General features: G+C 38.4%; 1 protein-coding gene, 1 long non-coding RNA gene and 1 pseudogene across 2 annotated transcripts; 2 read left to right on the forward strand and 1 right to left on the reverse strand.

Moving 5' to 3' along the window:
- The first annotated feature begins 1,025 nt into the window (after positions 1–1,025).
- LOC150022442 (uncharacterized) lies at positions 1,026–2,355 on the forward strand (annotated as a pseudogene).
- Positions 2,356–30,607: 28,252 nt separating this feature from the next.
- Positions 30,608–98,523, forward strand: LOC150022443 (coiled-coil domain-containing protein 150-like; the record flags this gene model as incomplete). The annotated part of the gene is made up of 25 exons (XM_090287966.1): positions 30,608–30,785; positions 32,073–32,291; positions 32,406–32,584; positions 34,253–34,321; positions 41,498–41,614; positions 42,859–42,988; positions 46,136–46,179; positions 47,463–47,555; positions 51,270–51,394; positions 51,641–51,818; positions 52,372–52,440; positions 64,497–64,610; positions 72,743–72,826; positions 74,828–74,935; positions 80,076–80,204; positions 81,104–81,273; positions 82,690–82,792; positions 83,827–83,996; positions 84,926–85,052; positions 93,656–93,850; positions 94,245–94,313; positions 94,401–94,562; positions 95,527–95,613; positions 97,955–98,074; positions 98,346–98,523. Coding segments are annotated over 25 exons (3,156 nt in total), but the record flags the coding sequence as incomplete, so codon positions are not given.
- A 14,252-nt stretch (positions 98,524–112,775) lies between these two features.
- On the reverse strand, positions 112,776–121,289 carry LOC150022444 (uncharacterized). The gene is made up of 3 exons (XR_016509603.1): positions 121,170–121,289; positions 116,160–116,312; positions 112,776–114,924 (listed from the first exon to the last, which is right to left on the reverse strand). It is a non-coding gene; the product is annotated as an uncharacterized LOC150022444 (long non-coding RNA).
- Positions 121,290–121,896: the final 607 nt, after the last annotated feature.

Here is a 121,896-nt window from a genome sequence, read left to right on the forward strand (position 1 = left end):
ACAATGACCCTTTATTCTGGGCTTCTCTTGTCTGCTAGGGATACCATCTGTCTTCCACACTATATAAACAATCCCTGCAGGAATCTTCTGATGTCCAAACAGATTAGCAGCCTCCAGATTTTCACACCATTAATAATATCCCCATCCAAATTAGGCCTCTTGCTTCAATAACTCCAAAGGTAAGCCTAATAACTGATCCTCCTTTGTTTATAGGTAATGTGTCTGTTTAAAGACAACCTCTCAGAACACACAGCCACCCAGGCAGTGGGGGAGGTGGAGCTCTCTCTAGGCAAAGAAGAAATGAGCTCTTGAGGGAATAGGAGAAATAGTAAAAAGAAAACCATACTTGTAAGACAAGCGAATACGTTAAATTTCACCAGGTCTACTGGAGGACTCTACTAATTACGTTAAAATCTTTCTCTAAATGACCAAGTATAGAAAGCTACTCGAGAAAAGACAAGTTTCACACTTTGACAATGAGCATTCCAAGTTTGCTTGACTCCAGAACAGTGAAAACAGAAACATACTCGAAAGGCTAAAGACTCCCTGGAGGTTTGCCTACCGTCCACCTCTATCTAAGACGATCATCGATGCCTGCCTTCTCCAAGTTTAAGATCTATTGATCGTTTGTAACTCTGTGAGCTCTCTGCATTGCCTCCAAAGACTTCCAACTCTAAAGGAAATAAACGTGCCTGCAAAGATGTCCCTAAAGCTAATAATAAGTATCAAGGAAAAGCACTTGAGCACCGCTAACAGAGAATAAGACACGGCACGGAAGAGCCAGCCCTCTGCAGTTGCACGTCCTAGTAGACGTCTACGTCTAAATCTGCAGCCCCAGTTTCCTCCAGGCCCCAAGCCCCAGCGGAGGATGTTCCCAACACATTTCAAGTCAGAAAGGAAATGAAGCCTCCGCTTCCTCAAGTGATGCTCAAATGACCCAAAAGTCTCAGCTCCCCGTTATAACCAAACCATGAGACACGTCCTCACCCACGTTTTAGGGCAGCGGAAGTCAAAATGTCAAATGAATGACCGCGTTGGAGAGCAAGGGAGGAAAACAAAGCCACCTCCCGATGTCCGGTACCTGCGGGGCGAGGGCCAGGCGCTGGCCACGCACTCACCCGGGGGCTCCGCAGACAGGGATGGGGCCGCGGGGCGGGAAGGCTTCCCCGCAGTCGACCGGACCCGCAGCCCCGGTGCCCTCCGGCCCGTCCGCTCGCGCCGCGGGGAAAGCTGGCGGCCGGGAACGCCGCTGCGCGTCGCCTGCAGCTCCCGGCTGCGGCGGCCGGTGCCAAAGGGCCAAGGGACAGTGCGCTGCCGTCCCGACCCCGCGACCGGAGGCAGCGACAAGAGACACACGGCGCAGCAGCCGAGCGCGACCGGCGCGCCCCTCAGCGGCTCTTCCCGCCGCCCTCCGCGGCGGACTGGGTCTGCGCTTGCCTTTGTGCTGGCATCTTCCTTCGCTCCCCACGACACTCGGCGCTACTCAGGCAGCTCCGCGCCGCCGCCCACCCCTGGGTTACGCCGCGCCCCCCGCGCGACCCGCCGATTGTGTCGACTCAGCAGCGGCGGCGGCGGCGGCGGCGGCGGCGGGGACGCGCGAAGCCATGTCTCCCGCCAGCGCTCGGGAGAGCGCCGGGGGTCCGGGCGCCTCGAGGTTCTCAGCGGAGATCGGCGGCCCTGGCGCAGCGCGTACCCGAGCGGCTCCGCAGCGCCCGGCTCGCCGCCGCTGGCTCTCCAGGCGTCTCCCGAGAGCAGCGCGCCGCCAGCCTTCGTCTCACTCTCTCGCCGCTCCCTGCCGGTTCTCCCGGCCTCCCTCCCGCTGCCACCATCCTCCGGCCCGGCGGGCCCGACAACCGCCCCAACCCCTGCCTCCCCACCCTCGGAGGGCGAAGGGTCCGACCGGCTCACCTCCGGCGGCGCTGGCGCCTCTCCCGCTGGACGCCTCGGCAGCATCTGCCCTCACCTCCCAGCTGGGCGCTTGGCTGGGGGCCTCTTGCACGTCGGTGACTAGAGAAGGGTGGCTGGGAGAGGACCGGAGACACAGCCAGACCTTGGCCAGCTGGACCTTCCTGAGGAAGGTGAGGGAGAGTGGGGCGGGTGCAGCTGGGCGTAGGACGAATCCCGAGGCTGCAGAGGATCCGGAGCTGCTCTCCTGCGACGCCGAAGGACGGACGGATTCTGAAAGGCGCCGCGGAGGAGGGAGGCGACCCTCCGAGGTCAGGCACCCAGCACTCTTCCTAAATCGATCGAAGAGCTGAATGGAGGGGAGTCAAGCCTCGATTTCCCCAACTGCAAGGGCAAGACGGTAATACTCATGTCACCTACACGGGGTGTGGTCACAATTAAAAATGGATTATTGAAAGAGCTCTTAACTACTTTGCCTAAAGAGGGCACTAAAATTTAAAATTTTACTATATTAATACTTTCAAGTTTTTATCTGCTTCTTCTGTAGCATCTTCATTGACTCAGTCCAACTTAAGGGAAAGAGTTAAAAACGCTGAAATGTAAGGATATTGCCCCCTACGCGTGGTGTCTATCCAGATATGGGAAAGATGTACTAGTACTAGATTTTACAGTTTAACAGCTATAGTCATATGGAGGAAGTCCCAAAACACCCCCCCCCCAAAATAGTGCATATCCGTAATTTGGGGGTTTTTGAATATGTGCTCTCAGTATTCATCTCCCCCGCCTACTTCTCTGGTTCCATGGATTCATTTTCCGAACTACCCTTTCCCCTGGCTCATGAGTCTGTGGTTCCAGGACACTGACACCTCCCACCCTCACACCTCAGAACCACCAGTCATGGTACTTCAGACCACATTGATTGGTTCTGGGATGGGAATATCAGTTCACGAATTCAATCTGGAGCTTTGCTGAATCAGTTCAGAAAAAGAAGCCCTTTAACAAGGAAAACTAATTCGAAACTATATAAGCCAGTGATAACAACTACCACCAATGCACGTGAATGAAGCCACCTCTGAGGGAAGGAAAGCTGAGGAGAGAGGAGGATGTCTTTTGAGCCTTAGGAGGCAATTATGACTGGACTACCCCTGAAGCCAATGGATGCCCCTCCTCTTTACGCAGATCAGTTCAGCTGTGTTGTGTCACATACAACAAAAAGCCTCATTCATATATTCCCCTGAAATTATCCATCCTGGGTATCCTTGGTAAGCTACTCCAAAGAACTGATGAACCTCACACACCCACCACAAAAGAAAGCGTCCTGTACAAACATGGTATCCTCTTTCTACAACTTGCTCTAGACCCAGCAACTCCATACCTGCAATCCTTAACCTCCTGTATTAATTAATCACTGTTACAATCGAGCTTTACACAAACAACCAAAAAACTTAAAATTACATAGGGCTAAAATGGATCATTATTGCTGCCCTTAGTTTAAAAAGAAACAAAACTTTTTTTTACCTTAAAAGCAGCTCTATCTTAAAATTTTTCTATATACCAAGCATGAAACCCAGGTTAAGATGCCAAATAGTAGTCGCCCTAAAATCTCAGACTTGCAACCGTGCGTAAAGGTTAGGTTCTGTCACGCTGCACTCCCCATCCCCCATCACCAGCAGTACCTAAGTTGGGTCTCCCCTTCATAGGATCCATGACTGGTTCTCAGCTAGCTGCTTCTTTAACCATTCCCATAAAGAAAACTCAGTATTTCACACACTTGTCAATTCTATCAATACATTGAAACTTACCAAACATTAGAAAGTAATTCTTTATATTGAGTCAAAATACTTCTTTCAATGTATAGGATTCCAGGTACTAAACACAGGCATGAGACCAACTGGTATTGTTTCTTCCAAGACCTTTCCATTAACTGCTTATCATATGACAGTGTCCTGAGCCTTCCTACCCTGGGCTACCACCTGTCTATGAATGTGCATAGTGTCCAAACCACAGATGCCAAGACACTTCAACTTCAAGGCCCTTCGACACCACAGGAGGGATCTTAGAAATATGTTCACATGGTCTTGTATTTCTGTAAAGATTTCAAAAGTCAAATATTTTCATCTCAGGAAACTGCTATCTCTTCACTTTAACTTTCCTTCTGTCATAATTTTCCTTGTATCTGGAGGCATTACAGTGGTTGCGAACACCTTGGGGATCTAGCTAAGGCAGTGGTTCTCAACCTCCCTAATGCTGCAACCCTTTCATACAGTTCCTCATGTTGTGGTGACCCCCAACCATAACTAAAGCATCGTGATTAATCACAAAAACCATATGTAATTATATATGTGTTTTCCGATGGTCTCAGGTGACCCCTGTGAAAGGGTCGTTCGACCCCCAAAGGGGTCATGACCCACATGTTGAGAACCTCTGGGCTAAGGGGAAGTTGAGTTAGTAAAATGGAATACATTTATGTGGTTCATGGACATTGCTGTCATGGTAACAGTGACATCCTTATAGCTGCTTGAAGGCGTACTGTCAACTGGGCTACTTGATGTTGTGACACAAAGGTGAAGGGCCAGAGACCACATCAACAAATGAATGCGTATATTCAAGAGCCAGCACAGAAGTATATAGGTAATGAGGTAGACAATTTTTGAAGTACAAGAATCCAGAACTGGAAAATCCTCCCACGTGTTATTTTTTATATGTGAAAGAAATTTGGTAGAGCTTTTCTCAAAATTGACAACAGTCTTAAAAATCGTTGCAGTTTTCCCAATATTGAATTTTGAACTGGAAAGAAACTCTTCTAAACTATCAATAATAAAAATAAATTTGGATTAACTATACCAATGGAAAGACTAAAATATCTGTTAACTCTATAGAACAATATGTGACAAAATGATTTTCATATGAAGAAGAAATCAAAGAGTATAAAGCCAAAATACAGGATATATCAAAAGTGGATTTACAGTTGTGAGTATGTGAAAGACCATTTATTCTTGTATTATTATTTATTTATTATTATAGTATTTTCATATGAACATTTTTAAACCTACATTTTCCTGTGGGAAATGTATTATAAAAGTATATTAGGCAGCTAATTAAATTTTTTAAAACCATGGTATTTTTCTAGATTTGATATCTCATATTTGTGATTTTTTATTTGTAATTTGTTATGATTTTTAAATTTTAAATAAAATTGCTTTTGTACCTCCTTTGTACTTGTGTATTCTTTTCTAGGAGAAAGCTCTGGGAAGAAAAGAGAGCAAGAGATAAGATTTGTGTTTACCAGAAGTGGGGAGTAAGGGCCACAGGAGGTGGAATTGGAGGAAAGTGGTCAAAAGGTACAAACTTCCAGTTATAACACAAATAAGTACTAGGGATGACTCTACTTAAACTGCTATATAATATATATGAAAGTTGTTGAGAGTAGATCTTAAGAGTTCTCATCATAAGAAGAAATGTTTTTTCTTTTCTTTTTATTGTACCTATATGACTGATGTTAACTAAAACTATTATGGTTATCATTTCACAATATATGTAAATTAAACCATCATGTTCTACATCTTTAAACTTATATAGTGATGTATGCCAATTATTTCTCAGTAGAACTGAAATAAAAATATCTAATGTTACGTGAGTCAGGATAGGATCTAGAGCACAGGCAGCTGAGTTTTTTTTTTTTTTTTTTTTTTTTTAATGAAAGAGAGGAAGAAAGGAAGGAAGGAAAGCTCTAACTAGTGCAATCTTCAGACTCCACAAAATGTGGATCTATCCCCTGTTGCATGTATTTGCGTGTCCATAATTGTATATTGGGCTTCATAGGAGGCACATGCACCGTCCTTTTGAAACTTAAGTTGCTAAGGCACTGCATCTGAACATACTAGAGATGACTGCACACTGCCAAAGATCTTGAATTTAGAACTAGAAAAGAAATGACTATATTGACTTCCTTAGGGAGAAAATAAATGTTTTTTAAATACAAGAATGTATTAGTGTTCTATCTTTGCATAGCAAATTACCACAAATATAGTGGCTTAAAACACCACATTCTCGCACAGTTTCTGTGGGTCAAAAATATCGCTACAACTTAACTGGGACTTTTGCTCAGGGTCTCACAGGGTTGCAGTCAACTTGTCTCCTGACATTTGCAAATGAAGACCTGACTGTGGAAAATCAGCTCTAGCAGTTGTTGGCAGAACTCGTTTCCTTATCACTCTTAGAACTAATGACATCTTGTTTCTTCAAAACCAGCAAAAGAATCTGCGTTTTGATTCTTCTAAGACAAGCTTTGCAATGTTATATTTGGCAATGATTTCTTAGATATGACACCAAAGGTATAACAAAAGAAAAAAAAATAGAAAAATTGGACTTCATGAAATCAAAAAGTTTTGTGCTTTAAAAAACCCTATCAAGAGAGTAAAAAAGGCAACCAACAGTATGGGATAAAATATTTGCAAATCATACATCCGATAAGGGATCAATATCCAGAATATAGAGAGAACTCCTAAAAATGTATTAAAAAATAATTCAAAAATGAGCAAAGGACTTGAATAAACATTTCTCCAAGAATATATTTGAATGATCAATAAGCACATGAAAAGATGCTCAACATCACTAATTATTAGGAAAATGCAATTCAAAACTATAATGAGATACAACATCACACCCATTAGGATGGCTACTATTTAAAAAATAGAAAACAATTGTTGGTGAGGATATGGAGAAATTGAAATGCTTGTGCACTGTTGGTGGGAATGTAAAGATGGTACAGCCACTGTGAAAAACTGTATGGTGCGTCAAAAAAATTAAAAATAGAATTACCATATGATCCAGCAATTCCACTTCTGGGTATATAACAGAAGGAATTGAAAGTAGGGTATCAAAGAAATATTTGTAAACCCAAGTTTATAGCAGCATTGTTCATAATAATTAAAATATGCAACACATGTGTCCATTGACAGATGAATAGATAAGCAAAATATGGTCTATACATACCATGGAATATTATTCAGCCTTGAAAGGGAAGGAAATTCTGCAATATGCAACATGGTTGTATCTCGAGGACATTATGCTAAGTGAAATAAGCCAATCACAAAAACAATACCAAATACTGTATAATTCCACTTACATGAAATACCTAGAGTAGTTGAAATCATAAAGACAGAAAATATAATGATGGTTGCCAGGGCCTGAGTGGAGGAAAAAATGGGGAGTTGTTCTAATTTTGTAAGATGGAAGAGTTATAGAGATGGATTATAGAATGGCTGCATAACAATGTGAATATATTTAATACCACATAACTGTACACTCAGAATTGTTAAGAAAGTAAATTTTATATGTATTTTACCACAATAAAAATAAATGAATAATTAAAATAAATTGAAGCAAGAGACCTTGACCCCTTGGGGCCAAAGTCTGGAGAGCATATTTATTTTGAGACACACATCTGTGGGCCTCTCCTATCTCTGTCTGCCTTCTCCCATGACCTGCTGAAACTGGAACAGATGTCTTTCTTTCATGTCCCCTTCCTGTCTCCTTGGGACTTCCTTTACCTAGAAGTAAAGCCTTTGAGGTGCCTATTGCCGGTGTAACATGTGCTCTTCCCAAACCCAGCCTCATTGCTAAGCTTCAATGAGGCCAGGATGGTGGAAAGAAGTTGGCTTATTCAAGAAGGAAGCTAGATCAGGAGCCAACTTGAAAATACTTAAGTTGTATTATTAGCAAAGGATATTTAACTTCTAAAATAACGTCAACATGGACTATCTCATATGAAAAATAAATTTCACTATTATCCCAACTTAATGTGAAGCACAGAAAGACTAAGTCATTTTCCAGGACTAACATCAGGCCTCTGACTCCTCTTTCATATTGTTTCCACTGTGGAGTATTGTCTCTTTGGTTAAAATAAGATAGCTTTTAAATTGCATTTTAAGCCCGGCTGGTGTGGCTTAGTGGATTGAGTGCCGGCCTGCACACTGAAAGTTTGCCAGTTCGATCCCCGGTCAGGTCATATGCCTGGATTGCGGGCCCAGATCCCTAGTCGGGGAATGGGGAATGGGGCAACCGGTCCATGTCTCTCTCCCTCTCTTTCTCCCTCCCTTCCCATCTCTCTAAAAATAAATAAAACATTTTTTTAAGTCTGATGAAATACATAAGTTATATATGTATTTCATCAGACTTAAAAAAATGTTTTTCTTCAGACATTAACATGAATCACACTCTCGTTCAAATCACTCACTAGCTTATATTGCTTTTGCATTTGTTTCCATAGTTTCCTTGTTAGTTTCTTACTTTCTTATTGATTTCATACTTTCAGCATCTTTCATAATACTCCTTATAGCATTTTCAATAATATTCATATAGGAGGAGCCCCAAACTACTTGTTGAATAAATATATATCTTCACACTATCTTGACAGGAGAAGCCAAAATATATAATGTTGAGTGAAAGAAGACAGATACAAAAAAGCATATATTGTATGGTTCCAGTTATACAAGCACAAAACAAGAAAAGCTAATTAATTCCATTTAGAAGTCAGGATAGTGGTTACGTTGGGGCGGGTGTGGGCGTTTATGACTGGAAGAAAACCACAAGTGGGAATTCTGAGAAACTGGGGTTCTCTTTATTAATCTGAGTGTTAGTTACAAAAGTGGATTACTTTGTGAAAATTTATCAAGCTATACATTTATAATAAAAGTGTATTTTTTGTATTTGTATTATACTTCAATTTAAAATGTTTTTAAATTATCAGTACCACTTCTAGAACTATAGCTTGCCCTCTTTTGGACAATACTGTAAATCCAGTGACCAACTACCACGAATTCTGCTTCTCCAATGGGGTATTCATTATCAGTACTAAAGCTTCTATCATGACATATCTGAAATAGTAATGTCCAACATCACAACTATTTTACATTAATATCTCATATTCTTTAGATGTCATCCAGACAAAGCATAATGATAACACTGTGATCCCATTCACTAAAATTCTTAGAAATAATTTTTTAGACTGGACTATTTCTAGAGAGAATTCCATTGACTTTCTATCTTGTTTTTTTTATGTGTCTGCTTGATATATGATTTGTAATCAGTTGTGTGCCTTAGAATCTCATCCCACACCTATTGAGTCAAAGCCTGTATGGATAGAGTCTCTCACTTTCTTGGGTTGATGAAATGCACTTTCCTATGTGAACCCTGAAAAAGAAGGCACCTACTAAGAAGGGCTGCTGGTGGCTAATTGGGCTAAAATATATTTAAAAAATAATAATAAAACAAAAACAAAAACAGAGCCTAGCAGCCATTTCTACACAGAGGCCTTTAACTCAAACTGCACTCCAGGGAGAAGCCTGCACTATGTTTCTGCCATTTGAACCAGCCCTTATACAGAAGTTCTTGAAATGCTATTTCAACAAATATAACTAAGGCTTTCCCTGTCCAATTGGAGCTACACAGTTTTAATCAACCAGAGCAGCTCTATTTTGACCAATCAGGACAGTGCCTTTTAGACCAAACTGCAAGGATTTGGAGTACTCATTTGCATGAGGACAGACCAGTCAGGAACCAGGGGTGGGACTTCCATCCATCTAAGCCAGTTTCCCTTGGGCTCTGAGAGCACACTTTTCCTTTCCATGAAAGACTGAAGGTTGTGTTTCCCTGGCTGAGCTGAAACACAAAATGTGTCTCACCAGAACAGAGTGGAAGAGACCAGCGCAGGCCAGAGCAGACTGGCACAGCACAGCGCAGACCAGTACAGTCCCAAACAGACCAGAAAGGAGCAGAGCAGAGCTGTCTAGCCAGAGAGGGGCCTGACAGCCATCCTATTTTCACAGCTGTGCTGTGTCAAAATTGAGCTCTTTTGCACTAAAGTTTCTTTCTCCATTGCACCCCACATTGGGGATTCCTGTTGGTGTTGAATTGACACCAAGAACCATCAATTGATACCTACTTAAAAACCACTTTTATGTGGAACAGATATTGATGCACTAATATTTCTAACAGCATTCTGCACAATAGCCAAAGGTGAAATGTCTGTTCATGGATGAATGAATAAACAAAATCTGGTATACATGTGCCGTAGCATATTATTCAACCTTAAAAAAAGAATAAAATTCTGACACATGCTACAGCATAGATAAACCTTGAAGACATTATATGAGGTCAGACACAAAAGGACAAACCTTATATGATTCCACTTATATGAGGCGCTGGGAGTAGTCAAATTCATAGAAATAGGAAGTAGAATGGTGGTTGCCAGTAGTAGGGGGAGTAAGAGCGCAGAGTTAGTGTTTAATGGGTACAGACTTCCAGTTTGGGAAGATAAAAGTTCTAGAGATGAATGGTGATGATTGCACAACATTGTGAATGCACTTAATAGCACTAAGCCAAACACTCAAAAATGGTTAATATAGTACATTTTGTATATACTTTGCCACACACAGAAACACTCTCATGGAGTCTTATTTAGCTTATTTTATGCCAAAATAAGCGAAGGCTTCACACCGTTGAAGGAAGATCATACAACAAAACCCAAAGGCCATCTAATGGCACCAGCAGTCCCCTATTGGAAGGCCAGAGTTTCCCATAGCTTTGCATGTACTGTGACCATTTTGGTTCTTGTTTATTCTGTCTTGACATTGACTAGTGAGAACAAGTATTGTGCGCTTAGCCTACAGCCTACATATGTTTCTTCTGGCTTATTGATTAAAAGCAATCTCTTCACTCATTGACCTCCTTAGGAAGCTAAGCCCTGCCTGGTAACAGTTGCCATGCCAGAGGGACTTTGTTTAAACAACATTCAAAAGTGTCACTAATGAGAAACCCTGCAATAAAGACTTTCATTACTTTTTGCCTTTACTCTCCTAAAGGAAAGTCATTTTTCTCAGAGTACTACATATAATCATTTCTAATAATGATAATAGTTTATTATTTTAGGCAGTAGATTATTTTGGTATAGTTGGTTTATAAGATTTGTCACACTCATCTATTTTCAAAAGAAACAGAAAAATACGGGCTTCCTAAGAAGCACCTCTTGGGGAAAAATTCTGGTTTATTACTACTTCAATGAGGATATTCAATGTACAAAATTTCCCAGAATGTTTTGTATGTATCAACAACATTAGAAAAATTACACTGATTAAAATGGTGAGATATCCCTTTCTAGCCATTGTATTCAGACTTCCAGTGGTAGGTTTTCTAACACAATATACTCTCTAATCCACTTTCTGAAATCCAGTTAGAATCGCATTCTTTTTACTTTTGCTAATTAAAGTTGTGGCACATATCAATGCTATTAGTTCCCTTCACCCCCATTATTATCACCAAAACAAAATATCATTGATGAGCTAAAGAACTGATGAAAAGACAATGTGGGGATGTTTCAGCCAACTGTGGTTCTAAATTAAAGTGCAGTGATGAAGGGGAAGGGTCTAGTCCAGGAACAAGTACAAAGGACCCATGGACATGGAAAACAGGGTGGGGATTGATTGTGGGAGCAGGGGAATGGGCAGAATGGGAGAGAGCAACCAGGGAAAAATTGGAACAACTGTAATTGAACAACAATAAAGTAAAAAATAAAAAAAAAAGAAACAAAAGAAAAAATATTGCTTCTTGTGCCAATACTCAAATGCTGCCCTGTGTTAACAGTTTTATGTATAATATTTTTTCTCGATAATCTTCTTGATTGTAGAAATCATGACTTATATTTAACTGGACTCACTGTCCTTCCTGCCTATCTTGTCTTACCCCATGGACACCTCCCAAATAATAAGTATTCAATAAATCATTTACATTTTAAAAAGACAAATGATCAATAAACATATTATCAAATGTTTTTTAAAAAGGGGGGCACTAATGAAAACTTCCTTTTTAGAAGAGGCATATTTTTGTGATAAGAAGAATGTAAAGGTGTTCATCTTGTAAACTGGCTGTACCAAAGCAGCAATGGGTTTTAGGAATGTATAATACGCATATTCTGCACGTTTATTACCTCCCACTCTAATAGATACACTAGTAAAGCCTGTTTCCGTGGCAACAGAACATTGACTTTATCAGGAGTAGTGTATTGGTTTCCTACTTCTGTTGTAACAGATTACCACAAATTTAATGGCTTAAAAGAACACAAATGCAGTATATAGTAGTTGGAGGTCTGAAACGGCAATCACTTTAACTGGACTAAAAAGTCAAGGTGCCGTCAGGCCTGCCTTCTGGAGGCTCTAGGAAAGAATCTATTCCCTTGTCTTTTCTAGCTTCTAGAGGCCACCTATACTCCCTGGCTGGCGACTCCTTCCTCCACATTCAGAGTTCATCAGGGCAACCTCTATTTCTATCAGCCCATCTCCTTATTCTGCCTTGAAACTTCTTGTCTCCTTTTTAAATCATCCTTGCAAATTACATTGGAACAACCCACATAATTCAGGATAATTTCCCTTTCACAAGATTCCTAATGTAATCATATCAGCCAAGTCCCTTTTGCCATGTAAGGTAACATATTCACAGATTTGAAGGATTGAGGCTACCATAAGTTAATCTAGCAGAGGTAGCTATATCGCCAACTAAAATGTTACACTTACAAGCTTCTCTTCCAGATGCAGTTATTAAGATTAAATTTTGGCCAATGAAATGTAATAGGTGGACCTTTTGGGAAGAATGGTTAAAGGAAGTTGACTGAACTGGAAAGTGTATGCTTTTTGTTCTTCTTTCTCCCTTCTGCTTCTAAAACAGGCATGAGAGCTGGTGTTAAGCAGCTACCTTGGACCCTGAGGGTAACACTGTAAATGACTATGATAGTGAATCACAAAAGGTAGACTATGCCTGGCCTTTCAGGGCCACTGTAGCATCCTGAAATGCCAAACTTGGGGCTTATTTTACACAAAGGAATAAACTCTTGGGTATATAAGTCACTGTTTGTGCCCATATTAGTATCATCTGAACATAATTCTTGCCAAAATGATTGATAACCTAACTTAGCTGATCTCCTTTGTCAGTGGGTCAGAGGATATTTTTTGAGAGTAACATGGCACTATGTGCCTCTTTATTAGTCGGGATTTCAAACTAAATTTAGCCAAAAGAAAGAAAAAGAAAAGAGAGAGAAAGAGGAAGAGAGGGAGGGAAGGCGAGAAAGAAGGAGGAAAGCAGTGAGGAAGGAAGTTCTCATAACTGAAAGTTTCAGTTAGGGCTGGCACCAGGCACAGCCTGACTTTAGGTCTAACTGGCACACTCAGACCCAGGATGCCTTGGCCTCCGTGGGACTTCATCATCAGGCTGGTTATTCTCATGGTATCAAGACAACTGCAGCAATCCCATCTCCGTTGTGTCCTTATTGCCCTGAGCCCATAGGCAGAGTGAAAGCCTCTCCTCTCCTGAAGCCCCTGTAAGATCTCCTTAGGTCTCATTGATTTTAATTAGATTAAGTGCATATTTCTGAGTCAGTTACTGAGAGGGCTGCGGGTTGGGATAGACTGATTCATTTGGTGTATGCCTACACCAATCAGGACCTACCCCTACAGATAGGAGTGGAGTCTATCCCACACAAACAACATGGCTGAAAACCAGAGAGGGTGTAGTCAAGTGCCAAGTATGTAATCGAGACAATGAAAATTCAAAGAGATCTAGAAAACTTAGTATATCACCCCACATGTTTCATAAGAGACTTCTCCTTCTCCAGGAACCTAGAAAGAGAATTTGAGCCATAGAATAATCAGCAGAACCGCTTTTAGCTCAGGAAGTAAGAATTTAAAGCAAACCCTTTACGGTGCTAGTCATGACCATCCTCACCGTCCTTCACGCTGTTTACAGTATGGTTCATGGACTCTTTTCCTCTCCTAACTAGAAGCAGCTCATAGACAGTTCTCTTTGTGGTAGCTTCAAGGTTAAATCTACTCCAAGTTTATCTGCATATACATTTTGCAGGAGATTACATGTCCCTGAGACACTGTTTCCATGAGAACTCTAAGATGAATAACGAGCTTATCGTTGTTGTTATGTGTGTAGACTCAGCAAATTTCTTTTTGTGTGCCATTCAGCCAGTCTAGCACCTTCAATGTTCAGGCTTTGTTTTCCCTTTCCTTAGTCTGTGTACACCAAATCGACATTCATATGCACACCCGACCTATCAGACAGAGTAGGTTCTTTTGCAAACAGGTTCCATCAGAAATAAAGTAAATTTTATTTTATTTCTTAATTTCTCCAAAAGACAGAAAAGAGACATCCATGTGGCCATGACTGATTTTTTAAAAAGCATTAACTATTATTAGTCATATTTATTTTTGTTTTCATTTGTTCAATACTATTTTCAGAACTATGACAGTTTAGATATAGCTAAATAAACCCTAATTCCCAATTTCTTCCTTCCCTTTCTTCTGTAAAAATAACCACTACCCTGAAGTTGGTATGTATAATTTTCATCCTTTTTTTATTTTGTGGAGTTTGATGACATTTTTCTCCATGTGTATATATCCAGATACAAGACTATGGTTTAATCCTAATATGGTTAGGATCACAGCAAGAAGCTGATGACACACTCGAAAGGGTAATGAGAACCAGGCTAATGAAGGAAGTGTCTACAGAGGTATGGACAGTGTTAAAGAACGAGACATGGTAAAACATCCAGGGAATAGAAACAGTAGGAAGCCCTCACCATCTCTGAACTTGGACTGGAAAAAGTAAGGAGTAATGTTTCTGGAACTGGGGGTGAGTTGCAGCACAGGACAGGGGTCTAACAGGAACTTGACCTTCACTAGCTGTAGTGTTGAATATGGTCGGGGATGCTGAGATTAAGTCCAGCAAGCAGGATGAGTGGCCAGCTACGCACGGAGGGCTGTGGCTCGCTCAGACCATCAGCAATTATTCACCGCCCTCCGTTCCTTTTATTGGGTTGCAGAAAAAAAAATTTTTTTAAAGTAACACTAAATAGAAACTAAAAGGGCTTACATGGTAACAAACATTCTTCCCACTAAGAGGGATAAACATTAACCTATATATAGAGCTACAGAGCAAAGCGGTAAATCACAAAGGTTCAAGGGTCTGTTCCACATCCGATATAGTCGCTAGGGGAGAGGAGACACTAATTTTCAAGCTTCTTTGTTCTTAGAGACTTGTAAACCGGCCCCCAAGAATCGTGTGCGAGTAAGGGTTCAAGGGTCCACACCATTCGACATTATCACTATGGGAAGGAGGTTTAGGTCTTCAGGCCTCTTTGTTCCCTGGATTCCGTGACCCAGCCACCAGGAGCCTTGTGCAGCTGCTGGCGCCGGCAAGACTCGTTTGCAAGTTCTTGCAAGCTGAGGTCACAGGACACCTGGGCAGGGGGACCCGCTTTCAGGCCCCCCGGCAGAGGGCTTGTGATTTTCGCCTACAGTAGCGGAATTACAGGATCTCAGTTGTTGCCTAAACCAAGGCCTACTAGGAAAAAACAGTACCAGACTCTCTTTCCCCGCCGCCTTCAATCTGCCCGCGCCTTCCATTGGCCAGCTGGAAGCCAGGAGAGGCTGTCTGACACTATCCATTAAAAGTAATTTTCTTGTGATATAAAACAGAAAAAAGCAGAAAATGGATCTGGAAAGCCAAACAGATAATACCATAATTGTTTTGTGTTTTAAAAATTAACATGAATATTATCATAAAGTATAATGCATAAACTTAATTTTAAAATGATGTATAAATGGTTTCCTTCCACCCAACCATAAGTTGAAAGTTCAAGTTACTAAACTAGAAGTTTCATCTCTGCACACTACAATTGTACACCAATATGCATTTGGCAACAACAAAAAAGAAAAAGAGACAGAGAGAGGGAGAGAGAGGAAGAGACAGAGAGAGAGAGAAAGAGTTGGGCAGATTGAGAATCTTTAGAATTGCTGGGGCTCCACGCTTCACCTTGCGCTCATGGAAAACAGAGCTATAGCAGCTGAAATAAATGCTGTTAGCCCAAGAGCACCATTGCCCAGTTTTGTATGTTTTAAACAGCTTCATTGAGATATAATACAAATACCATACAATTCACCCATTAAACGTGTGCAGTTCAATTGTTTTAGTATTTTCACAGAGTATATGTGCATCTTTCACCACAACCAATTTTAGAACATTTTCATTAACCCAAAACAAAATCTCACACTTCTTAGAAATCACCTGAGTACTCTTCCTTTTTCAAATCTTTTGGTCAGTTGCTATAACACTGCAAAAACTAACATTACTATCTAATCTATGCAATTCCCTAACTTACACAATTTACAATTTTCTTCTAAATTTTTACTACAAAATCTAAAGAACTAAAATAGATACATTATGGTAACTTACTGAATAAACTGGTAACATTAATGTTCTTCCATTATTTATAACCCTCAAACACAGATGCCCAAACTAATTTGTCAAACACATCAATAACTACATGTTCCCTTCTGACTCTTTTAAATTACTATTAGGTATGCTCTGAGGTTTTTAATTACTTTGGCTAGATTTCAATTATTTGGGACTGGTTTCAATATTATCTTAGATAGGTGAAATACCATGTAGGATAAAAAAAATTGTTTATAAGTTTTAAGTGTTATTAATGGAGACAAACACAAAGATCATGAAATACCTTGAAGGTAGTGCTTTTTATTGATTAATCAGAACCTTTGCTCATGTATTGTCTCTAATCTGAATTTTTTCATTTAATTGCAATGTACAGAAAAAAGTGGACGTTCAGAGGGGAACAAACAAAGGATTATAAAAGGGAGTATGTGTGGAGAAGACAGAAGTGGGGGGTTGGCATTGTTTCACTCTGAAAAGGAGAAGGCTGAGGAACAACTTGGCTGTCTCAGATTTAAAGAGAGGATATTAATCCATCTCCATCTCCAGAGGCCTGCTTTACACTCTTCCTGGACAATGCCATATACTTCTATTTCAGCTACCATTTGTTTCCCACATGAAGATTCTGGATTTACAGCTCTAGCCCTATACCTCTCTTTTGGTTCTAGGCTCACATATCCCATGGTTGTCTCTTGAAATAAATGGAAAGATAGAAGTTCTCAATGAGGAATAGAAACTATAAATCTAATTTTAAAAAACCAAATGGGAACTTTTAAACAGAAAAATATCATTTCTGAAACAAATGTCAAGAAACTCAGAAAATCCTCAAATATTCTTAGGAATGCTCTGCTCCCCCAAGTTACCCAATAGGATTAACATGTACCATAAAATTTTAAAGGTGATTATGTGGAATGAAACACATCTTTCCTGAGGCTGAATGAAATTTTGCAGGGGTAGGGTTAAAGACCTAAAACTTCTAGATATTATATTTACTTTATTCTTATGTGTACCAGGAAAAGGGATTGAGAAATTAGATCAATGAGAAAATACCTGGAAGATAAAAACATTTTGCTTGTCATTTTATTTTAGTGTTTAATATTTATTAGGGTTTTTAAATTACAAAAGTTATATATATTTATAAGTTTTTTCAATAACACAAAAGTACATAAACTATAAGCTGGAAGGAAGTTATCTCTCATCTATCAACTCCAATCCTGAAAATAAATACTGTTAACAGTTTCATATCTATCCAAGCTCTTTACTATGCATATAAAATAAATATATGTATCCAAAAGTTTTTCTTTTAAATAAAAATAGGATCATTTATGTATCTTACAATTTGTTCTTTTCATTCAGTGATGTATTTATTGTGTACATTTTTTCATTTTAGCACATTCAAATATACTCATTCTTTTTGATGGCTGCTTAGTGTTAATGCAATTACTTAACCACTTCCTATTGATGATTATGGTAGATTAGATTATGGATTCCACTTCTTCTCTCTTTTATAGTATCACCAACACCCTTACAATGGCTTCATAAATAGTCTTGGTGTAATTTCCCATGTCTTCCCTTGGACTTGGCCATGCTACTTGCTTTGGCCATTGGGATGTTATTAGATGCAACGCAAGCAGGGGCTTAAAATGTGCTTTACACTGTTGGGCTTGCCCTCCTTCTCCCATCATTCCCAAGAAGAACATGCTCTGGGTATGGAACAGAGCTTTCCCAGCCCATGTGTAGACATCATGAGTGTGAGAATTAATGCTTGCTTTTATGGCACTCATTTTAAAGTGGTTTTGTTAGGTGGTATCACTATAGTGATAGCAGACTTAGGTTTATTCCAATTTTTTATTATTATACAAAATTTTATAATCAATACATATATATCAAATTTCATTTTTTTTTTTTAATTTATTTTTAGAGAGAGGGGAAAGGAGGGAGAAAGAAAGGGAGAGAAACATCCATGTGTGAGAGATACCTCTGCTGGTGGCCTCTCACATGCCCCCTGCTAGGGACCTGGCCCGCAACGCAGGCATGTGCCCTGACTGGGAATTGAACCAGCGATCTTTTGGTCCACAGGCTGATGCTCAATCAACTGAGCCACACCAGCCAGGGATCTCTTGACTTTCAGCCAGATAAATTCTTCAAAGCATAATTGCTTGGTTAAATCTCAGTATTTTTGAAGCTAGATAGATAACATTGATGCTGGTAAATATTAATACTTGTTGAGCATTTTTCTACATTTCAGACTCTAAGTTTTTCATATGTGATGGAAACTGTAAAGGTATAAAAGGTTTGAGATTTCACTCTACTTGCAAGTTAACTAGTTATGCTGCCACAGTTTCATAGATGGATTCTGACAGAGACATGAGACTCCTGGGTCAGAGACAGATGACTTGTTACTCATGACACAGCATTAGTTCTCCTTGCTCAAGTACCAGAGGAGCTTCACAGATAGGCTCAGTGGATAATTGCGCATCCAAGTGGATTGTGTTATAGAAGGAGATTCCCAAGTTTAGGGAATCCTAATCTGTTGTAATGACGGTAAGCAAGCTTGCCCTTGGCTTCAGGGGCAGACACTATATATTCCAAGGCTGTTCGTTACACAAATATTCATGAAAAGATAGTCCAGAACAAAGGGCAGTCATAGAAATATAAGGGACCTATGGACAATTTCTCCAACTGATATTAACTTACTTAACCTTCTCTACTTTACAAACATAAAAATTAAAGCACAGAGTTTAGTAACTTTCCCAAGATCATACAGAAAAAGAGTCAGGCATAATGGTTAATATTTCTATGACAAAGATAGATTTCTGTTCAAGGAAAATCTTTAATGCTGTAATTGTAGTATATGAATCCAATGGAGAAAGGATGGACAATCTTTCTAAAATGGTGTTAGAATAAGTGGATGTCCATAAGCCAAAGCAAAAACAAACCCCACAATATGGACCTCATACCTTATTTGGAAAAATTAAATTTAAATGGATCGTAGAACTAAAGTTAAACATAAAATGATACAATGTCTAGAAGAAGGCATAAGAAAAAGTATGCAGGACATTAGGCACACCATTTTTAGGTATGATACCAAAAGCACAATCCATAAAAGAAAAAAACTTATAATCTGGACTCTATCAAAATTAAACACTTTTTCTCTTTAAAAGATACCATTCAGAGAATGAAAAGACAAGCTGTAGACTAGGAGAAAATGTTGTCAAATCATATTTTGGAAAGGGGTGTATCTCAAAAAATTTCATTAGGGTGAAAAAAAAACACCCAACTTAAAAAAAAATGGGCAAAAGTTATGAGCAGACCTTTATTTTAAAAGATATATATATGATAACTAGGACTATGAAATCTGTTCAACATCATTAGTCATTGAGGACATGTAAATTAAACCACAACAAGATAGCACTATACACTTACTAAAATAGCTAAAAACTATATTGACAATAGTGATTGTGGATAAAAATGAGAAGCAACTGGAAATGTCATGCATTGTTGATGGATATACAAGATGGTAGAGCCACCTTAGAAAGCAATTAGGCAGTTCCTTACAAATTTAAACATACACCTACTATGTAACCCAGCAATCCCACTCCTAGGTATTTATCCCAGAGAAATGAAAAAGTTTATTTTTACACAGAAACCTCTATTTAAATGTTTTTAGCAGCTTTATTTATAATAAAAAACTGGAAACAACCCAGAGGTCCTTCAACCAGTGAGTGAATAAGTAAACCATGATGTATCCATACAGCGGAATGCCCGTCAGCCACAATAATGAATTATTGATTAACGCAACAACATGGATGAATCTTAAATACATTTGATAAATGAAAGGGGTCAGACCTAAAAGAATATGATGACCCCATTAATATCACATTTTGGACAAGCAAAATTATAGATATGGAAATAATCAGTGATTGACAGGCTGAAAGGTGGGATAAGGAATTGACTATAGAGCAGAAGCATGATGGAATTTTGAGGATGAGGAAACTGTTCTGTATACAATAGTGGTGGGGAATATGAGACTAATAATTTATATGTGAATTAAATAATATCTTGGGCAGAACACAAGATAGAGTACAGACTGTGACACATGAATCTAACTGTATTACAAATAAATCAAATAGCCACACTGACGCAGGTAAGAAATGAATAAGCTAAGTGACTTTGGAAAACAGTGTTTTGACTGTATGCTATAAGGCTAAAGACAAAAAGAACTGTACCTAAGCAATATACAATAAAACTACTTTATATATGTATTAGAATTGAACAAACATGCAAATACATTGAAGATAATGAGAGCCTGGTTTCCTACAGCCATAGAAATAAGTTAAAAGCAGGGAAAGGAAAAGGTAGAAGAAGCTGTGGTTCTGGATTTGAGTGGGAATATCCACATGAACTCATGTTTTTGTGTGTATATATAATATATATATATATATATATATATATACCATATTTTTCGTACTATAAGACATACCTGACTATAAGATGCACCTAAGTTTAGAGGAGGAAAACAAGAAAAAAAATATTCTGAACCAAATAGTGTACTAAAATATTTAATAAAATATAACAGAATAATATTTCAACCACATAAAATGAACAGCAGTGAACAGCAGTATTAAGAACCATCATCACTGTCATTGACAAATGAGGAGAGACTTTAAGGTTCAAGAACTCTTCTAGTTTTCTGGGAACCCCAAGAACTCATCATCTCTAGGGTCAGAATTTATGAAGCTCAGTTGCTGACAATCACTGATATCACTTTCTTTGCTATCTTCATACTGACCAGATGCCCTGATATTCAGCAGTAAAGAGGGACATTTAAGCATCCCCAGGGGTTTCACATGGGCCCATCGTTTCCTCTTCTAACAGCTGTCGCCACCACTGACAGGTCAGGTAATACACATCACGGTCTGTGATGCAATATTTGCTCCAAAAGATGTACAGACATTTCCCCCCCACTTTGGGGGAAAAAAAAGTTTGTCTTATGGAGCAAAAAGTACAGTGTGTATGTATGTACACACACACATATCCATGTCCAGAAGGTATACACTTACATGTCCAGAGGGTATCCAGCCATATAAGATGAAAAATAGAGACATTTATTAAAGAAGACACAAGATACAACAAACATTGTACATGGAATAATGATTCCTCAGTTCCCTTCAAAGTAGGCACCTTGGGACCTCACACAGTTCTCCCAATCACCATCAGCTGGCTTGTATTTTCTTGACCCTCACTGATCATTTGAAATCCCTTCCCTTTCATGGGTGATTTTACTTTTGGGGAAAGCCAGAAGTTGTGGGGCACCAAATCTGGGCTGAAGAGGGGCTGAGTCAACTGGGAGATTTGAAGTTTCATCAAAAATTCTGAATGAGATGTGATGCATGAGCAGGCACGTTGTCCTGATGAAGCTGCCAATCATCAGAGGGTCATAGCCATGGCTTTCTGAATCATCTAATTAGTTTCCACAGAGGAATTTCAAGCTTAATGCAAAATTTGATGCAGATTTGTTGCTCTACTTGTTCAGGCATTTTGAATGCAACAGCCACACAGCACACATGCTCACTCAATAGTTTTTACTGCTCCCACTCACTAGTACAGTGAAGTCATCACTGTTCACGCAAAGGCATTTCAGTCCACTCTCCCTGGCTGTCAGGTTACACTGATGTTGTGCAAACCATTTTTGTTATATTAACAATGGCTGGACTTTTTTCGGACAGACCTCATATATGTAAAATATACATACCGAAATATAGATATGAATGTATATGCATGGGTTGGTATTTACATATGTTCCCTATATTTCTGAGAGGAACTAGCAGCAGTGATACCCTACCATTCAGATTTTAAACACCATTCTTTAATCAAAAGGAACAGGGCTCCGTGGACAAGTGGTTGAATTCAGCACTGGGCATGGAAAATAAAAGATGAGCCTAGAAATTTTGCATCGACAGAAAGGAAGGAAGTACTTTAAAAAAAAAAAAGGATGGACCTGAACAACTCCTTAATGTTCTCTGAATGGCCAAAACTGGAACAGTTTGAGCAATAAACTAATGATAGTATTGAATTATAACCCAAAGAACAAAATAAACATCCAAAAGTCCATACTAATATAAATAAATAATTATATACCTAAATATATGGGGGATGTACAGCACCATCTCTGCCTTCTGTCACCACTCAATCACCAAATGTGTGTTTACAACAAAGTTCAAAATAAATGAATAAAGACAGGAGAAAACATGTAACTTCTTTCTACAAAAGAATCCTAATTAACAAGTGAGGAAAACAGAAAGGCACCATTACCACACCATGATGACTGTTGCCGGCAAGATAAACTAGCTAACATTAGCGGGTGAAAGTTTAAGGAGAAACAGGATATTTGCATAAACACCCACATACCCTCACCTATATTGCCTCATTTGTTTTTATATGTGTGTGGTGTTCCATTGCATTGAGTTAACCCACGTATTTCTCACCTCATAGTTACAAGCTGAAACTTCTGTCTTGACCTACTGTTGTCAGAATGGAATGGAATATGGGTAGGAGATGGAATCAAGATGTAAAGCATGGGCTTTGAAGAGAGATAGACCCAAGTCCAAATCACAATTTTGTCACTTATTGGCTGTATGGCTCTTGGCAAGTTACTTGACTTCCCCAAATCTCAGTTGTCTTAATAGTAAAATGGGAATATAACAACTATATCTTAAGATTACAGCTAGGATCAAGTGAAGCAATAGATCATATAGATTCAACAGATGATATATACTGTTATTGTTATTATGCAATCAGAAAATTTCAAAAATATCAGAGAGCTGAATTGTGTGAGACAATTTAAAGAGAACACTCATGTTTCTTCCTGAATACTTATTATCTTATTAAGACCAAAAGAGTGATCTTAGGAAATGTAAAAGAGAGCTGCAGCATCATCAGCAGAACTTTGACCTTATTCTTATTGGGTCAGCAGAAAAATGAGAATATACTTTACCACAAAATTGAGTTGGTGAACCTAAGTCCCAGAGGTCTTATAAGAAGCATTATTACTGAAAACTGATTCAACTAACAGATATATCTTCACAGCTCATTAAAGTCAGTTCATTAAAGAGTCAGAGACTCCTCCAAATTCCCATCTCTATACCCAGAGATAATACTTAGCAAAAAGCTCTGGACTATCCACATAAGGTGAGAAACCGGTTAGTGAATTTGCCATTCTTATTTCTCATTGTCCCAACAAGACAGGAAAACTAAAAATTTTCTTTACATTTCTTTATCTACAATATAGTTTTTAACTCCAAGGGAAAGTGGTTGTAGGTAACTTTGCTGCCATTTGTGTCTTTGCAATGTCAGATCATTGCCAGCTCTGGAAGAAAGCAGATGCCTCTTCCTGGCCTACGAATAAAATATATAAATAGGTAAAGGAGTGGGACATCACCTCTGTCAGTAGAAGTGTTCAAAATGTATTCATTCATTCACTCACTTAACAAGGACTTACCAATCTTCTACTGTGCGCCAGACATGCTGTTTGGTGTTGACAATAAAAAGATCAAAATAGAAAGAACAAAACTGTCCTCAAAGAGCCTACAGTCTAATTAAGGGGAGATAGGACATACAAACAATTATAAGGCAGCACAATACGTACTTTGGGAGGGAATAGAATAGCTTCACAGAAGAGGTTAAGTTTCCGTTGAGTTCACCAGACGGACGAGGGGAAGGACACACCTGGCAGAGGGCACAGAGCCTGTAAGCACAAAGATATGCCAGAAGACTTGAATGCAAGGTTCCCTTGGCGGACCAGGTACAGGTGGGCTTGCGAATTATGCTGAAGCATTTAGCAGTTTGAGCTTTATCCTGTTCAATGGAAAACTACTAAGTTCAAAGAGGGAACATTTAAATGTTTTTTAAGCAAGGGATTGAGAATCAGATTTACTATTTTTAAAGATCATTTTAGTAGCTATATGAAGGATGCATTGGGAAGGGTGACTGGAAAACCAGTTAAAAGACCATATGGTGCCCTGGCCCACATGGCTCAGTTGGTTGGTTGTCATCCCACAAACCAAAAGGTCATGGGTTCAATTCCCAGTCAGGGCACCAACCTATTTTTCAGGTTTAATTCCTGGTCTGGGTGCATACAGAAGGCAACCAATCAATGGTTCTCGCCCTCACTTTCTCCCTCCCTTCCCCTCTCTCTCTCTAAATAAATAAATAAATATTTAAAAATAAATAAATAAAAGGCTACATGGTATTGTAGTGAGAAAGGATGTGGTCCTCATGAAATCCATAAGATTTCCATGACTGAAACAATCTTGATTTTTGAATGGGATCAACAAATATAAAAAATATTTATCAATTGAAAATCAAGAGGGAAATTAGTGGAGGGAAATCAGGCACTTAAAAGAATAAAACAGACTAGTAATATAATGAATTCTTGGGTATCCAGACTGGTCCTCCAGCAGATGAATTAGTTTATCGAAGACTTACGGTTCCTTTCTCTAACTCTGTAATTGCTTGACTTAATTTCTTATATATGGTTTGCTGGATGGTAGAGAAAAAGAAATAAAAGACACTAATTCAATCAATTTGGCTTCCTGACTTCTGCTTAATATGGAGTTATCTGTGGAGTGCATGCACATATTCCTCATCTTTGCAAAGAAATCAGAGGTCATTGCAAAGAAAATGTACATACTGAGAGAATAATTGCCTCTTTGCATTGGAGCTCTAAAATACTCTCCCACTTTTCATATTAAAAGCTTTATTTGGTCCCTTCCTCTGAAAAATGTATGTGGTGTTCATTTCTCTTTCACCGGATGGGTTCACAGTCTGATGAAATGTCTCACAGCTGTGGTTTGATGGACATTCTCTCCTGGCGGTGGTAACAGGTATTCTGTCCAGCTACTTCAACGCAAAGCCGCGTTGTCTTCATGGTAGAAGCCTTCTTGTTAACGGTGAATCTTACAGCAGAACTAAGAAACGACTGCAGCTTTATTTTCAATACTCTTTCTTAGCTACTTACAGTCAGATTTAGAAATACCCACTCACAAGCTAAGAAATTAGTTATTACGGAAGAGACACAAGGCAGGAGAGCAGAATCCATCTGTTTTACTCTATGGTCATCACGAGCGAGAATGAAGAGGGGCTTAGTTTTTTCTTTAACCAGAAGAATGTTTGAATTCTGCATTTTCACCAATTTTTGTGCTCATTAACAAAATTTATTTCCATTCAGAAGGTATTTGATAGTTTGGTCCTCCTAAAACTAAAAACATTTTCTAATCTCGAACTCTCGCCTGCTGCAGGGAGTATGTTTGCCAAATTATCCAAACCGCGCACGTTCACAGGGAGGAGACCCGTAACTGCAAAAGGGGACAGACCAGGACCTCCGGGAGGTTGACGGAGAGGAAACTACATATCCCAGCGTGCCCCACTCGCGAGCACACTGGAGCCCTGACGTCATTCGGGTCACGGGGCGGTGCGTTCTGTGCGCGCCGCCGGATTCCGGTCTGGATCCCGCCCCGGGCGGAGGGCCCTCCTGGGCCGGAAAAACTGCAATTCCCGGCATGCTCTGCCACGGGTGCTCCTGCCTACTAGAGATACCGAGCCGGGGAGCGGGTTGCTTTAAAGTGGTCCTTTATTCGATGGAAACCGGCCCTCCTGCTGCCGGACAGAGCCACAGGCGGAGGGCTGGACAGTGGGGTGAGGCTGCTGGGCCCTGGGCGGGAGAGCCGGGAACGGAGGCGCAGGTTCCGGGGCAGACAGTCGGCAGCTGGCATGAGGCCACCATCACCTCTCCCTGCTGTCCTTTCCCCTCCCTGGAGGAATTTAGTATCGCTCTCTGAAGAGCAGGACCCTGATTGGCGGCGTTTTTGCCCTGGTCGCCGGTGAAACCGTTTAGGAGCGAAGTTTTTGCAATTGGCCTGGCTCTAACTGAAGGAGGGAAGGTAGCCCCAAGGAAGGCGTCCAGATAAGCCCCAGTACCACCCTGTCTTTGTGTGTTAGGTTGGAGGTTGGAGGTTCCTAGGGACGCCATTTCGATGTTAGTAAGTTTTGATTTTGGCCACCTGTTATCCTCCCTGGCCTGCTCATTAGATTACAGGTGTTGGGAAGTTACATTCGTCCACTGCTTTTTTCCCCATTAGCTGGCACTTGGGTTAGAACAGGATAGACATTTCTTAAATTTTTCTTGAATTTACCCCAGTTTGTTTGCCACCCACGGAATCCCATCCGTTGTGCTAGGGTCCGAAGACCCTATTTTGGAGCTGACATTAGTTTGGCTTGAACACACTCCTCATGTCCCTGATTTATCAGTCTCGGAGCACCCAGGACTATGTCCTTGAAGCCTTTTTGTTCTCTGTTATCCAGCCTCATGGCTTTACAAGCCGCCTATATATTGACAACTTCAGATTTTATATTTACAGACCGTACTTCTTCCTGGAAACTCAGAGCTACAAGTTCAGTCTTCTTGGGCATTTTTCCTGTTTGATACATAATATTTCCAAAACAACTCGATCTTCCCTCTAAAACTAATTCTTTATAATAGGCTTCCATTGTCTCAATTAATGGCAACACTATCCTTCTAATTGCGTCCTTTCATATCTCACATCTAATCCATCAACAAGACCTATCTTAAAACTATATCTGAATTCTGACCACTTCTACTATTCCATTGCTATCACCCTGGTCCTAGCCAGTGATGACTCCTGCCTTGATTATTATTACAGCAGCTTCCCAACTGGTCTTCCTACTTCTGCTGTTGACCTTATACCGTTTCTGGGGGTAGCCAGAGTGATTCAGTTAAAAGGCAAGTTAGATCACAGCACTCCTCAGCTCTAAATCTTCCAGTAGCTCCAAGAGTCACTTGAGCGTTAAACCCAAACTTTTATAATAGACTTTGAGGCCATGAGTGATCTGGTCCCATTATTACCCTTTGACCCCACCTCCCACTGTTCTCTCCTTCACTTGTTCCTCTCCAACCAAACTGACCTCCATACTCTTTTTTTTTTTTTTGACCCATCGGCATCCTGACTTTGGGTCTTTGTACTCGCAGTTCACTCTTTCTGGATTTCTGTCTCCCAGATAATCCACATGACTTACGCTGGCACCTTCTTCCCAGGTCTTTGCTCAAATATTATCTCAGTGAAGCTTTCTCTGGCCACTCTGTTGAAATGGAGCCTGCACCACAGTCCCTGTGTTCCTTAGATACTGGTGATCCTGGCTCTGTTTACCTTTAAGGGTGAGGCACTACATGACTGACTGAAAAAGAGCTCTCAGACCTCTGAGCATCCTAGGGGGGAATGGAAGGACAGGTGCCATAATTTCTGCCCTTTTTATCAGAAAAACAAAAGTCTGCCCAGAAGCTCCTTGCAAACTTCTGCCTAAAGTCTCATGGGCCAGAATATGTCACATGGGTGTGCTAGCTGCAAGGGAAGCTGGGGACATGTACTTTTCATCTTTTTGAGAGACGACAAAGGAGCCAACTATGTCTGCCACAAACACCATTATGTTCTCTTCCCATACATTTCTCCCCACCCCAGGCCTGGTTTATTTCCAGGTTAGTAGTAACCATATAGCAGGTGACAGAAAATGGAACTGAGCATAAGCCCATGTAGTCTTTGTCCATTGTTCCCCCTCCATTTTCTCCTCACCCCACACTGTTGGCGACTTCCTAACACCAGCCCTAGTTTCATGGCAGCTGATCTAGCCCTGGGGACTGTCTTTAGAGGCTCTTTCTTCAGTTACCTGAGGAACACTATCTAGCCCCAGATGGTAACTTGAGTAGGAGCCTCCAAATCTGGCTTTTTGCAAAAATATAGATGAATCATAGTTCAAATCTGTGTATCCAAAAACTCTGTCTACATATGCCATTGTCTTTCTCTTCAGGAACAGTTGGAAACATGAAAGGCAATTAATAGGAGAGCTTCTTTACCACCTGTCCTTAAACTGATTGTTGACAGATAATCTCATAAAGAATTCAAAAAGATTATGTGTGTAAGGAACACATTCTTTTTTTATAGAGAAGCATAGACAAGAGAAATCCTGGTCAGAAGCCCTAACAACATACATGTGAAAAAAATGGTACTCTGGTCTACATTATCCTATTTCCCCCTCCCCCTAGCCCCTGTTAATCACAATTCTATTCTTGGTTTCTGTTAAATGAGATGTGTGTGTTTGTTTATTTAGATCACACATATAAGGGATATCACAAAGTATTATTCTTCCTCTGGCTTATTTCACTTAGCACAATACCCTCCAGATTCATCCATGTTGTCGCAAATGGCAGGGTTTCTTGTGGCCAAGTGATATTGCATTGTATTATGTACTACATCTTTATCTTTTCATTCATCTTTTGAAGGACATTTAGGTTGTTCCCATATCGTGACTGTTGTAAATAATGTTGCAGTGGACATGGGTGTCCACATATCTGTTCAAGACACTGATTTCAGTTCCTTTGGATATATACCCAGAAGTGGAATTGCTAGATCATGTGGTAGCTAAATTTTTAATGTTTTGAGGAATCTCCGTACTGTTTTCCATGGTGATTGCACCAGTTTACTTCCTCTGACAGTGTATAAGGGTTCCCTTTCCTCCACATCTTTACCAACATTTGTTATCTCTTTTTGATAATAGCCATTCTAATGGATATGAGAGGATATCTCATTGTGTGCATCTTTTATTTTGTTTTTTAATTATTATGGTCTTGATTTCCATTTCCCTGATTTGTGATGTTGAGCACACCTTTTCATATACCTACTGGTCATTTGTATGTCTCTGGAAAAATGTCTATTAATATTTGTTGCCCAGTTTGAAATTGGATTTTTTTGTTGTTGTTGTTGTTGGGTTGTATGAGTTCTTTGTATATTTTAGATGTTAACCCCTTATCAGATATATGGTCTGCGAGTATTTTCTCCCATTCTGTGGGTTGCCTTTTCAAATAAGTTCTAAGGATCTAAGGTACATCATGAAGACTATAGTTAGTAATATGGTATCGTATACTTGAACATTGCTGAGAGTAGATATTAAGCATTCTTATCACACACAGAAAAAGCAGTTAACTATGTGTGGTGATGGATATGTTGATTGTTTTGATCTTGGTAACCATTCTACAGTGTCCGTATACGAAATCATCATGTTGTAAACTTTAAATATATATGATTATAATTGTCCATTATTCCTCAGTGAAGTTTCAGAAAGGTAAAAGAGAGAGAAATAAGAAGGAATAAGACCTGTCAGGGGGAGATAGAAGATGCTTGGAGGGCTACGTCAGAATAAAGAAGTGTCCTCAATGGTCGTTGCAGTGTTATTGGCAAAAAGCTCAGCCTTTTTACCAGTGCAGCTCCTCCTCATGCTTCTTGTCTCCTTCAATCCTGCCATAAGTTTTAAGACTTCTTTGATTTCTGCTGAGGGTCGTGGGGACCACCTTCAATGACTTGGGCCAGAGATAGTCCCCACTTCCACCATCTGAGAAGTAAGGGGAAGGGAGATACATGGTTGCACAGCTAGTAGGGAAGAAAGGTGTGCTGCTAACATCCCAAAGGGGACCTTGGTGAGAACATTCCCATGGGACACTAACGCTGGGGATGGCTAGGTTTACAGTCGGATTAGTGTAGAAATGTCTGTATAGGGTGGAGTTGCGGGGAAATATCCTTCAAGTTTCCACCAACAGCCTTGTCATTGAACTTTGGGTACAGGATCCATTCAAATGGTGGTACTGCTTATAAGCTACTTCTGTTTCTGTCACCAATACCTGAAAGAGTAGTCTCACTACTCCCACTTACTTTCATATGGTTTTGGGGGAGAAGTCTGGAAACTGGATGTCAATAACTGTAGCAGTCTTTGCTAGGAAGATAAGTTTACACAATATGTTTAAAAATCATTGCTTTAATGCAGTTGATAAATGTATTTTATGACAACTGCTCAGAGGTCCAAGTGTGTAACTTTTCCCCAAAAAGTCTGGACTAGGAATATGTTAAAATGAAAATGTCTGGAAATGAAAATGTCTGGTAACTCCCTCTGCCAAATCCTAAGTCCTAATGCAGGTCTAAAAGTAGCAGATAGGATTGACTAGATTATAACGCAATAACATACTACTGAATAATCTCAGTGGCTTATAACGACGTAAGTTTATGCTCATTCACAGTAGATGTTATGGATGGGTCATGTTTCTGCTTCATGTCATCTTCACTCTGGAATCTGGGCAAATGCAGCAGGCCCTGTCAGGGATGTTGCTCATCTCATGGAGAGGGGAGAAAAGGAGATGGTGAATGACAACTTGGCTCTTCAAGCTCTTACCCACATTTAATAGGCAAAAGCAGGACATATGACCACCGCTGAGCTCAACAGGACAGCATGTACAGTGCTTCCACAGGAAGGGGCGGTGCTATTTTGAAAAACAAGAGAATCTACTACACTAATACTCTGACTTGAATCTCAGGTGCATTTGGAAACTGCAGCATCCAGACCAGCCCTCTCTCCTACCCACGTCAATGCTACAGCTTCTGAAACATTCACAGTACTTAAGCACAGGATGAGGATAGTTGAGGAACAGACCAGTTCTCTGAGGGATGACCTAATAATGTTGGACTTTGATGAAAAAAGGGAACAGGTGAAAAATTAAAATTGATCTCTGTAGGTTGAAGATCTTTGCTTCACTGGTTATTGATGAGTCATAGTGTGGATGGTTTGGCAGATGAAATAGGTGTTTACAAAAGAATAGAGAAATAACAGTTTCTATCTGAACATTAATTAGAAAATATTTGCAAGGTAAAGAGTAGTCATCCTGTGACAGAGCTACTACCACGGTTCCCCTAAACAGGTATTTGAAGTTTGTTAATTAGGTGCACATCCCTTGTTATCCTGTTTACCTTAACGCTTGATTAAAAACAAACATAATTTTTTGTCTAATTAGAAAAAATTTTGGTTCTTCTATTTTAAATAAAAAATAGACTTATGAGTTAAGGTGAACATCTAAACTTGATTCATACCATTAATGTGGCCTTCATTTTCTTTTCCCAGATTTATTGTAAATCAAAGGAGAGGTCTTAAGTCTTAAAAAATTCATAATTTAGAATGAAGTACTCAAACAAAGAATTGCTTTTTTCCCTTGTGCTGCTATTATTACCTTTAAAAATTGGATTATCAGTGGCCTGAGAAATCTGATTATTCAGCCAATAATCCAATTTACTGGTGTGATTTTCTGTAAAATGATACCTCATTTTATTGCACTTCATTGCATTTCATAAATATTGCATTTTTTACAAATTGAAGGCAAGACCCTCCACCAGCAAAAAGATCACAGCTCGTTTTATTGCAATACTCACTTTATTAATGTAGCTGGAACCGAAATTGCTATGTATCTGAGGTATATCTCTGTATTTCCTGAGTGTCTCTCACAAAGACCTAAAGTCTAGTTGGTATTACAGCGTCACAGAATAAAGAACTCTTCAGCAGTTAAAGATTAAATTTGTACAAATGTTGATTGTATTGGAACAAAATAGGAATGATTATGACCTTGTTTAAATATTTTTTTTAAGTCATGTGAACATATTGCCTCCATGCTAACTTTAATTATTAGTTCACCATTGTATAATTAGAATTTTACATGTTTTATGTATCACTTGCTTTTACATACAAAAACGTTTATGAAAATTTTAGATTAAAATAAAACAACCATTAAAAAGTCAGTGATCTTTTCCCATCCCACGGTAGTCTCATCCTTTTTACCTAATAGTGCTCCCTATATTTATATTTGGAGGAGCTAACAGTTGCTTGTTAACTAAGATGCGTAATTTTTACTGTTAGAAATGTTACATTGACTCAGTGGTTGAGATTACCATGGTACCCATTGCATTGCATAATATTGTTATATTTGGGATCTTTGTCCAGACACCATTTAGAAACTCCAAAAGGTTTACAAGAACCTGTGAACCAGAACATCATTAGTCCTATCCAGAATGAAGTAATTTGTTCAGGAAAAAAAGATATTTTATGGAAGAACTGTGAGTTTCTGGTAAATCAAATGTGCCATCTGGAAAACCTCATCCAGTCCTTGAAGTTGAACATCTTGAGTCTGCAAACTGAAAAGGATTTAAATCCACAGAAAACAGGTAGAGAGAGAAGAGAAGCATCAGAAATTTGGTCTTATATGTGCTTGATAAGTTTATGATTCTTTTCTTTCCTGACCTTTCAATTGCTCTCTGATCCCCTGTGCTGTCTGGTAGCTTTTCTGAAGGATCAACTGAATATAATACAGGACGAACATGGCAAGGCCCTGAAGCTGTTGCATCGTGAAGTGATGAATTTGCACCAGCAACTAAGAGACGTAAGAGAGGAAGAAGACAAGGCACAAGATAAAGTGCAAAGGTCGACTGCCACTCTGGAGATCGCCTCAGAGACAAAGGTTTGAGTCCAGAGTTCTGAAATACAAACTCACTGTTCTGTGTTAGCTGGAGGAGGCAATACACCCATAACTGACTTCTGAAAATAGGTGATGTTGATGTGAGCATTCTTAACATTGGAAATTTATCTGCATTGATCACTTAAACAATGTGTGCAATCAGTAATTGAGTATTTATAGAGTCCTTACCCTGTACAGGGTGCTGAGGGTCCAGAGATATGAGGTAGTCTCTGCTCTTTAAGAGCTTACATGTCACCTGGGAGAACAAGGCATAGCATGAAAAACAAAATAGAGAAAAGATAAAGGCATAGAAAATGTTAACGGACAAGTACAGGACAGTAAGTGAATAGTAAAAAGTGTTTTGTGTCTGGGTGGGTCTGAGAAGGTGTATATACTCGATCTGCAACGGATTAGAGTAGGCTTTAAGGAGCTGAACCTTCAAAGACAGAGGCAAGGCGAGGACATTTCAAATTGCGCACACACACAGGCAACACAGAATAGAGACTAGGAAACTAAACTAACAATTTTGTTTTCCCACCATGGGCCAGGCAGTATAATAGAGATTCAACATGTTATTTTGTTTAATTTTCGCAAAACCTCTCTATGTCGAATATTACTGTCCCCATTTTAATAAGAGTCCTGAGGCTCAGAGAGAAGTCACTTCTCCAAGGACACGCTTCCCTGTCTTCTTCCCATAACTCAGGTTTGAACCTGGATCTTTCCACTGGCTGTAGTTAGGGAGAAATGTGTTTGTGGGAAATAAGTTGGAAATTAGCTGAGGATCACATTACAGAGGATCTCAAAATCAAGAATGAGTAGTTGGGCTTGATTCTGTGGGAGGTGATGAAGGTTTTTGATAAAAAGTCAGTGGCATGATGAAAACAGGAAAACTAATGTAGCAGAAGTGTATAGGGGAAATCAATAGGTGAAGAAATTGGAGGCAGGGAAAAGAATTAGGAATCCATTGTGTAATTTGAGGCTTGAACCTTATTAGGTCTGATTTAGGGTTGTGGCATTTTAAAAAGAAAGAGGGATGTTCTGTGAAGACATATGTTATAATATGGTACTAGATTGAGGCTGAAGGGAGGAAAGCAGACAAATGCAACTTCTGAGGTTTTACATATGTGGTGCCAATAATACAAAAGAGAATAAACAGTGAAAGCTGTGTTTTTCATCCTTAACTCCTAAGCAAGAGTCATCTTAGAGCCTAGAAGAAATACAGTACTTACAAAAGTAGGAATATACCCTGTAAGAAAAATTTCTGTCAATTACTAGGTTCTCTGATTATTGAATTTTACATAGGAAGTGAATGTGACTAATCCCTTATATTGTCTAGAAGGAAAAGTGTTAGAAGTCATGAATCACAGTAATAAAATATCTTCTTCTAAAGTATCTAATTATAGCCTGGCCAGGTGGCTCAGTTGGTGGGAGCGTCGTCCCATACATCAAAAGGTTGCAGGTTTGATCCCTGGTTGGGGAGTAAATATATCCTCAAGTGAGGGTTACTAAATAAATAAGTAAATAAATCTCATCATAATACATAATGGCTTCAGTTCACAGTATTTACAACCATATTCAGAATAGCATTTATAGGCTGCCAGGAAAAAAGTCTAGACAGATAGTTGCTCCCTATCATTTCAGATTATTTAGAACTTTTTCTCCTGCTTTTAGAAGAATGCAGCCCTTATTGAAGAGGAACTGAAGACCACAAAACGTAAAATGAATCTTAAAATTCAGGAGGTAAGATAAAAAGATGCTAGAGGGTGAAGTGGGCATTGAAATTGCAGAGGGGAAGTCAAGAGAGTAGATAGAATGAACAGAAACCTTTGAAGAAGAAAATACATGACTGTGTAGTAGGAAGATTTTTAAAATATGCCACGTGGAATTTAAGTGAAAATACCTGCCCTATTGGCATAAGACTTCCTTTTGCTTCAAAATGGCCCTAAAACCAGAAATTAAAAAAAAAAAAAAAATGCTGTCTGAGCCAGGAGAAAAGTAGCACAAAATTCTTGCTATTGTCCATAAACTAGAGTTAAGTGAGCACCTTTATACAAAGATCTTTTAAACTAAAGTTGTGTTTAAAATAAAAAGCTTTTAGTAAGCCTGCTCATCTGACTTTACTGTGAAACCTGCATTTCAGCCAAAGTTTTGGTAAATAACAGAGTGGGAATTGTGAAGTAGGTGGCTGCTAAAAGTTGTTAGACTAAAAGTTTGCAGCTGAAAATAGTCAGAGTCAGAAGAATGAATAACTCAGTACACTCACAGTGGCCTAAAAACCTCAATATTCCCTGACAGAATAATAACTGATGTTAGTCCAAATCAACGGGATCAAATTATATTTAAAATATTCTATTATACAACACAGAGAAGTACACATACTTTAGGAAAATTCTCATGCCAAATTATTTTTCATATTATTAATTTTAGTGTTTAAGATGCTAAGTGTGACTATCTGGAAAATTTTCTTATGTACTCTGCCTGTAATTACTGATAAAAGCATGCTTGTACATAGCTGAAATGTATTAAGCTTAGCACATTTAAAATTTTAAAGATATTTTAATACTTTTTTTAGAGATGGTTTAAATTTATAGGAAAATTGCACAGAAAATAGTCCCCATAAATCCTTTCTCCCCTTCCCTATATTAACATATTGCATCATGTGGCATATTTGTTACCTCTGATGAACCAGTATTGATACATCATAATTACGGTAACTAAAGTCTGTAGTTTATATTAAGATTCACTCTTTGTTCACTGCATATCAAACAGACTAGTTCCACTGCCCTAAAAATGCTCCATATATTCACTCCTCTTCCCATATCCTCCTGAGGCCCTGGCAACCACTAATGTTTTTACTGTCTGCAGGTTTGTTATAGTTGGAATACAGTGTGTAACCTTCTAGGACTGGCTTCTTTCACTTAGCATATGCGTTTAAAGTTGCTCCATGGCTTTTCATGGTTTAAGAACTCATTTTATTGCTGAACAATATTCCCTTGTGTGGATATACCATAGTTTGTTTATCTTCACCTATTGAGGAACATCTTGGTTGCTTCTGAGTTTTGGCAATTATGAATAATCAGTCATATGTAGGGGTTGTTGTTTTCTGTGGACATGTTTTCAACTCATTTGGATAAACACCTCGGAGCACAGTTGCTGGATCATATGGTAGACTTATGTTTAGCTTTGTAAGAAGCTGCCAACCTGTCTTACAAAATGGCTGTATTTTGCATTCACACCAGCAATAAATGAGTTCCTGTTGCTCCATATCCTCACCAGCATTTTGGTGTGGTTAGTGTTTTGAATTGTTGCCATTCTAATAGGTTTGTAGTGATATCTTATTTTCACTTTTAATTCCCTAATGACATATGATATTGAACATCTTTTTATTTTGTCATTTCTGTATCTTATTTGGTGAGGTGTCTGTTAGGTCTTTTGCTCACTTTGTAACTATTGTTTTCTTATGTTGAGTTTTAAGAGTTCTTTGTATATTTTGGATAACTGTTCTTTATCAAATATGTGTTTTGCAGATATTTTTTTTACCAGTCTTTAGCTTACCTTTGCATTCTTTTAAAAATGTCTTTTGCAGAGCAGAAGCTTTTAATTTTAATGAAGTCCAGCTTAACTATGCTTTCGTTCAAGGATTGTACTTTTGGTGTTGTATTGGGTTGGCCAAAAAGTCTGTTTAGTGTTTTCTGTAAAATAAAAAGACACATTTTTCATTTCCACCAACAACTTTATTGATTTGGATATTCTGAGTATGTTGGCTATCTCCCATGTGGTATAACATTGATTGTTCTCAGTTAATGTCTCGATTTGATCACTGTCAACTTCAGCTGGTCTAACCGGCCATGAAGCATCATCCAGTGCAAAATCTCCAGTGTGAAACTTTGCAAACCACTTTTGACACATTCAATCAGTCACAGCACCTTCTCCATACACTGCACAATCTTTTTTGTGTTTCAGTTGCGTTTTTACCTTTCTTGAAATAATAAAACATAATATACTGAAAATGTTTTGTATTTTCTTCCATCTTCAATATTAAAGTGGCTACCCAGAAATTCACCAATTTTAGTACCTTTTTTAAAGTATATTTTATTGATTATGCTGTTACAGTTGTCCCAACTTTTCCCTTGGCTCCCCACCTCCCAGCACCCCCTTTCCTCCAGCAATCCCACTTTCCTTAGTTCATGTCAATGGATCGTGCACGTAAGTTCTTTGGGTTTACCCTTCCCTGTATATTCTAAACACCCCCCTGTCTAGTCTGCACCCACCTACTATGCTTCTTAATCCCTGCACCATTTGTCCCCTACTCCCCTTCCACCTCCTAGCTGACACTGCTCCACGTGCTCCCCATATCTATGATTCTGTTTCCTCTCTGGTTGTCTGCTTAATTTGTTTTTGTTTTTATTTTTTAGATTCTGTTGTTGATATTGTGATTTTGTTGTCATTTTAATGTTCATAGTTTTGAACTTTTTTTTAAATAAGTCCCTTTAACATTTTATATAATAATGGCTTGGTGATGATGAACTCCTTTAGCTTTCCCTTGTCTGGGAAGCACTTTATCTCCCCTTCCATTCTAAATGATAGCTTTGCTGGATAGAGAAGTCTTGGTGTGGGTCCTTGCTTTTCATCCCTTTGAGTGAATTATTTCTTGCCAGTCCCTTCTAGCCTGCAAAGTTTCTTTTGAGAAATCAGGCTGATAGTCTTATAGGTACCCCTTTGTAGGAACTTTCTTCTTTTCTCTTTTTGCTTTTAAGACTCTATCTTTAACCTTTAGCATTTTAATTATGATGTGTCTTGATGTGGTCCTCTTTGGGTCTAGCTTGTTTGGGACTCTCTGTGCTTCCTAGACTTGTATGTCTGTTTCCTTCACCAAATTAGGGAATTTTTTTTGTATACGTTTTCAATTTCTTGTTCTTCCTCTTCTCCTTCAGGCACTCCTATGATTCAGATGTTGCCACATTTAAAGTTGTCCGAGAGGTTCCTAAGCCTCTCCTCATTTTTTTCAGTTCTTGTTTCCCCCTTCTGTACTGGTTGACTGTTTATTTCTTCCTTATGTTCCAGTTCGTTGATTTGAACCCAGTTTCCTTACTTTCGCCATGGGTTTTGTGTGGATTTCCCTTAGTTTCACTTAGCATAGCCTTCACTTCTTCCCTCATGCGTTTGTCGTGCTTAATCTTGTCTGTCAAGTCTGTGAGCATCATTATCACCAGTGTTTTGAACTGTGCATGTTAGGTTGGCTATCTCCTTGTCACTTAGTTCTCCCACTGGAACCTTGATCTGTCCCCCCTTTTGAGCTGTACTTCTCTGTCTCCTTAACTTGACAGCTTTCTGTGTTTGCCTCTGTCTTAGGTAGAGCTGTCGCACCTGTTACATTGTAATGAGCAGAGCCTTAGGTATTCATCAATGCAAGGCTACCTGTTTCACCACATTGTGACGCTGTATGTGTGGGAGGGGTCTGAGAGGGAACAATGCCGCTTGCCCCACTTTCGCCTCTTTTCCAGGCACCTCTCTTACTTCCCATACTAAACAAGTAGACTCTGCTGAGAGACCGGCAGTTTCTTCCTCCGCCCCAACTCCCACTGGTTTTCACAGTCAGAAGCAATGTAGCTATTTTCCCCAGTGCTGGCACTATGAGCTGCACAGTCTGGTCTAGGGCTGGGATCGCTTCCCAGGTTTCCCTCCCTACTTTTAAAATGTATGACAGTGCTTTTTGCTATGGCTACACCCCCTGTGTCATAGTCGCCACTGCCGCACAGTGTCCTCTGCCCCATCTCTGCCTGTCCTACTTGTCTCGCCGAGTATTTCTTTACTTCTTTGTTGAACTTCTATGTAGTTCAATTTTCTGGAACTTATGTTTTTTTGTTTTGTCTTGAAGAAGTTGTAAATTCCTTCTTAGTTGTGAGAGAGATGCAGTATGTCTACCTACGCCTCCATCTTGGGCAGAAGTGATTTTTTTTTTAATGCATGTTCATGTGACAGCTATCCCAGTACAATCTAACAAAATTGTTTCAAATAAAGTTAAAGACAACTAAGTGCTACGAGAGCCATCTTACAGAAAAAAAACAAATGAACTTTTTGGCCATCCCAATAGCACTAAACCCAAGATCACCAAAATTTTTCTCCTGTTTTATCTTTTATATGTCTTACAGCTCTGCATTTTACATTTAGGTCTATAATACATTTTGAATTAATTTTTGTGAAAGATATGAGGTCTATATCTGGAGTCTTTGTGTTTGTTCCAACACCATTTGTTTAAAAGACTGATGATGCCCTGATCGGTGTAGTGTGGCGCAATTGGGCATCATCCCACAAACCAAAAGGTCATGGGTTGGATTCTCAATCAGGGCACACACTTGGGTTGCAGGTTCACCACATAGGAGGCAACCAATCAATGTTTCTTACATAAATGTTTCTCTCCCTCATTTTCTCCCTCCCCTCCCCTCTTTCTAGAAACAATAAAAGAAAAAAAATTTTTTAGTAAAAGACTTGTTGATTGCCATTTTTATTTTTTAATTGGGAAAGTCTTAATTCTGAGTGCTGTGATAAAATCTTGAATTTTCATTGAATTCTATCAAGGACCTGCAAGACTGTCCTCGTCAAAAGCCACTTTGAGTGTATTGGAGCAGGAAGGATGTATTTGCTAGGGCTGCCATAACTAAGTACCACAGACTGGATGGCTTAAACAAACTTATTTCCCATATTTCTGGAGGTTTGAAGTCAAAGATCAAGGTGTCAATAGATTTGTTTTCCCCTAGGGCCTCTTTACTTGGCTTGCAGATGGCTGCCTTCTCCCTGTGTCTTCATATGGTCTTTCCTTTGTGCATGCACATCCCTGGTGTCTCTTTGTGTGCCCCACTTTCCTCTTAGAAGGATACCAGTCAGATAGGATTAGGGCCCAGCGTCATCATAACTTAATCACCTCTTAAAAGGCCCTGTCTTACAGTCACATTTTGGAATACTGGGGGTTAGGGCTTCAAAATATTAATTTGGGGTTTAGCAAGCAATAGAGGGTTACACAAAGACAGATAAAATCTGGTTCTGATGAAACTAAAGCAGTTTGACTGATTGCCTTTAATAATGATTTAGAAATGGATACCTCAGTAGGATAATCCTCAAGTACAGATTTTCTTTATAAAGCACTTATATCTTTAGCAAATTATACTGTACAATTTGATGCAGAATTTAGAAAAGTGTAATAAACCATTCTATATTATAAAGTAATTATAACATGATAGTTTTAGTATCAGATTATTATAAAATAGAGCCCCAAACTAAAACTATGCCTAATTCTTAACTAAGATTGTAATATTTAAGTGATCATTCAGTAAGGGTGGAATTTCTAAACTTGAAGGAATAGAATTATAACAACCTCAGTAGATGTGTCCATAAAAGAATTAAAAATTTCTACATGTAAGGAAGGGTATAAAGCCAAAACTAATAAACTAGACAAAGAGTGAGATGCCTTCCATTCTAAGGAACTTTAAATTGACTTAAAAAAAAACCCAAAACCAAAAAAACAGTGTGCAAACAATGAGACCTAATATTTCAGAAAATACGTAAAGAGCTAATAACCATGTTAGAAAATCTTAATCTCACCAGAAACCAAAGAAATTAAAAAGTGTTGAAATATTATTTTTTTATGTATTATACTATCAAAGACTTGAGAAAAATTATAATACATAGTGCTGATGGGTTTTATTGAAATACTAATAGGCTAAAGTTGGAAGCAAAATTACAATATATCAAAAGTTTAAAAATTGTTTATACTTTTAACCTAGTGATTTTTCATGCAGGAATTTATCAAGGAAATAATCCTAACTGCAATGAAATATTTATTCAGAAGCATGTTCTGCAGAAGAGTATTTAGAATAATTAAAAACAGGGAAAATGTAATTGTTCGTTATTAGGCGTATGATTAAGAATATAGACTATTTCCAAAAAGAGCTATCTTATAACACTTCCGTGCCAACACACTTTTCATGTCTTTCAACTTTTTTAAAACTTTAAAAACATTATAGAATATATCACAGAGAAAACACATATAAAATTATAAAATTCTCTGTGTCATCTATCTTCTTTGGGCCTTAAAAATAGAATTTCTTTGAATTGAACATAACTTCATAAAAGGCATAGGATTCTGTAATTCTCATTTTAAACTGGAATAGAAAGAATTTCCTTACCTCGTGATAAAAAAAACCTCCTTTTATCTCTAATTCATTTTATTGTCCTTTATTGAGAGAAATAAGGTAGTGTACCCCAGTTCTTGAGTTTAAGTTTTGTCTGCTATTTAAGTTACTTCAGTATTTGTTTAGACCTTTAAATTTCAAAACAGAATTGAAACAGCTTTTAGAGGTATGCTTATAATATTATGGGATAAAAATACATAGATGAGGAAATTAAAATATAGGAAAATAAAAATTTAAAAATAAAACCAGGAAGAAATACAGAAAATACATATACTAAGGTGTAGTATTAGTGTTTTTCAAACTTCTTTTTGACAATTCATTATAAGACATATTTCACACTACAACACTGTATACATGTACATATAGTCAGATGTAATGAAGCAATAACTTACCTTTTCTTGTTACTTGCTCTGTGCGCCGGTATTTGCTTGTTATTCTTTGTTTTTCCTTTCTCAAGTGCTGCTTGCAACTTGCTAATGAGTCTTGACTTGCAATTTGAGGAAACCACAGGTTTATACTATAGGACAAGGGCAACAAATTTGATTGTATTTCATAGAAGTTTATCCATAAGGGAAAAACAAAAGCATGTTTCTGAGAAGTCGTAAATTAATGAAGAATCTTAGGGGGTAAGATGGTATGTCTGGTAAATTTTCCACAGTGAGTTGGATTTTTCTTAAACTGCTATGATGTTCCCTTGGTCTTGCCTAACTACAATGTTGCTCTGTAGCTGAGAAGACAGCTGTCTCAGGAAAAGTACCTGAGGGATTCTCTTGAAAAATCTGGATCAGCTATGCTACTCAGAATACAAGAAATGGGGTCAACAGTGGAGGAAGAACGAAAACAGGTAGAGATGGTTTTCTCCCCTTATTTATGTTAGGGAAGTGAAACCAAAACAGAAAAGCCGATAATTTTATCTCTAAGCCTTTATAGAGTTTTAATAACTTCCTCTAGATTTATTAAATTATTTACTTTTATTCCAGTAATCTTCTGTTAACATTCTTATTACAATTTTAAATATTTTAGTGCAAAATAAGAAAGAATATGATGTCATTTAGTCTGACACTTAACTTCTGAATGAGAGAGCAAGGACCGGAGAGGTGAACATGCCTCAGGCTTTGGAGAGGTGAATGCTTAGCTCCTGGGACAGTGTCCCTCCCCTACACCATGCGGTTGGTCTCTATCACAGGGATTGGTCTTAGAAGGCGTTACCTTGGTCTCATGTTACATGTATGTAATGTGTATAGAAAATAAAGATTAAACTGAGCTAATACTTAAAGCAAAGATACCAATAAGCAAAACAATCAGGCATGTGTAACATGGCTGTTTTCAACTCTCATTTTTTATTTAAGTATAATATTTTTTTTTTATCACAGTTATTTGTAGTACCTACTGTAATTTAGAATACTTTCCATTCTACGTACCGAAGGCAATTTAGAAATTACAAATCCTAGTACCTATAATTGGATTACATAATCTTTAGTTTAACCTAATTTTATTTTAACTTAATTATTATTTAACCCATTATCTTAATAATTATTTTAATGGTTGTCCACAATAGAATTATAAGAAGAATTCTTAAGGAATTTATAAGTGTGATCCTTTTTTTATTATTTTCTACTTTTTCTATTGTATATTCTATAACAGGTGTCCTAGTTTTTTCCCTTTTGCCCCCATCCACCCATCCTACCCCCTCTCTCAGCCAATCCCCTCCGTTGTCCATGTGTGATCCTTTATAATTGCACTGCCAGTGAAGTAGCCACTAGTCACATATTGCTATTTAAATTTAAATTAGTTAACATTTAATAAAATTAAAAATTCAATTTCTCACTCACTCAAGCCACATTTCAAGACTCAGCAGTCACTTGTGACTAATGACTGCCGCGTTGGTCAGTGCACAGAAAGTTGTGTTGGACGGCGCTGCTATACGGCACTGCCCTCTGTTCAGATCTTCAACTGTGACGTGTAGATAAACTCCCTTCTTCCTCTAGTAAGGTAAACATTGGAAAAACTGCCTCACACATGTGCTATAGGGCAGTTCATTAGAAATCATTGCCTTACAGAAAAGGAGCTTTTCTTATACAATTTCAGGTGCAAATTTTGCAGCAAAACTGCACTGCCCTACACGGCTCTATTCAGAACACTCAGGAGCTACTGGCAGAGGAGCAGCGAAGGAAAGGGGAGTTGGAGACCGCTATCTCAAAGCTCCAGTCAGACCTAAGTATGAAAACAGATGCTAGAAATTAACACTTTTATTGGTTGGTTGAGATTTTGTGCAAAACTCGTAAGATCCCAAATTCTCGAAGTGACCAGTGTTATCAGTATTTTCCATGGGCCTGAATGTAAAAAAGTGCTGATTTCCTTTCTCCCTGTGGCCCTGAGAGAAGAGAATGTTGGTGACCCTTTTAATTGTAAACTATTCTTTATTTAGATTTTTTTCAGGCTTATTTAGTGTTTGTGGACTTGGGAGCATTTGGTTTCTAGAAATCTAGAAATCCTTGCTAACCTACTGATGCTAATCATTTATCATGTCAGACTCGCCATTCTTCAAGTTGCCAGTTTATTCTGGTTAACCTGTATTTATATAAATGGATGTAAGGTCCCCTAGAGCTTAGATTAATCTTTTCATTTTACAGATGAATAAACAGGGTCCTTAGAGGTGACAGAGCTAGGAAATGGGTGTCTAGACTTGATCCCAGGTTGCTCAGAGTCATGCTTTTTTCAATCAATTAGCCCTTATCATTTTACTGTTTTTAATATGTAGTTGCAAAGCAGTTTTCAGATAGTCACAGCTGTAGAGACCGGAGAGAATTACAGTACAGTGCCTCACATATGAATACACTTCATGGTTTACACAGAGCTTTCACAATAATGATCTCATGTAACATGTAAACTTATTTGTGCATCCCAAGTTATAGATGGAATAAATGGTGAACTGAGACCTGAACCTAGATCTTTTCATTCCAAGCCCAGTGTTCTTGCCTGTGTGCCTTCTCTGCTCTAGCTGTAATAGCGGCAGGGAATACCAAAAGGAAAGTGAAGATTATAAAAAACACACAGCAAAGAGCAATCCATTCAGTGTTCTGATTTACTGCTTTTAGCAGAAAGTACTTTTTTTTTTTTTCCTTATAGTTGTTGAGTGAATTATTCAGTGAAAGTCTCACCAATAATGCCCCAAGATAATTTTGTCTTCCTATGATTGCATGACCACAAGAATATGTTACATTTTATGGTGCTGCCACACTATCTCATTTGAGCCTTAAAATAACCTGAGAAAGATAAGAAACTATATCCCATTCTTCAGAAGAATAAAAAGATCTTATATGAGGACCCACACTAAAGAGGATAGCTGGGACTAAAACACAGATCTTTCTGTTATATCAGTTTTCCTGATTATGTGATTTTTTAAATGCTATTCTCATTGGATTAATGTTTTATTTTTGAATTTTGTAAAGAATACATATAAGACCATTAAAAAAAGATTGAAACAACAGTAATTCAAACATGAGGAAAAGGAAGTCTGTCTGAATACTAGCTATATGCTTCATATCGCATAATAGACTCTTTACATTCATGTAATTTATTACTTTAAGCTATAAATAGTAATGCTAACTAGATTAGTAAAAAGAATACCTTTAGATATTTGCTTCAATGAATTTAAAAATGTAATTATTTATAGTGTTTATTAGCAATAAACATATATATATCGTCGTCGGCAGCCGTCCGTCTCGAGAGACGATGGTGTAGCTTCTTAAGAGTCTATATGCACCGCCGAGAATGGCTGTGCAGTCCGACTCGGGAGTGACACGGTATCTGTCTCCTCCCGTGTTGAATCGACATCTTGTGATGACGCTGAAGCTACAGAGCCTGGGCAGGGTAATATGGAGGGTCTGCTGTTGCCCATGCAGCAGACCCCCCCTCTCTTCGCAGCTGAAGGGTCCAAGGGAAAGATGGAGTCGATACAGCTTGGGTTCAGGTGCGCCGCAGGAGTTGCCGGTGTTGACTACAACGTCAAACCGCCTTAGGGACTCCGGCTCCGGATTTTCTGTCGGGGTTTACTCCCTTAGCCTTTCCCCTGAAGAGGTATGCCGCAAGGCAGCGGAGGTTTTTTGGAGTCAGAGTTTTCCTTCTCTGATGTGCCCTGACTGGAAGATCGAACCAGCGACACTTAGCTCGCAGGCCGACGCTCAATCCACTGAGCTAAACCAGCCAGGGCAAAACATATATATATATATATCACACCTAATTAAAGTGATTAAATTGTTCTCCCAAGTAAGATAATCAGTTTCCTTTCATTCTTACTTTGATTAGTGGATTTTTCAAAGTAGATTTTATACTTTATCTTTTTGCTCCTTCACATATTTTTAATTAAAATTTACTCTATTTGAAATGAGTATTTAAAATGTATAAGTTTTGTGTGTATTGTACATGTGAGTTTTTATGTATCTTTTAGTTTTCTGTCTTTAGAATATTTAAGTGGAACAAAACTTAGTTCTTACGAATTTTCTGTGAAGTCAAAACATTACTCAGAGAAGTTCACACCTTTTAGTTACTAATGTACAGCGCCACACTGTTCCCCTAGTTCTCTCTTTGGTCTTTTCACTATACATACTCTAGTTTCAACTCTTTGTTTTCTCCACACAAAATCATCCTCATGAGCTCCCAATGGAATGTCACTGCCAACTTAACATCTGTATATGGGTGTCTTGCAGATACCCAAAACACATGATGAAAACTTCAAGTATTATAATCCTTACTCATTCCTTCCCCCAAAACCTGCTTCTTGCCCTCCATTCCTGTTAACTGCGGAGTCTACCATCCACCCTGCTGCCCAGGTCTGAGCACTAGGTATTCTCCTTGATTCACCTATTGCCTTTGCCCCACCAGTCACCCACCAAGTCCTGACCGTGATTCCTGCTTGTTATTTCACGAGTCTTTTTCCTCTGCAACCCTACTGTCATTGCCTTAGCTCAAGCTCCTTGTTACCGACTTTGGTTACTGCCACAGCCGCCAACCTGATGTCCCTGTCTATATTGAGCCTGTGTTAGAGTGATCTCTCTCACAGAAAACATGATTGTATGCCCCTCTGGCTTGAAAGCTCTCAGAAATTCATCATCATCTATATGTGGAGTAAAATGTGACCTTGTTTACCATAGCACATGACTCTGGACTAGTTTCTTGATAATTCCTGACTTAGTTTCTATAAAAATGTGATAGGAATACTTGCCTTCCCCTTATTTCCTCAAAATACAGACCAAAAAGAAAAAAAGAAAAAGAAAATTAGAGCTTCTCAGGGAAAACATACTGTGTGATTTCAGTGTAGTTGTAAGTTAATATTATCATAGTTATGTGGACTTTCTGTTTTTAGTTTCTAGAGATAACCTCATTTCCAAGTTGGTTGAAGAAAATAAGGTGAGTTTTGAGGTTGGAGAGTGCAGAAGTGGTCTTTCCTCTCTTCACTAAGTAGGACTTCCTCACTCATGTTAGTGTGTAATCCTTCTGATTCTCCTTAACTCCATTAAAAAAATTTGTGTGAGTTGTATGGTAAGAACTATTGTCAACCAGGTATTAGAAATAAATTACTTGATGCAGCTATTATTGTTTGAAAAGGTGAATTGGCAAAAATAGTGAGACTTACTTGCTTTTAAATGCTTACTGCAAACTAGTTGTTATAAACTTTTTTTTTTAAAATAAAATGTTAGAAATAGAAACTACTTTTTGGTGCTAATGGTCACACAACAATGTGAATGTATTTAATGTCCCTGAACTTAACCCTTAAATGTAAACTTAAATGTTTTTAAGTGAACCATATGTTTAAACATGGTTAAAATAGTAACTTTTATGTTAGTTATATTTACCACAATAAAAAAGTGGAAAAAAATGAAATATTACTACTTTTATATCTTAATACATTTCTAAATCAATTTCAATGTGTAGATCTTGTTTGCAATAATTTTTCTAGATTCTTATATCATCCTATGTGATGTGATGGTATATGATTTAAGTTCCTTTGTATTTATTGAAGCTATTTTTGTCACTTAATATGTGATCTGTTCAGGAGAATGTTCTAGGTGCAGTTGAAAATGTGTATTCTGCAGTTTTTAGATGAAATGTTCTATAAGTGTCAGGTTAAGCTGAGCTATCTAATGTGATAGATAAGGCCATTATTTCCTTATTAATTTTTTTTATCTGGATGATCTGTCCACTGATGTGATCCTTTCTTTGTGTCTTCTATAGTAAATAGCATAGTAGGAAACTAATCAACACTTGCTGGATTTTGGAGTTGTGTGTAACCATTTAAAATGGGATAGTAGTTCCCAAATTTAACTGATGTTTTATATATATGCATGTGTATGGAGAAGAGTAATCAAATATGCAAGCAAACAAGTTATTTCTTATAGTAGCTTTTTTAATATCTGATTTGCTGTATTTATTGAATATTTAGCTTTACCTATGAGGCTTTTCCTTTCTCATATGTTCTTATTTCTGGTTATGGCCTTTCCTTTTCCACTTATAAAAGAACCTTTAACATTTCTTGTAAAGCTGATGTATTGGTGATGAAGTCCTTTAGTTTTTTGGGTTTTTTTTTTTTTTTTTTTTTGGTCTGCGACAGAACAGGTATTTTGATAGAGATTCATGTAATAGCTCTTACATGTTAAAAAAAGAAGAGAGAGAGAGAATTTTTTTCCCTATAGAATGTGCAGATGTCTTTCAACAAGGAACACGAAAAAAATACATACTTGAGGTCTGAAATAATATCCCTTCATGAAGCATCAGAAAAAGCACAGGTAAGTCTTCTCATTTCTTTAGTTTTTTAGATGTTATTTAATTTTATTCAATTAAGGAAGCAAGAACCAAGATTAATCCTGATCATATAAATTTATACCATTACCATCCAAATTTTAATATTTATAAGATCTGCTCCATCTATGAAATATTATCAAATTGACTATGTTTATCATTTCACTCTCCAAATTCCTATATATATGAGATACACTGCCAAATCATTCACTAGTTCACACTTTGTTTGCTTTCTAATTTTCTCCTTAAATGGTATATACCTTCTTTCCTATTATTAACTTATAAGCAGTTTAATGTCAAGGGCTGTGTCTTATACTTTCTTTGTGTCTTCTATAGGAAAGAGCATAGTAGGAACCTAATCAACATTTGCTGGACTTTGGAGTTATGTGTATGATTTTCTATGGGATAGTAGTTCCCATATTTAACTGATGTTTTACATATATGCAGGTGTGTGGAGAAGAGTAATCAAATATGCAGGCAAATAAGTTATTTCTTATAGGGCCATATGAGATAATCACTTAAAGAAACTTTTTGTTCAATTTGGTTACTTTAATGTTAGGATTATAGTGTTGTGTGCTCTCTTTATGACAAATACAAAAATAAATTTGTTCGTTTATAAAATATATAATATGAACAATAACTACTACTATTGCTGTACTAATAGTAGCATTTACTGAACCCATTTTACATTCCAGGCACCTTATGTTACTAACAAATTGTAATCCTCGCAATAGCAATAGCACTATTATAGAAACTATTATTATTCTCATTTTAAAGATAAGATAGTTAATATACAGAGAGGTTTAATAAATGACAGAGTTGAAATTTGAGCTCAGGCAATCTGGCTCCAAAGAAAATTAGCCCGAAAAACATCAATCAGCTGCCTTCCATATGCACCCTGATTGGGGATCAAACCTACAACCTAGGTATGTGCCCTGACTAGGAATCGAACTTGCAACCTTTTGTGGTGTACGAGATGATGCTCCAGCCAACTGAACCACCCAGCCAGGGCAAAATAAGCTCTTTCTTTTCAAGGAACAAGAATTCTCCTGTGTCTCACCCCCAAGTATTCCTTGATGAATATTTTGTTCATCTGATTATAACCTTGAGGTGCCCCTGAATGTGTTTCTTACTGCTATACATACCACTTATGATACTTCCCAGGTAGTCTTTTATTTGTCTTTCCTTTCTTGTTACCATTTTTGAGTGTTTTTTCTATTGATTTTTCAGTTATTTGTCCCCATCTCTGAAAAACTTGTTCATGAAAACATAATTATTTGCCAAATGTACTTTGCAAAAATTACTGATGATTAAGATAAATATTTTCCACAGGAGTACAAATTTCAAAATAGCAAAAAGGCAAGAGAAGTATAAACTAACTACATGTATAGTAGATCTGTTGTACAGAATATTTTTGTTTTATTTTGGAGGACTAATCTTACGAAATGACACAATCATCTGTATTTTGCTTTTTATGAATATATAATTGGTGATAAAGGAGCTTAAATATTAAGTGTGATTAGCTAAATAACTTTGAATGCTCATCTAATTTTGGAAATGGATTGCTGTACTATTGGCCAAACTTCTACATGTAAATTCCATTCTTTAGATGTTTTGTTCTATTTGGCCTGTATTCAAAATTGTAAAGAACAGAAGATTATTAAACTGTCAAGTGCTTTGGTTGCTCCACCAAACCAGCATATTTCTCTTTTAACTTAGAATTATTTAGGTTGTTGACTCCAAATATTTGAACACATTTTATAATCTAATGTAATATCAATGGGGAATAGGTTAAATAACTTCAGTTTACAGAGTAAATGAAATAATATGCAATCATCAAAAATAATGGTATGTAAGTAAAAATACCGGTAATTATTTACTGGAGAGATCTATGACTTGCTGTATATGTTATCTCAGGGTTTGAATGACCAACTGACTAGAAAGTGTTCAGAGCTGAACAGCATGTTTCAGGCCATTAGTATGGAAAATGCCAGAATTATTGCTGACCATTAAGCCATTCTGCAGGTGTTCATTAACATCAGTCAATTATTATAACAAGCCCAACAAATTTACTGACTTTTTTTTTTTTTTATTACTGATTTTCAGTCTTCACCAGAGGGGGGCACTTGGCCTTGATTTCTTCTCAAATATCATTGTTTATAGAATCATGGAGAAAACTTATGACCGACCCTAAAGTGCTTCCCTTTCCCCAAACAGCTATGCTTCCCATTTTGCTTATGCCATTCTCTCTGCTGAGAATGGACTTGACATCATCTTAACTCTGAATTCTACTTATTCTTTAAGACTCACTTTCATCAGGAAGTTGGATCACTCCAACCAGAAGGTATCAGCTTTCTCTTTCAACTTATGCTCCTGGGACACTAAATAGACTAATAATAATAATAATAATAATAATAATTCTGATCTTTTTGGAGTATACTAACCATACACCAAGCATTGTGCTAAGAATTTCACTTATATGACCTCCTTTAATCCTAGCAGTCATAATATAAAGGAATATTTATTATCTTCATTTTAATAGATGAGAAAAATGAGATTTAGAAAAGTTAATCAACTTGCCAGAAGTCATCTATCTAGTTAAGGGGTAGAGCTGGATTTAAACTAGATCTGACTCCAAAGCCAATGTTTCCAATTATATGTTATGCTGCCTCTGTTTTCTGCATTCCATAGTAGTAATTTATGTGCATAGCTCACTTTCTGTATAACATTGTGAATTTCATAGAAGAAAGGACATTGTCTTACTTATCTTTGTTATTTCCCACAGTGCTAAGCATTTTCTGCAAATAGGTATTTAATAAATATTTTTTATTAATTCAACAAACATTTAGTGTTCACTTTCTACAGGTATGGTACTAGGTCTAGATAGGTTTATAGTGGTGAACCAGACAAAATCCCTCCTTACATGGAACTTACAATTTAGTAAACTAAAGAATGTCACATATGTAAGTAACACTGTCACAAACATTTTAAAACTAGAATATTACACAAATGGGATTTGTGAAGGTTTGCTTTGCAATCAAATAGATTTTAAAATATGTTTACAAAAGTAATTGTTAATATGCACTATATTTGCAAAAGCTTTATACATAGAGAGGGTATGTATAAAAATGTAGTTTTGATCATTCCAAATTGGTGAGTCAGAGAAGATAAATTGTGCCAAAACAATTACAGTATCTCAGTGCAGTTTCAGATAGTTTCAAAAGAATTTATACCAAATTATTAAACATGATTTTCCCTAGAGAGTGGGATTATTTGGAAGAGGAGGGGGCGACAGTGATGTTAGGGGTCTTTTTACTTTATATAAGTCATATTGTTTTACTTTAAAAAATAAAGTATATATTGAAATTTTAAAGTACCAGGATTATTCTTAATATAAATTTTATATCTAAAAATATGCTCACTTTAGGAGTTTTATGAAGTTTACAGCAAGCTGGGCAAATAATGAATCTTGATTTTTGGCAAGTAGAACTACAAAATGATAGCATTGTGGTGAAGTCAGAGTGGGGACAAAGAAGGCATTAAAATAAAATTTTTTAAAAAGATGTTATATATACACATGCACACATATATATAATAAAGTTTGTCTTTTTAAGCTAATTCAGTATCTTTGATCATCTATGAATGAAACTATCAAATGACTTTCTGGCATCTCAGCATTTACTATTACTTCTAATGCTCAGGTAGAGCAGAAAAAGATGACGCAGACATTTCAAGAACAAAACTTACTGCTGGATGTAGCCCATTCCAGTATCACAGATCAGCTACAGAATATCCAGAATGAGAAAACTCAACTCCAGACACATCTGTAAGTAAATTGCAGGCAATGTCTTTTGCATCTTTTGTTCTTGCATTTGTATTTCTTACCTCTAATGAAAACATTTAATTCTGCATTTGCTGGACCAGCCACAAAAACACTGCCCTTAAGGAACTAGTTTTGTTAGAACATTGTGATAATTGCGCTGAGGCAAGAGATATATTCAATAAGAACATTTAGTCTTTCTGTTAGAGGAATCTCATTTAGCTTTCATATCTGCTTGACCTCTTCCTGTAGGGAACATTTAATCCTGGAGCATAACCAGTGTACCCGGAAAGCACAGGATACTGAGAAGAGGACAGCTCTGCAAAAAGAGCTGCTAGAATCAACTATTGCAAGGTTGCGAGATGAATTGGAAGAATCATTGCAAGAGAAGACATCTCTGCTAGAAGAGAAAGAAAACCTTCAGAGAGCGGTAGGCAGAGGCAGATTTATGTTAGCTTCTCCTTGTGGTGGTCATCTTGTTTTAAAATTGTATTTTAAGTGCAAAAGACAAGAAATACAACCCAGACGCAATTTGTCAGTTGCCCCTTAAAGAAATGTTTAGGTGGCTAATTTATGTCTTTCAGCACGTAAAGTAGTCTGCACCAAACAATATATACCCTTATACAGCATTAGTGAATATTAGCTAATAGTTCACACACAGCCTCATTTTAGTTTAGGGGCCAGATTTTATTGATTTCCCCTAAGGGGGTGAAATAATGTAGGTTCAGGAGGAACAGCCCTGTCTTCCTCGTTAGGAAGAAACTAGCAGAGTCTGACATGCAGACGTGTCTTTCTAATTTCAGGGCTATTTGTGAAGTCTGCTCTGCTTCAGAGACTCCCTGAGTGGCCCCTTTTCTGAGAGGATGTGCTATCTCTGCAGTGTAGGTATTAATTGACATGCAGGGTGTGTCTGCTATAGTAGATAGCCTGTCAGCTGCTTTAACATTGACCCATTTCTTTTTTTTTTTTTCCCTCTCGGGCAGGTTGATAAAACAGAAAAAGAAATAGCACAAGAAAAATGCAATTTGGAAGAGGAATTAGCTAAAAACAAGGTATTCCACATTTTATTTCACTATATTTTATTTTCTTCTGTACCAGCTTATCTTAATGACAAGATGGGTTGTTTTGTTGACACCAAGGTGTGGGGGGACAGAGACCACACGAAGCTGGATGCAGCTCAGAGCACTGCAGTCACTGCTGCAGAAGCCTGCTTATGGGAACTGCTTGCTTTGAGCATCTGGTGTTTGCTAGTGAGTCATCACTGCCTCTGGCCCTTCTGTTCACTGAGCAGTTAGCCAGGAATCCCCTGAGAGCAGCTAATGGGCTTGTGGGAGGCAAAAGGATGTTGCTGACAATGCTGGTTCTTTTTGGTTGTTGTTGTTCGTTTGTTTTTTTAACTAATATAGGCTTCCTTAGTACCTATTAGCACCTGCCACTTTATCTGTGAGGTACCCTTTTCTGGGTTCTAAAAAGATCAGAATAGACAGAGAAACAAATACAATTCTTATTAAAGTAAAACAAAAAACAATCTTTAAAACATTGCTGTTTACATTTCAAAATTGGAAGAGAGTTAAGATTATGTATCACTGTTATCTAGAGACTATATCTAGAGCATCAAAGAAAATTAGCCTACCCAGGCAATACATTAAATAAGTCCAGCAACAGATGTCAATATAGACATCAAGCATGACTGTTCCTTGGCTTCTGGCTGAACTAAATAGTTAGCATTTGTGTTACTATATATACGTGAAATTTTAATATAAGAATTGGACACAAGAGAAAAGCTAAATTCTTAGCCTACCTCAAATACCATTCACCAAGCTGGCAGGTGCACCCTGTGGCTTCGTCACAAATATTGAGTAAATTGAGAATAGCCCACTGTAAAAATCATTGAATGAAACTAACTTCTTGTGGTAAGGACTTTGCTGGTGTCAATTTGGTCTCAAATATGCTTTTTGAAAATTGGAAAATTGTTGGCTACTATTAAATTTATTAATCCTTTTTCTTAAAAATGTTAGCGAATGTTACATGGCTAAGGCAAATGCTGTATATCTGTGATTTTTAAATGATACTATTCTGCTTGTCTGGTTTCTGTGGTCTTAATGTAGACTAAGTGTAAGATGATGGAACTGAAAGATACTTGCGCATTAGCAGGGTAGTGTTAGGCCAGTGGTAATGCTTATAGAGTCCTATTTTTTGGCCTACATTGATATTTTTAATATGTATATTCTTTGTAAAGCTATGCTTCTTTGAAGTCAGGTTTATTGAGTTAAAATTTACATACAGTGAAAATTACCCTTTGTTGTGTTTGACTGGATTGAGTTTTGACAAATGCATGCAAGCATGTACTACCACCATAATCAAAACAGCATTTTTGTCCTCCCAGAAAGTTCCCTTGTGCGCTTTTGTAATCGGCCTCTTCCTCCATCTGGCAGCATCCCCTGGCAGCCGCTAATCTGCTTTTCTGTCCCTATAGTTATCTCTTCCAGAATATCATATAAATGGAATCGTGTAATGTGGTACATTTTAAGTCTGGCTTCTTTTATTTAGCATAAAAGTATCTGACTTTCATCCATATTGTTTTGTTATATTATAGTTTGTGTTCCAATATATGAATGTATCACAGTTTTTTTCCCCCATATGCCAAATGAAGGACATTTGGGTTGTTTCCTGTACAAGGATTTTTTCTCCATATCCTCATCAGTACCTGTTTTTTATTTTTTTATTTTTTAGAGAGAGAGGGGGAGGGAAAGAGAGAGAGGAAGAGAAACATCAATGTAAGACAAAAACAGCAATCAGTTGCCTCTGTATACACACTGACTGGGGACTGAACCTGCAACCCAGGCATGTGCCTGACCAGGAATAGAATTTGTGATCTTTCAGTTTATGGGATGGTGCTCCGACCAACTGAGCCACATTGGCCAGGGCTGTTATTTTTTGTTTGTTTGTTTTTTGATTATAGCTGTCCTAGTGGGTGCAAAAGTGGTATCTCATTGTGGTTTTGATTTGCATTTCCCTAATGTTAGTAATGTTTATCATTTATTTAATGTGCTTATTGGCCATTTGTATATCTTCTTTGTATAAATGTCTATTCAGATCCTTTGCCTATTTTTAAACTGGGTTTCTTTTTTGTCTTTTAATTGTTAAGTTGTAAGAGTTTTTTATACGAGGAGGGAACCCCGACCCCCAACCCACTGCAAAAAAACAGAATTATTTTCTGGAGGGCCGGCCCCTTGTAGTACAGACTTCCCCTGCTAGCCGAGTGTTCTAAGAACCCATCTGTATCAGCGTACCAGCTGGTGTTGTGAGAGACTCTGTTTGGCATTAGTGAATTTTTTTGAAGACTCTTTCAGTGGTGTTTGGCCATTTCATGATGGGTGATTTACGAGCGCCCTTGCCCACACTGCGCTGAGTGTTTAGCAGTTTTTAACCCAAAACAGCATGACTCCCATGTCCACCCTCCCTATTCACCTGATCTTGCCCTGAGAGACTTTTTGTCGTTTCCCTGAATGAAAAAAGGCTTCAAAGGGAAACATTTTGCTGATGTGGAAGAGGTGAAACGAAAAAATAGTAGAAGCACTAAAAAGGCATCAAAATCAATGAGTTCAAAAACTGGTTGAGTGGTGAAAAAAAATCTCAATAGGTGTACTGCATCAAATGAAGAGTACTTTGAAGGTGACTGAAGTTTAAATGTGTAAGAATAAATACACACTTTCTATAAATTCTAGTTTTGGGGGGTCATCCTTTTATATTCAGGGTAGTAGACTCTTATCAGATGTGATTTGTGAATATTTTTCTCTCATTCTGTGGACTGTCTTTTTAAAGTTTTAGGTTTTTATGAAGTTTAGTTTATTTTTTCCCTTTGGTTGATTGTACTTTTTTATCTATTTTTAAAATTCTTTATTGTATTTTTTTCCATTACCATTTGGTCCCCTAATACCCTCTCCCCCTGTTGCAAACACCACAGCGTTGCACATGTCCATGAGTCCTTTTTCCTTTTGCTCAATTCCTCCACCCCCTACCCCCACACTCCCAACCCCGTTGGCTGTCATCCTGCTCTCTATCTATAAGTCTGTCTCTGTTTTGCTTGTTAGTTCAGGTTGTTCGTTAGGTTTTACATATGAGTGAAATCATATGGTATTTGTCTTTCTCTGACTGGCTTCTTTCACTTAGCATAATGTTCTCCAGGTCTATCCATACTGTCACAAAGGGTAAAACTTTCTTCTTTTTTTATGGCCAAGTAGTATCCCATTGTGTAAGAGGGGTGGTCTAGTTTCATTTTTCTGCATGTATCTGTCCAATTTTCCCAACACTATTTATTGAATAAACTATCTTTAGCCTGTTGTATGTGCTTACTTCCTCTGTTGAATATTAATTGACAATAAAGGTGTCGATTTATTTCTGGGTTCTCTCTTCTGTTCCATTGATCTATGTGTCTGTTTTTATGGCAGTACCATGCTGTTTTGATTACTATGGCCTTATAGTATAGTTTCATATTAGGTAGCATGGTTCCTCCAACTCTGTTCTTCTTTCTCAGGATTTCTGTAGCTACGTGGGGCCTTTTGTGGTTCCATATAAAGTTTTCAAATATTCGTTCTAGTTTTGTGAAATGCGTCATTGGAATCTTAATAGGAATTATGTTGAATCTATAGATTGCTTTGGGTCACACGGATGCTTTTTAAATTTAATCTTTTTTGTTTTTTTCCATTACCATTTAGTCCCTTGTAGCCACCTCCTTCCAGTAATCACCACACTGTTGTCCATGTCAATGAGTCCTTTTTCCTTTTTAGCATGGAAATTTTAGTTATGTTAATTCCTCCTATCCATGAACACAGTATGTGCTTCCACTTTTTTGTATCTTCCTCAAATTCTTTCTTCAGTGTCTTTATTTCCTGAGTACAGGGATTTTACATCCTTGATTAAATTTATTCCTAGTTATTTTATTCATTTTGAAGCAGTTGTGAATGGGATTAGTTTCTTAATTTCCCTTTCTGATAGTTCATTATTGGCATATAAAAATGCACCTGATTTCTGGATATTAATTTTGTATCCTGCTACTTTGCTGAATTCATTGATCAGTTCTAGTAGTTTCTTGGTGGAATCTTTGGGGTTCTCTCTGTACAGTATCATGTCATTTGAAAATAAAGACAGTTTTACTTCTTTCCAGTTCGGATGCCTTTTATTTCTTCCTCTTGCCCCATTGCTGTGACTAGGACTTCCAGAACTATGTTGAAAAGAGAGGTGAAAGCAGACATCCCTGTCTTGTTCCCGATCTTAAGGGGAACACTTGTAGTTTTTGCCCATTGAGTATGATGCTGGTAGGGGGTTTGTCATATATGGCCTTTATTATGTTTGGGCATCTTCCCTCTATTCCCACTTTGCTGAAAGTTTTTATCATAAATGGGTGCTAGATTTTATCAGATGCTTTTTCTGCATCTATTGATATGATCATGTGGTTTTTATCATTCACTTTGTGTATGTGGTGAATCACATTTATTGATTTGCGAATGTTGTACCAACTTTGCATTCCCACTTGATCTTGGTGTATGATCTTTTTGATGTATTGTTATATTCAATTTGCTAATATTTTGTTGAGGATTTTAGCGTCTATGTTAATCAGGGATATTGGCCTATAATTTTCATTCTTTGAGGGGCTTAGGATAAAGCTGGCCTCATAAAATGAGCTTGTGAGTCTTCCCTCCTCTTGGGTTTTTTGAAATAGCTTGAGAAAGAGAGGTGTTAATTCCCAGAATGTTTGGTAAAATTCACCTGTGAAGCCAGCCAGTCCAGGGCTTTGTTTGTTGGGAGTTTTTTGATTACTGCGTCAATTTCACTCGGTGTAATCTGACTATTCAGATGCTCTGATTCCTCTGAGTTAGTTTTGGAAGATTGTGTCGTCGTCGGCAGCCGTCCGTCTCGAGAGACGATGGTGTAGCTTCTTAAGAGTCTATCTGCACCGCCGAGAATGGCTGTGCAGTCCGACTCGGGAGTGACACGGTATCTGTCTCCTCCCGTGTTGAATCGACATCTTGCGATGACGCTGAAGCTACAGAGCCTGGGCAGGGTAATATGGAGGGTCTGCTGTTGCCCATGCAGCAGACCCCCCCTCTCTTCGCAGCTGAAGGGTCCAAGGGAAAGACGGAGTGGATACAGCTTGGGTTCAGGTGCGCCGCAGGAGTTGCCGGTGTTGACTACAGCGTCAAACCGCCTTAGGGACTCCGGCTCCGGATTTTCTGTCGGGGTTTACTCCCTTAGCCTTTCCCCTGAAGAGGTATGCCGCAAGGCAGCGGAGGTTTTTTGGAGTCAGAGTTTTCCTTCTCTGATGTACCCTGACTGGAAGATCGAACCAGCGACACTTAGCTCGCAGGCCGACGCTCAATCCACTGAGCTAAACCAGCCAGGCTGGTTTATTTGTAGGAATATATCCATTTCATCCAGGCTGTCCAATTTGTTGGCATATATTTGTTCATAATATTTTCTTACAATAATTTGTATTTCTTTGGAGTCATTTGTTATTTTTCTTTTGTTTTTGTTTCTGGTTTTATTTATTTGGGTCTTCTCTCTTCTTTTCTTTATGAGTCTGGTTAAAAGTTTGTCATTTTTGTTTATCTTTTCAGAGAACTAGCTCTTGGATTCATTGATCTTGTGTGTCATTATTTTAGACTATTTCATTTATTCCTGCTTAGATCTTTATTATTTTCTTCCTTCTGCTCACTTTGGGCTTTGTTTGTTGTTCTTGTTCAAGTTTCTTCAAGTGTAAAAATTAGATTGTTTATTTATGCTTTTTCTTGTTTTTTGAGATAGGCCTGTAATGCTGTTAATTTCCCTTAGGATTGCTTTCCCTGTGTCCCACATATTTTGGGTCGTATTGTTCTCATTTTCATTTGTTTCAAGGTATCTTGATTTCTTCCTTGATCTCATTGTTGACCCATTCATTGTTTAATAACATGGTATTTAGTTTCCATGTCTTTGTGTATTTTTCAGTGTTCTTGTGATTGACTTCCAGTTTGATAGCATTGTGGTCAGAGAAGATGCGTGATATGATTTCAGTCTTCTTAAATTTATTGTGACTAGTTTTGTGTTCTAACATGTGGTCTATCCTAGAATGTTCCATGTGCACTTGAAAAGTATGTATATTCTGCTGCTTTGGGGTGAGATGCTCTGAAGATATTAATTAAATCCATTTGATCTAGTGTCTTGTTTAATGTTGCTGTCTCCTTGTTGATCTTTTGTCTGGAGGATCTATCCATTGAAGTCAATCTCTCCCTTCGTGTCCATCTAGATTTGCTTTTCATATTTAGTTGCTCCTATATTGGGTGCATAATTATTTACTAGGGTTATATCCTCTTGTTGGATCGTTCCCTTTAGCATTATGCAGTGTCCTTCTTGGTCTCTTGCTATAGCCTTGGTTTTAAAGTCTGTTTTGTCAGATATAAGTATTGCTTCCCCAGCATTTTTGCCTTCCCATTTATATGAAATAATCTTTTTTCCACCCCTTTACATTTAGTCTGTGTGTGTTTTAATCTGAGGTGGGTCTCTTGGAGACAGCATATATATATGGGTCTTGTTTTCTTATCCATTCAGCTACCCTATGTCTTTTGGTTGGAGAATTTAAGCCATTTGTATTTAAAGTGGTTATTGATAGGTACTTATTTAGTGCCATTTTATTGTTAGGTTGTTTCCCTCTTTTTTTTTTTCCTTTCTCTTCTTCCCCTCCTATCCCTCCTTCTCCTCCTCCTCATCCCCTCCCCCTTCTTCTTCTTCTTTGTTCTTCTTCCTTTTTCTTCCTTTTCTTTCCTTTCTCTTCTTCTTTCTTCTCCTCCTCCTCCTCCTTCTTTCTTCTTCTTCTTTGTTCTTCCCCTTTAACATTTGTTACAGTACTGGTTTGGTATTAACAAATTCCTTTAGCTTTTTGTCTGGGAAGCTCTTTATATCTCCTTTTATTTTAAATGACGGTCTTGCTGGGTAATGTAGTCTTGGCTGTAGGTCCATGCCTTTCATCACCTTGAAATTTTCAGGCCAATTCCTTTTGGCCTGAAATGGTTCTGTTGAGAAATCAGATAACAGTCTAATTGGAGCTCCCTTATAGGTAACTACCAGCTTTTCTCTTATGGCTTTTAGGATTCTCTCCTTGTCTTTAAGCTTTGCCATTTTAATTATGTTGTGTCTTGGTGTGGGCTTCTTTGGGTCCATCTTGTGTGGGAATCTCTGCACTTCCTGGTCTTGTGTGTCTTTTTCCTTCACCAGGTTAGATAAATTTTTGGTTATAATTTCATCAAATAGGTTCTCGATCCCTTGCTCACTCTCTTCTCCTTCTGCTATTCCATTGCTTCAGATGATGATACATTTCATATTTTCCCAAAGGTTTCTTAAACTCATTTTTTTAAATTCTTTTTTCTTTTTGCTGCTCTGCTTAGGTGTTTTTTTCCTAGCTTGTCTTCCAAATTGCTGATTTGATCCTGTGATTCATCTAACCTACTGTTTATTCCTTCCAGTGTATTATTTAGTTCAGATATTGCATTCTTTATTTCTGACTGGTCCTTTTTTGTGGTTTCTATGTCTTTTTTCATGCCACTGAGTATCCTTATAATCATTACTCTAAACTTTATAGCTGACAATTTGCTTGCTTCTGTTTCATTTTGTTCTTTAGCAGAATTTTTTTATTCTTTCATTTGAGGTCTGTTACTTTGTCTTCCCATTTTTTGCTGCTTCTTTGTATTTGTTTCTGTGTATTAGGTAGGTCCGCAAAGAGTCTTTCAGACCTATGTCAGACACTGCCTGTAACTGGCTCTTGGCAACCAGTCTGGAGCTATCAGTGATGCTCAGCTTGTGACTTCCTTGGCTGGGCTGTTTGTGTGCAGAAAGAACCAGGCTGCACACAAAGACTAGCTTTTACCAGCACTGGGCCTGGGGAAGATTCAGCTAAGGACTCACAGCTTCCAGAAATCCATCCTCGCTGTTAGCCTCCAGCTATACTCAGCAGCCTGGATTAAGCACCACAGGGTGGGGCAGATAAGTCTTGTGGGTGGGGCTGTTGCTTCCCCTCAGGTTAATGCCGCTTGTGCTCTGCCTGACAAAAATGGCCTCTGCAGTATGGGAATGACTCAGCACAGGGATCATGGTGGTTGATCCTTCAGCTCTCTTTCCAGAGCCACAAACCCCAGACTCTCCTCCTACATCTCTAGTCTACTGTGCATTCCCTCTGCCAGAGTTCAGGTTAAATGACAATAAAAATTTTGTGTGTTGGGTCTTTAAGAGGCTCTGTATCTCCAGCCATCTCTCCCTGGCAGACAGAAACCCCAGTGCTTTTCACAGCTTGATGTTATCTGGGTTCCTTTCCTATCTCTGGTGTCATAGGCCAGGGAGCCCAGGTTGGTGTTTAGATCTCATAGTTCCGAGGGTAACCTGGCTGCTGAAATATCCCTCTGGAACGTCAGGTGATGCCCGTGGGAGCCCAACCAGCCCTATCATACCTCCGCACTCTCTACAGTCTTGTTGTGTGAAGTGGTTTCATCAGTATATCCTTAGTTATAAGGCTTTTCTCCAGCTGGTGTTCAGTCGGTTATTCAAGATGATTTTTCCATAATTTAGTTGTAATTCTAGTTTTGTCCTGGGAAAAGGTTAGTTTATCTTCTACCCACTCTGCCACCATCTTGGACCTCTGGTTGCTTGTACTTTAGGTTTGGGTATCACATCCAAGAAACTTGCCTAAGCCAAGGTCATGAAGATTTACACCTGCTTTTCATTTTAAGAATTTTATAGTTTTACATATTATATTTAGGTCCATTTTGAGTTGCTTTTATATATGGTGTGAGGTAGAGGTCAATTTCATTATTTTGCATGTGGATATCTGGTTATCTCAGCACTATTTTTTGAACAGACTAGTCTTTCCATTGAAAAAAATTAATCAATAGTCAAAAATCAATTAATCAGAGATATATGGGCTTATTTCTAGACTGTCAATTCTATTACATTTATCTATATAACTATCCTTATGCCAGTATCATACAGTTTTGATTACTGCAGCTTTGTGTTAAGTTTGAAATTGAGATGTAGGAGTCCTCCAACTTATTTTTCAAGATTGTTTTAACTATTCTGGATTCTTGCATTTCTATATGAATTTTGGGATTAGCTTTTCCATTTCTGCCCCACCCACCCCCCAAAAAGAAAGGCATCTAGAATTTTGATAGGATTTGTATTGAATCTGTAGATCAATTTGGGGAGTACTGTAATCTTTATATAATAGTTGATGTATTTTCTCTATATAATATTTTGTAATCTACAAACAGTTTAGTTCTTCCTTTCCAATTTTGCTGCCTGTTATTTTTTGTGTAATTGCTTTGGCTATTGAAGCAGTGAGAGCAGACATTCTTGTCTTAGGGGGAAAGCTTTCAGTTTATCTCCATTAAGTATGATGTTAGCTGAGGGCTTTTTGTAAATGACCTTTATCAGGATAAGGAAATTACCTTATATTCCCAGTTGATAATTTCTATCATGAAAATGTGTTGAATTTTGTCAAGTGCTTTTTCTGAATCTATTGAAATAAAATTGTTGATTTTTTCCTTTATTCCATTACTATGGTATACCGTAGTTGAATCAAGCTTTAATTCCTGGGATAAATTTCTCTTGCTAAAGTGCATAATCCTTTTTACATTTTGTTGGATTTAGCTTGCTGGTACTTTATAGAAGATTTTGTATCTGGGTAAATAAGGGATATTGTTCCATTGTTCTCTTGTGATGTCTTTGTCTGGTTTTGGCATCTAGGTAATATTAATATTGACCACTTGAAATGATTTTCTAAGTTTTCCCTCCCCTTCTGTTTTTGGGAAGAGTTTGTGAGGTATTGGTGATAATTCTTTAAATGTTTTGGAGAATTCACCTGTGAAGCCATCTGGTTTTTCTTTGTGGGAGATTTTTTGTTTGGTCTTGTTTTTAACTGTTATTATTAAGTCTCTGTTCTTATTATATTTCTATTCATATTTTCTACTTTTTAAGAAAATCAGTTTCAGTATTTGCGTGTTTCTATGAATTTATTTCATTTGTTATCTAATTTGTTAGAATACAATTGTTATAGTAGCCCTTTATCTTTATTTCTGTAATTTCAGTAGTAATGTCCCTTCTTTCATTCCTAATGTAAATAACTTATGTCCTCTCATTTCTTTTCTTGGCTAGTATAGCTAAAGGTTTGTCAGTTTTGCTTATCTTTCAAGAACCACTTGGTTTTATTGATTTTCTCTTTCTCTATTCTCTAATCTGCTCTATTTTTTATATACGTCCTTCTGCTTGTTTTGGGCATAATTTGCTCCTCTTTTTTTTTTTGGTTTCTGAAAATGGAAGCTTAGGGTTATTGAGATATTATTTTTAATGTAGGTGCCTACAGCTATAAAATTCCCTCTATGCTCTGCATTAGCTGCACTGTCATGTTGTGTTTTCGTTTTCTTTTTTTAATCTTAAAGTATTCTTTAATTTTCCTCATAATTTCCTCTTTTGCCCATTGGTTATTTAAGTGTATTAACTTTCCCATATATGTGAATTCCCAAATTTTTATTCTTTTATTGCTTTCTAATTTTATTTCATTGTAGTTGGAGAACATATTTAGTGTAGTTTTGGTCCTTTCAAATTTGAGTGTTTTATGGCCTAACACATGGTAGATCCTGGAGAACACTGAATAAGCACTTGAGAAGAATATGTATTCTGTTATTGTTGAGAGGACTGTTCTATAGATGTCTGTTAAGTGTAATTGCTTTATTGTGACATTCAAGTCATTCACCTCCTCACTGATCTTCTGTCTAGTTGTTCTGTCCATTATTGAAAATGGGATAGTGAAATCTCCAGATATTATAGTTGAATTGTTTCTCTCTTCAATATTTCCAGTTTTTGCTTCATGTACTTTTGGGGCTCTCTTGTTCAATGCATGTATATTTATAAATGTTCTACCTTCTTGATAGGTTGACCCTTTTTCATTATATAATGCCCTTCTTTATCTTACAGATTTTTGTCTTAATGTCTATTTTGTCTAATATTAGTGCAGCCACTCCAGCTCTTTTCACTTTACTGTTTACATACTGTATATTTTTCCATCCTTTCACTTTCAACTCATTTGTGTCTTTGGATCCAAATGTATCTCTTATAAACACATATAGTTGGATCTTTTCAAAAATTTATTCTATGATATCTGCTTTAGTTGGAATGCTTAATTACTGATAGGTGGGATTTGTATCTGCCTCTTTACAATTTGTTTTTTTAATATGTCTTATATACTTTTTGTTCCTCTGTTTCTCCATTACTGCCTTCTTTTCTGGTAAGTGATATTTCTGGTGCACTATTTTAATTCCCTTGTCCTTTCTTTTACTATATAATTTTGATTTACAGGTAACCAAATGAGTTACAAATAAAAAATATGTTTTTGGTATATTTTTTACATGTACCTGTGTTATAACTTTTAGTGATACTCCTTATTTTATCATGTGGGTTCCAGTTATTATCTAGTGCCCTTTTATTTCAGCCTGAAGAACTCACTTTAGTATTTCTTATGAAGCATATTTTCTAGTCCCACAGCCCAGACCCTGCCAAAGGGTGGATGCTGGCAAATTGCCCCACACAGCTGTGGTTAGGATTAGTGAGAATTAACAGCTTAGCAATATTGAATCTTCTAATATGTGAATATGAATTGTTTCTCTATTTTATTTAGTTTTTATTTCATCAATATTTTGTAACTTTCAGCATATCAAATATTGGACATATTTTTTAGATTTGTACCTGAGAATTAAATGGGTTTGGATAGTTAATGTATTTAAATAAATGCCAAGTACCAAAGGACTTCCATTTCTATGAAGTGTGAACTATGTAATTTGTAATAACCCTTCTACTGAAAAGAAGTAGAAAAGTTGAAAAAAATGTAAAAGAAAAAAATATTTAAAAGTCATCATAGAGCTATCAGATTGAAAATTCCCAAATATAAAGGCAGGAGAACATGTTCATAAGATAGTTTCTATTTTATAGTTATAAATGTCATTTTAAAAATAAATTAATATTTTTGGATCTGGTATAAATAGATATTTATTTATAGGTAATAAACAGATTTCTTTTCTCCTTTCATTTTTCAAAGGTAGACATAAATGTGTTCACCCACAACCTGCAGGCTGTGGAGCAGAAGAATAAGCAGCTGGCAGATCAGTTGGCTTGCCTAGAACTTCAGCAAGACACATCTGACTTCCATGGGGTGGGTATAAAAAGGTCAGTCTAAAGTATGAATTAATTACTAATGAGTTTTAAAAAAGATCAGAAGTCAGGAGATGGGTTTTCTTCATTTGTTTGTGTTTTAATCATTATCAAAAGTCCTCAATAACTCCAGCTAAATGTGGCATAAATCCCTACAGCATTCAAACAATAGAGGACTTAAGAAAACAAGAATTTAAGGCACCTAATAAACATCTGCCTACACAGATGATCTATAATGCTGAAAAGCACTAATATTTCTAATATTTTTAAAATATCTACTCTTGTGTAAATTACGAGGAAGAAACTTGTATTTTTCCCTGACCGTTTCCTTCATTAGTTAATCAGCAGTTGGTTTGATTTCTAAACGCTATTTAAGAAGTTCAATGCATTACGAATAAATGTTGTTGGCAGCCGTCCGTCTCGAGAGACGATGGTGTAGCTTCTTAAGAGTCTATCTGCACCGCCGAGAATGGCTGTGCAGTCCGACTCGGGAGTGACATGGTATCTGTCTCCTCCCGTGTTGAATCGACATCTTGCGATGACGCTGAAGCTACAGAGCCTGGGCAGGGTAATATGGAGGGTCTGCTGTTGCCCATGCAGCAGACCCCCCCTCTCTTCGCAGCTGAAGGGTCCAAGGGAAAGACGGAGTCAATACAGCTTGGCTTCAGGTGCGCCGCAGGAGTTGCCGGTGTTGACTACAACGTCAAACCGCCTTAGGGACTCCGGCTCCAGATTTTCTGTCGGGGTTTACTCCCTTAGCCTTTCCCCTGAAGAGGTATGCCGCAAGGCAGCGGAGGTTTTTTGGAGTCAGAGTTTTCCTTCTCTGATGTACCCTGACTGGAAGATCGAACCAGCGACACTTAGCTCGCAGGCCGACGCTCAATCCACTGAGCTAAACCAGCCAGGGCAAACGAATAAATGGTAGAGCTCTTAAAACATCATCTCCAAGTGATGAAGGAGATTTAAAGAGATGATTGATTTGAGAAGCAGCTAATAAGTTTCCTATGTGCTTTTGAATACTTGGAAAAAAATTAGTTATTCCATGAAATCTCTAATGTGAGTCCATCTTATTATGAGTTGAATCTCTTGAAGTTTTATAAGCTGCTCATTATTTCAACTATGAAAAATTATAGAGTAAGTATAGATCCTTCTACACTTCCATGGCTTTAGAGTCAGACTGCCTAGGTTTCAATTTTGGCATGATCTTGGTTATGACCCTTAACCTCTCTGAGCCTCAGTTTTTTAATATGTCAAAATGGGGATAATAATACTATTATTAGGGGGTTGTTTGAGGACTAAGTAGGTTAATAGATGTAAAGCGTGTAACAAGTAGCTAGCATTTATTGAATTCTTGGTATTTAAACTGACCCAGGGTGATAAGCCTTTTAGCTCCTGTTGGAGTGACAAGAGGCATTAACTCTCAATTCCTGGTGCTATCTCAGACCAGTCCTCCCTGTCCTGAGATTAAAGAGTCATTCATGCCCTTTGCTTGTTGACCAGGTGTCAGCTGGGCTTATTCACCCATTTCCTTTTGGTCCATCTGAAAGACCACATCTCAGTCTGCCTCATTTTTCCATGCCCCCACTGCCAGTGAGCAGGCCATGGCCTTACCTTATTATTGACTTTGACAGACCTTGCCAGTGACTTGATCAAGGTTGATTCTTGCCTGCAGACCACACTTCTCGATAAGGTCTGCCAGTGATAATCCACACCTCAACTCCAGCTTGCGTCTCTGTATGTCTATATGTAGAACCTTCTCTGACCAAGCCTTCCGGGAGGCATTTCAGTTGGCTGTGGGAGTTGGATAAATGAGGTCAGGAGTTCAGGATTTTCTTTTTTAATCTTAGCAATATCATTAAACCTATTTCCATTCAGTGCTGGCAGCGTGTTTTTGTTCTTTACGATTTAACACTTGAAATTCTCAATAAAAGCTACCTTGTAGTTTAATCTCATACTGATTTTTGGAGATAATATGATGTGTGTTGTGTATGCCCCGCCCTGCATCCCAGATTGGAACTCAGGCAGTCCTGATTTCAACCCTTGGCTCCATTTACTGTGTGACCCAGGCAGGTTCTTAATCTCTATGGCTACCATTGCCAAGGGGATCTTCCCTAACTGGGGTTCTTACAGCACACTGCATACTCATATCAGAATAATTGCTGCATCAACTAGAAATTGACCTGTTTATGCACCTGCCTTCACTTTCCTTTAATGCAAAAACAGTAGTTACTAATCTTTATACTTCCTTGCCTATTGCCTGGTACATAATAGGTGTTCACATAAAACACAAAAAAGTCGTGTCTGTCTTGCCAGACTGGGAGGATTAAATGTGTGTAAAGTGTCCACCACATACATTATCTTTGCATAAATATTATTGTCTTATTTTTTCCTCACACTTCCTAATTTTAAGTTGATTTTTGCCATTTCAGCCTTTAATGAGGGTATAATGAAGTCCATTACCTCAGGCAATCATGCAGGGGGCCTCAGTGAGAAGTGGCTTCAATGGGGGAAGGTTGCTATTACTGATTTCAAGTTAAATGACTATCCTTTCGGGTTCTAAACATTTCATTTAGCACCACCAGACAGAAACATAGTTCCCTACACAACTAGAATGTTTCATGACTTGAAGTTAAAGGATTAAATCTTAAAACCAGGAGGACATTGAGTCAGTGTACCACCTGGCAGGTGTCAAAGTTGGTTCCATCTGCTTGGACCTGTCATACTAGTTGTTAGATATTTTGAGTAAAATCCTTCGTACAGTGTTCTTATAAAATAGCTTTATCAAGATGCCAATATCTACTGTTTTAAGTATTTTTCTAACAGCTCCAGCTAACTTTTACAGCTTACCTAGATTTTAAAAATGATTTTAGAAATAATTTTATGGCTTTTCTTAGCAACTTGCCTTTCATATCTTAAAATATTCTGTTTGCTTCCTGCTTTTCCAAGGAGTAATATCTCTGTGTTTGAGTTATAATGTATATTCTACCATTTGCATATTTTGTTACTGTTTTTCAGATGATTTCTATTTCTGTTCTGCTCTGCATATTTAATAATCTTTATAGTATATTGCCTAGATTACTTAAGCAAAGGTCAATCTCAGTTCTGCCTTCCAAAACTCAGAATCTGAGATATTCACTCATTTAAGTGCTCTTCCTCTAATTTCTAATCTTCTGTTGATTCTCTTAAGTACAGGGCCTTTTCAGATAATCTGCAAACAATAATTTAAGTTATTGCCTTAACACAAATTTTCCTTTGGCAACTGGTAAAAATGTATTTTTGTCATAAAGTTAAGTAAGTGACCATATGTCAGATGTTTTTGTGTATCTGCATTAGCATTCTCTTTGGTTGCAAAAAAAGAGATATTATTTTTAAAGTGTATTTAAAATATTAATAGAACTTCTTTATGCCTCTGCCTAAAAAGAAGAATTTGATTGAAGAAAAACTTGCCATTATTTTAAAAATTCCTCGACACCTTTTAAAAGAGACCCAGATCATCTAAGTTATTCCATAAAGTCTTCCCACATTCCAAGAAAGTAAAAAGTTATTTTTGAGTGTTTAGTATTTCTTATAGCTGGCATATTTTAGGTTAAATCTAGCTCTTGGTGTGTGTGTTCACTATCCCTACACTTTACAGCACTTTGGGACACATCAATTTATAGAACTTGTAACTGAATTTTAAATTAAGGTTTTACAGAATGGCTTAGCTATTTTTACAGCATTATTGGCCATCCCTTAATTTACTTTCTACCGAAGATTGGGTCAAAACATAATCTCAACTATAATGTTTCATTCATGCAATGATTTTATGTCAGAATTTCCAAAACAGAAACTATAATAGGAAATGGGGACTGTATGTCTTCCACAGACAGAAAAATGATGATTAATTTTATGATAATACATTATTAGTCTCCTGTTTTTGTAGTAGTCTACATTTCCCTTAGGTTATTTTGAAACTCATACTTTATTGGTCTGAGTGCTTTATAAAAATTACTTCCTTTGCCTTGGTGATAGCAACACATAGAGATTTTTTTAAAAAACTTTAAGAAACAATGTATGAATATGTATATTATACATGAAATAAATGTTGCTTTGATAAGACAAATACTTAGATGGTTATAATAGTTAATAACCCACTGACACCTAATATTCGGCATATATTTTTATATTGAATATGTGTAATTTATAGTAGATGGTTTACAAAGGCTAATGACTCTTTATGCCTTTTCTATAGACTTTTTCTTAAATTAAGTCTAGACTGTCTAAAACGTCCTAATTCTTCTAGTCAAGGCAACTACCAAGGTGAAAATAAAATCCAGACTAGTGTGCCCCTTTTTAAAAATATGCTAACATGAAAATACTTTGAACAGAGGACAACATGAGTTACACGGTATTATACGGTAATCTAGTTTGGAATGTGCTTTTTTCTTTTATTTGGAAATAAGTATGTTTGATTCACAATACTTGAAATAAAGTGCACTACAAAGTGATGGCTAAAGAAGAGCTATAAATTCTGGTCAAGAAGGAGGCATAGGTAAACATGGCTCACTTCCTCATACAACCACAGCAAAAATTACAACCAGACTACAAAACAAATATCACCCAGAATTGTCAGAAAATCAAGCTGTATGGAAGTCTGACAAACAAGGAATTAAAGAAGCTACATTCATCCAGACGGGAAGGGGAGGAGTGGAGACATGGAACAGGCAGTCCCATGCCCACAAGTGTTGGACAAAAATCAGGAGGTATACCTCAGGAGCAAGGGATCCCAGACCCACACCAGGCCTCCTAGCCCAGGGTTCCAGCACCAGGAAGATAATTAGCCATAATTTCTGTCTGCAAAAACCAGTGGGGGTTGGGACAGAAAATGAAACTGGGGGATTCTCAGGAGTCTCCTCTTAAAGGTCCTGCAATGGACTTAGGACTTAGGCACTCCCTCCCTCTGGGCTTCAGCACCAGGATGACATCTGGAAGGGTCCCAGTTCATATAGGGAGAAAGTGAAGTGACTACTGTCAAGGTGAATGCCAGGAGACATTTTCCTCCAGGACAAAATTCCAGAGGCCAGGCAGTGGCATTGTCCCCTCTCTGGGCCTTCCCCAATATTGAGCCACAGAGCGCTAACACGGGATACCCCACCTTGGAGATTACCTAAGGCTCCACCCCATACAACTTGCCAGTGAGCTTTTCTACTATAGGGCCACACTACTAAGACAGGGAGTCAGAGCAGCTCAACCTAATAATACAGAAACAAGCACAGAGAGGCTGCCAAAATGAGGAGACCACGGAATATGGCCCAAATGAAAGAACAGAACAAAACTCCAGAAAAAGAACTAAACAAAATGGAGATAAACAATCTATCAGATGCAGAGTTGAAAACACTTGTTACTAGGATTCCCAAGGAACTCACTGAGTACTTCAACAGCATAAAAAAGCCCCAGGCAGAAATGAAATTTACACTAAGTGAAACAAAAATCAGCAGTGGAGTGGATGCAGCTGAGAATCAAATCAATGATTAGGAACATAAGAAAATAACATTCAATCAGAACAGCAAATAGAAAAAAGAATCCAAAGAAATGAGAGTGGCCTTAGGAGCCTCTGGAACATCTTCAAACATACCAGCATTTGAATCATAGGGGTGCAGGAAGAAGAAGAGAAGGAGCAAGGAATAGAAAACTAATTTGAAGAAATAATGAAAGTAAACTTCCCTAATATGGCAGAGGGAATAGACATGCAAATCCAGGAAGCACAGAGAGTCCCAAACAAGTTGGACCCAAAGAGGACAACACCAAGACACATCATAATTAAAATGACAGATGTTAAAGATAAACAGAGAATCTTAAAAGCACCAAGATAAAAGAAGAGAGTTACCTACAAAGGAGCTCCCATAGACTACCAGCTGATTTTTCAAAAGAAACTTTGCAGGCTAGAAGGGACTGGCAAGAAGTGTTCAAAGTGATGAAAAGCAAGGATGTACAACGTAGATTACTCTATCCAGCAAAGCTATCATTTAGAATGGAAGGGCGGATAAAGTGCTTCCCAGACAAGGTAAAGCTAAAAGAGTTCATCATCACCAAGCCATTATTACATGAAATGTCAAAGGGACTTTCTTAAGAAATAGAAGATCAAAACTATGAACATTAAAATGACAACAAACTCGGCCCTGGCTGCTGTGGCTCAGTGGATTGAGCATCGGCCTGCGAGCCAAGTGTCGCTGGTTCGATTCCCAGTCAGGGCACATTACTAGATTGTACGTCTGGTCCCCAGTTGGGGGCGCGAGCGAGAGGCAACCACACAGTGATGTTTCTCTCTCTCTCTTTCTCCTTTCCCCTCTCTAAAAATAAAAAGATAAATAAACAAACAAATAAGTAAATATTTTTTTAAAAATGACAACAAACTCACAACTATCAACAACAGAATCTAAAAAATAAAAACAAAAACAAACTAAGCAAACAACCAGAATAGGAACAGAATCATAGGCATGGAGATCATTTTGAGAGTTATCAGCTGGGAGGGGGAAGGGGGAGAAAGGGGAAATGGTGCAGGGATTAAAAAGCATAATTGGTAGGTACAAAATAGACAGGGGGAAGTTAGGAATAGTAAAGGAAATGGAAAAGCCAAAGAACTTACATGTACGACCCATGGACATGAACTAAGGAGAGAGGGACTGCTGGATGGAAGGGGGTACTGGGCGGAGGGGAGCAAAGGGAAAAAATTGGAACAACTGTAACAGCATAACCAATAAAATGTACTTTAAAAATATATATATAAATATATAAATACACACACACACTGTAAGCCAAAAAAAAAAAGATACAAATCAGTAGGAACAAAATAGATAGGGATGTTAAGAATAGTATAGGAAATGGAGAAGCCAAAGAACTTATATGCATGGCCTATGGGCATGAACTAAGTGGAGCAGGTGTGCTGGACAGAATGGGGGGTAGCAGGTGGAGGGGAGCAAAGGTGGAAAAATTGAGACAACTGTAATTGCATAGCAAATAAAATGTATTTTTGAAAAAATAGCTCTAACTGTCAGAGATGGTGAAGACTATCCTGTATGTAAATTAATATCCCTACGTATGTGGTTTCATCTTCATCCATTTGCCCAAAGTTGAACATAAAACAGAAGGCTAAATTATTTGGTTTGAAATGCTTAAAAGACTCCCTGTTCTATTATTCACAAATTAAGCAAATGTAAGCCAGAAATAGTGACTTATGTCAATCTTTATCAAGATTTTAAACTCCAGATTCACTGCAGCTAGTCGGCCTGAGTGATGAAAAATTTGTGTTCTCAGTCACATTTGCTTGTGTCTGTATTATCCACACAGTTGATTTGTGAAGATACTTTTGACATATGGCAAATAAAATATTTCCTGTAATTAAAATATAACACTGAAATTGATTATGGAGGGTAAAATTTTCCATATTCAAACACTAATATTGTTCCTGAAGTACCAACAACACCTAAAATTTAATAGAAGAAAACACCATTTTATACTTATTTTTTCTGACAAAGTTTGAGGCAAAAGACTTGGAAAAATGTCATTCTCAAAGGCTGTTTTAATGACAAAAATATGTAATTTCACAAAATATACAGCCTTCGGTAATGTTTGGCCCAGATCACACTGTGTTCAGTGTTTGATCCAAACAGTGTTTTGTGTTCCCAATAAATGTTCCTATTGTGTTTTCAGATATGTTTTTTAAACAGCCTTTTCCTAATGATAACTGAAGCACCTCCTACTGTCCGAGTGGTGACGATTATTTGTAGCTGTCCTTTTCATCGAGAACGATATAATCCTCAAACTGTGTATCTGTAACCACAGATACAACCACCCTACATCTGGGTGGTATAGCAACTACAAAGGAATAATTAGTGTAACAAACATAGAACTGATCCAAGAAGAGCAAACTCTGGGGCTCCTAAGACACACTTTCCTTAGCTGTCTCGCTACATGTTGCATATTAGCACCATGATTGGCTATCTGGGGAAAGACAAAGGGGCAGCAGTAGCCAATAAATATGAATCCTGGTTTCATTATTATAGAAATGGTAAGGGTATAAATACTTGTTTGAAAACAAAAATGATTATTTCATTCTATGCCTAGAGGTACTGATATCTGTGTTTGCTTTATCAGGTTGCTCAACAACAGGTGGAAAAGGTCTTGGGAAAAATTACTGAGAGTGAAAATAAACTGACCTATGAAAAGGGAAAACTCCAGGTATAAGATTTTATCTTCTGATTTTTATTGTTTTAACTTTTTAATATCAATTATGAAACTAAATATTGCTCAATTTTGAGTGCACCTAACCTGTCATTTACTCATTTGATGACTTTGGACAAGCCTTTGAACTTCCCTAAGTTTGTTACGGCATTAAAATTTAGGTGACCTCTATTCACATACCTATAATATAATGCTGAAACCTAAAATTTTGAAGCCGAAGTCCACTCTGTGATTCTCTGACGTTTTATTATAACTATTCAATGCATGGTCATTTACAGAAACTGTATAGAGAGCCTGTGTTCTCTTTTTTGTTGAAATTTTGTAAGATTCCTAAAAAGAAATAACCCTGGAAATCAGTACTCTGAGGCAATAGAATAGACTTGAGTGAATGGGATGATACTCTTTTTTTGCTGCTTTGGGGTTCTGTCCCTGCAGTACCCACAGAGCAGGAAGCTTGCCACTGATATAGCTAGGCCAGCCTTTAAACCAGCTCCAATAGAAGCAGTGGTTCTTAGCCCTACCTACACAGTAGACTCACCTGGGGAGTTTTAAAAACTCATGAGCTAAGTCACTGCGATTCCTGAGACTGGCTGATAAGCCAGCTATAGACTCTGCTTGGATATTAAGGACACAGAAACACCAGGTCTCTGGGGCAGCAGTACTTATTTGCTTCTATGTTCTTTCCCATTTGAATGTTCTGAATTAGATATCCTGCCACATAAGAAGCTCAATATAAAAATTAAAGTGCTTTATAGATAAGAACATGCTGTCTGACAGGTTTTAGGGCATGCTGTTGAGTACCTCGGAGGCTGAGGTAATCTGAGAAATATTGTGGTATAAGGATACTCTGTTTAGCTTGAAGAGAGACACATCTGAAAGTCTTCAGAGTTAATCAGTCCATTTTCCATTGGGTTCTATAGGTTAACAGTTTGCTTATGTTTAAAATGAGAATAATTGTTTCATCAGTACCTTCCTTTAGAGGCAGCCATTTTAATTCTGAACTTTAAATGAAAAAAAAAAAGGTTAATTTTTATTAATGGCTTGGGTAGAGCCACAGCACATGTTTTAATACTGTACACTGTGGAAAAGAGCGACAGAAATAGGCAAGTATGAGAGAAAGGACAATCCTGCTGATTAAACAATAGACATTTCCTGAGACAGAATGTGTTCCCCGTGCAGCCTTTCAAAAAAATTTATTGGCACTTAAATTTTAACAGTTCTTGAAAATGTCCAGTAGCTGCAGCCAAAGGGTATTTACCCTCCAGAAGTCGGAAACAAGAAGATATCAAGAGAGGAAAAAATTGATTTAAATAAAAAAATTTAGATGAAATTTTTCTTGATTCAAGTATAGTCTCAAGTAATGTTAATTTTTAATTTGTATGAGAGAGTTGGGAGTAAAAGGGAAAATGTAGAAAACCATACAATTTGGAGTTTTGTGAGTAAATATTAATGATTTTTCTCTCCCCAAATGATAATTTTCTGTAAAGACAAAGATGTGAGTAGTCATTTTTATGAGTTTTCAAATATAATTCAGTGTATAATTCCATATATTCAACTTTTGTAATTCTGTCAGTAAAAATAGAAGACTGTCTCCTTCTTGCATCTTGACAATTCTAATTATCTATATTCAAAATTTTTTTGAATACTATATACCACAGTTCCTTTAAAATTGAAATTTATTACCTACAAAATATCACTGTTATATTCATGAGTCATGTTAATTTGGAGTTTCCATAAGCAGTAGAAGCCAAATGAATTATCCCTGTATGTGTAAATGGATATAGCTTACTTTTAGCTGTTGAAATAGGTATGTGTTTGAGTTGGAATAGCATTCTTTACATGATTAGAAAACCTTAAGATTACTTTTTACAAGTTTTAAGGATTTCCTGTATAATATTTTTTGCAAAACTTGTGACATCTTTTTTTTCCTTTTGGAGTATATACACATATATTTTATTAATGAGGCTTCTTTAATTATTCTTCTGTTTTTTTCTCTAGATAAAAGTTAAGCAGCTAGAAGAACAGCTACAGTCTTTCATGGAAACCCGTTCACAGAATGATCATCTACCGAAGTTGAATAAGGCTCTAGAGGGCAAATATACTCAGGTGTGACTAATAGCTACAAACAGATGGCTGTGTTTAAGAAATTGATGCCTTTTATCTGCCTTACCATACAATTCCAGAAAGATTAATATTCTGTCACTTGATTCAACAAGAATTTTTTTAAATACCCCGTAAGTACAAGGTTCTGCTAAGCCATAGAGGAATTCATAAAGATGCCTGAAGCAGGACTGGGACATTCAACTTGCTTGTGCTCTAATTTGAGGCTTAGAAATGTGCTCAATAAACTTTATTATAGAATAGAAAATATGCCTTTTAGAAACAAAATAGGTTGTGCTATGAGCATTCATAGGAAGTACATTATAATCAAAGCATGGTGAAAGGCTTTCATAGAGGAAGTGGTTTTTTCAAATTTGAGCCTTAAAACTTTTGGTAGATGTGAGAAACAAGTGTCTTTGATTTTTGAATTACAGGCATCAGGATACACCTGCAACAGACTACTTACTTGAAAGAACTATTAGTAGAGCTGGTGCTTCCTTGTCAGCATGGTGACTTTTAGATTGAAAGCTTTTGGTAGGTCATGTAACATTTTAACAAATGAATAGAGAAAGTTTGATAAATAAGAAAAATAAAATATTTTGTGAGGAAAATAATCCAGGAATGTGTTACTGAAAGAAAGTGATTTATTTCAATGATTTACAAATTTACCATGTATATAACTTTCAAAAAATCTTTGACACTCTCTATAAATATATGTAACTTCTGGAGCTATAACAATTGTGTATGTGTACCTTTGGTAACCAAGGAACTAGAATGTGTTCCAAATGGAATTCTGTTAGGGTTCTAACCATCTGACTGTACTGGTAAAGAGGGCCTCATTAGATACACTCCCAACGAGGAATTTGATTAAGGTCTGCTTCTGTGCTTCTTCATTCGGAAAGCAACAGAACCCATTTTCAAATTGTATTTTCTACTGTGGCTTCATGTAGAACATTGTGTTGTTCCTCCTCGTAGAAGGAACATTCTTTGAAAATAACTCTAGGTTTAGTTGATTTTATTGTTTTTAATTGATCATGCCTCCAAGAAGAAGGAAATCTCCAGAGAGGCCTTCATCTTTGAAATCCCTTGGAAGCTGTAGACCCAATGTAAAGGAAAGAACATCAGTTGGTCTACCCAGTGTTATTCCAAACTCTACACGCCATGTGACCTTTGCACCTACCCTGACTTACGAGAGATCTTCTCAGGAGTCTAGCGACTCTAGAATCTCTCTAAAGACTCCTTTGAATGCTATTAAAACCATGGAGGGAAGACTGGAAGGTAAAATAGACATTCTTGCGTCAAGACCATGTAAAAATGAAGAGTCATCAGATTTTCTTAAACGGGATTTGGTAAGTGAAGACTACAAATTAAATCATAAGGAAATTTCAGATGTATACAACAATGAAGAATAGTAATAACAATCCAGAAAGATAATCTTTGGAGGTATGAGTAACAACAGGGAATTCGGTTCTTCAAAAATAGGGAAAACTGATGATACAGATCGAAACCATCATTCTGGCTATCACATAATTTTTGGTTTTAGACATAGAAAATACCAGATTTGGCATAATAGTAACCACTGGGATTTTCTAAAATTTAATTTTGATGTTTTTTTAATTCAAAATGTCTATTTACCTAATCTTAATGTTCGCGTTAAGACGTATGCGTAAAGCTTGATTTTAAAAGAGAAATACGTTAATAGAAGCCCTAAGAACTCGAATGTCAGAAAGTATTTTCCAAAGAAAACTTTTTAGAATATCCATCTTTGCTTGTTCCTTAAACTTTGAATGTACTACAGTTTGTCTTCTAGAGTTGGCTACTATTTAGATCCTTTCTGTAAACATTTTTGCTCACTAGCAAAATGTTTCATATATGTATATTTTAGAAACACTAGTAGAATTGTGAAAACTATACAGTTGAGCCCTGAACAACGTGTGAGTTAGAAGTGTCAACCCCCTGCACAATCAAAAGTCTGCATCTAACTTCTGGCTTTTCCAAAATTTAAGTTGTCCCTTGGTATCCACGGGGCATTGGTTCTAAGATCTTCCCAGATACCAAAATCCACAGATGCTCAAGTCCCCTATATAAAATGGCATAGATCAATGCATGTAGTCAGCCCTCCACATCCACGGACTCCCAGCATGGCATCAAAAACAGTCCAGGTACTTACTGAAAATAATTTGTGTGTAAGGGGACCCATGCACTTCAAACATGTGTTGTTCAATGGTCAACTATATTCTTTCTTTTCTAAAAAAAAAAGGTTTTCAGAACCTAGAAGTTGGCATCCTTTGTACTATTCTTGGATCCTTACAGAAAAAGTTAAAGTATCTTAAATGTTAGAGGTGAGAAGTTTTAAGGAAGTGTAATAATGTTGAGGAAGATATGGAGAAAAGGCATTCTTCTTTGTTGCTTTTGGGAGTATAAAACAGTAAGCTCATATGGAAAGCAATTTGGCAATATTTGTCACTTTACTCCACAATTGTACTGTGCTTCTAAAACTTTTTTCCTAGAAATATACTAGCTTATACATATGACATGATTATGAGATCACTTACTGGAGTATTGTTTGTTAACCACAGGTGGGAAGCAACCAAAAATTCCATCAGTAAGAAACTGGCTAAATAAATCATGGTGTAGTCATGGTTTGGAATACTACTTGAAGATAGCTATTTGATATATGAATTACATGACCTGTGTAATTCAAACTCTTGTTGTTCAAGGGTCAACTATACATACATAGGTACTCACTTGTAGTGCATAGAATATCTCTAAAATGAATTGTAATAAATAGGCAATATTATTTTTGATGAAGACTGGGTGACTGGGAGATTTCACTTTACCCTTTTGTGCCTTAAGAATAAAATAAATGTGCTACCTATACAAAATAATTAATTTTATGAACATTTCATTTTCAACAAAAATAGAGAAATGATGGTGTGGGTTTTTTTTTTTTTTAACAAATGGTGACGGAGCAATCAGATAGCCACATCTGAAAACAAACAGAAACTTTTGAGCCTACCTGATACCATATATAAAAATTTACTCAAAATGGATCAGAGCCCTAAATATAAAACCTAAAACTATAAAACCTACAAGAAAGCATAGATGAAAAATCTTGTGATCTTGGGTTACACAAAGGTTTTTTGATTTGACATCAAAAGCACAGTCCATAAAGGAAAAAATTGATCAATTGATAGCTTATGCTTTTCAAAGATATTGTTAAGAGAATAAAGAGATAAGCTATGGACTAGGAGAAAATATTTGCAAATCACATGTCTGAGAAAGGCCTTGTCTACAGGATGTATTAAAAACTCTCAAAACTCATTAAGAAGAAAACCCAATAAAAAGTATGGACAATGTATTTGAACAGCTAGTTCACAAAAAAAGATATATGGATAGTATATAAGCACTTAAAAAATGTTAAACATCAGTCATTACTACCACACAACTACTAGGATGTCTAAAATTGAAAAACTGATCATACAAAGTGTTAATGTGGATGTGGAGTAGCTGGAATTCTCATACACTGCTGAAGAGAATGTAAAATGGTACAGCCATTGTGGAAAGTAATTTGGTAGTTTCTTTAAAAGTGAAACATACTACTGCCATATGATCCAGCCATTTTACTCCTAAGTAGCTACCAAAGATAAATGAAAACATATGTCTGCACAAAGATTTGCACACAGTGCTCACAGCAGCTCTATTTGTAATAGCTTAAAGCTGGAAACATCTCAAGGGTCCAGCAGGTGAATGGGTAAGTAATTGTGGTATATCCATATGATAAAATACTGTTCAGCAACAGAAAGGAATGAACTACTGATACATGCAAAAGAGTGAATGAATTTCAATTATACTGAGTGAAAGATGCCAATCAAGGAAGAGCATATACAATATGATTTCGTTTATATAAAAATTTAGAAAATAACTATTGTGACAGAAAACAGATCAGTGGTTGCCTTGGGTGCAGGTGTAGGAACAGGGAGAGACGGAAAGGAGATTACAAAGAAGCAGAAGCAAAGTTTTGGGATGATGGTTACATATTCATTATCTTGATTATTGTCTTGAGTTTATACATATGTCAAAATTGTACACATTTAAGTATTCTCAGCTTATTGTATGTCAGTTGTACCTCAGTAAAGCTATTAAAAAAGAATAATGTGAATATTACTTATACAAAAGTTATATTAAATTGTTTAAAATAACATTCTTGAAAGGACAAAACTATGGAGCTAGAGAACAAATCAGTGCTTATCAGGGGACGGGATGGGATGGGGGGAGGGTGTGAATACAAAGAAGTAGCACAAGAGAATTTTTTGTGGTGATGGAGCAGTTCTATGTCTTGATGGAGGCAATGGTGATGATGTGCATGGGATCAAATTACATAGACATGTGTGCACATAACATACACACACACATGCAGAGATGAATGCAGGTTAAAAAAATGGTGAAACTGAGTATGTTCTGTAGTCTAGTTAATCTAGTTAAACAGTAATGTACCAAAGTCAGTTTCCTGGTTTTGATGTTAAACTCTACAGCAATACAAGATGTCACTGTTAGAAGCAGGGTGAAGAGTACATGGCACTATTTGCACTGGCTATTTTTACAACATCCTGTCTATAGTTATTTCAAAATAAAATATTTTTTTAAGTAGTATTTAAAATATGAAGATCATCTGAAATGATTGTGTAGATATCATCAGAGTGTTTCAAGGATATAAAATATAATACTTCTGATTAGGATTTTTTCTTTTATGACACTATTTTCTTGACACTATTTAGTACCTATTTATCTTTGCTTTTATTAGTTTGTGCATGATGTTACATTTTTAAATTCCATGATAATCAGTCTCCCTCCCCATTTTATATGTTACTTCATAGTCTTACTTCCCTTATCCCTTATTCTGTACTTCCATGGAGATTGTCATATATTAGGTTTGCTCGTGTTTATTCACACAAATTTACTTTTTTGCATTGGCGTTTTCTTTAAAGGGAAAAACAGCTAGTAAAGCTGGTTTTATTTATAATAGTAAATAAGCATATTTAGTTAAACATTTTAACTTTGGTTTCTAAAGTGCTGTGTCTTACTCTAAAGGCCAATTTATCGTGCTTTTGAAAGGTCATTAATTGTTCCCTTTTCTTCTACTAAGGTAAAATCCATTCTAGAAATGAACGAAGTAGAGCTGTCCCGAGTCTTGAAGTGTCGTGATGCAGCTCTGAAAGAGAGTCAGAAGCTGAAAGGGGACCTCGAGGCTTTGGAGGACAGGGAGAACAAGAAGGTGGGCATCAGTGCTTGCGGAAAGTCTCTTACTGGGCGAGGCACTGAGGAAATCTTTCACAAGCCGTATTCCTTCATTTCTTGTTACCTTTAGTAAGAAACAATGAACATTGATTCAGATGAGGGTTTTTTTTTCCTAAAGAAAACTTTAGAAGCACTTTAAAATGTTTTCTTTAAAAATTTTAGGCATGATTTAACTCCCAATTTTTTCAACTTCCTGTCTTAAAATAATCAAAAGAAAAAATTGTCATTTTTTTCTGTTGAAACATGTATGATCTTGGTAATAACCTGCCTACTTATGCTTTATGAACATGATAGTAACTGCTGTTATTTCATGTTAAATTAAATCATTAAGTGCTTTCTACTTGAACATCATGTGTACTTAGTGAAAACAGAGGTCACATCCCAAACTCCTTGACAGCAGTTTCGAGATTTTGCCTCACAGAAGAGGGCTGTGAGTTACATCATTTTTCAGCAGCTACCACTTTCTCTTATGGTCTTTAATCCTGAGATAATTCTGATGAGCTTCAGATGTGGTCTCCTCTTGTGCTCCCATCATATGAGAGCTGACCAGGCCCAGAGCAGGCCAGTCTGAGACCACCTCTAGACCCAGGAAGTTGTTGATCCCAGTGTCTCTAGCTGATAATATGGGCTGTGGCATGCCAGTAGTTGGGAAGCACCTCAGAGTTCTCCGTAGGATCCATAGGTTCTGGGGTCTAGTTTTCTTTTTCTTAAAGTCACGATAACTTAAGAAAATAAAAGTAAAATACACTTTAATTCTCTCTCTTAAAATTCTACCATGCCTGCTTTCCATACTCTTTATCTAGAAGTAATAGACTCAGCAGCAGCAGAATAACTGGAAAGAATCAAATGTCTTTGTCTGGTTTCATTTTCTATTAGGTGGGAAACTTTCAGCAACAGTTGGCAGAATCTAAAAAAGACAACTGCAAAGTTACAATCATGTTGGAGAATGTGCTGGCTTCTCACAGTAAGATGCAAGGTGCTCTGGAAAAAGAACCAATAGAGCTTGGGCGCAGGGATTCAGAGATTGCAGGCCTCAAGAAAGAAAGGTACTGGAGATTATTTTTCTGTCTTTGTACTTGTATTTTTCTGCTGCACTGTAGTAAGGAGCAGTGTGAAGTCAGGAAACCAAGTCACATTATATTACTTCCTTTGCAAAAAACAAATCTGTAAAAGAACTAGTTTAAAGTTAGGAAAATCTGGAATTATAAATTAACATGATTTCTAGAAATTAAAAATTCTTACATTTCTGTAGTGATGTAAAGGAGTACGCATTCTAGAAATTCATGTGATATACGATGTTTTACCCTTGCTATTTTCTACACCTTTAAACTTATCCTTGGATCTACAGAATTGCAGTGGTCAAGATAACTGAAGCTAAGTGCCTACTTGAGTTTGAATTATCCATTTATTAGCATCCTATTTAAAGATGAATCATTCTGAGAACTACTTCTAGCCATGTTTTAGAAGTAAACTCCTTCCAAATGTTTCAAAAATTACATAAAAGTTTCCCTTTTAGGTTAATGAATAAATGATCTGAGTTTAATAAGGTCTCTAAAATATATCATAATGTGTGTCTTAGTGGTGCATATTGCCTCTATGTTATGAGAGAACAAGTGAGTTTTATATTCTTCCTTGTACTTATTTTTATTTTTTACACATTATCAATGTATATTACTTCTGCACTTAAAAAGAAAATTCGAGGGAATGGTAATAAAAATATAGTTTACCATTCACAATAAAATTCTAGGTAGCTGTTGTATTTAAAAGCAGAAATCTCAACAGTAAGTTAATCCATATAGAGGTGATACATTTTTGTACTAGTGAATATATATATGTGTGTGTATATATCAGTATATATTTACTAGTATAAAAATTTATAGTAATTCATATGTTATATAACATAACATTACCAGCTCGTATGTTAGTTTTTGACATGTATTGATAGCTTAATGGAGCAATTTTCAACCTTTTTTCACCTCATGGCACACATAAACTAATTACTAAACTTTTGTGGCACACCAAAAATTATATATTTTTTTTCTGATTTGAAAAACAGTAGGTATAATTTTGATTCACACTGGCTGACTGTTGTCATGCTGGCTCTTGTCATTTCTTTATTTAACAGTCCAAGGGAGAAGATGTCAGTGCCTCTGACTAAATAGTCAGATATTGCATATTTTAAAAATTCTTAGGGCACACTGGTTGAAAATCTCTGGCTTAGTGTATCAAGTCTGACTTGTCCCATCGCTGGGACAAGTTTTTCGTTCATAGGAGTCTTCATTTCTTAACCTGAAGCTGAGGCTACTTACTGTCACCTGGCCGCTCTCAGATATTCTGAGCGCCTGGAGCCCACTACATATGCTACTGGAGCTTCTTGGAAGGAAAGTGCCCTGTGACTCCCAGTGGCATCATTCCTAGATAGCTCTGGTCTCTAGCCACTCTTTCTGCGCTTGCACCTGCAGGGCTCTGAATCAGCAGAGAGTGCAGAAGCTGGAAGCAGAGCTGGACCAGTGGCAGGCCAGGATGCTCATCGTGGATGCCCAGCACAGCAGTGAGATATGCCAGGTCGTTGTTACTGATAACACTCAGGTGTTTGGTTTTATTGGGATAGTGCACTTTTGGAAAAAATAGAGTAAAACAATCAGGTAAATTTCCTTTTCATTCAAGTCTGAGTTTTGGACAGTGACATATTTACAGTTAGAAAATGGACCTGCAATCTTACATGGAATCATTTACTAGAAAACCAGGACCAAAATTATGTCCAGTGCTTTTTGTCTTATATGGTTCACATTCTTTTCATTTGTTAATGCATAAATGATTGCAGAAGTTAAAGGGCTTGGAGAATAACTGTACCCTCAGTCAGAAGTAGCTAGAGCCCTGGCAGGGTAGCTCAGTTGGTTAGAATGTTGTCTCCATACATCAAGGTTGCGGGTTTAATCCCTAGTCAGGGCACATACAAGACTCAACCAATGAATGCATGGATAAATGGAACAACAAATCAATGTTTTTCTCTCCTTTTCTCCCTCTCTCCATCCCTCCCTCTCCCGCCTTCACTCTCTCTCTAAAAATCAATTTTTTTTTAAAGTTGCTAGAGTGATCCCACTACTAGAATTACACAAATACTCATGTGTGTGCTTACAGGTGCGTGCACACATGAAAATGTATTGATACATATGCATGTATATAAAGTACACGTGGATAGTTTATATAAATTAAGTTTTTTTTCTGGAAGGATATACAAAGAACAGTTGCCAGATCTTATCTCTGTAGACAGTGAGACCAGAAGGTCATAGATCAGGAAGGTAATTTAACTACTGTAAACATTTTAAAAACTAGAATCAGTTACATTGGCTTTATTTTCCAAAGCTCTCTGGTGACCAGTGGAGCATACCCTTCCCATTGCCTTCTAAGAGTCTCCAAAGCAATGTTCATAGTGAGTTCTTACATATATATTCCAGGCATCTGGAATCTTTGGTTCTGTTTCCAACTAATTATTGCTTCAATGGCACTTGATGTTATAGGATAAGCAGTGACTATACAGTGTTCCGGACTTTTCGCATTGGTTACAGTGGAATTGAAAGCCCTCTTCTCTCTTTCAGATGGAGCCTCTACAGAAGGCTATAGATGTAGCTAGAGAAGACAACAGGAAAATGGCAATGAGCCTGGAGCAAGCTCTCCAGGCAAATAACCACCTGCAAACAAAGCTTGACCATGTCCAAGAGAAATTGGAGAAAAAGGAACTTGAGCTACAGAATTTGGAAACCTTTAAGTAAGAGCAGTACAATCATAATGAAATTAGGGAAGAGCCTCTGGAAGAGCAAGTTTGGCTTATTCGCATAAACCACTTGAAGCCCTTTTCTCCTAGTGAACTCGTCCTCCCAACAGAGCCATGTTAGGGAACCAGGAATAGCTGAGCAACAGCAGATATTAGTGCCTAGGATATGCTCATTTTCAGCTCTTCCCTTGTCTAGTATCAGGTTTCTTCTGTACTTAAGGATTAAACCAAAATTGAATGAATAATGACTAGAAGGGACACTTGATGTTTCTGCCAAAGCTTGTCTATCAAAAGCCTATGTATCCTTTAAAAGCATGATTTGGAAAAGGAATAACAAGAGCCTGGAAGGATTATTCCCATCCAGGAGTGGGATGGCTCCGTCTAAGGAGATGCTAGACCATTGTCAGTTTGGGCCTGAGTTTAGTTAGGTCAAACCCATCAAGGTCAGGTCAAGCCACTCAAGTTTTGTCTTCAGCTGTATGTAGGTAAATATGATTTAAATATCAATAACATTCCATGAAAATTTATACCCAGGGGAAATGCAGTGTGCACATAGATCTGTATTCCTTTCAGGTAGTGAACATACTGACATAGGAGGCAGGTATAAGATAAAGCAGAGAAGGTATTTTTCATATGTGTGATCTCTGCAAATTTTATATTCTGGCATAATGTTGCTGGCTCAAGAATTTATTGTTGGTTAAAATAAGACTATGTGTCTCACTCCTTTGGTTGGGTCTCTTTATATTGAAGGACTTTCTTTAATGCTGCAGGTAACGCTGCTTTCCATGAGATCCTTATCAGTGAGGTTCATCTGGTGACTGATCTCATTTATTAATCACCTTTTGGAAAGTTGCACATTCCCCTCCAGGTCTTTCTTACCTCCCCACCTTCTAAAGGTGATGATTATATCTTTTTCAAAACAGAGAACAGATGGCTGAGGAATCCAAAATGGAGGCAGAACTGCATGCTGAACGCATAGAAACTCTAAGGAAGCAGTTTCAAACCGAGAGAGACACTGCAAAGAAAGCCACACAGCGGGAAATAGCTGAGGTATGGAGTCAAGTTTCTCTCTAGCTGGGTGCTTTTTAAGACGTGAACTGGCTATTGGATGCAGTTACTCTTTGCAATCAAGCCGTCTCTGTTGTGTTTGTAAACTGACACAGAGAAAAATAGCTGCTTATACAGCATTCCCTCACTTACCGCGGTATTACGTTCTAGATCCCGCGCGAAGTAGAAACCTTACATTTATTCTACTCTCTTAAATCTACGTAACTTTAACAACATACAGTACCGCAAAATCCCGTGATACAGCGAAAAATCCTCGATAAATAATTAAATATAATATTTTTTTAAATGTGAGGCTCCGATAAGTGAACTGCGATGTAGAAAGGGACTACTGTATACAATTCTCTGCCCGGTGGAGGAAGCCTTGCTGGGAGCTTTGCCATCAGAGAGTGATAACTAAATGGGGGGAGGGATAAGGAGACTGTCGTCAGAGATGCATATCACATCACCTGTCTCCTCAGTTCACCTCACTCACATCCTGAGAGGCACATGTGAAAGCAGTGGGAGATACATGGCCCATGCCCTGGGTGTGCTAAATGACCCTTGCTTAATTGTGATCTCTGTTCTTTACATGAGACAAAGTGAAACATCAGAGGACTTTCCTCGGAGACCTAGAGGCTGTGTACGATTTTGAAGGAATTTAGAGTTGGGATAAGCTTGTTTTATGGACTAGTTGGATGATAGAAGAAGGGCAGCTGGATCGAGACTGGCAGAGCGCACAGGCACCCAATGTGAGAGGGCGAGCAAGCTTCGGCACCAATGAACAGGACATGTGAGCAAATGCAAAGGATCGCTCTCTGATGATCAGAGCAGACTGGGAAATGGCTGAGACAGAGTGGCTGTCTGAGATGGGACCTGCGATGGCCTTGGCTACCAGAATGTTGGACAGGAACGATTAGGCAGAAGTGGAGCACCAGAGGTTTCTGAGAGAGGTCGAGATGGAGTGGGTGGAGGTAATGGTATGAGCACAGTTTTAGGAAGGTTGACCTGAGAGCAGTGGAGAGTAGGCAAGATTTAAGAGAAACTGGAGTCATAGAGGCTCAAGAAAACTAGAACAGTTACTTTGAGCTTTAGATGGTTAGGGCCAAGCAAAGTAGTTCTATTAAAAATAGAGAACAGTTAAATAACAGTCGTTTTAATTTTTTAAAAAAATCAGATACTAAATGTCATATCATGAGCAAAGGGGAGGGAGGAATTAAAATAATTCTAAGACTTGGTTGGGGTAGCTGGTCTGTATTTTGCCAAATTTGGTGCATTTAGCAATTACAATTTGTAGAGACAATTCACAAAATCTAATTCAGCTATTTATACAGTGCCTTAAATTGCAAAGCATTGTATAAATAATGTTATAAAAAGAAAATTCTGTGGGAAATAAAAAGGTGCCTTTAATCAAAGATAGCTGTTCAGAATATCCAAATCCTTTTAACAAGGATCAGTGAAAACTGTGGACCTGTGAGGCCAGGAGAACACAGGGTGGCATCCATGAGCGGTCAGCAGCTGGGGTGGGCTGGGGCTCACTGCTTTCTAGTCCCGGCTCTGCCTCTATTATTAGCAATGTGTTAACTTACTGTCTGTGCAAATGGCTTAAGAGTCAGTTTTCCTAATCACAAAATGGAAATCATTATAGCTGTTTTCCAGGTTTGTTTTGAGAGTTAAACTGGAAAATATATGTAAAGTAATTATCACAGTGCCTGAACATAGTAAGTACAAAGTAAGTTGTTAGGGCTTACCCAATTTTAGACAAAGCTGTAATTGAGGTGTTGGTGGAAAATCTAACAGGTAGCTGGTTGAGGGTAATAAGAGATTAACACTGTGCTGTAAAGACAGGATCTGAAGGCACGAGCTAGTGTAGACAGAAAAGGTCCAAATAACTGACTTCTCTACCAGCCATAGAGAATACCTGTCTTCTCCCTTCTCAGTTACCTCTTCTTTCTAAATTTCTAGGGGCACTGATTTAAGGGTACACGAGGAGGAGGGGAACTATGTAAAATGATTGAAGTACTGTTAAAAGATAAACTGAGGCCTAGTAAAAATTTTAAGTTTATTTGAACAAAAATTAATTTGAATTGGAAGCATCCAGTCCAGCAGATAAAAAGGAGCTCCAAGGAGCTGTCTGAAAGACTTTTCTAGGCAGAAGTCAGTGGTGACAAGGAAGTTACACCAGGCCAAAAAAGCAGGTTGGTTTTTGCAAGGTGACTTTCCTTTAGGGTATGACAGGTGTATCAGGGGGATTACCTAACTAGTGCTCATCAGACAATTGATTATTGATTGGCTTAAGGTTCCATTTCTGGGAGAGCTGAAACTGTAATTAAGTCTTGATTTGGTGACAGGGCTTAGCATAAGCGACTCCATTTCGGACCTGTTGACAGTTTTTAACAATTCCCTCCTTTGTATAGACTCTCAACCTGAGAGATGTGATCAAAACTCTTTTGCATATGGCTGGCCAGTGTTCCCAACACCATTTATTAAAGAGACCTACTCTCTTACTCCATTTTATGTTCTTGGCTCCTTTGTCATAAATTAGTTGCCCATATATGTATATGTTTTTTCCTGAGTCCTGAATTCTGTTCCTTTGGTTTGTGTGTGTGTGTTTCTGCCAATGTCGTATTATTTTGATTACTGTCACTTTGTAGTATAGTTTGAGATCAGAGTATGGTACTTCTTCTATTTGTTCTTTTTTCTTAGGTTGCTTTGGCAATTTGAGATCTTCTGTGCTTCCATACAATTTGAGAGTTTTTGTTCTATTTCTGTGAAAAATGCCATTGGGATTTTGATAGGGATTGCATTGAATCTGTAGATTGTTTTAGGTAATATGGACATTTTAACAGTGTTAATTATTCCAATCCATGAACGTGGAATACCTTTCCCTTTCTTTACATCTTCAATTTCTTTCAATGACACCTTGTAGATTTCAGTGTATATTAAGTTTATCCTTAAGTATTTTATTCTTTCTGTTGTGACTATAAGTGTGATATTTTGTTATTAGTATATAGAAATATAATAGGTATTTGTATATTGATTTTTATATCCAGCAACTTTACTGTATTTTTTTTTCCTAATAGTTTTTTGGTGGAGTGTTTAGGGTTTTATATATATATAAATCAAGTTATCCACAAATATTGACAGTTATACTTCTTCCTTTCCAATTAGGATACTTTCTATTTCTTACCAGATTGCTCTGACTAGGACTTCCAGTACTGTGTTGAGTAACAGTGGCAAGACTGGGCATTCATGTCTTGCCTGATCTTAGAGGAAAGCTTTCAGTTTTTTACCATTGAGTATGATATCAGCTGAGGGTTTGTCATATATGGCCTTTATTAAATTGAGATACAGTCTTTCTACACCCACTTTACTGAGAGTTTATCATAATTGTATGTTTTATCTTGTCAAGTGCTTTTTCTATACCTATTTAGATGATCAGATCAATCAGAGGAGGGAGCTGGATTCTCAGGTGCCGATGCTGCTTCTGCCCCTTGTACCCTCTGCTGGTCACAGTGTGGGAGACACAGGCTCAGCTACAGCAGCCAGGGACCCCCGTCTCTGGGCACTGTCTCTGTCCTTTCCCCGTCCTGCCTCACGTGGACCCTCTAATATGCCCACCTTCAGAAATGCTGATGCAAGAACAGCTCAGGCATGCTAGCATACTGAGCAGAGGAACCTTTTCTGGATTATAAATGTTTGTCTAGTTGTAGATTTAAGGGGAAATACAAAGGAGTCTTCCCACTCTGCCATGATGCTGATACCACTCCAACAATATAAGATTTTAAAGGCAAATACAGAAGGTTACATAATTGTGAACAAAACTTAGCTCTTATGATAATATTGAGAAGACTGGTTTTCTTAAGTGTTCTAAGACCTGATAAAGACAGTGGGAAGCACAGTATTGTTATGACACAGAATCTCTGCTTTCCAGGTAGATTAGCCAAAAAGTTTAAAAACAAACAAACAAACAAAGACCTCTCATAGTCTCTTAAGACCAGAACAATAGTCCAAGAAATCTTTGTATTTACACTGAGAGAAAAAACCAAATCCTAATTTTGAACCAGTGTACTTTTGATATTAAAAGGCATTCCTTAAAAACTTAAATCATTTCCACTCTTAGCCAGCATGAAACACATAACTTTCCTTTCCACAAACCTGCAACTGTCTTTAATATTCATCTAAATTTTGTCCTATGCTTTTCTTCTTTCTCCTCCTGGAACAATTATTTTACTTTCATACACAGTTTTTTCCTTTTACCCTTATTATTTCTAAGTCATTTTCATTACATATGTTGATTAGAATTCTTAACCCTTAGAATCCTTCATTTCTAGTGAAAACTAAAAGTTAAGCAGTTGTGGTCTACACTAGAATTCTGTGGATTGGCAAATTGAGAAATACACTATATTTTCTAGAGGTAGAGTCTTGCCACAAAACATCTTTAGTTCCTCTGGAAAAGAAAACAGAGGTGGATAAACATGTATTCAGTAATGTTTCAGTATTTTATCTTATTTGAAAATCATCTACCAATTCAATGAATATCCATCATTTAAACTATCTCGGTGTAATTTTAAGGTTTAAAGTTACCAAAAAAGATTTGGAAACTTTTAAGTAGACATACCCTAAAGTATAAATGATTGTTGAGATGTTCATTTATCAACTTTTTTCTTACATCGATTTAATTCACTATTCTTAACAATTATGTTTAATAGCTCATGAACTGTTCATGAGTAATCTGAACAGTTAACCACCATCTTCTATTTCTTGCTGACAAATTCTGTAAGAAATAACAGGAGTTGATTTGACCTTTAGTAAATCTAAGCAAAATAAAAATATTTAATTCTGCCCTGGCCCATGTGGCTCAGTTGGTTGGAGCTTTGTCCCATAGCCAAAGGGTTGCAGGTTCAATTCCCAGTCTGGGCATATACCTAGGTTGTGGGTTTGATCCCTGTTCTGGTGCTTAGGTCCCTAGTCTGGACGGGTGTGGGAGGCAATGTTTGTCTCTCTCCCTGAAAGCAATGAAAAAATGTCCTCAGGTGAAGATTAAAAAAAAAAAAATTAATTCTGGTAACTCCGAAGACATACCTGTTTTAATTAAACTAGCTTTTAATTACCAAAGATTATCCTAGATCATGTTAGCTTCTATATTTCTCAAATTATACTTGATTTATATAAGTGCTTGATTTTCTTTAAACCAGTAAAATGAAAGTCTTTGCAGATTAGTTTTGGCAATACATCCAGAGGTAGGGGGGAAAAAAACCCACACATTTATAACATACATATATAGACATATATAAACAACAGGCAGAGACACAAATGGAGATACTTTCATTTTTAAATTTTAGCTATGAAACAGCTACAGTGATACAACTTAGATCCAACTGTTCTTCTATAAACTAGTGAGTTTTGTGTTTCTGGCAAGAGAAGGAAGTTAAGGTTACCTGCTCAGGTGGCTAAACCTTGTTACAATATTTGTGAAAGAGAGTTTTAAGATATTTTCTTCCACCAAGGCTTCAGGTTTTTTTTTTTTTTTTTTTTTTTTTTTTTCTCCTTCTGATAAGAATTGCCTCGGTTCCAGAGAAGATGAGATAGAATGTTTACATCTCCAAAAGCAGAGAAAGAATGCAAATTCTACCAGGAAGGACTTTTGTTTCCTAAGTCTAGACCTTCTACAATATCTGCAACCCTTTTGAGATGAATGGGGAGGCACTGGGGTTGGTATAAAGGAGGGGTAGGCTTGGACTTGTGTCTAGAGAGCATTTCTGTTTTTGTCGCATTTTGGTTCTTGACTCCATTTGTAAACATCCATTTGTAAACAAGACATTTACAGTTGTTTTAACTTCTCAAAAAATTGGGTTGAAACCTGATGATATGGAGGCTGACCCACCCATCCAACTGCATTATTTTTATACCTTCAACTAAAATGGAAATAAAAAAATATCCCATGTTCTAGATTTAGAGCAGTGTGTCTGTGGAACGTTTTAGTAAGTCCTTCCACAAAGGCTTCAGGATATTCTTCTCTCTCTCTGGTTATGTAGTTTCACTTTAGCTGAGGGGAGGGAAGGCCTAAAAAATGTTCCTATCAGGCTCTGAATATCAGGTTCCAATTCTGACCGTAGGACCACTTTAAAAAAACCTCCTTTCAAATATTTTTCCTGATTTCAGCCAGGACAGGACAAACAGTAAATACCCCCGAAGGGGGTGCGAAAGGTACTACCCTCCAAAATGCAGATACACCAAAAAAAAGCAAGCAGGACAATTCCTCTTAGATACGGCATCAGTCACTAAGACCCAAGCAGCAAATGGAGTACAGCCACGTTCCTGTCCAGCCCTATCCAGCCGCAAGTAGCGCGGAACCCACGTTTTTGTGTCGCTGTATTTTGTGATCCCCCAGCCTGACAGCGGCCAAGCCCAGTTCTCGGGACACAAAATGAGACAAACAAGGAGGCAGTAGCTGAGCCTGGGTGAGAAAGGGTTAACAGCCAATGGATACCTGAAAGCAAATTCGGGAGTCCCAATTCAAAGATCTAATTCTTACAGATGTTTTTTGCCTATCAATCTGAATTTGGAAAGGAAGGGACAGTGTGAAGTTTTACCTTCCTCTCTTGAACCAGGCACCACAGATAGAGATCTGGGATAGCTGACTTTGGTCAAGAATTCTCACCCATTTCCGGCTTCTGCCAGTTTTCCCAGGATCCTGTCTGTAGGCACTGGAGTGAGTGGGGGGTCCCGCTGGGTCTCATCCTAGTCACCAGAAGCCATAGACGAGGGGAAATAATGTTCCTTCTACCCTTTATGGTGAGTGCTAGGCTGAGACCCCTTTTTCTTTGGAGCACCTTGTAACCGCTAAGCTTACCTAGCTAAAAGGTCTCCACTTGGCCACTGTGATTCAAGATTATCTTTGCTGAGGTTAACTTGCTTGTTCAGCCTTAAAACAAAGTTTCAGTCACCTGAGGCCTCACGGTGGACTCACGTCCAGCTTAAGTAGAAGTGCTCCAGTGAAGTCAGGAAGCTCATAACGCAAAAGCTGCGGAGCTAGGACTGAGAGGGGCTCACCCATGCCTGTGACCTCCCGGTGCATCGAGAAAACGGGGAGCTCAAGGGGCTCAATGGGTAACTTGGCCTGGTTGCTTATTGCTTCTTGGGGCTATCAGGGGTCTCCTTCAGTTCCCTCTTCTGACGCCAGAACTGTTACAATTTTTAATATGCCTTAGTTTATCTTTTAAGAGTTGACTTGAGCTCAATTCAAATCGGGCAACGTCCAATCTAGCAGATAGAAAGCTACAAGGAGCTGTACAAAATGAGAAGAGAAGAGCGGGAACAAGGAATTTATGCTTAGCAAAAAAGCAGGTTGGTTATTGCAAAGTTACTATCTTTTAGGGGATAGCAGGAGTCTACCAGGAAGATTATCCAGCTTGATCATCAGGTGATTCTGATTGACTAGATCAAGAGTCCATTTCTGGGAGAGCTGAAACTGTAATTAAGTCTTGGTTTGGTGACGTAGTGTAAGTGATTTGGGCCTCTTGTTTTTAACACTAAGCACTATGCTAGTTTTCCACTAGACAAGTTTCTTTAAAAACAAATGACAATACTATAAAATACATGCAATGATAGTCAATAACTGACAAATATTTATAGTAAACTACCATATAATTTATTTTCACTTCTACAGACATGGGGTCACAAGTGACAGAAAGGAAGAGAAAAATTTAAAGTGTGGTAATGATCACAGAGCAGCTTTGTGCCAGGCTCTTCATTCTTTCTAAACTTCATCTTATTTAACTGTTATATGAATGCTATGAGACAGGCTATTCATACTCTTCTCCAGTGATAAACCTGAGTCTTAGGGAAGTTAATTATCAAGAATTACAGTATTCCCTCCCTTATCTCGGGTATTACGTTCTAGACACCCCCACCCCCCCCACCCCCGATAGGTGAAAATCCGCAAAGTAGAAATCTTACATTTATTTTAGTGTTTATATATATATTAAGGCTTTATAAACCCTTCCCACACACTTATAAACCATTCCCAGTCCCTTATTAACCTTTCCCTCTCCCTTATTAACCTTTTCCACACTTTTATAAACACTACTTATGTTCTTAGACATATTCTACACTCTTAAATTTATGTAACTTTAACAACATATGTATACAGTACTGCAAAATCCTGCAATATAGCGAAAAATCCGTGATAAATAATTAAATATAATATTTTTTTAAATCCCACAATATAGTGAGGCCACGATAAGTGAACCGCGATATAGAGAGGGACTACTGTACTTGGCTCATAAGTGGTGAGCTGAGATTTGAACTGAGGTCTGACATCAAAGCCATGCTCTTAAAAGAGCAAATGTTGAAATTATATTTACCTTATTTCTCTGTCCTAAGAAAGATTGTGTTCTTTAGTGTTAAAAGTTATGAAAATCACTTAAGAGTGTTCCTCCACTAATCTATTTAATCAGACATCATTATTGATTGCCTCACTTACCCTCCCTTTTAAAAGAATGGTTTAAAGGAAACAAAATATAGGGGCAAAGCCACCCACACACATAGGCTTTTCTTACCAAATGGAAAGTAACAATGTTCTGATCTTCCCTCGTGTTCCACAGCTGAAGAAAGCTCTTGATGAAGCCAACTCCCGATCAGTGGAAGTATCCCGTACCAACCGGGAGCTGCGGCAGAAACTTACGGAGCTAGAAAAGCTACTGAACAGTAACAATGAGAAAATCAAGACTCAAAAGGCCCAAATTAAGCTCCACTTGTCAACTAAAGCGAATAATGCACAGAATATAGAGAGGATCAAGGTTGTATGAGAAACCAGCTGTCTCCCCGCACTTTCTTAGTAACTGGTGGAGATCCAGGCAGGCAGTGGTGACGGGCGCATGGTGTCCGGGCCCTGACAGCCCCTGTGTTCTCTGACAATGACAGCCATACCCAGGAAGTGGGCAGACTGCCTTGGGGGGATTCTCTTTTTCCAGCCAAGATAGTGCGGTGTAAATGTTTGGTTTCCCATGAGCTGCCAGGGTCTGGTTCCAGCTGCCCGTCTGTCTCTTCCATGGGACTGTGCAGGGGGCTTTGCTCTTTCAGGGTCAGTGAGCTGGATGGAGGGAGAGCCCAGTAGCAAGTGGGAACTATGGCTCTCACGTGGGATTCTTCCTGTCACCCACTGATCTGTGTTATTTCCACATTTACTTTCAGCAAATAGAAACAGAATTGAGGCAAATGGAGCTAATTAAGGAGCAGTATCAGAAGAAAAACTATGAACAGGTAGATGATTTCCACAAACTATGTTTACCATTCACATAAAATCCTAAACTTGGGTAACAGCTGCGTCCCCTCTTTGTGCCCTACCAGTCGCTGAGTATCCAGAGATTTGTATCCGAGCTGGCTAACCTACAGAAAGAGGTGCAGCTGTTATCCAGGAGCCAGTACAACACCTCGGCATGGAGCAAACAGCAAGAGCTGCGGCTAGAGGCAGAGCAGAAAATGCGGCGGGAGCTAGAGCATCGGTGCTGGGTAAAAGGATTCCTAAGATTCTTCTCAGAGACTGTCAGGAAACAACGTGTGCCAAAACACCCAGCACTAGAGCACGCAAACTCTCTAGATTCTATAGAAGAAAACAAATGTATAGGTTTTTTATCTTCACTAAGTTCTTAGAATCATAGCATCTAGGAAGTAGCATGCAGCTTCAGATATGGTACATGCTCTCAATTTTCAATATAACAAAAATGATACTCTTTTTTAAAAGAACAGCTAAAACTGCCCTGAACAGGTGTGGCTCTGGTGATTGGCTGTCACTCTGCAAACCAAAAGGTCACCCGTTCTGTCCCGTCAGGGCATGTGCCTGGGGTGCAGGTTCTAGCCCCAGTCAGGGTGCATACCAGAGGCAACCAATCGATGTTTCTCTCTCACATTGATGATTCTCTCCCTCTCTCCCTCCCTTCCCCTCTCTAAATATAATCTTAAAAAAAAAAAAAAAAGCAAAACTCACATATGCAAAGGACTAGTTACTAATATTTCTGAACTGGATTTCATGGCTTTTCAAGGAACTTTATACCCTTTGGTTCTTCCTGTAGCTGTTATACACCTGTTGCTGTTACAGGACTTTTATATATTCCCAACATAATGAAAAGCATAACATTTTATCTCTGAAAAGGGACTTCATGAGATCATCAAGCTCTTGCTTCCAACAGAGACTCTCTGCTATGAAAAGTATCCCGCCAGTTCTGGAAAGAGATGTTAATGACTTTGTTTCAGGAGAATCCATAAATCAAAATCAAAATATGTCATCATATGCTCATATGTATGCTGTAGGTTAAACTGAAAATAACTGCTTATATGTTGTATTTGGGTAGCACCTGAAGTTAGAATATACCAAGTCATAGTTTCATAATTTCATTGCTCACTTATTACAAATATTGAAGCTTTTTGTTTGATAAGGTACATTGGGCTTTGTAAACCCTTTGTATCATGTTTTCAGGAATTGGAAGAAACTATCAGACACTTGAAGAAATGTAAAGAGGCAACAGAGAATAAGCTGAGAGAAGCCAGTGTGGAATCAGAACAGGTGAGCCAGAACCACGGACACAGAGCCTTAGACACGTGTCCCGACACACAACCACCTTGAAACACACACGTCAGTGTAAGACCGTCTGTTAACATGGTCATCAGGAGCACAACAGGCAAGAGGCAGCAGCTTGCCAAGTACAGGCTCTGTGATGAGATCGCTTTTAGATTAAGATTCTTTGTCCTGAGGGGAGACACTAGAACACTGAAATATTGACGAAACTTGAAGTCCGAGTCCCTCCCATCACAGAGAAGAAGGGAAGACCGGCACGGGTGTGGATTTCAATGCATTCATGTTTGACATGAAAGTGGAAACTCTTTGTTCAGTCAATAAATAGAAGTGTAAAATAGGCCCTATTAATTCTTGAATTTGCTTTCTTTCAAGGCATTTAAACTCATACATTTTTTTTTTTAATTTTGGTTTTTCAATTACAGTTGTCCCCTTTTCCCCTAATTTCTCTCCCCCACCCAGCCCACCCCCTCTCCCGCAATCATATCCCTCCCTACTGTCCGTATCCATGAGTCATTTATACAGGTTCTTTGACTAATCCCTTCCCTTACTTATCCCCCTTCTCTCCCTCTCCCCTCCCCCCTATTGACTGCTATTCTGCTCTTTGTTCTATTTAGTTCCTTTGTTTGTGTTGTTCTTTAGTTTCCTGTATTAGGTGATATCATATGGTATTTTTCTTTCTTTGCCTGGCTTATTTCACTAAGCATAATTCTCTCTAGTTCCATCCATGTTGTTGCAAATGGCAGGAGTTCTTTCTTTCTGCTGCATAGTATTCTAAACTCATACATTTTTAGAGCTGGAACAGATCTTTGATATTATTATTCTACTACAACCATCCTCATTTTCAGATTCTTAAGCTTAAGGGATTACAGTGATGTTGCTGTCAGCTGGCCATGATAGTTCCCTTTAATACCTATTAAATTACACAGCAATAAATGACACAGTAAAAAAAAATGTGGACTGTGTCACATCTGAGTTTGAATGCCAGCTGTGACACTTGCTGTGCCCGTAAGGAAGTTACACTCACTTTAACTCATCAGTTTCCATAAAGGTCAGGAAGTTAATAGCTACCGCTCTGTTATTCTGATAGATGGCTCAGAGTAAGTTTCAATAGATGTTAGCTGCTTCTCGTTCGCCACACAGGAGGAGACGTGACGCACAATGCCATTCCACGCTGCTTTCCCTCCACTCCTGGTAACAGCGCCAGGGACAGATGGGGCTCGGTGGGGCTAGGGGTGGGAGCACCACTGTCATTGGGGTGCACAGACAGGCCTGGAATGTAGCTTAGCTTTGTAGCGTTCTGAAAGTTAAACAAAAGGGGAGTCCTGTTCTTATCTCACTATGTCGTAGCCGCACAGGGACCTGGCTAATACAGGACAAGTACATGGCACATTTACTGAGGACCTGTTATGGGTCAGGTGCCAGGCGGCAGAGACGCAGGGTGAACGAGCCAGAAAGAGCACTGCTCTCGTGGCTCTTGCCTTCTCCCAGGCGAGAGAACTATGCCGCCCTCTCAGGCTTCAGAACAAAAATCAAAAATGCTGTCCATGAGACAAGTAATCAAAGGAGGAAAAACGGTCACTCCACTTTCCATTCTAGAGGACATGTTCTGCACCTGTTTTCAAGCAACCTTCATATAAAATAAACATCTGTTGGCTCTACCTTCAAAATACCAAAGTATCCCACATCCTTAGAACAGTGCCAGTCATATATAAGCCCTCAGTAGATACTTGTCAAATAAATGAATACTGATTCCAGTTCATCTTCAGAGAGACTATCAGAGGGACTATTTAAGTCTAACAAAGATTACATGGAAGTGTGTGCTTATGAGCTAAGTAAAGTATAAGATAGTTTTAGGGAAAAGGAAATAAAAAGAATATAACTTACAGTAAGCTGATCCAGATTTTTATTATTTCATTCTATTACTTTCATAAAGCACAACAGAAAAATCCAGCCTTTACAGTGTAGGGACTTTGGAGAATTATTTGGTCTTAGAAAATAAAATTCAAAATATGGTTTGAACCACCTTTGTCATTTTCAGCATCATCTTGTACTTTCATTTTTATTTTTCCTCCTGGATTTGATCTCACCTTAGTTCACATCCAGGAAATACTACCAAAGGCATAAAAAGTAGCAGACCTGCCTTCGTCTTTAGCTCCATATTCAGAAATCACTATCTCGTCTATTGGATGTGGATTATGCAAATAGGTTGCAAGGACCTTCCAGTCAAAATTTGGTCTTTTAAGACCTAGGTAAAAAGTCCCTTGAACTAATACACAAAAGACTTATAACTGTTTGTTGTAACTTTTAATAATAATATTTATATGTTCAGATAACAGCTAATCTGGAAGAAGCTCACCACTGGTTTAGGTGCAGGTTCGATGGCCTACAACTTGAGCTGACAAAAAACCGGTTACAGAGGCTTCCCCGGGAAGACAGGTGGCGGGAAGAGGTAGGGCATTTGGTTAGACGCGGCTGTCTTACGCAGCTCTTAGATTTCTAATTACAGGAGTACTCTCTTCATCCAGCTATTCTCTTTACTAATCTGTAGATTTCTTGAAACTACTCCAAGGAAAGCAGCGGACTAAATTGTTTTCTGGAAAATTCTTCCTCTCCCAAACTGTCTAGCTTAGAACCACCTACCTTGATGAATAAATGATACAAAGACAAAATAGGTTCCACAGTTAGTTTTGAACAGTGTCAGGTGTGTTTCTTTCCAACAGGACCAAGATAAAAGGCACAGCGTCCTGTCCAACCCGTCTGTTCTGCTACACCGGTGGGAGAATAAGCAGAACCTTAGATTTGTGCCCAAGAAGCGCCCTGACCTAGAGAGAAAGTGATGTCCTTGACACAGGAGGCACCTCACGCATAGCCACACGCCCTGACCCCGAGCCCAGCCCCCGGGCCGTCCTGTTTCCCGTCTTCGGAACACAAAGGCCTGGATGTGGGCTGAAGATGTTGGACCTGAGCTTATCCTTTTATGAACTCTGATATCGATAGAGAACCACCCCTTCTTTTTCTTTCCCTGTTTTCAACCCAATAAATTTATATTAATTTATTGTATGATAGCAGATGCTGTTGCATGATACTTGGCTATTTTCCTAAGTACATTTTACCAAAAAGCATTTAATGAGATACTTTATGATACAACAAGTAAATGATAGGATATTTTGTTTCAGTGAACTATCCCAGTCTAACATCCAATAAATAATCTTTGGAAATAGAATCACCTGGAAAATAGTAAAAACTTCCACTGTGTTTCAAACTCATACCCTTCTATGCTAGGTAATCACCAATGCATCTTTAATGAGACTGATTATATTTATATAAGGTATCTGAGAGATCGTAAATGTCCAAGGGAAGCTATAAATACGAAGAAGATTCAGTACAGCAGTCTGCCCTGCTCCAAAAGACTAACCAACTGAGCTGCCTGGCCGGGCCAGTGTGACACACCTCACTTCATTTTTTAGATTGGCTCAAGTACGAAACACAAGCTTCAGGAAAGAGTTAGATTGGTGGTCATTTCTAGTAAAGCTTATAGTTAGAACAGCATATTTAGTGTGCTGATGTGCTAAACATTTCTGTGATACTTTAAAAGCGTTTCTGTAATATTTTTATAGTGTCTATTGTATAGTATACTAGCTTCTGTTGCGGGAATCCACTTTCACCTGAAACAATAATAAAAAAAACAGACAAAATATGAAACAGTGGTTTTTAAGACACTAGATGTCATGACACAAAGAACAGTGATCCCTGAGAGGACGGGAACAGCTGAGTCCTGCTGTTGCTTCAGCTTACAGCCTTGAGAGAGTTCAGGCCACAGCACAGAGGGCAAGGCAGCGTGGAGCCTGGTGGGTGCCCCGAGTTAAGGAGCCAGAAGTTAGAATCCAGGGAGACAAAGGCTGCTAGAGTGCCAGAGAGGAGAGAGCTGCATGAAGTGGATTCCTGAGATGTCCGGAGAACCCTCTGAGCATTCCGAGTACCAGTCAGCACATCCACATAAGGAAACTACCTAAGGCTGGAAAAAGAACCATCCTAAAGGATTAGAGGGAACTGCGGCCAGGACACACATACATCGTTCCAGTTCCTACCAACCAGCGCTGAAAACCTTGTGACTTCCAGGGTATTGGGTAGATTATACAAAAAGCCCCAGGGTGAATGCTGCTCTGCTCCTGCCTTACAAATCTTAAAAGCAAGACCCCAAATGATGAGTTTCAAAGTAACTGTGTTCCAAAATAGCTTAAGAATATTTAGAGGAATATAAAAATATGGCACCCAATCAAAGTAAAATCACAATGTCTGGCATTCAGTCCAAGTTTATCAGACATGCAAAAAAGCAGGAAAATAGAAGCCATAATGAGAAATTAATCAAAATTGACCCAGAACTAACAAATGTTAGAATCAACAGAGAAGGTCATTGAAACATTATAACTGTATTCTCTATGTTCAGAGTATTATACCGGTGGATGGTAATATGGGAAATAAAAAGTGGCAATAATTTATAATTAATTAATAGTGGAGATTTACCACATGTATAAACATCCTACTTCTGGGTGATCCTAATATAAGATCTGAAGATGCTTTAACTAATTTTTTAAGGACTGTAATTATTCTGAAGCAAGGAGCCTAAGCTATGGCCACCAAGGGCAGGAATAAATAGGCAGTGGTTCTTCTACATGCACTGTGTTGTTGAGCACGTCCTGACCTTTTCGTGTTAGTACGAAAGAGATTTAGGAAAGTCTAGGTACAGTCAGTCTGGATTCTAACTGACTTTGCTGCAGTTAATCTGCCTGTGAAATCTTTTGCCCTTCTGAGACCAGAGCTATTTCTGTGGTAACTCTTTTCAGCTCTATTGAGATATGACAAAACTGTATGACATATAAAGTTTACATCATGATGATTTGATACATACATTGTAAAACGATTCCTCCTACTAATTAACATCCATCGCTATATGGGGTGGGCAAAAGGAGGTTGACAGTTGTACTTATTATTGTATTATTTATTTGTATTGCAACTATAAACCTATTTTTGCCCACCCCTGTATATATATTTGGTGAGAACATTTAATTTCTAATCTCAGCAAATTTCAATATTACAGTACAGTGTTATCAACCATGATCACCCAGGTTATACATTAGATCCTCAGACCTCACTCATAACAGAAAGTCCGTACCCTTTTACCAGCCTCTCCCTATTTCCCCCAGCCGCCAGCCCCCAGCAGCCGATTTCTACTCCCTGCTTCTATGACTTCGACCTTTTTTAGATTCCACATATGCCTTTGCTAATTTTTTGATTCATTTCTTGACACAAGAAAATAGGAATTGGGTTTTTTTCGAAAAACATGATGAAACATATAAATATAAATAAAAATGTTTCTCATGTTATATGAAATCTTATTCCTGACACCAAGGCAAGGATGCTCACTATCTCCATTACTATTGAACACTGTACAAATAAAAGTATTAAGCAATGCAATTGGAAAAATCAAAGACATAAGAATGCATATCTAAAAAGTAAAAATTATCTTTTTGCAGATTACATGACATTCCTGGAAAACTTCGGGGAATTAATAATAAAACTAAATAAAAGACTTAACTAGCAGGATATAAATCAAACATTCAAAAATCAATAGCCTTTAGAGAGGTTCCATTAGGAAAGCAGAATCGCCGAGTTTCTGTAAATAAGGAGTCAGACCTCACACAGCGGGGAGGAGGGTCCGAGGGTGGGAGCCGGCATCAGCCAGCCCTCGGAAGCCCTGCTGCAGTTTGCAGGGGAGCAGCAAGCTGGGCTTGCCCCGGGGCAGGTGAGCGCCGAGGGCATCTGGTGGCACCTGTGGGAGGCTGAGCCGTGTGGGCAGCAGAGCTGGCGGGAAGGCTGATGAACTGGAGGCAGAGAAGGGCAAAGAAAATGGCAACCACCACCACCTCTGCATTCGGCCCCACATCTTACTGCCGTGCTGGGCACTGAGCAATGGCGGCTGCTTCACGTCCGCATCCTATGTCGCTTGCACACTCCCCTGGCCAGCTGACACGGAACCACAGGGTTCTGGGGACCAGTACCCACTGCACCAGACTGACCCAGTTCAAACCACACGGGGCACACTAGTGGGATGGGCGTAGGTCAGTGGGCGAGCGGACCGCATCTGTTTTTCATTTGGGTGGTGACTTCAGGGTTGTGTTCACTTTGAAATAATTCACTGGTCCCTACACTTAGGATCTAAGCCCTTCTCCTTGAGTATATTGTGCTTCCACTAGAGTCACTTAAAAAAAGAAAATAAGTATAATAAAGTTACAATCATTGACATAATTTGGTGGTGGTTTAAAAACAAATAGATTTAATGGAACAAGACAAAGTCCAGAAACAGTCACCCTTAGAATTTGGTAGGTGATAGAGACAGTGCAATAAAGAATTAATAAAGCCTTTCTCTTTCTCCATGAGGAAAAGACCTTAGATTTACCCCCTCCCAGCATTATTTGCCTGGAAACCTGACTGTGGCAGTGTCAGCTGTGTTACCAGGCAGTCTTGCCCACAGTAAAAACGACCCCTGAAGAGTACCTTGAACCTAGACCTGGAGGACTAGAAATGGGCGCCAATGCCGGTGGATGGCCAGGCTTTGGTGGCTTCACTGTGCAGTATAAACCCCCATAATCGCGTGTGCCCTTCCTTGAGGGGCCCTCAGAGCGATATGCATGGGCCCTTACAGGCACTACTGGTTCCTGTGATGGTCTTGGTCCCTCTGTGGCCTTGTCTCTTCTACCTGTGCTGTCACTTGGGGACCAAAAGATTAGCCCCTGCACTGTTCTCCGACCCAGACGCTGTTCTGCTGATATACTATTGGGTTGGCTGAAAAGTCTGCCTAGTTTTTTCCATAAAATAAGACACATTTTTCATTTTCACCCATAACTTTATTGATTTGGATATTTTGAGTATGTTGGCTATCTCCCACCATTGGCTTCTAGTGGGTAAAGGCCAGGGGTGCTGCTAAACATCTCCCAATGCATAAGACAGCCCCACGGGAAAGAATTATTTGGCCACAATGTCAAAAGTATCAAGAAACTTCGTAAACCACTTTTGACACATTCCATCAGTCACAACACCTTCTCCATACACTGTACAAATTGTTTTTTTATGTTTCAGTTGTGTTTTTACCTTTCTTGAAATAATAAAGCATAAATATGCTAAAAATGTTGTGTATCTTCTTCCATCTTCAATATAAAAATAGCTACATAAAAATTCACCAGTTTTGATAAGTTTTTAAAAATGCACCTTGATATGATAGCTATCATAATACAACCTAACAAAATTGTTTCAAATGAAGTTCAAGACAATTAAGCACTACTAGAGCCATCATAGGGAAAAAAAACAAATGAATATTTGTTTATAATTCCTGTTAGTAACCTGCAGAACTAAGTGAGGCCAGTGCCAGGTGTGGCCCATTAGTCTTGTGAGTGTAAGTGTCTCACTGAGCCTGAAATCGCTGCTGGTTGAGCAAGTGGGCACTGCAGAAGGCACTTCAAAGCAGTGGGGAAGCTTATTCAGTAAAGGCCATGAGACAATAAGCTACTTAGTTGGCCTTTCATAGAACAAAAGTTGGTTTCCACCTCAACCTACCTCACAGAACAAGCCTTTATATTCTAGATAGGTTATATATTTAAATGGGAAAAACACAACTTCCAGGTATATACCAAAAAGAACTGAAAACAGGTGCTCAAACACATATATGTACAACAGTGTTCACAGCATTATTCACAATAGCCAAAAGGTGGAAACAACCCAAGTGTCCATTTGAAGGATGAATGGATAAACAAAAATGGTATATAGGTAGAATGGAATGGAATTCAGCCTTAAAAAGAAAGGAAGTCCTGACACATGCTACAATGTGGATGAACCTTGAAGACATTATGCTCATGAAATAAGCCAGTCACAAAAGGACAAATACTGTCAATTCCAAATTCATACCGGCAGAAAGTAGAATGGTGGCTGCCACAGCTCGGGGCAGAGGAAATAGTTTGTGTTTTAGCTGGGGAAGACGAAAAAGTTCTGGAGATTGTGGTGATGGCTGCCAACAATGTGAACATACTCAATGCCACTACTGTACACTAAAAATGGGTAAAATGGTCACTTTTACGTTAGATGTATTTAGTCACAATATTTACAAGGGGGAAACAAATCCATATAAGTACGAGGTTATATGAGTGTAAAGTTTTGTCATCTTGTGGAGAAAGTTATTTCTAGGAATGACACCAAATGTAGAAAATCTAAAGGAAAAAAAGACTAGAAAGAGCAAGCCTGCTGTTTTATGAACAAAATTAACAAGCACACGACAAACCCCCGGGTTTCCTCCTCCTCTTCTGCTTTTCTGTGTCTTGCACCTGTGGCCTCCCTGGTATGAGACTAACACAAAGCCCCTCTCCGGGGGTCGGCACAGCACCTGCATGGATCCTGGCACGCATCTATGAGAGACCAGAGACCACTTCCGCCTGCCCTCCATTAGAACATAGGCTCTCACTGTGAGCCAAGCAACCATTAGCAAATACCACAGGTCCTCTTTCCCTAAAATCCTCCTCAAATATAAGTGTGCACTGAGCAAGCCTTTGGCAAAGGGGGGCAGGGGGTGGGGCTTGCAAAGCCTTCAGTGGCATTTGGACTGATGCTCATCCACAGGGCAGTTCTCTGTCCTCTCCCAGTCCCAGGAGCAGTCCTCACCCTGCCCAGTTACTCTGGGGTGGAACTGGTGAAATGCTGATGCTTTCAGGACCATCTCCAACAAGCCACCTATAATACCCACTAGACTCAAAACATTGATGGACCTGGGAAAAAATCTATTTGAATTCAATGCTTATTTAAAAGTGATGTGTTTCGCGGCCTTTTCTGATGTGCAACAGAAATGACACTTGTCAAGTGACAGACTTCTTCCCTCCTGCTTCCTCCAGGAGAGTCACCCCTTTAAGTCTCCCAAAGCCTTTCAGTACCATGACTTGTTATCTTCAGTAGGACCACCCACTTGTTCATTTCCTAACTGCCCGGCAGCTAAAGAGAATGAGCCGCAGTGATGCCCCAGACTGGCAAGTGTAAGCCGTCTTCCCTTCTCCACTGTGAGCGTCTGGTTCCCATTAGGCCCTCCAGGGCATCCTGAACTCAGATCACTGTGAACTCACCCGTCTAAGCCCATTTATTCAGTGACATGTAATTTATACACAGCCTCCACCTCTTGGGGACTATTGGATATGCATAAGGACTTAAAAATTCAGATATATAATGCCATTAATCAAGAATTCTGACTTCTGGTCAAGATGAAGGCATAGGTAGACACGCTTTGCCTCCTTGCACCACCATTAGAAGGATCACAGCTCAAAGCAAAAAACACCCAGAACTGCCAGGAAAATCTAACTGTATGGAAGTCTGACAGCCAAGGATTTAAAGAAGCCATATTCATCCAGACGGGAAGGAGGGGTGGAGAAGGGGAACTGAGGTGGAGAGGATGTGGTATGGTGGCAGAAAGGGGGTGGCTGGCAGAATGGGTGGTCCCACATTCATGGGTGGTAGATAAAAATCAGGAGGGACATTTGGGGAGCTAGCAATCCCAGGCTTAGGCCAGACCACACAGCCCAGAGTTCAAGAACCAAGAAAATAAAGCCTCATAATTTCTGGCTATAAAAACTAGTGGGAGTTGGGGCAGAGGAAGAAACAGCCAGCCTCTCAGGAGAGTCCATTTAAAGAGCCCGCACAGTCCTAGAACATACACAAACCTACTCACTCTGGAAACCATTACCAGGGCAACAGCTAGTGGGGCACCAGTTGCATACAGGATGTGGGTGAAGTGACTGGAAACTGGGCAAGTGCAGGGCAAGCCTCTAGCAGCCAGGCAGCATCATTGTCACCTCCCCAACCTGTCCCCAACATACAGAGCCACAAAACAGTGAAAGAGGTCGCCCTGCCCTGGAGATCACCTAAGGCTCCGCCTTATACAACATAACAGGCGAGTCAAGACAGAGAGTCAAAGAAGCTCTACCTAATACACAGAAACAAACACAGGGAGGCTGCCAAATTGAGGAGACAAAGAAATATAGCTCAAATGAAGGAACAGAAAAAGAGCTAAATGAAACAGATATAGCCAACTTATCAGATGCAGATTTCAAAATACTGGTGATAATAAGAATTCTTAGGGAACCCACAGAGTATGGCAAAAACATAAGGGAAGAAATGAAGGCTACATTAAGTGAAATTTTAAAAAAATCCACAGGGAACCAACAGTGAAGAGAAGGAAGCCAGGGTTCAAATAAACAATTTGGAATATAAGGAAGAAATAAACAGTCAACCAGAACAGAAGGAAGAAACAAGAATTCAAATAAGTGAGGAGAGAATAAGAAGGCCTTGGAACATCTCCAAAAATGCCAACATCTGAATCATAGGGGTGCAGGAAGAAGAAGAGAAGTAAGAAATTGAAAACTTATTTGAAATGATAATGAAAGAAAACTTCCCTAGTTTGATAAAGGAAACAGACATACAAGTCCAGAAAGCAGAGTCCCAAACAAGTTGGACCAAAGAGGACCACACCAAGACACATCATAATTAAAATGACAAAGGTTCAAGATAAAGAATCTTAAAAGCAGGAAGTGAACAGCAGAGAGTTACCTACAAAGGAGTTCTCATAAAGACTATCAGCTAATTTCTCAAAAGAAACTTTGCAGGCAAGAAGGGACTGGCAAGTATTCAAAGTGATGAAAAGTGAAGACCTACAACCATGATTACTCGATCCAACAAAGTTATCATTTAGAATGCTAGGGCAGATAAAGCGCTTCCCAGACAAGGTAAAGCTAAAGGAGTTCATCGTCACCAAGCTCTTATTATATATAATGTTAAAGTGACTTACTTAAGAAAAAGAAGAGCAAAACTATGAACAGTAAAATGACAACAAACTCACAACTATCAACAACAATCTAAAAAACAAAAACAAACTAAGCAAACAACTAGAACAGGAACAGAATCATAGATATGGAGATCATTTGGAGGGTTATCAGTGGGGAGGGGGAAGCGGGGGAATGGGGGAAAAGGGACAGGGATTAAGAAGTACAAATCAGTAGGTACAAAATAGACAGGGGGATGTTAAGAATAGTATAGGAAATGGAGAAACCAAAGAACTTACTTATATGCACAACCCATGGACATGAACTAAGGAGGAGGGATTGCTGGAGGGAAGGGGGTTACTGGGTGGAAGAGGGTAAAGGGGGGAAAATTGGGACGACTGCAATAGCATAATCAATAAAATATACTTAAAGAAAGAATTCCTTGCCCTGGCCAGTGTGGCTTAGTTAGTTGCAGCGTCATCGCATACACCAAAAGGTTGTGGACTCAATCCCCAGTCAGTGCACGTACAAGAGGCAATGGATTCATGTTTCTCTCTCACATTGGTGTTTCCCTTTCTCCTTCTCTTCCTCTCTCTAAAATCAATAAACATATCCTCAGGTGAGGATTTTTAAAAATTCCTTAATACGGTCCCTCAAGTCTGTATAGTTCAACAAGGTTATTTCAATTATAATTTAAAATTCTGTTTTTCAGTCACATTGGCCATATCAAGGGCTCAACAGCCACATGTGGCTAGTGCCACCGAATTGGAAATCACAAACACAGAACATTTATGTCATCCCAGAGAGTTCTTTCTATTGGACAGCACTGCTTTCAATCATGGATCTCTGACCACATTCTTGCCAACATTCACTAAATGTCTGTGCTTCTGTGACTCTGTTGTCCCCAGGTGCAGACAACATGCTTTGTCCTAGCCTTCAATCTCCATTTCTAGACTGGATGCCAGGGGGGCAGAGCATGGTTACTCGCCCTCCCCGGAGCCCTGGGGAGCACGGGAGGTCTGTATGATATGTGCATGTGATGCCTTCTTGAGCCAACTGCCAACAACAGTGCGTTCAGGGGGCTACAGCGAGGAGCCCTGGACCTGCGGCACAACAGTGCAGGGTGTCCACATGACTCTCACCCTAACAACAGGCTCTGGAAATGTACAGGCTCATCACAGGGCATCCCGACTATAAGCAACAACGTCTTGTTTTCAACCCACAGAGACCTTAAGAGTATTAACTCATAGAATAACTAATAAAACATAGTTACTGGGGACCAGTAGCTCTTGGCATGGCTCTCCCTGTGACACAGCTTTTCACAACCTGCCAACCGAGAAAACAGCCTTATGGGATCTCATGGCCTAGAACCAACTGGAGATCGAGGCGAATGCTGGGTAGAGTCTACAGTGTCGGCCTGGACTCCCAACCACTTCCTCCTAACAATCCCTCAGCCCTTGTGTACCTTTCCAGTCCACGGGGATGTGCCTTTGGGCAGGTGGAGTCTGCCACCAACAATAGGGATTCCTGCCACAGGAGATTCTGTGATCCTAGACAGGTGAGGCGTGGTAGGCTTCTGATTCCCACTGCCTGATACTCTATGCAGGTGTTAACATTTCTTCCTCCACCTGCAAGGCCACTGTTGCCTCAACTGCTCCAGGTGCTGCACTAGCGGAAAAGAGCTGCTACCCCAAGTTGTTCGCTCTGATTCTCTAGAGTATATCCCCAGCTTTCCCTCCTTCCATCAGAACTAAAAAGGATTATCAGAGTTTTGTTTCGCTTTTACCTCTCAAGTTGCCTGATGTTGGCCTGCAGATGCCAGCACTGGGCTCCTCCTCACCTCACTGCCCCAAACACCTGAGGGTGTGAAGTGCAGCACAGGGGACATGGTCAGTGATGTTCGAGTAAGCGTGTATGTGTCAGGTGGGTGGGAGATACATTGGGCTGATCGCTTAGTGGGTTAGGTAACGTCTGGTCACTGGGGTGTGCACCTGAAATTAATATCATGATCTATGTCAACTGTAATTGAAAAATAAACAAAAATTATTTTAAAAATATACACCAGAAGTCCTTCACTTGTCCTGGAGATGATTCTGGCCTCCCCGCGAGACTGTAAACATTTGCACAGACGGAAGTCACAAGCTCGTTGTAAGGCCCTTAGGCCGTCAAGCGCACAGGCCATGTACCCTTTCTCTGTTTTCAGTCCTCACCATGTCTCCAAGGAGGGCCTTGTAAGTCCTCCCAAATCAACCACACCTCTTGGTCTCCAAGAAGCCCAGCCACTTTTCTAGAGGAGCCTCTTCCGTCCCCCAGCTCACACTTTCTGCTTCCAGCCAGGTTCTCAATGGCCTAACGTCTGTTCCCGCTTTCTGTCAGTCCCAACGGAGATGGGGCCGGTCTGCCTTCCCTGGGATCTTCTTAAGAACTCCCACTTAATTTTCCAGAATCTTTCTTACTTTCCTAAACATAATCTGTCTTTCATTTGTGGTTTTATGTTGGCCATAAAAGAGGCAAAAAAGATTAATTTTGACTAAATCACAATTCTTGAGTTTTACAAAAAGACAACATAAAGTGAAAAAAACAATTGTTCAGAGACTTAGGTCCAGATTAAATCAAGAATGCCTACAATTAAATGAGAAAACTAAAACTTAAAAAAAAATGGGCAAGGGATATGACAAAGACAGTTCAGAAAAGAAAAAATAATCCAACAGGCATATAAACCAAAGAGAAGTTAGATTTTAACCTTACTATTATGCAAATACAACCACCATTTTCCATCTGTCCTTACACCAGGTCTGAAGTGGATATGGTGTCCTCACACAACTGGTACAGCCATAGGGAGGGCAACTGTGAAAATGCAGGTAGCCTACAGTTCTCTAGTTCTGACTGTAAGCAGAGAGACACGCACCATTCTTTTATTATCCCACTGTTAAGGAAAAACCAGTTTCTGCAAGACCTAAGCAACCTTGGAGGAAAACTCGAGATCATTCCATGAGTCATGTGCAAGGCAAACAGACCTTAATGTTGTTAATGTTGTCTAACAGAACAGAACTTCACTGTGTCAACACGGTAATCCATTCTCTCTTTTCTCCAGCCTACCAAAGACCCTCTAGAAAAAGAATGGGGAAGGGAAAAGAAAACAAATTGAGGGAGGAAAATTCCTCCTGTCAATTAACACTCCTGATGTTATAAGACGTTTTTTTAAGGCTTTGATATTCTGGAAATACAGTCAATGGGAGCTGTTTTCACTCACCCCAAAGCTGGTTCTCTGGGTCTGGAGAACGACTTGAAGGTAGTGCTTCCAACCTTGTTCACTGTGGCACACGAATAAAAATCCACGTTATTTGTGGGGCACACAGGAAGGTTCTAGCACTTGCTGGCTTCCCAGGGGCTGGATGAGGGGGTCACAACTGCCCCCAGCTGAAAGCCTTCGCCCAGAGGAATTGTGGGTGTGCCGTGCTCCCTCTAGAGGTCAGTGGCTAACTTCCCCTTCCTTTGCTCAGGTGAGAGGAACACCTGAAATGCAGCTGCGAGGTCATGCCTGGCCCATAGCACAAACTTCCCAAGCCGGTGTCCCCACAAGCTGGAACTAATGCTGTAAGGCATGCACTTAAAAAAATATTTCTTTCAATGATCTGTAGCAGCGATTTTCACCCTTTTTCCATCTCATGACACACATAAACTAATTAATATTCTGTGGCACATTCAAAGGTACTTTTGCCAACCTGACAAAAAAGTAGGTATAATTTTGATTCATTCCCACAGGACAGCTGTTGTGGTGTTGACTGTTGTCATTCGTTTGACAATCTAAGGGAAAAGAGGTCAGTGCCCCTGACTAAATAGTCAGGTATTGCACGTTTTAAGAACTCTTGTGGCACACCGGTTGAAATTTGCTAGTCTATAGGTATGTAGATATGCTTAAATAACACCCATTTGCTGCATTCAAACGCCTCTGGAACTAGAACCTGCCATCAGAATCTACAACGCTAACTTGAGGACGAGGAAACGGAACTGACGGCCTTAGAACTGGCGTGGTCAGGATGGACTTCACCCGCCCTCGATTCCGCAGCATAAAGCGCTGAGCCAGAGGCGCTGTTGTGGACTCATTGACTCTCTTTTCTCTCTTCACTCTCTTGAACCCCCTTTCCTGGGGGGCTATAAACACCTATCTTTATTAAAATACCAAGTGGTCCTGCTAATTCTCACCCTAGCTTGCTTACCTGGAGTCCATGAATACACTAGGCTTTGGGTACAATCATCAGGGTGTGACTGGAAGCCTTCCATGCGCGATGTGGTTACCTTGGTATCTGCTAACATTGATCAGGGCCAGAAAATGGGCAGCTGGAAGCACACATTAGGGTTCCAGTTGCCCTTCTTTCAGTGCTGATGGAGATCAGCGCAAAGGGACCGGGTTTCTTCTATGTGATTGCTCAAACATGTTCCCAAACATATTTTTTCTATCCAAATGAGAAACAGGTGACACCTGCCCTGTGTCCAGAAGCTGTCAGTGTTCTGCTCACGTGGCCCTGTAGGGCCGCACACGCAGACCAAATTTATTAGCTTTGTCTGAGCCTCACTGTTTATTGTTCTGCTTAGTTTAAAAAATACCACCACCACAGACAAGTGATCACTCACAACTTTCTCCCCCTTCCTTGGTCAGATAAGAGGAGCACCTGAAATGGAGAGGATACAGCATCATGCCTTGCCTGCATTAATCCAAATAAAAAGGTATTCCCTTCCAAAATTACGCTTATTTGGGGGGGGGGGGGGATGTTAAAAGCTAGCATAACTCTTGTTAGAGAAAGTACAATTCTAAATTTAAAGAAATGCACTGCCATCTACTGCATATAAAAATCATTGCAGGAGTTTGTTTCTCCCTCTGGTATTATTTATAATCAAGCAATCAAATACCTTGAAGTATAAATGAATTTATATAATACGGTGCCACAAAGAACTGCTCATTTCGATTTTATAACCTTTCATTTTCTCAGCTGAAATTGTTTCATCTTCTCAATGTTCGTCTTTAAATTCTATTTTCCACAATCCTTTCATTGAATTAATTTTGGCAGTTACGTTTTTAACTGCATAAAACTTGTTCTTTAAGGATTCTTCTCTTTCTGTATACAATATTTTCTCATCTGGGGGTGTTAATCACATTTTATTTTTCTACTTCCTGCATTAGTTCTGTTCCCTTCGAGTGCCGCGCCGCGCCGCGCCGCCCCGCCCCCATTTGCTGATATGAAATCTGTTGCTTCAGGATTTCAAACGTCTGGCCCGCTTTGCTCTTTTCCTCACAAGTGCAGTCACCAGCGCACCTTTTGCGCTCAACACCTGCTTCCTGGGGACCCAGCCGGCATGCTAGCCTATGTGTGAAAGGGAATCTACTGGAAGGATAGTTATCTTAGAGAATCAAATGAAGGATTCACTTGCGCCCTTCCTTCTTGTGAAAAGAGCTAACAAGCATCGTTGCTAAATGAAAAGAAAGATGGGACAGGGTTTTCTTTGTGGGAGTGTGTGTATGCATATAACAGAAAAACTCAAACACTTAGAAGTGGAATTTATTATAGAATTGGGGATATCTTATAGGAAGATATATATATATATTTTTTTTTTTTTATCTATATCTATATACAGATCAGAGAAGGAAAACTCTGACTCCAAAAAACCTCCGCTGCCTTGCGGCATACCTCTTCAGGGGAAAGGCTAAGGGAGTAAACCCCGACAGAAAATCCGGAGCCGGAGTCCCTAAGGCGGTTTGACGTTGTAGTCAACACCGGCAACTCCTGCGGCGCACCTGAAGCCAAGCTGTATTGACTCCGTCTTTCCCTTGGACCCTTCAGCTGCGAAGAGAGGGGGGTTCTGCTGCATGGGCAACAGCAGACCCTCCATATCACCCTGCCCAGGCTCTGTAGCTTCAGCTTCACTGGAGAGGACACTCCAGCGTCATCGCAAGATGTCGATTCAACACGGGAGGAGACAGATACCGTGTCACTCCCGAGTCGGACTGCACAGCCATTCTCGGCGGTGCAGATAAGACTCTTAAGAAGCTACACCATCATCTCTCGAGACGGACGGCTGCCGACGATATAGGAAGAATCTAAAGATGAAAAACAGCTTTAAAAAGGACCTGCTTCTCTCAATGTATAGGCTTTATTTTTCTTTCTTAACAGATTGGATTAACTGCTAGTTAGCCCTCAGGAAAAGCAGAAAATGTAAGGAGTGGTTTGCTAGTGATCTTGAACATGCTATTTAATCTCCAATGTAAGATGAAGATTATAATGATTATATAAGCATATGAAATAATTCACTTTAATTATAAAATTTATTTAAATTATATATATACACATACATAAAGAGGGAGAATACATTTACTTATTACATACAAATTCTGCTTCTCAACTACAAAGTTACGTACACAGTGTAAACAGTGGTAAGAATTCCTAAAAAGTCACCATTCTATTTCTTTTTTTGATCCTAAGCCTCATAACTTTTCCCTCCCACAACTGGACTAGGTTTTACAATCCATAAGCACATTTACAGCATTTATTTCTCCCTAAAAAGGAACTCTAAAATGCTTTATTAAACCAATAGTATATCTAACACATACTGTTATCTTAGATCCAAGAACATACAATATTTGAGATAAGAAAAAGGTTTTTACCTATTTTCTTTTACTTTATCAACAATACTTTATTCCATATATATTGGGTTGGCCAAAAAGTTCATTTAGTTTTTTCTGTACAATGGCTCTAGTTGCTCTTAGTTGTCTTTATTTGAAATAATTTTGTTAGATTGTATTGTGACAGCTGTCATATCAGCATGCATTTTTTTAAAAAATCAAGTGGTGAATTTTTGTACAGGTATTTTACTTTATTTTTTTTTACTTTTTAAAGATTTTATTTAGTTTTAGAGAGCAGGGAAGGGAAGGAGAGAGGGAGAAAAACATCAGTGTGGTGCCTCTCACACGCTGCCTACTGGGGACCTGGCCCACAACCCAGGCATGTGCCCTGACGAGGAACTGAACTAGCAATCCTTTGGTTCCCAATCCACTGAGGCACACCAGCCAGGGCTGTGCAGTCATTTTAATATTGAAGATGGAAAAAAATATGCAACATTTTTAGAATGTAAAAACAAAACTGAAATGCAAGATTCGTGCAGTGTATAAAAAAGGTGCTATGACTGATCAAGCGTGTCAAAAGGGGTTCGGCAAGTGTCTCAGTACTACTGACATTGTGGCCAAATAAGTCTTTGCTGTGGGGCTGTCTTATGCATTGGAAGATGCTTAGCAGCACTCCGGGCCTCTACCCACTAGAAGCCAATAGCAGGAGATAGCCGACATATTCAAAATACCCAAATAAACGAAGTTATTGGTGAAAATGAAAAATGTGTCTTTTATTTTATGGAAAGAACTAAACAGACTTTTTGGCCAACCCAATACAACTCCCAGTCTTCCTATATTCCTACTGATCTTGAAATGGAAACCAGGTCATGTATTGAACATGGTCCCCGCTTTTCTTTTCCTTTTTTTTCTTTTTGTCAGAAGTCCATAGTCAAACACTGACAATGCATTTTTTAATTTGCCTCGGAGCACAATGTTCTGAATTAATCCCAGCCTCCCAGGTCTCATTCTGTGCAGCTAAGATACATACAGATGAAAAGTAAAAAATTAACTCAAGCATTTGTCTTCCTACCACATAACCACTTTAAATAATTTTGTTAGAGCTAAGTGAATCAGAAATAGTCCCAATTTGTCTTTCCTTTAAAAAGCAGCCCTTGTTTCTATGTGTTTGAAAACCTACCCTTGCAGTTGCAACAGGGCACTCAGGAATGAATGACTGACAATGATGATGTATGTAGAAATGTGACAAACTTTTCTTTCAAATAAACATATGCTCAAGTTCTGGATTTAAGGAATTATATTGGGAGGTCACATCTGTCTTACTACTGTATTCCAAGCACCTATCAGAGTGCCTGGTACATAGCAGGTACTTAACATACAGTATTAAATGCACAGATGAAAACATGGTAGGAGTGAAAAATTAGTGTATTCAACTACAAGCTGACTCAAAGGTTACTATTGTCCACTTCAGCTTTGGGGACAACTGCACTAAAAATGCTAAAAGAAAATGACAGAACAATATACAAATTCTTGCAGGAATGATAATTTTTGCGTATCTACCAAAAGATCATTATCACATATTAAATATGAAATACACAGATAATTCTAAAATTATCATTTCCATTTTAAAGTTAAACGTAAGCCTTGAGACAGAAAAGACTGATCCACGCATGGCAGCTACCCCAATACTCCTGTCTCGGTTGAGGTGCCTTATATAGTACAATAGGTATACAAGAGCTTTTGAGCCATTCTAATATTTCCGCTGCTCTGATAAATGAGAGACAGGTTGTAGGCAATATCTCTTCGTAAGTCTACCTGGTCAACTTCTATACCCTAGGGGGAGAAATACACCAATGAGTTACATTTCAAACTGACAACCAGGACAATTTTATGGTAAATAAACAATTTTGTAAGTATTGAAAAAGCCATTAAAATTCATAATACTAAAAAAAAATTATAAAATTATACACCTACCTTAGATTTAAATTTTTATCAGATACTGCTGTTTCAGTTAACCATTATAGTGACTATCATCAAATATTTTTTAATGTCTAACCAATAAGTCGAAGAAAAAGTCTCACCCACAAACCATGGCAGAATAAACTCCACATGAGTTAAGGATTTAAGAGTAAAACAATGAAACCATTAAAGAAAAAAGTAGTTGAATAATATGATAATATAATCTTGGATAGATAAGGCCCTTCTAAGTATAATAGCAAAAGTAAAAACTATAAAGGAAAAGATTAATAGACATGACTTCATAAAAAACATAAAACTGCTGCAAGTACAGAAATAAATTATAACAAAATGACCAGATGCAGGGAAAAATACCTGTACTATATAAGAGGAATGTGGGGATTATGATTGTAAGTTTAAAAAATTAACATTAAAAACACTTTTCTTCAGAAATTAAAATAAAAATTAGACTTTAAACACAGATTATCATAGTATTCATAGCAGTTTACCCTGTATTATATCATCTTAAAAATAAAATAAATACATTAATACTGGTCTTTCATCTTTAGAAAGAAATGATAGTTACACTTGAACTTGAAAATGAACAAGGACTATATTACTCAATATTCAGGCTTCCTGTCTACCAGCTCATACCTGTAAACCACACGGGCTACATTAGGATAATTTAAATGGTCACACTCATAAGTCATATGTCCATGTGACTGCTGATCAAGAATAAAGCCAGGCCCTGGCAGGTGTAGCTCAGTGTACTGAGCACTGTCCAACAAACCCAAAGGTCACCAGTTCGATGCCCAGTCAGGGCACATGCCTGGGTTGTGGGCCACGTCCCAAGTTGGGGGTGTGCAAGAGGCAACTGATTGATGTATCTCTAGCACATTAATGTTCTTCTCCATCTCTTTCTCCCCTCCTTCCCTTCTCTCTAAACATAAATAAATATTTTTTTAAAAAAGGAATAAAGTCAAGATGCCAAAGACTGACTTATTGTTGAACATAATTACATATTTCACTGTCTGGACCAAAACACTGAGCTAACTGCACTTATTTCTCATGTGAAGTGAAGTGACTTCTCAGTTTTCTAAATCATACAATACCTCTATCACCAGGGGAGGGAGCTCCAGGGCCTTCTGATAATAATGAATTGCAAGATGAATCAGCCCCAGCTGGTGAAGGCCACGGCCCAAATTGTAGAATGATTCCTGGCAAGGCCCACGTAGACTGAGGTACCGATTAAGAAAGGAAAAGCCCTACCAAAAAGAAAAAGACAAATATTTTAATATTTCACTAATTTCACAAATATGAACCACTATATGTGCCAGATGTGGGAATACAAATATTAAGATGCACAGCCCCACCCGAAAAGAACATGTCGGTACTGTGGTGTCATGGCACAGTGTAGTCCAGAGCTCTTCTGAAGGTGTAAATGAAGAATTCTTTTTTAAGCTTAGGACAGAAATATTCACAGAAATGTTACAACTAGCTGTCAAAGATCCATAGCCTATAAGAACACAGGAGGTAGGTATAGATGGGCCTCAAATTGGCTTTTGTGGCATTAGAGGCCAGTAAACTTTTAAACTTTTTGATTTGAAATACATATCTAAAAGCTTGAGCAAAACATAAAATCTGAGTCCTTAAAATGGTACTTTAAAAAGCTTATCCTCAGGAGCAAACACACTTAAGTAAACTTAACCTTTTTCAGTAAGTGGTACCTTCTGTAAGTTACTTCTCAGGACCTTAATAACCTTTTCTTTTTTATTAAAAAAAAAATTTCTTATTGTATTTTTTTCATTACCATTTGTCCCCCTTATACCCCCTCTCCCTGCAGTCACCGTACTGTTGTCTGTGTAGGACCTTGATAACCTCTTAACCCAAAAAACTTGTTTTTCTCCCCCCTGAAAGCTTCTGACTCAAAAGGTTTTAGGAGAAACGGGCAGTTTTGGAGCAAAGCTGTCATCACACAGGCCCACGTGTTTTGCTTTGCCCTGTTCACTTTCCCCCTTCATGCAGCTGCACCTTCCATCACCCACCGTAAGTTACAACCTGCAGAAGAGCAGGTGTTCTATGAATTAAATAAATAATTACTGAGAATTAAGAGGAAATCAACTGAATTGTGAGAATAGAATTTAAAATGCAATTATTCCCTGAGTGATCTGCTGTAAAATAAATGGTCACAAACGTCCCTTCATAAGTAAATAAATAATATAAATTAATGAATTCTTTAGAATGCATTTTAAGGACAAAAACAGTTATGTTCAAAAACAAATCAGACTTCCAGCCAAGATGGAGGCCTAGACTGACACGCCCCATCTCCCTCCACAACTAAGAAGGAATACAGCTACCGCATAATCAAAAATAACCAGAAGTTCCAGAAAATAAAGCTACATGGAAGTCCAATGTATGAAGTTATAAACAAGTGGTGCTCATCCAGACAGGTAGGAGGGGCGAAGCCAGGGAGGAGAGATGAAGCTGTGCTGCTGGCGGCAGCTGCAGCGACAAGCAGTGGGACTGGGATAAGCAGACACCCGTATTTAAGGGGAGGTGAGAAACGCCAGGGGGAGCACCCCCAGCCGCAGTCCAGACCCATCAGCTCGTGATTCCAACGCCGGGGAAGGCAGACCCCATTGCCTCAGAGAGTGAGGCCCAGAGGGTGTGGGGATGGAGGAGGAAGCTCCCGGTCTCTCAGCGGAGAGAGAACGGCATCCATCTTGGTCCCCAGCCCCCACACAAAGCACTACAGTGTGGTGAGAAGGGTCACCAGGTTGTGACGAGTGCACAGGGCTCCAGCCCCTACAGCACAGGAGGTGTGACAGCCCCACCCAAGAAGGAAAGGTAAACCAACCTGTCAGGATGGCAGAAATAATGACAGAGATCCCAAGCACACAGCTGACCAGAAAGAAAATACATAAATTAACAGATGAACAGATAGATAATCTTTCTGAGACTCAGTTCAGAGTTATAGTTATAAGGCAGCTTACAGAAGTAACAGTGGGACTTAAGACGGGGAAGGAATGAAGGCTAGTCCTTATGAAATGAACGAAAACACATACGAAACAAGTGGTGAGGGAAGGAAAACCAGGGACCAAATTAACAAATCAGAACACAGGGAAAGAACAAACAGTCAACCAGTGCAGAAAGAGGAAACAAGAAGTAAGGAAAATGAGCAGAAGCTCAGAAACCTCTGGGACAGCTATAAGCGGGCCAACATCCGAATTATAGGGTTGACAGAAGGTGAAGAAGAACTAGAAATTGAAAAATTATGTGAAAAAATAATGAAACAGAACTTCCCTAACTTGGGGAAGGAAATAGACTTTTAGGTCCAGGAAGCAGAGAGAGTTCCAGATAAACTGGACCCAGCGAGAACCACACCAAGACACATTATAATCAAAATGTCAAAAATTAAAGATAGAATCTTAAAAGCAGCAAGAGGGAAGAAGAGAATTACATACAAAGGGGTCCCAATTAGACTATCAGCTGATTTCTCAAAGGAGACCCTGCAGGCAAGAAGGGACTGGCAAGAAATATTCAAAGTAATGAAAAGCAAAAACCTGCAACCATGATTACTCTATCCAGCGAAGCTGTCATTCAGAATAGAAGGGCAGAGAAAGTACTTCCAGGACAAAGTAAAACTGAAGGAGTTCATCAGATCCAAACCACTGTTATATGAGATGTTAAAGGGACTTGTTTAGGAGAAAGAGGATCAAAACTATGAACATTAAAATGAAAACTGTATCACAACAACCAACAACAGAAGCTGGGAATTGAAACAAAGGCAAACTAAGTAGGCAACGAGAGTGGGAAAAGAATTATAGGTATGGGGAACATATTGGGGGGAGGTCAGCGGAGAGAAGGAAGAGGGGAAAGGGAGGAAGATGAGGCAGGAATTAAGAAGCACAGTAGGAGGGAGTGGAGTAGAAAGGAAGATGTTGAAAAGAACTATATGCACAACCAATGGGTATGGACTAAGGTGGGGGCACAACTGGAAGGAGGGAGGTGACTGGGTGGAGGGGAACAGAGGGAAAAGAAATTGAGACAACTGTAACAGAATAATCAATAAAACATATTTTAAAAAATCATACTTCTGTATAATGAAAGAACCCATTTGTGATGTGAATATGACCTCTACTCCCCTGAAAAGCAGGACTGTTAAGTAACAGAAGACAAAGTATTAATTTCAGAGAAATATCAAATCTTCATATATTAAAGTGACAAATTCAAAGATAAAAATCTAAGAAAGAAGAAACAGTAATACAGTACCAGATGAATCATTGCGACCCAAATTAACTTGAAGGTCTTCTGATACAATTAAAAAACAAACGTTACCTGCTGTATTTTAAGAAATGTTTAACAAGTTTAGGAGGATAGTCTTGACAACCAGAAAACTATTCAAATATTTAGTGATTAAAAAGCTAGGTAATATGGGTGTCCACATTATTTCTTAGTCTACGAATCATCAAATATAAAAACAACAAAAAATGACAAAAACATTGAAATGGAAAAGAGAAATTTTTTTTTTACATTAACTATGTTACATTTCGAACATTTTTTATCACATCAATCACTAAAGACCCCAGGTACATACTCTCTATATAATATTAAATAAAGGTAAAAGTAAAGAAACATGAAAGATTTTACTTTTACAGAATGTATATAAAGATAGGAAAGATAGTAAAATATATAAAATTAGCTTTTTTAGTAAGACGAATAAAAGCTACAGTCCTATAGCATGAAAATATATTCATGAGAAATTAAAACAATTTAAGAATCATGCTATTTACAAGACTTCCTTCAAAAGTATTTTTTTCAATGCGAACTGTTTAACCTACATAAGAGATTAGTACAACAGAATCCCATCTATCCATTGCCTTTCGTTTCACCTCTCTCCAACCATTTAAAACTTACAATTAAACTATGGAAGCGTTTTGTACTCAATGTCATTGATGGGTAACAACTTGAAGCAAAACTTTATACAATGAAACCAGTTTTACCATTGGCTAATTGATGAGTCCGTTCCTACAGCATCTTATCAGCATTATAATGAAAGGACACTGAATGAAACATTAGTCAAGGGCCTGCTATACATGAATTTTTATGCTACCAGGCCTAAAAACTACATAATTTAACAATGAGTTAATTCATCAATATTTCCTAACAGTTTTTACCTACCAACTTGATAAGCTTCTGCCTGTGTGCTCAGTCACTCTACCCCCTGTTCCTGGCACAATGGCTGGTCACTGCATATTTGTTTAATTTATAAATAATCCTACGTTACATAATACAGCAAAAATATCCACTAAGATTATTATGGAAATTTTTAAGTATAAGTAAAAACATTATAATGAACCCCAATACCCAGTTTTAACAACTATCATCCTTTTAATTTAGGCTTTCTTTTAAACCATTTTATTTTAAAAAAGAAAAATCTTTTTCTAAATCCTGCTACCCAACTCAGCCAACATTTTCTTTCCTTCCCTAACTACTCAAAAACATGTCTATACATGCATCAAATGTATACATATAAAAAGTGCAGTCATAAAAAACAAAAGCATTGAAAATACAGTGGTGAGCAAGACAGACAAGATCTCTGATTTTGGATCGTATATTCTTATTAAAGAAGACAAAGTCCAAAAAGAGTAAAAAAGAGAACAAAAAGGTAATTCCAAATTGATGTAAGAAACAAGAAAACTTTAAAAGAACAATCTGTTGGTGATAACGTAAAGAAAACAGTAACACAGTCAAATATTCATACGTATTGTATATATATTATATTCTTAAAGACTAATTTAAAATATATTAATCTTTAGGACCTAGAAGGCAGGAGGGCTTAGGGGTTTCAGATTATGAGGTCTGCCCGGACTTCCCCCAGAGTCCACCTGTATCCTCTCCCCACAGGATCTGGCTGGGGACCCTTTGCTACACGGCTGCACAAGGCTGAGTCACGAGTACCTGTAGGTGCTGAGGCCATGAGTGCTGAACAGAAGGGCAGGTGTTGGGATTCCCAACATGTGTACCAAGCAGGTATTCCTTTTGAAGCAGGGGAGCAAACATTAAGTAAATTCATTTTTAAAGAATATACAATCAAGTAATGAGAAATCCAAATTAATTACCTGCACAACAAGAGCGTGTCTCCGTAACACATATTTCTGAGATGCCATGTGAATAAAGGTCAGGCCTATACAGAGGCTGTAGAGAGGTTCGTGGGGGTGGGTGCGAAAGGCTTGCACATACTGGCCTGAAGAGTGAGCAGTGACAACAGATGGTGTGACAAGAGCACAGCTCCTTGTTTCTCCAACACTTTTTCTAATACATTTTAAGGCTAAACAAACACTACTGATAGTAAACACATGCAAGGTGTACATTTCAAAGTTTCAACCAGATGCAAATTTCAGTTTTAAAATAGTGTATAACATGTAACAAAATTAGAAGGATTTACCCATGAATGTATACTGACCATGAATATTAAACATGAATAACTAAAAATAATTCTTTTACGCACAACTAGATATATTTGTGTAGCGCAGTACTTCCAAAACAAGCAATTTATCAATTGTGATCACAAATCTATCTTAGAACCTTAAATCTATTTTAAAAGCAATGAAGGAATGCCTTTTGATGAATTCTTTTATAAAATTATAAAGTCAAGTGTAATGGATCACGGAGGTGCAAAAAAATATATTTTTTTTTTAGATAATTGATATTGTTTTTCTAAATACAGCAACTACTTTGGTTTTCCTCAAAAAGACAAATGTATTGAATAATAAAATAAAATTTGAGTTTTGTGAATTCCACATATTCCACATGTACAATCACATCATGTCAAAAGCTCACCAACAT

This window comes from Furipterus horrens, unplaced genomic scaffold (genome assembly GCF_987537825.1).
Source record: "Furipterus horrens unplaced genomic scaffold, mFurHor1.1.pri manual_scaffold_1, whole genome shotgun sequence".
NCBI lineage: Eukaryota > Metazoa > Chordata > Mammalia > Chiroptera > Furipteridae > Furipterus > Furipterus horrens.